The 121,658-nt window shown below is 35.4% G+C and overlaps 6 protein-coding genes, 6 long non-coding RNA genes and 2 pseudogenes across 15 annotated transcripts in view; 5 read left to right on the forward strand and 9 right to left on the reverse strand.

The window, feature by feature from the left end:
* Positions 1-6,255, reverse strand: part of LOC133880460 (uncharacterized) — a 13,776-nt gene extending 7,521 nt beyond the window's left edge. The window contains exons 1-4 of one of the 3 annotated variants that reach the window (XR_009902293.1): positions 6,014-6,254; positions 3,893-3,976; positions 2,680-2,947; positions 302-390 (exon numbers count right to left, since the gene is read on the reverse strand). Coding sequence is in view for 2 of the 3 variants with exons in the window: in XM_062319409.1 (XP_062175393.1) it covers positions 302-390; positions 2,680-2,947; positions 3,893-3,976 (441 nt within the window). In the remaining variant the exon portion in view is untranslated. Of the gene's footprint in view, positions 1-301; positions 391-2,679; positions 2,948-3,892; positions 3,977-6,013 lie in introns of all 3 variants that reach the window. The other 2 variants (XM_062319409.1, XM_062319408.1) reach the window with 2 other exon arrangements.
* Positions 6,256-10,773: 4,518 nt separating this feature from the next.
* LOC133879750 (malate dehydrogenase, cytoplasmic-like) lies at positions 10,774-16,905 on the reverse strand. Of its 2 annotated transcripts, none has more exons than XM_062318512.1 (7): positions 16,785-16,905; positions 14,016-14,174; positions 13,747-13,922; positions 12,450-12,727; positions 12,077-12,212; positions 11,843-11,954; positions 10,774-11,169 (listed from the first exon to the last, which is right to left on the reverse strand). In XM_062318512.1, the coding sequence occupies exons 1-7, from the start codon at positions 16,825-16,827 to the stop codon at positions 11,075-11,077; spliced, it is 999 nt and encodes a 332-aa protein (XP_062174496.1). In that variant the 5' UTR covers positions 16,828-16,905; the 3' UTR covers positions 10,774-11,074. The 2 variants fall into 2 exon arrangements, with proteins under 2 accessions (XP_062174496.1, XP_062174495.1); XM_062318511.1 differs by lacking the exon at positions 16,785-16,905 and adding an exon at positions 15,493-15,691 and having other exon boundaries at positions 10,775-11,169.
* Positions 16,906-19,311: 2,406 nt separating this feature from the next.
* On the reverse strand, positions 19,312-25,103 carry LOC133880645 (malate dehydrogenase-like). The gene is made up of 7 exons (XM_062319627.1): positions 24,933-25,103; positions 23,482-23,640; positions 23,213-23,388; positions 21,398-21,675; positions 20,726-20,861; positions 20,493-20,604; positions 19,312-19,587 (listed from the first exon to the last, which is right to left on the reverse strand). The coding sequence occupies exons 1-7, from the start codon at positions 25,093-25,095 to the stop codon at positions 19,490-19,492; spliced, it is 1,122 nt and encodes a 373-aa protein (XP_062175611.1). The 5' UTR covers positions 25,096-25,103; the 3' UTR covers positions 19,312-19,489.
* A 2,927-nt stretch (positions 25,104-28,030) lies between these two features.
* Positions 28,031-29,822, reverse strand: LOC133880646 (uncharacterized). The gene is made up of 2 exons (XR_009902352.1): positions 29,626-29,822; positions 28,031-28,332 (listed from the first exon to the last, which is right to left on the reverse strand). It is a non-coding gene; the product is annotated as an uncharacterized LOC133880646 (long non-coding RNA).
* Positions 29,823-33,160: 3,338 nt separating this feature from the next.
* Positions 33,161-34,147, forward strand: LOC133879130 (protein FAR-RED IMPAIRED RESPONSE 1-like). The gene has a single exon (XM_062317674.1). The coding sequence runs from the start codon at positions 33,161-33,163 to the stop codon at positions 34,145-34,147; it is 987 nt and encodes a 328-aa protein (XP_062173658.1).
* A 124-nt stretch (positions 34,148-34,271) lies between these two features.
* LOC133880647 (uncharacterized) lies at positions 34,272-34,987 on the forward strand. The gene is made up of 4 exons (XR_009902353.1): positions 34,272-34,335; positions 34,430-34,504; positions 34,586-34,640; positions 34,943-34,987. It is a non-coding gene; the product is annotated as an uncharacterized LOC133880647 (long non-coding RNA).
* A 4,606-nt stretch (positions 34,988-39,593) lies between these two features.
* LOC133879131 (uncharacterized) lies at positions 39,594-40,433 on the reverse strand. Its single transcript, XM_062317675.1, has 3 exons — positions 40,416-40,433; positions 40,080-40,221; positions 39,594-39,748 (listed from the first exon to the last, which is right to left on the reverse strand). Exons 1-3 carry the CDS (start codon positions 40,431-40,433, stop codon positions 39,594-39,596), a joined length of 315 nt encoding a protein of 104 aa, XP_062173659.1.
* Positions 40,434-42,046: 1,613 nt separating this feature from the next.
* LOC133880170 (uncharacterized) lies at positions 42,047-44,024 on the forward strand. Its single transcript, XR_009902202.1, has 3 exons — positions 42,047-42,405; positions 43,090-43,190; positions 43,515-44,024. It is a non-coding gene; the product is annotated as an uncharacterized LOC133880170 (long non-coding RNA).
* A 207-nt stretch (positions 44,025-44,231) lies between these two features.
* Positions 44,232-46,761, reverse strand: LOC133878807 (uncharacterized). The gene is made up of 4 exons (XR_009901994.1): positions 46,448-46,761; positions 45,952-46,022; positions 44,572-44,717; positions 44,232-44,491 (listed from the first exon to the last, which is right to left on the reverse strand). It is a non-coding gene; the product is annotated as an uncharacterized LOC133878807 (long non-coding RNA).
* A 4,772-nt stretch (positions 46,762-51,533) lies between these two features.
* LOC133879132 (glucuronoxylan 4-O-methyltransferase 2-like) lies at positions 51,534-52,812 on the reverse strand. The gene is made up of 3 exons (XM_062317676.1): positions 52,692-52,812; positions 52,246-52,313; positions 51,534-52,054 (listed from the first exon to the last, which is right to left on the reverse strand). Exons 1-3 carry the CDS (start codon positions 52,810-52,812, stop codon positions 51,779-51,781), a joined length of 465 nt encoding a protein of 154 aa, XP_062173660.1. The 3' UTR covers positions 51,534-51,778.
* A 6,035-nt stretch (positions 52,813-58,847) lies between these two features.
* LOC133879605 (malate dehydrogenase, cytoplasmic-like) lies at positions 58,848-63,478 on the reverse strand (annotated as a pseudogene).
* A 7,664-nt stretch (positions 63,479-71,142) lies between these two features.
* On the reverse strand, positions 71,143-75,044 carry LOC133879606 (malate dehydrogenase, cytoplasmic-like; annotated as a pseudogene).
* Positions 75,045-89,757: 14,713 nt separating this feature from the next.
* LOC133880081 (uncharacterized) lies at positions 89,758-97,108 on the forward strand. Its single transcript, XR_009902184.1, has 2 exons — positions 89,758-90,273; positions 96,875-97,108. It is a non-coding gene; the product is annotated as an uncharacterized LOC133880081 (long non-coding RNA).
* Positions 97,109-100,464: 3,356 nt separating this feature from the next.
* Positions 100,465-107,043, forward strand: LOC133880080 (uncharacterized). The gene is made up of 2 exons (XR_009902183.1): positions 100,465-101,060; positions 106,820-107,043. It is a non-coding gene; the product is annotated as an uncharacterized LOC133880080 (long non-coding RNA).
* Positions 107,044-121,658: the final 14,615 nt, after the last annotated feature.

The following is a 121,658-nucleotide window of genomic DNA, read 5'->3' on the forward strand; positions in this document are numbered from 1 at the left end:
TATATGACTTGGAGGAATTGTAATAGGGCTATTGTTCAAATTGAGTTGTATGGCATAGAAAGAAGCTTACCTTACATAAAGTAGTATGTAAGAACAGGACTACCCATTAAGTTTTCAAATGTATACATACATAGAACATATTTACATGTTTATATACATATACGAATAAATAAATAACTACAAATTGATAATTACATTCACCCATCAGGGTGCAGCTTATTGGTCAAAGGGCATGCTTGGGATGAGTTGTAGACTCAAACATCCTAAGTTCAATTCCGCATTAAGAGTTCCCCTAGATTACCTCATACACGGTTCTAGCGGGTGGTGTCGTGTATCTGGAGTTTACTCCCCAGGGGTAGGTCCAAAGGGCCCTGCTTTGATGAGGTTCCACTTCACAAAAAAAAAAAAAAAAATACATTCATCACAAAAGGGCATAAATACTGGAAAGAACAACAGCTCCATTTCTGATGCATAATAAATTTGTATTTCTTCAACAAATCAAGGCTCTCCCAAGCATTCCTTACCAAATCATCTCATTTGATAGGTAAAAAAGATTATGTGGCTCATATCCGATCATTATTGCTAATGAATGCCTTGATAGTCGATCTAGATCAAGGGAGCCGGGCGTCATGTGCAAAATGGACTTGGAAAAAGCTTATGATCATGTTAATTGGGATTTTCTCTTGTATGTGTTGAGGAGGTGCGGCTTCGGGGGTAAATGGTGTTCGTGGATGGCTCGATGCATTTCTTCTGCGAAGTTTTCGGTGCTAGTTAATGGCTCGCCCAACGGCTTTTTCAGTAGCACTCGTGGCTTGAGGCAAGGGGATCCTTTGTCTCCCCTTTTGTTTGTGTTTGTTATGGAGGCTTTGAGTGGCATGATTACAGCGTCGGTCAATGGGGGTTTGTTGGATGGATTCAGAGTGGGTAATACTTCTTTTTCGCATCTTTTGTTTGCTGACGACACTTTGATTTTCTATGATGCTAGCTCCTCCAAGATGCGGTATTTGCGAAGTCTCTTTCTCTTGTTTGAGGCTGTTTCAGGTTTAAAGGTCAACTTGGCCAAATCCAGTATTATTCCAGTGGGGAATGTCGTCCAAGTGGGAAGGTTAGTCAACATTTTAGGGTGTGAAGTTGCTTCTTTGCCAGTGAAGTATATAGGTCTTCCTTTGGGGGCTTCCTACAAGTCCACTCGTATTTGGGATGGAGTTATCGAGAAGGTTGAAAATCAGTTGACTAGTTGGAAAAGGTTATATCTCTCCAAGGGAGGGAGGGTGACCCTTATCAAGAGTACTCTCTCCAACTTACCTATTTACTACATGTCTCTGTTCCCTATTCCGATGTCTGTTGCTTCGCGCATTGAGAAGCTTCAACGAGATTTTCTTTGGGGTGGAATGGGTGAAGAATTTAAATACCATTTGGTGAGTTGGGCGAAGGTTTGTATCCCAATTTCAAAAGGGGGGCTTGGCATTAGGAATTTGGTATTGTTCAACCGCGGGTTGTTAGGAAAATGGTTATGGCGCTTTGGCATGGAAAGAGATGCTTGGTGGAGAGTTGCGGTGGACTCCAAGTTTGGTAGTTTGTGGGGTGGGTGGTGCTCTCATGAGATTGCAGGGGCTTTTGGAGTAGGGTTGTGGAAGTTCATAAGGAAAGGATGGGAGATGTTTTCCAAATTTCTTAGATATGAGGTGGGGGATGGAAGTAGGATTAGATTTTGGCATGACTTGTGGTGCGGAGATACGGTTCTGAAAGAGGTGTTTCCTGATCTCTTTGGCATTGCTTGGGTGAAGGATGCGTCAGTGGCTGACAATATGGAGATTTTGGGCGGGTCCATTCAGTGGAATGTGAGCTTTGTTAGAGAGGCGCATGATTGGGAAGTAGATGTTTTTACCTCTTTCTTCCAGGTTTTGGACTCTACTAGGGTGAATAGAGATCGGGCAGATTGCCTTAGTTGGGTCTCTTCCAAGAAAGGTGTGTTCAGGGTTAAGTCTTATTTTGGTTCCTTGACGTGTTCTGGAGGAACTCGATTCCCTTGGAAGAGTGTGTGGCGATCTCAGGCACCCCCGAGGGCAGCTTTCTTTACTTGGTTTGCAGCTCTAGGTAGAATCCTTACTTTGGACAATCTCAGGAAGAGGCACATAATCATTGTAGACAGATGCTGCCTATGCAAGCGTGATGGGGAATCAGTGGACCATATTCTTCTGCATTGTGATGTGACTTCCGCTCTATGGAACAACATTTTCTCTCGCTTTGGTATTTCTTGGGTCATGCCTAGGAGTGTGCTTGACCTAGTTGCTTGTTGGTGGAAGTCTAGGAGATCAAGGAGCGCTACAACATGGAAGATGGTGCCTATATGCTTATTTTGATGTATTTGGAGAGAAAGAAACCTTAGGTGTTTTGAGAACCTAGAGAGCTCCCTAGAGGAGGTGTTAGAGTTGTTTCTCCATACGTTGTATCTTTGGTCGATGGCTTTTTTTGTACCCTTTATCCATCAGCTTTGCTGATTTTCTTGCTTCTTTTTCCTTTTCTAGTTAGGTGTTTCCTGTTGTATACTTCCAGTGTACGTAGGGGCGCCATACGCTTTCAATAAAACTAAACTTACTTATCAAAAAAAAAAAATTATCATATTAAAAAACTAATTTAAACACCCAGCTGCATTAAATATAATGACCAAAGAAAAACCTGTCTCCAAGATCGTGTGAGCAGCATGAAACGGAATCCTAGCAAACACATCAGTCCCCGGGAACATCATCCATGTGCGCTCATTGAAGTCATGGTTGCCACATGTGGCACATACATCCTTCACCAATGGCCGATGTTCAGGCCCCCCAATTTCCTTCATAATTGATTCAAACGGAGACTGAACACTAGTCTTTGTTGTTCGAGCCTTCTTCCTCAGTGCAGTAAGTGCTTCCCTGGTCCCATTTCTCACTCTATCATTTTCAACCAGCTACAATTTCATCGTAGAAATCAGTAACCCTCCATATGCTCATAAAGAAACCTTATGTATATATTTGTGTGTGTTTCTATCTGTGTATATATGTGTACACACGCATATAGGTTGAGTTCAAGTGTACCCCCTCTCTCTCTCTCTCTCTCTCTCTCTCTCTCTCTCTCTATATATATATATATATATATATATATATATATGGACTCAAGATGCTCCAACCACATGACTGGTGATTAAGAGAGGTTATTCGGTATGTCCGAATATAAGGGAGGCAGAGTCGTAGCAACGGCTAACAACTCAAGGCTACCAATCACTCACATCGGCAATAAAGTGAGTGTCCCATGTTTTGGTCCTCATGAAGTACAATTGCAGAATGTCTATCATGTGCCTGGTATGAAGAAGAATTCATTTTTACTGTTTGATTGTCTTGATATTTGGTTAGTATGACCGAAATATGAAGGTGATATAACCCAATGGTGGGTACTGGGTTGGGCATTATATTGATCATATAAAAAATTAATAAGTGGTATAGCATTATAAAAGAGATACGGGAACTTAAACTTAACTGAATATATACTTTCATACATGTAGCTCTGTGTATAGACATTGTTCACTGAACAAGTCAACCAAGCCAAATAATTGGATCAGAAAAATTTTGTTCCTCAAGTGCCACATTACAAAAAATCTTATGGGCCTGTTTGTTATCGTTATTTACTTTCTGTTTCCTTTTTTCCTACCATTTGATCTACTTCGTGTTTGAGTGGCACATTTCTTAAGCATTTCCACTTCACTTTTTAGTTCTAAAACTCACATACATACATTAAAGAGCAAATACAAATGGATATTAAAACCCAAATTTCGATTTTTGTTTCTCTTTTCCTGCTCTTGCTCAGCAACCAAGACATAAAGCTCAAAACAGAAATTTTCGGGTCTCAACAAATTTACCTGATGCCGGGCTAATAGAAGATGCTCCGCGTCAGTTTCAAGCTCAATTAGGCTCTCCTGGAATTGCTTCATGGTCTCATCCATCTACAATCAACGGAACAAAAAAGATTAATGCTTTTTTATGCAATTAGCCAAACAAGCATCAAACAACGAGGGGTTAGAGAGAGAATATTCAGTTAGGGCATTCATACTCGGCTTGGCATTCTTCACTTCTTTTTTTTAGCTACCCACTTTTTCAAAATACCTACATCTATTTTAGCTATCCACTTTCACCACTCCATTTGTACAATTAGTATAGCATGTTAGAGCATTCCCATTTGATTATGTATATTTCAATCTAAAATAGCTAATCATAACTCACTTTATCTAGTTTAGCTAATGGGTTTTAAAAGGCAAAATACATACAATTATCTATTCTTGACTCTATATTCATTTTTTATTCTTTTTTATTACTTTTTTCATTAACGTATTTTTTGGCTGTCTTTTTTATTTTTATTTTTTTTTCAAACGGTCATCTTTGAATCTCTCAACCCCAGATTCAGAGGAAAGAGCAAACTATTTCCCAACTAAACAAACAAACAAAACCCATTCTGCCTTCCCACAAAAAAATCCTCCAAAAATACGAACACAGCAACTCTCCAATCGACCAATCCAACGTCCAAACTAGAATTTCCTATTGAGCTCATCTTTCAAAATCAATAACCCAAACAAACTATGAAATCAACCTCAAAATCATAATGAACAAAACAACTTAATTCAACACTTTACCTATTCGGTTTTTCCTACAGGACAAACCCAGAAATTCTAAATTCCCATTCGGTTCCTCTACAGAAAATTCTTCACAAAAATCAACCCAAAAACACAATATCCATTCAGCCATCAATCAGGAAAAAAAAAATCCCAAATAAAAAAAAAAATGCCGGAAATCCCAACTCCCTGACTTCACCAGCCCAGGCGCCATCATCTGCCCCAAACGGTGGCTAACCCACCGCACGTCTCCCTCAAGCTCTCTGATTCTCTCTCTTTTGGCTGGGTCTCACTCTCAAGCTATCTCTCTCGGTCTCTCTCTGATCTCTCTCTCTCTCTCTCGGTGTTCGAACAAAAAGGAAAGAAGAGAATGAGAAAGAAGAAGAAAAGGCAGGGGAGAAAAGAAGAGAAAGAAGAGGGAAGAAGAAGAAAAAGGGAGGAGGGGGCGTGCGTGTGATACAAAAAAAAAAACCCAGAAAATAATCACTTAAAAGAGATAGAGAGAGACGCAGAGACGAGAGAAAGAAGTGGGAGAGAAGATGAGGGAAAGAAAATGCGGAGGGAAAGGAAAAAAAAAAAAAAAAAATCAGAACTTTCCGTCTATTTCACCTTTTTTGTCCGTGCGATGAAAAATCTATTTTAGATTTAAGATACACAATTCAATGAAGTCTGTTTTTTCTTTTTTCTTTTTGTTTAGCTAAACTAGCTAAAAGTAGGATATAGATAATCCACTGTGAGTGTTCTTACGGCTGAACATTAATGGCATGATTAACTTTGTTTAAGCATCTGAATTAAGGATAAAATTTCGAATAAAATTAAGCTGGCATAGTTGTCTGTAGATAAAATTGGACACAGAGAACGGGACAGAGGCAAGAACGGTTTGAGAGGTGGGTTGTAGTCTACCGACTATTAACGCCATCAAAGCTGTGCCCTCTGCTATTTCATACAATGCAGTGGCTTCATGGAGGGGTAGGCAATTCTGTAGTAGCTGTCAGAGGTAAGCAAAAATGGAGGGAACTTGGGCCAAAAGTCTTTGGTATCACCACACCAGGAACTTACACAAAAATTAGTGTTCTATCATTAGGGGTTTGTGTTTTATCTCTGAATAGTATAACAAGAGAAATCAAACTCCGATAGAATAAAACAAATAAACCGTTGCCATTTCCTACACTTTCTCATCAACCAAACAGAACCAAAATGCAAAACAGAAACTACAAAAAAGAACAGAAAACGAAACAAAATGGATTCTTAACCACTAATTCTAGATGGGTTTCAACATCTTTTGGTTCGGAGAGCTTTCTCAATTCCATCTTCCCAAAAATTTAGGGTCTCAGAGAAAGAATGTCACAGAGAGAGTGAGAGGGGGGCTGTTACCTAGATTTATCGGGCCGCCAACGCCGATACCAAAGCCAGTGAATACTCGATGCACTTTCAAAGTATACGGCTTATCTATTCGGATTCCCTGAAACTGATTTGCCTTTCTCTCATTCGTCACCACCGGTGGTGAGGTGCTCGCCGGCCATCTTTGTGCAGAGAGGGAGAGTACAAAGAGAGTTTTCAGAAGAGAGGAGGGAAAGATAAATAAAAATTTAGAGAGAGAACTCACGATTTTTTTTTTTTATTATTATTTTTAATTTATTTTGTACCGTAGAGGGTACAGTGATCAACAAATTTGTTGTATGCATCAAGTAATTAAGGATTTGTTTGGGTATGTGTTTTTTTTTTTATTGAATTTTTTTTTTATTATATTCAAAATTAAATATGGAGAAAATTTGTTTTTTAAAATTATATTTAAATGGTTTAGAGAACTTGAGACAAAATTGAAAAAGATTAGATAAATCTCGAGTAGAATTTGGATTTCAAAAATCAATTCAAACGTGCTTTCCAATAATAATAAAATATAAAATGAGTTATCCAAACATGTCATAAGTTTCTTAAAAAAATTAAAATTAAAATTAAAAAATGTCTAGCTGAATTTTAACTAAATGTTAATATGGCTAATCAATTTAGCTTTTGACTATCCTAGTGTAAATGCTCTTTAAGTCAGAGCCGGAACCAAAATGGTGTCCGGCGAACGGATAGGGGGCGTTGGCAATCGGTGGAGGACGATGGCTTTTGATGGTCTTGAATTGGGATTAGGGATTTCATCAACGAATTGAAGATAATAAGAGAAAATCTGGTGTTTTTTGAATTTATCATGTTTGGTATTTCAAACTGATGTGTCATTCTCTTTAGCGCGAGAGCCAAGATGTTCTGCTATTCAATCAGGCATTTTAGGTACTTGGACTCTTTCCCATTCTTGTTGCACAAAAATGCATTTTTTTAAGAGCATTTTTAGCAATATCACTAAAATATCACCAAAGTTATTTTGGTGAGTTAATTTGATGAAAACACTAAAAAATCACTTCCAGCAGCCTCACCACTTTAACCAAAAAGTTTTGGTGAGTGAAAATACTCATCAATTTTGATGAGTAATATTCACTCACCAACTCTCTTACCAATTTTGTTTCTCCTTTCTCTCTCACATGATCAACACACCTTTTTCATTTTTTCTCCAATTTTCTTCTCCCATCTCCCATCTCTCTCACACGATGATGTCCTTATTTCATGGACATGAATGTTTCTTTGTTTCATTTATATTTTCTTTCTTTTTTGAATTTGGTTGTTGTTGAGAAGCAAATGAAAACTTCTGTGAATTTCTTAATAATGATCTAATCTCAATATGAAAGTGTATGGTAGCTAGTTTGTTGTATAAAAATATTAAATAGAGAAAGAATAAATAAATCTGAATATATATATATATATATATATATATATATATTTAAATGGAATAGTGATAATGAATAGTTAAAATGGTGAGGCTGTTGGGAGAATTTTAAAAAGGTGACTCACCAGAATAGAGAAAAGTGGTTTTTAACTATTTTAATGAATAAAATTTGATGAGGCTACTAGAAATGCTCTAAGAGCATTCCTAGTTAACTAGTCAAAGTTTAAATAAATTTTAGCTAGAAAATTCACTTTTGTTATTTTAGCTAGCCATTTTTCAAAAACTCTAAATACCAAACTCTCTAAATATTCTCTACTTTAAATAAATATTATTTTTTATTAGTTTTAAAGTAACCACTTTCATCTGCTTTAATTTCACCTCTCTCCATTACTGAACCCTCTCTTGTCAGTAAAAATTCCTCTGTAACATTACCAGAGTAAATGAAAGCATTCATTTAGTTGTACAAAAGAAACATACAACATTAAAACATACAAAATGAAAGCACTTATTCAGTTTCTTAATTTTACAAAAGAAACATACAAAACCAACATGTTAAGGTCGAGTAGAAGCAGCATATAAATATAAGAATCAAGAACTGGCTAATAAAGAATCCCCCTTTTCTTTGTACTGAATATCATCAAAATATGCATTTTCCTTAGCAAAGAACAACAATAGACAACATTAAAACCCAGAGGCAGGACACCTTTATAAAAAGCTCATACATATTTCTTAAGTTATAGCATCATGAATACAAAGAGTTTTGAAAGGAGAATCCAGATGCCAGCTTGCTGGCCACATGTCATTTGAAGAAAAAAAACTCCCATGACATACATTATCTTGATTTACATTTCTGATTATATCTTCAATACCTTATTGATCAATAACACTCATGTTATGTTTTGCACAAGCTTGTTGGAGCTCATCAATTGTAATATAACCGTATTCATCCTTGTCAAAGTATTGAAATGCTGCAATAAGAACTTCCATACGTTCTAGTTTGTTCAGAGGAATATTGTTGCAGCAATATATTATCCTCTATAAATTCTCCCATACACATTAACATACATCAATTACAGCAATACACTAACATCTATAACAAGCAAAACAAAAACACCTCAATCAGCTATTACCATAATCCACCAAAAAATGTGCTACATCAAAAACTTCTGTAGAAACAAAAAAAAATAGCAACCACATCTACTGTATCAACACTCAATGCTGGGAAAATGACCCAAAAAAAAAAAAAAAAAAAAAAAAACAGAGAACAAAACAAACAGCAATCGGCCATTTCAAGCCAAAACACCTTAATCCATAAGGCCATTACAATTGGCAAGCAACAACTATAACTTTGAGGAAATCACTTCAAGATTCCAAAATTTTCACAACAAACACAAAGCATAAAATGAACCAAACATCAAAAGCAAGAACAACAACAGCCAACACATCTCCACAATCGGCTACCACTCAATCGACCAAAACACCCTCAATTTTGGGCAAACTTAAATACAAAACAAAGACAACACAAAATACTCAAGAAAAAGAACCGAATACTTCAGATCTACAGAGCCGGAAATCAAGCATTGTTTCAACCCAAAATCAGCCTCCCATTTCATCGGCCAAATCTCATACCCATCCTCCAACCGATTGCGGAAACAACCCAAATTCAAATCGTAATCAAAACTCATATACCCATCATCTCTCTCACTTGGTCTTGTTTGGTGAAGGAAGGAAATGAGGAGGGGATGGGCTACAAAGAAGAAGGGGAAACAAGAGGGGGTGAATCTCTGCTCGTGACCTAACCAGAGAATAGAGGAAAAAAAAGAAAAAAAAGAGAAAAAAAGAAGCAAAAACGAGAGAGAAGATAAGGTTACCTTTAACCGATTGAGAGAGAGAGCGGCGGAGAAGACAATTTCCTTGGAGGCAAGTAGACTCACTAAGGAGGTCGAGAACGTGGGAAGGCTGAATAAACAAATGGAAAACATGGAGAGACAAGAGAAATTTGGCTCGCAGACCAGATGAGTAAATTTGACAATCAAAAGTCTATTGGCTCCTACCAACACTCAATCAAAAGCGATTTTGATAACACTCAACTGAATTTGGTGATTTCTTTTACTTTGACGAGCTTATTGCAAATGCTCTAAAAGTGTGATATAATGAGTCTATTAATTGATATTTATTCAAAATGCGTGTGATTTATATATATATTTAAAAAAACATGTATTTTAGATATGTTAGTTTAATATACCAAATTTGAAAAAAAATATAAAATCTCACACAGTTCAGAGTAAAACTTTATCCATTGGTGACCTGGTTTTTTTTTTTTTTTAATAGTTTTTATTTATATCGATTCTTTATAATTCATTATAATGCAAATTAAGATAATTCTCTTTATATTATTATATGAGTAATGATTCACTACCATCTAAATATACAACTTTTCACCACCTTGTCTATGTGGCAAGGTGGTCCCCTACTAACTTTAGAGTTTTTTTATTTTTAAAAAATAAAATAAAGTGGGGGACCACCTTGCCACATAGACAAGGTGGTGAAAAGTTGTATATTTAGGTGGTAAAGAATCATTTCTCTTATTATATAAGGGTTTTAACAAATATTTTTCTTGAATTTTAACATGGGTGTTACTTTGAACATAAGAGTTTTAATTTGAATAATAGACTCCTAAACATAAGATTTGTAATAAAAATAATAATCTTTTCCTTAGAATATAGTTTTAATTTGAATGATTGATTTGTCACAAATCTTATGTCCATAGAGTTAATTGTTTAAATGGAAAAGTCAAAGGATGACATTTGTAAATAACTCCTATATATATAAATCCCTCGTATGTTATTATTTTTTTTTTCTAAAAAAGAAAATATATACTTACTTCTCATGGTATCTTTAAAATTAATAATTATTAATTCATTATTTGGGATTATAGATTTCATCATAGTTCATGTTATGTATTAAAATCTAGCAGCAAAGAACTTTAAAATGATTGTTCCGACATTGAACTTTGTGATTGTAAAACTGGTTATAACAAAGGCTTTGGCTGCTTTGCAAATTGCAAGTACTGGAATTTAGTCATGATTTGGGGCTACAACGAGTCCTTTGGAAGGTTGATGCGACCTAAATTGTAAAGGTTGTGAAGGCTAACAAGCTGAATGATACTTAAGGTGTGTTAAATACGTTGCAAAGTTGGGAGGCTAGTTATGCCAAAAGAGAAGCTAATTATTTTGCGCACGAACTAGCTAAAGTAGTTGTCAAATAGGTTATAGATAAGGTTTGGATAGAAGAAATTTGCTCCGATATGTGACGTTATTGTACTAGAGCAACACTCTTTATAAACGGCACTGATCTCTGCACAAAATTGTGCACAACCGCTCACATTGGTGGGATCCATGTGAGTGGGTGAGTCCTACCAATGTGAGCGGGTTGTGCACAAATTGTGCATAACCTGTTGTGAAGAAAACTTTTCCCTTTTATAAAATGGGAGAAGTAAGAAAGTTATTTTGCCATGAAATTAATAAGATAAATAAGAACGACAGATCTTGTATTGCCGTTTCAAAGCTTAAAAAGGTAGTGGTAATTGGAACTCCTTATTTTTCATGGATTTATTGAATCAAACTCCTCCATTATTCTCCAAGGGAAGATCATGGCTTCATTGTCGGTCAGTCGAGGCATGAAGTGGCCAACGATTTCTCGTCGATGAGTTCTTTTGCAGTTGCATCCATCTTCGCCCTTGAGAACTCGTCAATTTTCAGCCCTGCCATTGGATAAACAAGTTCAAATGCTGCATGCCTTAACACTTGGCTCCTTTGCTAATGCTTTTTAGAAGTAATAAAATTATTCTCAATTTAAAAAATAAAATTTTAGTTTTTTTTTTAGTTTTATTTTTATTTTTATTTTTTTTAGTATTTTAGTATTTTTATTTTTTTAAAAAAAGTTTTTAATTGAAAAATGACACATGGCTCATGTATTATAGGCATATTTTGATAAATTGGGCTTATTTTGAAAACTTTTTGGTAGTTTGGGAGGCTAGAGTCTAAGTGTTGGTAGTTCGAGGGGCTATCCATAAAACGGCTGGCAGAAAGACTTAAGAGGGCTAAATTGTGATTTTTCCAAAGGGCATTTTTCGAGAGTTTGTGTCATGTTAAGTCACGTGCACGGCACGTGGTGTGTTTTTCATCCAAAATGATGGGAAGACCTAACAGAGTGGTCATTTTCAAAGGAGTTGATAGTTTGGAGGGCTAGACTCCAAAGTCCAAACCTTGATAGTTCGGAAGACCATCTGTAGAATGACTGATAGTTTAGAAGCTAAATTGTAATTCCTCCTCTCTCTCTCTCTCTCTCTCTCTCTCTCTCTCTATATATATATATATATATATATATATATAACATCTACAATATTTTGAAGAGACAGTGAACAGAGAACTTACCCTGGACGATTGACCATTGTCCTTTCTCACATGTAACAGGAAAAGAGTAGATAAGGCCAGGCTGGATGCCATAAGAACCATCAGAATAGACTCCCATGGAAACCCATGTTCCCTAAATGATAAAGCCAAAGGAAGAAGAAAAATAAGGAAATATTACAAAAATTATTGCAAAATACAGAAGCATTAATAGAATCTGCAAGATAGAAATGCTATTTTAGATGAAGAAAAAAGTACCTTTGGAGTCCCAAGAACCCAATCACGTATATGATCACAAGCAGCACTTGCAGCAGACAATGCACTCGATAGTTTCCGAGCTTTGATAATGGCTGCCCCACGCTGCTGCACAGTGGTGATGAACTCGGCATTTAACCTATCAAGAACAGAAACAATGGAGATTTGTTAGTGAAGCCAAGTAAATAGCAGGAAATGAGGTGTTAGAATATAAATTAAACGATTAAATTAATCACTTTTTATCTGTTTAGGCTTTTGAAATAAGTAGTGATTTAATTTACATCTCAATAACATTATGCATTTGACTCAGAAACAGACTATCTCCAAGTAATCCAAACATATCAAACCAGTAAACATGTTGGAAATTTTGAGGTACCAATGATCATCAGCAACATGTTCTCTGACAGGTTTCTCTTTACCACTGGTGGTGACAGTTGCATGGTTGACGTCTGGATATTGAGTTGATGAGTGATTGCCCCAGATGATTACGTTCTTGACATCACTAACATGAACATTTAGCCTCTCAGAGATTTGGCCTAATGCTCTGTTATGATCAAGTCGTGTAAGACAAGTGATGTTCTTCTCTGGGATTGAAGGGGCAAACTCTTTCAAAATCAGTGCATTGGTGTTTGCTGGGTTGGCAACAACTAGCACCTGTATAGTAGAAGCAATTAAAATGCATCAATTTAGATAACAGACAGACAAGGCTTAATTAATATTATAACATTCCGCCTCACGTGTGAGCTCAAACTCTTTCTCAATAAATAAGACCCAACACGTGGAATATTGAATTGAAATGGGGGTGGATGACGGAAACAAGGCTCGAACTTGAGACTTTTTTTATACAAAAAAAAAAGGGGACACATTTTAGAAAAACAGAATCTGATGAAATAGTTTTAAGATGGCAATGGACTCTATATGAGGTTGCTTAATAGAATTGCTAACTTAAGCACAAAGTAAGGAATAACTTGTATACTAAGAAAGGGGTACAGGCATTGAGAATGGACAGAAAGCATGTTAGAAGGCATACTGAAAAAGAATTAGAACTGCAATAAAACTAGTGGAACCATGCCAAGGATTAAGGATAAGAAGTGACAGTGAGACAAGGAATGGATTGGGACATAATATTACTTGTTCATAATAACAGAACAGGGACCTAAACAGAAAAGACACAACTCGATGAATTCTGTCAACTTTTCTAACGGCAGTGACTTATTTGCTTTTATTTTTTGCTTACCCCAAAGAGTGATTAATCACTAGGAGCTATTAGTCAAAACTTCAAACCACATAGAAAAATGCATTTATCCTATAATCTTAATGTCTCCACAGATATCATTAGTTATACTTTATCTATCTTTCCCAGACCTCAAATATGATATCTTTTGCCAATGCTTCATGGATTTCATCTTAAATTCACTAATTCCTAGCATGTTCTTGGGAGGGCAACTCCTGATATGAAGGCCTCCTCTTTTAGAAGTTAATAAAGATAATCACTTTAATCAACATATACTATTCATTTGACTACAAATTAAATTGGATGCAGCCATATATACTTTAAAAAAAATATATGAACATATAGGGATTAACTAATAAAAGTAGATTTCCAAACAGTTTTAGAGAGCTAGTGATATATGCCCAAAATTGATTTTCATGCAGGAAATGTGGTGTCTCACCTTGCAATCTTCAGCAGCATGCTTCTCTAAGGCTGAAGCTTGGGCCTTGTAAATTGACACATTTTTAGACATTACATCCTTCCTTTCCATACCTTCCTTCCTAGGGAATCCGCCGACCATAACAGCAATATTGACACCTTTACAAGCTGTAACAACATCTGTGGTAGCAATCACACCTGTCGAACAGCATTCATGACAGGATTTAAGAAACCTCATGGGAAGCAATAATTCTATCTACATAGAACTGGAACTCAAGTTAGGAGGCATGCCTTTCAGAAGAGGAAAGGCAGCATCAACCAATTCCATTTTCACCCCATTCAAGGCTTCTGCCGCAGGTTCAATATCAAGCAAGTGCAGAATCACAGGCTGATCAGGGCCTAACATGATGCCCCTTGCAATCATTGGAACAATTGCATAGCCTATTTGCCCTGTTGAACAAAATCATAATTTTTAGCTACATATATTACTGAGTTCTTGCCATGTCTAGAAAAATGGAAATCACCAACTTATATAATTGCTTGCTCCTTGACTTGTTACAATAATCATATGGATATAGACCAATTTGTTAAATCGCCACTTATGGGTTGAATTAATCATTTAAATTATAGAAAACTTCACTTAACCTGTTTGAACTTTTATCACATTTGCAATTACCTCTTAAAAACTTCAAAAACTTTCAATTTAGTGTATTTATATTTCAAATTTTTTTCAATTTCATCAATCCGTTAGGATTTAACGGAAAATTCTAACGGAGGGGAGTCAAAATTCCCAAAATACTCATCCTTCTTTTTAGGAGAAAAAAAAAAGAAAAAAGAAAATTGCAACGATTTAAGTGTTAGTTAGGATTTAACGGATTTTGCAAAAATACTCCCCTAAATCTTTGAATTTTTATTTTTTATTTTATATATATATATATATATATATATATATATATATTAAAAAAAAAAGGTATTTTGGGAATTTTCATATGATTTAACGAAAAATCTTAACGGTTGAGTGAAATTGAAAAAAAAAATTAAACGATGAATACACTAACTTGGGAGTTTTTGAAGTTTAAGAAAGTAACTACAAAAGCGATGGCAATTCAAGGGGTTAAATGAAGTTTTCCCTTTAAATTATATATTCTAATATTCCCCCTCACACGTAGACTCAAACTCTCCCTCAATAAGTGACGCCTAACATGTAGAATTTGTAACTGAAATAGGGGGTGAATTGTGGAGTCAGAGTTTGAATTTATGACATCTGGCTTTGATACCATGTTAAATCACAATTTATCCAAAAAGCTTAAGCTGATAAAAAATGATTGATTCCATCATTTAAATTATATATTCTAACACAATTCACTCATTTTTCATTCTTTCCAACCACACATAATCTACGAAAGGGCATTTAGATTGATCTTCAAAGAAAAAGACAGATGCCAGCAGCTGTGTGAGGAATCATACATATCACAAAACATAATTGCAGAAAGTTGTGAATCAAATACAAACATGATTTCAAATGAATTTTGAGGACAAAATTGAAGAAAAAGAATTCCATACTTCCTGTAGTTAGATTTTGACTACAAAAAAACATCCAGAAAACTTGGACAATTATGCTACTTTGTTAATAGATATAACAATAAATCCAAAAAATTTAACCAATAAGTACATTAATTGGTATGAGTTAAGGATGCCAAAAAGAGAGAGAAAAAAAATCAAATAAAAGAAAAATAAACCAAAAGAATAATGGATTGAGCATGCATGCCTGCAGCTCCAGTGACCAGTACTCTTACTGGATCCTTCTCTATGTTTAGGAAGCTCCACATGTGTCTAATAAGTTTCCAAAAGAAAGCTATAGAAAACAACACAACAAGGCACTTCTGAAGCAATTCAGAATGCACCATTTTCTCAAAATCAACCAGATCCATAACAGTTCCTGGTAGATTTCTACAGAAAATAATCCTATTTCGTGACATATATATGTACGTGTGATACATTATCATATGATATACTATCAATGAAAACAAAGAATCTTAAAAGGCATGCACCTGCAAAACAAGGCATTCACATTCCAAAACAAATTCCACAAGAGATGTAGAAGTACAATAGATCCCCTCCATCCAAAGAAAGGAACCTTTCATTGTGTTTGCTTTCTGTTAAATCTCACCATTCATCCCTGAAATTTAAGCTTTTAGAATAAATGACGATTTAACATGCTATCAAAGCAGAGGCTTGAGTTCAAACTTGTTTACGTCCTTTAAATCCTATTTCGAGAGTTTGAGCCCAAATATGAGGGAGAGTATTATAATATAAATTAAATGATTCAATTTATCCATTCCTATCCGCTTAAAGGTGCGTTTGACATTGCGATTTCGTAAACAAAAAGATTGATTTTAAATCAAACCACATAAAATAAATCATTCGGAATTGTGATTTAAAAACGCAGAAAATATGCCTTTTTAAATCTTAGGTAATGTGATACTTTTTTGAAAATGTACAATTTTAAAGGCTAAACTCCAATTTTGTCAAACGTTTAATTGTGCTTTTAAAAATCACGTTTTCAAATTACATATTTTAAAATCGAACTTTTTAAAATTACAAATCTAAACAGACCTAAGTTACTTTCAAAGAAAATTAAAAGGAAAAAAAAAAAAAAGGATTTATATTTTGAAACTTTCATCGAAGGAAAAATAGATTTATAAAATAACTATTCATATTTTAAAATTGTTATTTATAAATCACATTTTTTAAAATCGCAAACATAAACCGACTTACGGTATCACTTTCAAAGAAAATTGAAGGAAAAAAAATGATTTATATTTTGAGACTTCCATCGTATGAAAAGCCCACTTCGAACCACCTCAATCAAGCTGAATGACTGTGCTAGAATTAGTTGAAAGGAGGTTAATCTTGTTTTCTGGACAATAATGATCATTATAAAGAACAAAGATCTGATCAGATTGAAAATCATAAAATTCTGTCATTTTCCCATGCAGCGACCAAAAAGGCAAACAATATTGAAAATAAAGTAATATTGCAATGAGAAAAGAATGGTACCCGCCGCGCCAGTGACTAGAACTGTAACTGGGTTTTTCGCCATTGTTGCAGAGAGTGGTTCTAAAGAGAGAAAGTGGTTCTTCTAGAGGAAGAGATAGAGAGAGAGTCATTGAAATGTATATATATATATATATATATATATATATATATATAGTGGTGTAATAAAGAGAGAAAATCCTGACGAGGAAGCAGGATCGAAGTGTAACGGCAATCGAGGATAGAGATAAGAGTGATGATGACGACGACGATGATGAGACTACAACCTTTTCAGTTTGTCCCCACGGAAAAGTTCGTTTGTTACTCAGAACCTTCCACGTTACTTTTTTTTATTTTTTATTTTTTATTATTTTTTATTATTATTATTAAAGCAACCCAATCACAACCTTTATCTTATCTTCTTTTGGATGTTGAATTTTTGAAATTAGAATTGAATTCTTATTTTGTTTGTAAATTTCGATGTTTGACTTTTTAGAAAAAGTTGAGTAAAATATGATTTGTTTAGAAAAAATTGAATAAAATATGATTTGTTTTTGAAAAAGTTGAATAAAATATGATTTATTTTGGAATAAAGTAGAATAAGAATCAAATTCTATTGCCAAACAGACCATAATGCTGTCGTTCAAAAATTTACAAATGACATTAGTTGTTATTGTTAAAATTTAATGACATTCAAGTCGCTACTTTTTTTTTCTTCTTTTATTTTTTATTTTTAATTTAGTTAATAATATTTTTAATGTTTTTGGAGCATCCTGCAAACGCTACGACATATTCAATAGTAGAGCCCCATAAGAGAGGGCAAATGCATAGTCTGGCCTTGGCTTGAATAAAAAAATTGAAGCTAAATAAGCTCGGAGATATGAGTTGGAGTTCTCGTTATGGTGCACTTGTTAGTTTTATTCATATGTTCTCTTTTGCCATCAATGTGATTGAATGTATTATACATAGAAGAGGGTTTATACTCTAAATAGAGAGCATAAGCAAAATATTCTAATTCATTCGGTTCAGACTTCTAAATTTGCTTCCAATTTTCATTAGATGAAAAATGTTTTGAAATTACATGAGTTATCTCAAACATTATGATGATGAGGTCAAGATATAGTGAATACAATGAAGTTGGTTAAACTTTCAAAACAACGTGTACAAGCTATAAGAGATGAAGCGTGAAACTCTTTCTTTGAAGAAGTTAATGTATTTTGTGCAAAAAACAATATTTTTGTTCCCAATATGGATGATTTATACCAAATGCGGTCACGACGAAAAGCTTTAAGCATGAAAACTTCATATCATTATTGTAATGCCTCCAAATTATAATTCCAATAGAAACATATTGGGACGCTACTAACTACATTAATCCTTAATTGCGCAGAAAATTAGCATAATATGTACTCATTATACAAAAGCCTGAATAGCAAACAATTTAGATTTTTTACCCTTACTCTAATACAAAAACACCAAAGCTCTAGTTAACCATGGAATGGTATGACCAATACATAACTTGTCAAATCAATGACAACTACATAAAGTAATGAGAACTTTATATATCATTCTTACCCACAAACTTACATATAATAATGATAATTATCGTGGTATGATTAGTGCAGCTATCTTGCTATTTGGTAAGTGAAAATTTTTCTATTTTATGCACTCCAATGAGAGTACAATATTCCGTTATGTTTCCATTTCATCCAAATGCGAAAGGGTGACGTGTTGTAGAATTATTACTAGTTAATTTTCCTCAGGGCGTTACAATAAGCCCATGACTGCTATTTGTACATGAAAGTCATGTTATACGATGCAATTAATTGTTGTCTTTTACATGCATGCAATTATAAAATTTACAGGATACACCATACCTTTTTCAATATCCCATTTTCACAAATGGAGTTCATAATTATATAAAATGTTTCATGTAAGTAAAAAACATGTATGTTTGATATATAAAATAAGAATGCCGAAAGAAAGTGATAATAGTATTCATATGAGTTTCGCTTATCTTGATCGTAATGATTTCCTTTGTAAATATCCTTAAAATCCTCAATAATGTCTTCTACGAATAACCCTAATGTTATAAGGTTTTATTGGACAAAACACCTACCTTAAACCTCAAAAATTGACAAAACAACATGCTAGGCCAAAGAGTGGTTGATCACCCCTCAGTGGTGATCCTCACTCAGCCATATCACTCCCTAACCCCCTTAAAAAAAAACACTCTTAACCTCGGTGAGGCCGTTAGAGGCCCTAGGACTTTAAAAAGACCATCCTAAACCATTATCTAAGACCTCAAACCCCAAAAATAAACATTTGTACATTGATTACGAAAGGGTTCACAACTCAATAAACAACCACAAAGAAATGATAAACCCTAACAACATATTTGTAATTTTAATATCCCGTTTAGACACGTGTGATACACTTTTTAATCACCAGTTTAAGCTTGTAAGAATAATATTATTTTAAAACTAATCAAATGCAAATTAATTTAATATATATATAGAAAGAGAGAGAGAGAGAGAGACACACACAAAAATAATTGTACTTGAGGTTTTATAAAAAGATCGATCAAATAGTACAAATGTCCCACAAAAACATGTCCCATGTCGAAAACATGTCCCATAAAAAGCTCCTTAATTATTATATTTTTCATGGATTTATTGAATCAAACTCCTTCCATTATTCTCCAAGGGAAGATGGGGGTTCATTGTCGGTCAATCGAGGCATGAATTAATGGCCAACGATTTCTCGTCCATGAGTTCTTTTGCTGTTGCATCCATCTTCGCCCTTGAGAACTCGTCGATTTTCAGCCCTGCCATTGGATAAACAAGTTCAAATGCTGCATGCCTTAACACGTGGGCTCCTTTGCTATTACTTTTTAGAAGTAATAAAATTATTCTCAATTTAAAAAATAAAATTTTAGTTTTTTTAATCTTTTAGTTTTTTTTTTTTTTTTTTTTTAAAAAAAATTAATTGAAAAATGACACATGACACATGCATTAAAGGCATATTTTGATAAATTAGGCTTTTTTACAATTTTTTGATAATTTGGAAGGTCAGAGTCAAAGAGTTCGAGGGGCAATCCATAAAATGGCTGGCAGTTTAGAGGACTAAATTGCGATTTTTTCTAAGGGCATTTTTGAGAGTTTGTGTCCTGTTAAGTCACATGCACGGCACATGGTATGTTTTCTATCTAAAATGACAGGAAGACCTAACGAAGACTACGAAGTGGCCATTTTCAAAGGAGTTAGTTGTTTGGGAGGCTAGACTCCAAAGTCCGAACCTTGATAATTCGGAAGGCCATTTGTAGAATGGTTGATAGTTTGAAAGGCTAAATTATAACTTTTTCTCTCTTTTTATATATATATATATATATATATATATATATATATATATATATATATATATATATATATAAGGAGCTTGTTTGGCAAATGATTGTAATTGTGGAATATTTGTTTGAATAGTAGTAAAAAGTGATTGAAGTGAAATAAAGTATAAAAAAGTTTGAAAGTATTTTATAAAAAAGTTTTGTTTTATAGTGAATTTTTTTTATTTGAATAATAATAAAAAATATTGATATGATATAAAAGGAAAAAAAAAAAAAATTTATTTGAACTTTTTGAGAAAAGTAAAAAAATAATGAGAGGATGAGAATTGTTTGCCAAACAAGCCCAACATCTACAACATTTTGAAGAGACAGAACAGAGAACTTACCCTGGACGATTGACCATTGTCCTTTCTCACATGTAACAGGAAAAGAGTAGATAAGGCCAGGCTGGATGCCATAAGACCCATCAGAATAGACTCCCATGGAAACCCATGTTCCCTAAATGATAAAGCCAAAGGAAGAAGAAAAATAAGGAAATATTACAAAAATTGTTGCAAAATACAGAAGCATTAATAGAATCTGCAGATAGAGATGCTATTTTAGATGAAGAGAAAAGAACCTTTGGAGTCCCAAGAACCCAATCACGTATATGATCACAAGCAGCACTTGCAGCAGACAATGCACTCGATTGTTTCCGAGCTTTGATAATGGCTGCCCCACGCTGCTGCACAGTGGTGATGAACTCGGCATTTAACCTGTCAAGAACAGAAACAATGGAGATTTGTTAGTGAGGCCAAGTAAATAGCAGGAATGAAGGTGTTATAATATAAATTAAATGATTAAATTTACTACTTTCTATTTGTTTAGGCTTTTGGAATAAGTGATGATTTAGAGTAATGCTACACACGCTCCCTTTCTCACACTCTCTGATGTAGCTTTTAAAATCACAACATGAAATGTGTGTAGCATTTCTTAATGATTTAACATGATATCAGAGTTAAGATCTTGAGTTCGAATATTGTTTTCGTCATTCACATCATATTTTAATTAAATATTGCACATGTTGAGCCTCACTTATTAAGTGAGAGTTTGATCCAACACGTAATGAGGAGAAGTAGAATGTAAATTAAATGATTAAATTTATTCTATTCCATTAGCTTAAACTTTTGAGATAAGTAGTGATTTAATCTACACGTCAATAACATTATGCATTTGACTCAGAAACAGCTAGACTATCTCCAAGTAATCCAAACATATAAAACCAGTAAACATGTTGGAAATTTTGAGGTACCAATGATCATCAGCAACATGTTCTCTAACAGGTTTCTCTTTACCACTGATGGTGACAGTTGCATGGTTGACGTCTGGATATTGAGTTGATGAGTGATTGCCCCAGATGATTACGTTCTTGACATCACTAACATGAACACTTAGCCTCTCAGAGATTTGGCCTAATGCTCTGTTATGATCAAGTCGTGTAAGACAAGTGATGTTCTTCTCTGGGATTGAAGGGGCAAACTCTTTCAAAATCAGTGCATTGGTGTTTGCTGGGTTGGCAACAACTAGCACCTGTATAACAGAAGCAATTAAAATGCATCAATTTGGATAACAGACAGACAAGGCTTCAGAGTGTTCGAGAATCAGCCTTATTAGGATTTGCATTTACACTCATTCCTTTTGTATATTTTTGCATTCCATTTGTTTCTTCAACACTTACGTGCATATAATGCGGACATAAATTTTCTTCAAACCGATTTGTAGAAAATTTCATATAATTCATATATAAGATTGACATGTATTCGTTTGCATGTGAGAAACACATGTTGTTTTAATAGCATGTGCTTTTCACATGTTTAAAGGACACATGTCAATTTTATATGTGAGTTATATAAAATTTCCTACAAACCAGTTTGTAGGAAATTTCTGTCCATATAATATCTTGGGCATTCACTTGTACATCATGAGCCAATACATAACACTTTCTATCTCTTTCACAGAAGATCAATAGAAAGAAATATAACTATCTTGAATTTTGGACATTTCCCTAAATGAATAGTGGTTTCTTATTGTTAAATCATTCTTTGTTTTAAAAGTTTAAGCTAATAGAGAATAATAATTTAATTAATATTCTAACACACTCTCTCACATATGGGCTCTCACTCCCTCTTAATAAGTGAGACCCAACACGTAGAATATTGAACTGAAATGGAGAGTGAATAATGGAAACAAGGTTCAAACTTAAGACTTTTTTTATACAAAAAAAAAAAAAAAAAAAAAGAAGGGACAAATTTTAGAAAAACAAAATCTGATGAAATAGTTTTAAGATGGCAATGGACTCTAGATGAGGTTGCCTAATAGAATTGCTAACTTAAGCACAAGTTATTCCTTACAGGGAATAGCTTGTATACTAAGAAAGCAGTAGTGGCATTGAGAACGGACAGAAAGCATGTTAGAAGGCATACTGAAAAAGAATTAAAACTGCAATAAAACTAGTGGAACCATGCCAAGGATTAAGGATAAGAAGTCCCAGTGAGACAAGGAATGGAGTGGGACATAATATTTACATGCTCATAATAACAGAACGGGGACCTAAAAAGAAAAGACACGACTTGATGGATTCTTTCAACTTTTCTAACAGCAGTGACCTATTTGCTTTTATTTTTTGATTATCCCAAAGAGTGATTAATCACTAGCTAGGAGCTATTAGTCAAAACTTCAAACCACATAGACCAAAAATGCATTTATCCCATAATCTTAATGTCTCCACAGATATCATTAGTTATACTTTATCTATCTTTCCCAGACCTCAAATATGATATCTTTTGCCAATGCTTCATGGATTTCATCTTAATTCACTAATTCCTAGCATGTTCTTGGGAGGACAACTCCTGATATGAAGGCCTCCTCTTTTAAAAGTTACAAAAGATAATCACTATAATCAACATATGTTATTCATTTGACTACAAAATTGGATGCAGCCATATATTCTTAAAAAAAAATATATGCATATAGGGATTAACTAATAAAAGCAGATTTCCAAACAGTTTTAGAGAGCTAGTGATATATGCCCAAAATTGATTTTCATGCAGGAAATGTGGTGTCTCACCTTGCAATCTTCAGCAGCATGCTTCTCTAAGGCTGGAGCTTGGGCCTTGTAAATTGACACATTTTTAGACATTACATCCTTCCTTTCCATACCTTCCTCCCTAGGGAATCCGCCGGCCATAACAGCAACATTGACACCTTTACAAGCTGCAACAACATCTGTGGTAGCAATCACACCTGTCGAATAGCATTCATGACAGCATTTAAGAAACCTCATGGGAAGCAATAATTCTATCTACATAGAACTGGAACTCAAGTTAGAAGGCATGCCTTTCAGAAGAGGAAAGGCAGCATCAACCAATTCCATTTTCACCGCATTCAAGGCTTCTGCCTTAGGTTCAATACCAAGCAAGTGCAGAATCACAGGCTGATCAGGGCCTAACATGATGCCCCTTGCAATCATTGGAACAATTGCATAGCCTATCTGCCCTGTTGAACAAAAACATAATTTTTAGCTACATATATTACTGAGTTCTTGCCATGTCTAGACAAATGGAAATCACCAACTTATATATTTGCTTGCTCCCTGACTTGTTACAATAATCATATGGATATAGACCAATTTGTTAAATCGCCACTTATGGGTGAATTAATCATTCAAATTAGAGAAAATTTCACTTAATCTGTCTGAACTTCCATCACAGCTGCAATTACCTTTTAAAAACTTAAAAAACTCTCAATTTAGTATATTTGTCTTTCAATTTTACTCATCCGTTAGGATTTAACGAAAAATTCAAAAGGAGGAGTGTCAAAATTCCCAAAATACTCATCCTTCTTTATAGGAGATAAAAAAGAAAAAGAAAATGCAAAGATTTAGGCGTCAGTCAGGATTTAACGGACTTTGCAAAAATACTCACCCCTAAATCTTTGATTTTTTATTTTATTTTTTTTATTTTATATATATATTAAAAAAGGGGGGTATTTTGGGAGTTTTCATATGATTTAACGGAAAATATTAACGGAGTGGTGAAATTAAAAAAAAATTGAAAGATGAATACATTAAATTGAAAGTTTTTGAAGTTTAAGAGAGTAATTGCAAAAGTGATGACAATTCAAGGGGTTAAGTGAAGTTTTCCCTTTAAATTATATATTCTAATACACCCCCTCACATGTAGACTCAAACTCTTCCTCAATAAGTGAGGCCTAACACGTAGAATTTTTAACTGAAATAGGGGGTGAATTATGGAGTCAGGGTTCGAATTCATAATATTTGGTTTTGATACCATGTTAAATAATTATTTATCCAAAAAGCTTAAGCTGATAGAAAATAATTGATTTAATCATTTAAATTATATGTTATAACACAATTCACTCATTTTTCATTCTTTCCAACCACACATAATCTACGAAAGGGCATTTAGATTGATCTTCAAAGAAAAAGACAGATGCCAGCAGCTGTGTGAGGAATCATACATATCACAAAGCATAATTGCAGAAAGTTGTGAATCAAATACAAACATGATTTCAAATGAATTTTGAGGACGAAATTGAAGAAAAAGAATTCCATATATACTTCATGTAGTTAGATTTTGACAACAAAAAAATCCAGAAAACTTGGACAATTGTGCTACTTTGTTCATAGATATAACAATAAATCCAAAAATTTTAACCAATAAGTATATTAATTGGTATGAGTTAAGAATGCCAAAAAGAGAGAAAAAAAAAATTCAAATAAAAGAAAAATAAACCAAAATTAAGAATAATGGATTGAGCATGCATGCCTGCAGCTCCAGTGACCAGTACTCTTACTGGATCCTTCTCTATGTTTAGGAAGCTCCACATGTGTCTAATAAGCTTCCAAAAGAAAGCTATAGAAAACAACAGAACAAGGACCTTCTGAAGCAATTCAGAATGCACCATTTTCTCAAAATCAACCAGATCCATAACAGTTCCTGGTAGATCTCTACAGATAATAATCCTATTTCGTGACATGTATATGTACGTATGATACATTATCATATGATATACTATCAATGAAAACAAAGAATCTTAAAAGGCATGCACATTCCAAAACAAATTCCACAAGAGATGTAGAAGTATAATAGATCCCCTCCATCCAAAGAAAGGAACCTTTCATTGTGTTTGCTTTCTGTTAAATCTCACCATTCATCCCTGAAATTTAAGCTTTTGAAATAAATGACGATTTAACATGCTATCAGAGCAGAGGCTTGAGTTCAAACTTGTTTACGTCCTTTAACTCCCGTTTTGAGAGTTTGAGCCCAAATATGAAAGAGAGTATTATAATATAAATTAAATTATTCAATTTATCCATTCCTATCAGCTTAAAGATGCGTTTGACATTGCGATTTCGTAAACAAAAAGATCGATTTTAAACCAAACCACAGAAAATAAATCGTTCGGAATTGTGATTTAAAAACCCAGAAAATATGCTTTTTCAAATCTTAGGTAATGTGATACTTTTTTGAAAATGCACAATTTTAAAGGCTAAACTCCAATTTTGCCAAATGTTTAATTGTGCTTTTAAAAATCGCGTTTTCAAATTGCATATTTTAAAATCGAACTTTTTGAAATTGTAAATCTAAATGGACCTAAGCTACTTTCAAAGAAAATTAAAAGGGAAAAACAAAGATTTATATTTTGAGACTTTCATTGAAGGAAAAATAGATTTATAAAATAACTATTCATATTTTAAAATTGTTATTTATAAATTACATTTTTTTAAAATCGCAAACATAAACCGACTTACGGTATCACTTTCAAAGAAAATTGAAGGAAAAAAAAATGATTTATATTTTGAGACTTCCATCGTATGAAAAGCCCACTTCAAACCACCTCAATCAAGCTGAATGGAGTTCGTCAATACGGAGGACGAGGGTCAGACCCTCGTCCTACGTGGCACCATTTTTTTTTTTTTTTTTTTTTTTATTCTTTGAATAATAATAATAAAAAAAACAATGAAAACGCGGGACAAGAGACTTACAGACAAAGATGGGGTCCAAAATTTCACCCCATTTCTCACCCTTTCCGACCACCGACTGAGCGCCTCCCACCTAGATGACCACCATCCCTCTCCCAGCTCAGCGCCTCCCACCTAGACGACCGGCCCACCGACCGAAACCATCCCTTTCCCAGCTCTCTCTCTCTCTCTCTCTCTCTCTCTCTCTCTCTGACCCAGCAGAACGGACTGATCGCCGCCCATCGACCGAGTGCCTCCCACCTAGACGACCGGCCCACCGACCGACACCATCCCTCTCCCAGCTCTCTCTGTCTCTCTCTCGGACCCAGCAGACCGACGGCCCACGAGCACTGCGGATCTCCGTCTAGGTCTGACGAGAAGCTGCGCCAGAGCCGACGACGAGCACCGCCGATCTTCGGTTAGTCTCCCTCTCTCCGCAGATCTCTGACAAGGAGCGCCAGAGCCGGGCTTTTTCTGGATAGCAGATCATTCGATCCCCTCCCTGTGCGACGCCTCCTTCTCTCCCAGTGTGAAGAAAATCTCAGGTTTTCTCAATCTCTCATCTCTTTCTTTAGAGTTTGATTTTTCTGAAATCTGGTTTGATGGGTCTAAATCTGGCTTTGGCTTTTTGTATTCGTATACTTTCAAATATTTGCTTTCTCTTTTGTGCAATGCTTGCTTCTTGCTCTTCTCTATGTTTTTTGTTCCTTGCCTTGTTTGGTTTGTGGTGGAGGGAATATCACTTTTTTTGTTTTTTTTTTTTTGTTTTTTTTTTTTTTTTTTTTTTTTTTTTTTTTTTTTTTTTTTTTTTTTTTTTCTCTCTTTTGTGATTACTAGGAATAAATCGGTGGTTGAAAAAAAAATTGATCTCTCATTTCATTGCAAAACGATTTTACATTTTTTTGACCTTTGGACAGAACAATCATTAGATTTTTGTGTTCTCCATAGCAATACTTTTTAATTGGATTTTTGTTCTTAGTCTGTGTTTTGGTACATGGGTACGTGAGATTTTTTTTGGGTTTGTGTAATCTTGTGGTTAGTGTTTTTTGTGAAATTTTTCCTAAATTTTGTTCAGGTAGTGTAAAAATAAATTAAAGATGATGGTATAAATTAAGATTGTGCTGCTTTGTTTGATCAGGTTATATGCACATAACATCTTAGTTCTTCCTTATGATAAGATCTATATTATGTCTATGTATATATTTTTTGTTTCTACCATATGCTTTATATACACTCAAGTGATTAAATATAGTTGATTGATTAAATTTTTTATGCAAAATAACTCTTAGATGGACTTTGAGCAATCAGCATTGAAGTCACAATGCCAAGAAGATTGTTCGTTGATACATGAACAATTTGATGATGTTGTGCCCATCCAAATGGACCTTGAAAATGGTATATTGGGCCTTTAATTCTTACTTTTAATTTTTGTAACATATTGTAGTAGAGTGAATATTAGAAAACATGGTTGGGTTCTTCACATAATGTTTTATTTATGTTAATATAGATGGAATAGAAACTGTAGCTGATGAACAGTTGAAAGATGGTGTGGACAATTGCAGTTCCAAACTGAAGCTCATAGATGAAGATGGAATAGAAACAGTAGCTGATGAACAGTTGAAAGATGGTGTGGAAAATTGCAGTTCCAAGTTGAAGCTCATAGATAAAGTTAAAAATGTTGAGCAACCTAAGGAAGGGATGCTATTTGGCTCCATAGAGGAACTTCATGAGTATTATAGGTGTGACGACCCGTTTTTTTTTTTAATTTTTTAATTTTTTTATTTTTTTTTATACAAACATAAAACGAGTCATCGCAGTGGCACGACTACGTGTCGCTCAGCCAACATATGGCACATGCCCCATAACATGTACCTGATAATCAGAGTATAACATACATCTATCTATGCAGCGGAAAACATGAATCTGAATAGCGGAAATTACAACTTATACATCTATCACAAATTAATTACAACAAAGAGCCATTTAACATCTATCTGTTTGAGTCTTATTAACACAATAACAATAATGGCTTAACAAAGAATAAGTGACACAAACGTCACAAGCCATACCAAACCTATAAAATAGTGGACAACCCGTGGTCCGACAATTGCAACTGTCGCGGCGAGCTTCAGTCATAATATCCCAAGCACACTGTTACCGACCCATCGACTATACCGTAGTACCTGCAGCCAAAGAAACATCATCTACACGGTTGTGGTGGTATCCACATCCGCATAGGTGAAATAGTGAGTTCACCGCCTTAGTATACCTCATACTAAGACTTCAGTGGTATAAGACTAACTGAGTTTTCACAAAGAACCAACCTCTATTTATTTTTAGTCGTGCGAGCACTATATTAGCCACCATTTACCAACAGCTAATGCAGCAAACACCGACTATTTAGAAAACATTTAAAACATACTATATAGCTGTGAACATATGTAGAAGTTCCAATCTACCGCTTGGAAGATTCTACATATAGACTCCTTTATAATAATACTTTTCACCGGTCGCTTGGACATATGTGCACACGATCACTCCATCACAGATATCACGTATACACATAAGTCTTAAGCAAAGAACATGGCATCTTACTCTTCCATACTAGGACAACATCCGTCAACGGTACACTCGCAACACCATCCCTAATCGTATTTCAGCTTCATGCCTTGAACGTCAGTAGATCATGAGAGCACTAGAGTTAAACTCAATCATGCTAACACGTCTTTCCTGAAGAACAAGAACAGTCAACCTTCTTACTCATAGACATGCCATTACTCGCGCCTGGGCAATCATGTATCCATGTACTTTCAAGTTCAATGTATGCTATTAACACATGACTATCCGATAGAAATATACATAAGCGCTTTTCATTTAAGACACTTATGCATACCAACACGTCTAGTAAAATCTACTCATAACATAAAAACATCACTCATTAAACAATGCTATACATGATATGCATGACTGGGTCTACTGGGGTTTCGGTCCCCCACGATGCTGATAACTGCTGTTTTACTGTATCCTGTTCCTTTACTGCTGTACTACTGTTGATGTATGCTCTATACTACATGCTCAATGTTCCGTGCTTGACCAGTATATATTTCACTACTGTATCATGCTCAAATCATGCAGTTGTTAAATCACGTCCTCTCAAAACAAAACAAATCCAGCATTTAATCCAACACTTTGAAATCATTCAAAACTTAGTTTCTTTATCAAATCTACGCAGTTTCAACATGACATGTTCTCAAACAATTTGCATAATTTAAATCTCAACCGCAGAACTTAACACTTTAAATTTAGTCAATACTTTTCACTCTTGCACTATCTCTTAAACATCATTGATATAGTTTAAACATAATCGAAACTAATAAATCATCTCAAAGCATATACATTTCATCATATGGTTGGCTCAGTTTCATAAACAATATATATATTTTTATCAATCCAATACTTATAAAAATATATATTTTCTCAGTGAGTGGAATACCCACCTTGGCTGCATTGGACTCCAACTCGAACACTCTTTGGACTCTAGTCACTTGGACTCTACATTGGAGAACCAATTAAAGTCTCCAATCCGAACATGATCCTGCAAACATTGGTAGCATTAGACTATGCTATTGAACCCAAACTCTATGACACAAAAGCTACCCGCATGCTCACACGTCACGTCACTCGCTTCTAAAGCTAGCTAAACACCTTAAGCTATTATTAGATTAGTCGTTCGTTACAGGTTTGTGTCTTATCTTATTTATTAACTAAAAGACACATCTATTATTCCATTAGCTTATCTGTTTTTGTTGTGTCACATTATTACTCCTAATCCTTTTTATAACTTGTCATTTATTATTAGGTTAACATTGATTATAGGTTTGTATCATATTCCACTTATTATCTTTAAGACACGCTTATTATTTTATTCGCCTACCATTATTATTAAATCCAATTATTATTCTTAATCTATTATTGGCTTGTTATTTATTTACTAAATTAAACATTGTATATTGAACCCATGTACATGTTTATGTATGTATATAAATATATACATACCATACTTAATAGGCTTAAACCTAATCCGATTACACTAGAATACTCGGTGTCCATGGATGGGTGAATTAGGTACTAAGTTGTCTTATTATCATTATTAACTATAAGTTTTATAGTTGTTTATCCATTTAAACTAAGTGTATTCGGCCCACATACATATATATATGTACATATATGTATAGAATGCTTATTAAGCTACGCATAATATCATAACACACTTAGGTGCTTATAATACATAGATAAGCACATTAATTATTTAATTACATTACTGAATAGATTCGAAGCCTATTTATGTATTTCCATAATATTACTAATTTACATTTGATGTCTTAAAGTTATTTGGATAATTTACAACTCTTTCTTCTTTTTCTTGTCTTAACCACTATACTTAACAATTACTAACCACCTACGTAATCTAGGTTATAGGAGTTAAACGGTTTAATGGGTTATTGACCTAATTAGATTGAACTATAAATCCCACATTTTGTTTTGCTTTCTACCTTAACATTGGTACATTTATCCATTAACTCATTCCAGCCTAGAAGCTTAGCGATTTATATCTTAAAGGCTATCTTAGTATCTTTAATTATGTTAGACTAAAGTCCTACGGTCCATTTATTTAACCATTTTACCAATTCATTGATTTATTCATTCTTTATATACACTAATGTACTTTATTTACTTATTTGTAACTTCTATCCCTTTACAATTGTTTGCTTTTATGCGTTACTCCCTCCAATTTCCATTAATATAATTTCCCTAAACAACACACTTGGAAAAACCATTCCACCATTAATAGTCCTTATTCATAGGATCTATTAACACAACTTATTCACTTAGTCTTAAATCCCCCAAATCAGCCCTAATATAAAACACCACTAAAATGCACATCTTCCCTTAATCGATAAACATCAAAACAAAGAAACTAAACCAAGCTTCACAACCTACAAAATCTATACCTATTTTGGCTATCTCCAAAACATTTCACACCTTAGCACTTCTATCGACTAGCCACCATAACATAAACACTGCAAAATCCCCAAAACCAAAGCATCCAGAAATCACCACATCATAGTCTTCCAAATCAAAACAGCAATTATCATTAATACTAACCAAAACTCAAATCCACAACACTCAATTCAATACCCATAGCCACTGCCGACACAATCATAGAAAACCCCAAATAATTTCAAACCCTAATTCAACAATCCACAAATTGATCCACAAAATTATAGGATTTACACCTTGGGGATTTTCCTCAACAAATCCGCCGGAGAACGCCACTGGCAGTCGCTGGAAAATCGCTCCTGGAGGACCGGGTCTTCCTCACGGGTTCAACGGGTCATGGGTCGCGGGTTTGAGGGATTTTGGACTACGGGCCTTCGTGGGTCAACGGGTCTTCGCCGGAAATCCACTGGAACCGCCGCCGTCGACCCACTGGTCGGGTCCTCCACGATCGGGTCTCCCTTTGTTCGATCTGGGTCACGGGTCGCATGGGTTACGGGTCTTCTCTCTCAGGTTTGTGGTTGCTCGGGTCATCGGAAATCCTTGGCTTTGGCTTCGTCGACGACGACCCATGGAGGATCGGCCTCCCCTGGTTCACGGGCCCGCCGGTTCTTTCCCTCTCCGAGTCTAGCTCTCTCTCGATCTCTCAGTCTCTCTTTCTCTCGATCTCACTCTCTGCTCTCAACCCCCCTCTCTGATCTCCCTCTTACTCGGTCTCTCTCAGTGTGTTCGGGTAGAACAGAGAAGAAGGAAGAATAGAAGGAAAATACAAATTAATTAATTATTATTTCCCGAATACTTATTAGTCTCACTATTTAATAAATACAATTTATAAAACACTAAATTCCTATTAATTTTTCTTGGTCTTCACAATAGGAGTTATGCAAAGCAAGAGGGTTTTGGTGTGGTACAGAAGAAGAAGAAAAAGAATAAAGATAAAAATGTACATTACATAAGTCTAGGATGTGCTCGTCAAGGCAAAAGACAATCCAGCTCAAGTAATAGCTTTTGCAAGCCTTCTCAAACAATTAGAACAGGGTGTAAGGCTACTTTGAATGCAAAGTTAGTTGACACAAAGTGGTATGTGACTTGTGTAACTATTGCCCATAAGTAAGATATTTTAGAAGCCACAAGATTTTGGATCCTTGTACGAAGCGAAAGCTTGAGATTAATGATAAAGCTGGGATACGCATGAACAAGATCTATAACTCGCTAGCCGTTGAAGCGGGGGGGGGGGGGGGGGGGTATGAGAATCTTACTTTTGGAGAGAAAGATTGTCGCAATTATATTGCAAAGGCAAGACATCTACGCCTTGGCACAGGGGGTGCTGTAGCATTGTATGACTACTTTTGTAGAATGCGGAAAGCTAATGATGATTTCTACTTTGATATTGACATGGATGATGAATGTAGGATGAAAAATGTGTTTTGGGCTGATGCATGAAGTAGGGCATCGTATGAAGTTTTCGGGGATGTGGTTACATTTGATACAACATACTTGATGAATAAGTACGAAATGCCATTTGCTCCTTTTGTTGGAGTAAATCATCATGGTCAATCAATACTTTTTGGGGCGGCATTAATCTCAAGTGAGGACACAACGACATTTGTATGGTTGTTTGAGGCATGGTTGAAATGCATGAAGGGCCGAGCACCAATGGCAATTATTACAGATCAAGATAGGGCTATGAAAAATGCAATTAATAAGGTCTTCCCGAATGCCCGACATAGATTTTGTTTATGGCACATATTGAAAAAACTTCCAGAGAAATTTGGATCACATTCACAGTACAATGCCATTAAGAGTGCCATACGAAGTTATGTGTATGATTCTCAGACATGTGATGAGTTTGATGCAAGCTGACAGAATTTACTTAAGAGTTATAATTTGGAGGATAATGCATGGCTGCTTGATTTATACAAGGAACGAACTTTCTGGGTACCGGCATATTTGAAAAGTGTATTTTGGGCCGGCATGACTACCACAAAAAGGAGTGAAAGTATAAATTCATTTTTTGATGGTTATGTGCACTCGTCAACCTCTTTGAAGGAATTTACAGATCAATACGATAACGCTTTGCGAAAGAGGGTTGAGAGTGAGAATGTTGTTGATTTCAATTATTTTAATTCCACGATTCAGTGTGTGAGCAGATTTTCCTTTGAGAAGCAATTTCAAGAACTTTACACGCATAACAAGTTTAAAGAAGTTCAGGAAGAGATAAGGGAGTTGATGTATTGTGATTGCTCTCTTCTAAAAAGTGAATGTGGAATTTGTGCATATAAAGTGATTGAACGGGTACAAATTAATAGCTCCTACATGAAGAAATTATGCTTTACCGTTTACTATAGTGAACCTTCATGTGAAGTGAATTGCAGTTGTTGTTTGTTTGAATCAAGAGGAATTTTGTGCAGGCATGTCATATCTGTACTTAGCAAACTTGATGATGTTTTGTTGTTGCCAGAAAAATATTTTTTAAAACGATGGAGGAAGGATTTGAAGCAGCCATATAAGTTAATCAAAAGTAGTTATGATCCTTTGAGTGGCAACCCTAGTGCATATCAATATGCTGAATTGTGCAAATATATGTGTGCGTTAGCTGCAATCGCAGCACCAAACGTGGACCATTACACGGAATTGAAGAATGATATTGATGTGCTAACTAAGAAATTTAGTGATCTAAGTTGTGTACCAAGTCCACCTTTCCAATTACTCCCAAGTGCATCTACAACCGGTAGTTTGGCCATTGATTGTACGGCGGTGGAGATTCGTAGTCCTCACGTGGCTCGAACTAAAGGGAAGCGAGTATCAAATAGGACGATGTCTGCAGTTGAAAAAGCGGTTGTCAAAAAGGCAGGAGGAAACAAGAAGAAACAGAGTGACACAAATCCCAATCAACAGGTGAAAAAAAGAAAGAGGTATTCATTGTACTTGAGCTATTTTTGGTTTTATGTCTATGCATAGTATCCATTATTTGCACATATTTGAGTAGTATTTAATATTTTATCTAACATGTTTGAATATTTTATGAGTTGAAGATATGTCGAAGATCGTTAGTAGATGAACTGGACACATTTGAAGATCTGTTAGCTTGTGTAACTGATGTACAACAAGACCAAGTAATTGGAACTCAAAATAGTATAGTTACACAGGTATTGATGGAACTCAATCTAAGTAATATTTAATATTACCTTTTAAATGACATTTCCTTTAAAAGTATTTAATATTGAGTAATATTTGTTTCAGAGCTTCATGAATTCACAGTCAATATGTTCAATTGAAAGAGAGGTAGATGCAAAAAAAGAGGAACAACAGGAAAATGTAAAATTTTAACTGACTTGAGTAGTATTTTTTGTGTAATTAACTTAGTTTCTAAGTCGTGTTGGTCTATGTTTGTACCAGGAAAAATAATCCAGCCGAGGGTCTTAATCTTTTGGTGGAAGCAATGGAGCAAGCGGTAAATGAAGAAGCTATTGGATATTAGATTGTAAAGTTGAGGAGTTAGGATCTAGAAGAATATTATATGCTTGTACTTTCAAAACTTTTATGCATTTATTTTCTAATCCATAACAAGAATATTATTATTATTGATATTCTCTATTGTCATATTGATATTTTGTATGGGGAGCATATATATAGAACACTTATTTAATTGTAAGTGATGAGGAAAAGCTTGTTGTCTATTTTAATGCTTGCTTTTTTTTTTTTTTTTTTTTTTTTTTTTTTTTTTTTTTTTTTTTTTTTTTTTTTTTTTTGCAGTTATGGAATGGCTAGGGATGAAGGAATTTGTGGACATAACCTAGTGTTGTTTGTAATATGTAATTTAGTGACAAGTGTTGTGAATAGTTTTAGACTTTTTCACAACAGTTTTGAACATTGAGAATTTTATTTGATGGGAAATGAGGTGCAGATGGCCTTTGATTGTTATATGCATATATATGGTTCTTTGATGGGAAATGAGGTGAAAAATTATGTTGATGGAGGGTTCTTAATTGGAATTGGCCTCTTCATATGAAACTAGATAGTTGCTTTTAAAGTATATTGTCATTTTCTATGTGAGATTTTTGTTTTAGAGCAAGATTGAGATGATACATCCATGTTCAGATGGAGTGAGTGCTCATTGTTTTTGGGTCTCAATATTCTTACATATTGATATTTGTAGGTGAATTACCAATCATCTGGTTGGCTTCAATGGCTTGTGTCTTTCCAACTTGGTTAGGATCGACCATTTTTCTTTTTTCTTTTGAATGTGGAAGAACAGGATGATGTGAAGAAGATGGAATTGTACTTCATTGGAATCAGTCTATGGAATTTTAGATGAATAAAGGCTTTCCTGCTAGCTGCTATATTGATATGTCTGGTCCCATTTTTTGAAAATTGCAAACATCAAGATAATTTATTTTTAAAAATTATTGTTTGTTGAGAGGTGATTCCCGTACATCACATGTACAACAAGGGTACAACACCCCTCTCACATGGGGTGGGTCCCACAGTGTGTAGGGCCCACCCCATGTGAGAGGGGTATTGTACTCTTGTTGTACATGTGATGTACATTTATCATTTTCCTTGTTTGTTTGGTGTATGATGCTTTCTGCAACTTGTGGCACTCAAGTTGTTTTAAACTTAAGTGCTTTGTAGACCTTTGTAGAAAGCTTATTTTTCTAGCTCATAATAAAATTTGGTTTGTTGCTTTGAATGCATTTTGGGAAGAAACTGTTGGTTTTTAATGCTTCCAATACCATTTTGGTTTGCTTCCAATACCAGTTTATCTTAGCCCAACATTCTAAGGAACGCATTTAAGAAATCTTACAGCTGCTCCAAAAAGAAGAAATAAAATAAAATAACCAGTAATCTTACAACTAAGGGGAAAATGTTGGCTACCAAAATAAACCGAATTCCAGTATTCTCCTTCTTTCTCTCTCTTCTTCTTCTTCTTCCTTTTTTTTTTTTTTTTTTTTTTTTTTTTTTTTTTTGTACAATACTATTGCAAGTACAGGGGATGTCTAGTTTTTGGGAGGCAGCAGAAGCTGTAATATGAAGTTACATGGCTCATTGCATCTCTAATTGTCACGCCCCCGTTTTGGGATGTAAGGGGATACGTGAACTTGAGAAAAATAAAATCATCCACAAATATAAATCTTTTTATATTAAAAGAGGATAATACAATAAACACAAAATGTAGATTAATACCCATAATTTCACATATGTTATAAGTCTTAGTAATATTTCAGCTAATACAAACAGCCAGGGATCACAAAATAAAACACTGATCATATACAAAAAAAATAATCCGGTCTTCGAACTACTTCTTGGAGGAAACTTCTACTATCTCCAAACTGGTCCGGACTAGCAGTGTCATTACTATACATAAACAAAAAAAATAAATCCCTGACTAAACGTTATGATCACGGGCTATCAAAACAAACATAAACCCACTGATCGGCATCAATGGGCCAGAACTGTGAATCATCATAGGTAGCGACCCCTATGGGTACGCCCGCTATGAGGATGATGATATGAAGCGCCATCTGAAAAGAATTGTAAGGGTAAGGGGGTGAGTTCAACAACTCAGTAAGTAACACAACAAAGCATAAGATATAATATAAAATTAATTTACACATTTAAAAATTTTCACATAAATAAATAAAAAAAATAAATAATAAGAAATGTGCATTCATAGTAATCATTCATAATGTGTAAGTTTTGTCTACCACTGGTCCACTTCCGCATTTTTACCATGAGCGGTGCACGTTGGGCTCGTCCATAGGACCGATCCCGAAGGACCCATAGGCTCATCCTGTCATCACAGGGGAGAGCTGCCGGGTTAGGAAGCTTCCTAGGTGAGAACCCCCCGGCCGATAGCCCCACACTTTTGGTGTGGTTGCCCCGCTACCCAGCATTGTAATTATTATAAGATCCGGATCACAGCATTATGGTACCGTGTGACAAAACTTTGTGTGGTGTACATAAAACAAGTATTCAATCATAATTTCATCATCATGTTCATATTGTGCGCATGTAGCACATATATCATCATCTTCATTCTCATGATGCACATCTAGCACATAATTACCGTCTTCATTCATTCATGTGATTACAAATAACATATTCATTATTTTCATACCTGAGATAATAGAACAATTAATGTTAAAGTGAAAGTCTTTCGAAAATTCCCGACATTTTTCTTTGGAAAGGATTTTATTTAAAAATTTGCCGGGGTTTTTAGGGTTGTGTTTCCTTACCTGGATTTTCTGAGTGTAACTAGTTCCTCCTTCCTAGATTGGATCACAAGAATATATTTTTAGAAGATAAAATAATCAAATTTGGTGCATAATATATTGAATTAGATTAGCTAAAAGACTACTGTATTTTACAGCAAGCATCAAATCAATATTCTCCACATGTTTATTGACAAATTTGAAAGATACAAGTAAGGCTAAAGAACCTTAAAGTCCATATAGACTATGACAAATCACTTATAGTACAATATTGGCTAATGGTTCAATGATGACTAGTCTGAATGCATGTGCACCATGTAATAGTCATATAGTCTATAGAAGTTGGACTAAATACCATGTCAAATAATTAAAGCAATTGTCACTGTTTGGGCTTTTTTTTTTTTTTTTTTTTTTTCAAATCATATTACGTTGTTCTCTGTTCTGATGTGGATTCATTCTAAGTTTTCCAAGTACATGACACTGTCAAATGAAATAGTTCTAATGGCAACAACTTAAGATGGCTTCTTTGATTTCTATCTCAACATCTAGAAACATTACTTAGCCAAACTATAAAATCGACATCCAGAACTGCAAAGCAACTCACACATAATTTCAATACTCATATAATTGATCACAAATATAAAGCTTTTTACAAAATATAATCACTGAATGAAGAAGCAGCTTCTCTACAACCCACAGAAGATTAAACAAGCATTCTGTACAGCATTCAGCACATGTCCATCATCTATCTTATTTATTGATGCAAAAACCCATATATAACCAAGATAAAACACCAACAATTTCATCTACAAACCAGCCTAGATTTTATTTTTTATTTTTTTCTCCATTACCCGAAACCCATTTGCTCTAAGAACCAAGAAAATTTCTCCATAAACAATATGGAAATCTGAACATTTGAAAGAATCCAACCAAAAAAAATTCATCTGAAAACCCAAAATCAACTCCCCGTGGTCTTGCCGTCGCCAAGCCGTGGCCTACCGGCCCGACTTCCTGCCCGCCCCAACCGGTGGTTCACCCACTGGTTCTCTCTTCCTTCTCCCTCTTTCGATCTCTCCCTCATCTCTTCCTCTCAGTTGGGCTCAACAGGAAAAGAAATCAGGGAACCCAAAAAGAAACAAGATCAAAAATCAAAAATTTCTCAAGATCTATTCAACCCATATTCTGAAAATCAAAGAAAAACCCAGAAATTTCACTCACAGGGAGCCAGAGATCGCCGGAAAAGCGCCCTCCGATGGCGTCGCCGGCGCGGGGCCGCGATCGGCCGGCCCTGCGGTACCGTCCGCCCAGTCCGGTGGCTAGCCCACCGGCTGGGTCTTCTCCCCCTCCCCACACCCCCCTCTTCGGCCGGTCTCCCCCCCCCCCTTACTCTGTTCCTCAAATCCTCCCCTCACCCCATCTCTCTCTCAGAACAAGAAAAGAAAAAGAAGAGAGAAGAAAGAAGCAGGGGAAGGGAAAAATAATTACTAAGGGGGGGGCGTCCAACTAAAGAAAAGAAAGGAAGAAAAAAAAGTAAATCATAGTGTTCAGGAGCCAAAAAAAAAATCGCAACCCATTAACAGAAATCAAAGCTTCAACTCAACACAGTTTAGGCCAGAGGTTCTTCTCGGAATTACAGTACTCCAAACTACCATAAATAAATCATAAAAGCTTTACAAAAGTACCAAAGAAAAAGCATACCTGCTGCGTTAAGTTCTGAGAATAGCTAAAGCCTGAACTACTGCCAATGCCTTGAGGCATGGCGAGGGGAGTGCTTAAATAGAAGAAGGATGGGCAATCGTGGCTTAAAGAGGCATTGCATGGGCTCAACGTGTATTTTATTGAACTGAAAGGTGGCGAGAGGGTCAGATTGCATTAGTAAGGTGTCACTGGTTTCGGCTTTAAAGATGAGAAAGGTGGCAAGACTCTCTTGCCACGTGGAAGTGGTCTGCGAGAGGGAGCTATGGGTTTTTTTTTTTTTGCCTTAACCAAATTGGGTTTAAAAAAATTAATAATAATTAATAAATAAAGACCATTATAAATTATGGCTACACTAATAAGAGTAAAAGAGAACCCATAGAATGCTTTTGTATAACAAATTGAAAGAGACAAAATTTCCTTCTTCTTTTCATGAATATATATATATATATATAGGTCCAAAAATATTATATATAAAAAAAAAAAATTTTGGGGCGTTATACTAATGATTGTATAGCGAGCTTGGCTGCAACCATGGAAATGTTCTCCTTAACTATTTCCAGGGAATGTTCAAGCCCTTGAAGCGTGTCTTTAAGAACCATGGCCCTTAGCTTCTGTCGTTGCAACTTCAGCAGTTCTGATTGAGTAGATCCTGTCAAAGTAGCAAATGCAGCTCATTTCAGATAGAAGGCTTCCTAAGATTCCAGCATATTAACATGAGTAATTAGTTTACTAAGTGCTTTGGCTTTCTAACAGCCCTAAAGAGTATAATATTCTAGTTTCTAGTGTCCTTATAGTATGTAGATGATCAAGACTAAAACTCAAATTTAAGCAAGCAACTCAACAGGATTAAGCCTTAATTGAAATCAAATTCAGGTCTTCTCTATGGATCCTCATAAACTGACTGGCATTGGCCATGACCATGACCATTTCTCTTGTGAAATGCTAAAAAGCAAAGAAAAATAGAGTGAAAGAAATTTTGCCTGTAATAGGTTGGAGCGCTGCAAAGGATACACACTCAGCTGCGGATGGAATGAAAGCTTTATCACACTCAAATGATGGTTCCCTTTCAGCCCACAACAAAGAGTTTGTAATATGAGTCTGCAACAATGCTTCATTGGGAGCCTATTGACATGAAATAGAAAGCAGACAACTCCAACACATCACAAAAATGGTTACTCCATCTTAGAAATATTTTACTAGCAGAAGATTCACCTCTCAAAAGGTTTAACATGCAACAAGCTGACCATCTTTTCCCTAGACATCAAAGCATAGCAACACTATCTCTTTCTTACATTCCCTAGCAACATCAATACTACCTGTTTTTGCAAACCCATATCTCGTATTTGCCCAACCAACCGCATCTTGTTTTGGCATTTTATTAAACAAATGATAGGCATCTCAAGAGAAGTCTCTAGCAGGCATTCTCTCAAATAAATCCCATTCAACATTAAGCCCATCTTTGATTACTCACTCCCACTTTGGCATTCTATCAAACACTTGCCTAGTAAATTCAACAAACCGACACCTCAAATACAAGCCAATCACAGAACATTTGAAGTGAAAATTGCAGTCTTGAAATATACTCAGAAACTATATCAAAGTTTAGGTCCAAACATTTGCTAAATAAGCGGTCCAAACATTTGTTGTTACATGAGAGGTCCAAACAAAAGCAACTGAGAAAAACCAAGAGTTGTACAAACCAAATGGGCAAAAAAAAAAAAAAAAAAGCACGAATTTTAGAGAAAAAGGGATAAAAAAAAATTCAAACAAGAAAAAAGCCAAATCCCAACCATCAATAACCTTAAACAAACCCATTTCTTACCTACCCATACTGAAAAAAAAAAATCCATGAATAAATCAGAGAGAAAGAGCTGGGAGACGGTGTCGGTCGGGTGGGCCGGTCGTCTTGGTGGGAGGAGCTCGGTTGGTGGGCCGTTTGGTGGGCAGCGGTCGGTCCGTTGGACGATGGAGATGTACGGTGGAGAGGAGAAGATTTGGGAAGTGCCGGAGCTGGTGGGCGGTGAAGAGTAGTGGTCGGCGAACTGCAGTGGGCGGTGGAGATGGGGCGAGTTTTGTACGGTGGAGAGGGGAAGATTTGGGAAGTGGCCGGAGCTGGTGGGTGGTGAAGAGCAGTGGCCGGCAAACTGCAGTGGGCGGTGAGATGGGGTGAGTTTTGAGAGGATTTTGAAATTTTGGGATGAAAGTTTTTTGAAAATGGGGGGAAGAAAATGGCAGATGCGTTTTCTATACACCATAGAATTTTTGTTTTTTTTTTTTAATCAAAGAATAAAAAATAAATGGTGCCACGTAGGACGAGGGTCGGACGAGGGTCTGACCCTCGTCCTCCGTATAGACGAACTCAGCTGAATGACTGTGCTAGAATTAGTTGAAAGGAGGTTAATCTTGTTTTCTGGACAATAATGATCATTATAAAGAACAAAGATCTAGGGTTCGTTTGGGTTTGTGATTTCAAAAAGTGCGATTTAAAATCACAATTTTAAAATGTACGATTTGAAAAAAATGATCTTTAAAAACGCAGTTAAGCGTTGGCAAAATCGCAGTTTACCATTTAAAATCGCAAATTAACCTTTAAAATTCTGCGTTTTTAAAAAAGCACCATCTTATCTACGATTTGGAAAAACAGATTTTCTGTGTTTTGAAATCGTAATTTTTAAAAACACAGTTGTCAAACGATTTATGTTCTGCGATTTGGTTTAAAATCGCACTTATTGTCTATAAAATTGCAATCTCAAACGCACCCCTATTCAGATTGAAAATTATAAAATTCTGTCATTTTCCCATGCAGCGACCAAAAAGGCAAACAATATTGAAGGAGAAATGCTAAACATGAGACTTTCTTCTGTCTCTCATGTCCGTCTCTTTCCAGCGTGTCACTGCATTTAATTAAATAAATGAAAGCATTTCTCTACTTTGACAGACCCAGACCCGCGTTTTCAACATTTCCCCCCAAAATTTTCCCCCTTGCTCTTTCCCTCAAACATCTCCTTCCCCCATATCCGGCCGATCTCCTCCTTCTCCGGCGCTCCGACCGCAAATTTGCCCATCTCCACCGCCGACCGATATCCCCCCATTTTCCGACAGATCTCCTCCCTTTTCCGGCGCCGACCGCAAATCTGCCCATCTTCACCATAGGACTGAGCTCCCCCCATTTTCCGGCAGATCTCCTCCCTCTTCCGGCGCCGACCCATGATTTCTGCCAGTCTCCACCGCTGACCGAGCTCTCCACTTCCTTCGCCGACTGAGCTCTCAATTTTCGGCGCCGACCGATCTCAGCCCGTCTCCAAGGTATCCATTTTTACTTCTTGCTTCTATCTATCTTTGACTTATTGCCCTTGTCACTGTTAACATGAAGGCACCACAACAGATAAACAAGAGAAAATGGGCGTTTAGGGTGAGATTTGTTTTCTTTTGTTTTGCATTTGATCGAAAATGGGTGTGAAAGGTGAGATTTTTTGGATCCTCTGTATTCATATAGCTATCTATATAATAGTAGACGTACTATACATGTAAAATACATATCTATATATGTATTATATTCTTTTCTTTTTCTGGAAAAGAAAGTCTTTGGGCCCTCTGTATTGGTGTTTATGGGGAAAAAAGAGTGTTGCTGCTTAATAGGTCCTCTGTATTGGTGTTTAGGGGAAAGTTTTATTTTTGTGTTATGTAATAAACGTCATTTGCTAGGCCCTCATTTTGTTATTGGACTGTTGATCTTGACTTTCTAATTCTCGAAGAAAAATGATCTCACCACTAGTTCTGGATGAGCTTTGTCAGAGATTTATTTTCAAAGAATTTCCAAGCCATGAGTAAATCTGATGCTCACTTGAAACTGTAGATGAGTTTTTGTGGCTATACCAAATCGTGTGCATTGGGTGCTACCTTTACAATTGCCTATGGTGGATGGCTGTTTTTTTTTATCTATCTCTTGTACATAAGCTGTTAATGTGAGTGAATGTTGCAACTCTCAAGATATGCAGAAAATTGACAAAATGTATGCTGCTTTTACTGGCCAACCTCTAGAGAAAATGCAACAATACACTGAAAGGGATCGTTTCCTGTCTGTTTTTGAGGTAATGTGCTTAGCCTTTCTTCATTGTAGTTAAATGAGAAATGGATATGGCTAATATAATGGAAAGGGAAATGTTTGTAAGCTGTCTGCATCGCTAGAATTTTAATGGCCAAGTAACTGGTACCTTATAAATATTGCTTTTGAGTTATCACAATGACTGTACACCCTGAAAACTCAAAATTCAGAGCCCATTATAATGAAAAAGCTTCCATTTTCTGCTTCTTTTTTATCCCAGCTTCCTTGGCAACTGACTACTGCTTTAGTACATAATTAGACCACTGAAAACCACTAAAGTTTTTCTTGCTCTTGCTGCCTCTTATTGCAGGCTATGGAGTTTGGACTTATCGGTGGCATGTTAGAAATAGAATATTGAATTCATGATTCTCTACCAAACCATCTTATGCCTTCATAACATCATACTGCAATTTGCTATCAAACTGACAGACCCGGGTTGCCTTCAATGATAATTTGCCCATGATATATGTCAAGGGTGCTTGTACCAGAGATTGCCCACATGTATAAGACTGACCAGGCCAAGTAAGAAGCCACTGCATGCAGCTGGACCCAGAAGTATGCTATGGGATGATCGTTGTTAAGACGGCAGATTTGGATTTTGCATTACGAAGGAATGTGTAATCATGCCTTTGTTTTCTCTTCCTGTTGCTAGTTGTTTATTTTAGGGGTGTTGGGAGAAGATTGAGGTGGGGCTAGCATTTTGGTCAGAACAATTCTCTGCTGTCAATTTGTATAACCGAAGGTGGGAACAGTTTATGCACACTTGTTTGAAGCTGTTATCTCTGGCAATGTAGAAATATTCACTAGTGTATTGCAAACTCATTTGAAGTTGCAACATAATTAAGCAAATTAGTATTGGTTGATGGGTTCTATTTTTCTAAAATTGCAATTGGTTAACAAAACCTGATAAAAAATAAAAAGGTTTTATATTACATGCAACTAACCTATCACACACACAATTGTTTAAACAACTCAAAAACATATAACGGACTAAACATTACGTTAAATACCATTCATTAACAGCGAGTAAACTATCATACTACATCCAACCAGAAGTTTAATGAAATGAACTGTCATATTACATTCAACCAAGTTTACTAGATTTGTTCACCAATCACAAAATAAATTCCTCTACCAAAGAAAAAAAAAAACCAAGTGACCACATTACAATCATTAACTATCTGTCTTTCTTCTATCGTCTAGGACTTTTAGGAGTTCCATTATTTTCATCTCGTATGTAGTCATTTCATTTTTAGCCCATGCAAAAAAATCATAATCACCCTTTTTCTGCATGACAAAGAAAGAGTAAAAAATGTCATCACCTACTAGCGAACAAAGTATAACACAATATTAATTTAAAAAAGTACCTTATAATTTTCACAGTCATACCACTTTTCTGGCAGTAGTGGTATCAGTCCAAAAATACCTTACACGTGCAGCAACTCCACAATAACATAACGGACGTACACTTGACGCACTTGATGCATCACTATTTACTGACATTTTGGCGTGCCTATGCAAAAGACCCAAATAAAACCTCAAAGAATATCATCCAACCAACCAATCTAAGTATGCAAGTATGTCAAACAATCACTGGTTAAAAGAATATCATAATAAAGAATAAACAAACCCCCAAATGAATATTAGAATATCATTAAACACGTAGATAAAGAAGACAAGTAAATAGTAGCAAAAGTGAAGCCTTGTAAATATCCAAATGAAAATACAGCTAGGGTTCTTTTTATGTTATGGGCTACAATCATAACATACTAGTTTGAGACTACAATCAGGATCAACCTCCATAAAATATTTATGGCAACTAAAAAAAAAAAAAAACAAAAACAAACAAATTAACAACAAAATTTAGGGAGGACTTTTTTATTTTATTTTATTTTTTAACTGTCTTATCCAACACTGGTATTCATTAAAAACATCCAACGAAATGATATTTTGGATTTCTCTTCTCCCCCACAAATCAGCCTGAGAAATAATCACCATACAGGTTAGGCATCACCAATACATCAAAAAGTGCTGGATTCTTCCCAAGCTGTGTATGGAAAAACCAAAATTAAGTTTTAATCCATACATAAAAATGAAAAATGCACAACATATCTTGAGTGAATCTTGTAGAGTATAATATTGCAAGAAAATCTATATGCACACGCATCAAATTCAACAACATTCATAGAGTGAATCTTGTCTACACCATCATACAGCAATTGTCAATGACACTTCCTCGTATTTAATCTCAGGGTACTTCTCTGCAACCTCATGACAACACTGATAGTGAAGAAAACTGAAGTTAACATGACATTTATTGGTTAAACAAGTAAGAATCTCTAATCTATGGCATCTACTAGTGCAGACCTTTAGGAAAAGACCATCAGTTTTCTGCATAATGTTGGCTTTGTGTATTGCAGAAACCATCAATTTTCATATTTTATCAGCAACCAAACAAACGCGGCAACTACTCACTACTTAGAACCTACTTAATTACCAAATCAATTCACTAAAATCACTAAATCCTTTTTTCTATTTTCTTTTTTTCCTTGTTGTGGGGAGGGGGGCAATCAACAATGATTTATAAATAGATGTATATTTTCCAGAATAAAAAGTACCCTATATAAATATCCAGTAAATGGAGAGAAGAGCATGCAGAAATATATATGATATTATGACTCATATATGATATAATTTGAGAGATAATAAATTGATAAAGGGAAAGAAAGGGATTGTCAAAACCTCACATTACCAACATAAATGGATCGAGCATCCACTTCCTCCTTTTCAGCCAGAGTTGCAGAAGTGCCGGATGAATCTTCATAAATATTCAAAAAGAGCATATTTATTAACTAAATATTACAAAAATTCTTACTTAAAGAGTCAAATCCTGCCATAAAAATTAAATTATGCATCAGACAACATACATGCCATATGTGGTTCAAAATGAAAATCAACAAGGATGTACATCAATTCAAAGGTCTCTATTAAAATACCAGCAATTAAGTTCTTAAGATTACTGTAGATTGGACGGCTGCATCTGATTGCTTTGCTTCGACTTCTCTAATTGACTACTAAGATTTACTGCATTTGGAGACTAGAATTGGTGTTTTAGTATTTTTGATTTTAGGTAAAAAAAAAATGGGAAAAGGGAATATGGCAGATTTGTGAGAGAGAAGGGAAGCTATGAGAGAGAGAGAGAGAGAGAGAGAGAGAGAGAGAGAGAGAGAGAGAGAGACTGACCGTAGAGTCGGAGATCTGCAGTGGTCGGTTCTGGCGCTCCTCGTCAGCGCTTGGTCTGCTGGTTCAGAGAGAGAGAGAGGATCTCGGTTTGCTGAGAGAGAGAACTAGACGAGGGACGGTGTCGGCCGGTGGGGGAAACGGTGGTCTGCAGATCTCCGTGAGAAATGGGTCGCTGGTCTGAAAGAGAGTCTTGCTGGGACGGTGTTGGTCGGAAGAGATGGAGATGGGTCGCGGGCGCCGTTCGTCGATCTGCTGGGTCGCGAGTGAAGATCGATGGCCTGTGGTAGGGAGGAGGAGATTTGGAAATGGGGAAAATTTTGAAAATGAAACCAAAATGTCGATCCCCACGTTTTCAACTTGTTTTTTTTTTTTAAAAAAAAATAAAAAAAAAAATGACATGTGAAAAAAAGACGGAAGAGAGACGGAGGAAAAACGCATATGTAGAAGCTCTCGAGGAAGAGATAGAGAGAGAGTTGTTGAAATATATATATATATATATATATATATAGTGGTGTAATAAAGAGAGAAAATCCGGACTAGGAAGCAGGATCGAAGAGTAACGACAATCGAGGATAGAGATAAGAGTGATGATTATGATGATGATGGTGATGAGACTACAACCTTTTCAGTTTGTCACCATGGAAAAGTTCGTTTGTTACTCAGAACCTTCCACGTTACTTTTTTTATTTTTTATTTTATTATTAAAGCAACCCAATAACAATCTTTATCTTAGGCTTAGCTTCTTTAATGCTGTCGTTAAAAAATTAACAAATGACATTAGCTCTTATTGCTAAAAAATTAATCATATTCAAGCTGCTATTTACTTTATTTTTTATTTTTTATTTTTAATTTAGTTAATAGTATTTTTAATGTTTTTGGAACATCATGCAAACGCTATGACATATTCAACCGTAGAGCCAAGGATAAGAGGGGGCAAATGCCCATTATGGCCTTGGCTTGAATATAAAATTAAATCTAAAGAGACATAAAGATATGAGTAGGAGTTCTTGGTATGGTGCACTTGTTAGTTTTATTCATATGTTCTCTTTCAGCTATCAATGTGATTGAAACTATTATATATAGAAGATGGCTTATACTCTAAATACAGAGCAGAAGCAAATATTCTAATTCATTCGATTCAAACTTCTAAATTTGCTTCCGATTATCATTAGATGAAAAATGTTTTGAAATTACATGAGTTATCTCAAACATTATGATGATTAGGTCAAGATATAGTGAATACAATGAAGTTGGTTAAACTTTCAAAACAGCGTTTACAAGCTATAAGAGATGAAACGTGAAACTCTTTCTTTGAAGAAGTTAATGTATTTTGTGCCAAAAACAATATTTTTGTTCCCAATATGGATGATTTATACCAAATGCGGTCACGACGAAAAGTTTTAAGCATGAAAACTTCATATCATTATTGTAATGCCTCCAAATTATAATTCCAATAGAAACATATTGGGACGCTACTAACTACATTAATCCTTAATTGCGCAGAAAATTAGCATAATATGTAATCATTATACAAAAGCCTGAATAGCAAACAATTTAGAACTTTTACCCTTACTCTAATACAAATACACCAAAGCTCTAGTTAACCATGGAATGGTATGACCAATACATAACTTGTCTAATCAATGATAGCTACATAAAGTAATGAGAACTTACATTTCATTTTTACCCACAAACTTACATATAATAATGATAATTATCGTGGTATGATTAGTGTAGCTATCTTGCTATTTGGTAAGTGAAAATTCTTCTATTTTATGCTCTCCAATGAGAGTACAATATTCCATTGTGTTTCCATTTCATCCAAATGCGAAAGGGTGACGTGTCGTAGAATCATTACAAGTTAATTTTCCTCGGGGCGTTACAATAAGCCCATGATTATTATTTGTACATGGAAGTCATGTTATACGATGCAATTAACCGTTGTCTTTTACATGCATGCAATTATAAAAACTTATAGGATACATCATACCTTTTTCAATATCCTATTTTCACAAATGGAGTTCATAATTCTATAAAATGTTTCATGTAAGTAAAAAGCATGCATGTTTGATATATAAAATAAGAATGCCAAAAGAAAGTGATAATAGTATCCATATGAGTTTCACTTACCTCGATCGTAATGATTTCCTTTGTAAGAAAAATTCTCAACAATGTCTTCTATGAAAAACCCTAATGTTATAAGGTTTTATCGGACAAAACACCTACCTTAAACCTCAAAAATTGACAAAACAACATGCTAGACCAAGGGGTGATTGATCGCCCCTCAGTGGTGATCCCTGCTCAGCCATATCACTCCCTAACCCCCTTAGAAAAAAATCCTCTCAACCCCGGTGAGGCCTCTAGAGGCCCTAGGACTTTAAAAAGATCATCCTAAACCATTATCTAAGACCTCAAACCCCCAAAAACAAACATTTGTACATTGATTACGAAAGGGTTCACAACTCAATAAACAACCACAAAGAAATAATAAACCCCAACAACATATTTGTAATTTTAATACCCCGTTTGGACACGTGGGACACGTGGAATGATGGAACGGTACAACGTAGCACAAAACGATTGATTGGTGCACTAAAAGATCAATTTGTTATAGTTTGCGTGCTTTTGGACATAACTTTTCAACATAAAACTTGTGGGAAAGACCTTATTTAAGGGCATAGGTGTAACAACCCATCCCTAACGACATAATATTGTTTGATTTTGACTTCCTTGAACCAAACTTCTCAGGAGGTCACCCATTATGTTATTACTTTAATATAAGCACGATTAATTGCGGAAATCTGATAGGTCTATCATGGCTTTAAAATGTGTTGTGCTAAGAAGGGTGTGAATATATATACAAGCACATCCTCATTCTCATACCCAGGCAATGTGGGGAGTCACAATCACCCCATCTTGGGACCCAATGTCCCCACTGGTGGGATCACCCCATTCTTAGCGTCGTAGCGAGTGCCTGCTTGTGACCCTCATAGACTTCTACATGCCCTCCATCTTAGGCTGGGTAATGGCTCCAATACAATTTGTAACGACCCACCCCGAACAATACAATATTGTCTGCTTTTAGCTTTCTTGAATCAGACTTTTCAGGAGGTCACCCATCATAATACTACTCTCGCATAAGCACGCTTAACTGCAAAGTTCTAATATGTTCATGGTCATCACGGTTTTTCAAACGCATTATCTCAATGAGGGTACGAATATACATATAAGCACATTCTCATTCCCATACCCAAGCGATGTGGGACAGCATATATACCAACCGTGGTTATGACGAAAAGCTTAAAGTATGAAAACTTCATATCATTACTGTAACGCCTCCAAGTTATAAATCCAAATAGAAATATATTAGGACCATAATAACTACACTAATCCTTAATTACACAATGAAAATCAACATAATACGAGTATTATACAAAAGTCTGAGCAACGAAAAAATTTAAAACTTTTACCCTTTTTCTAATATAAATATACCAAGGCTCTAGTTAACCATAAATTGATATGAACATTACATAACTTGTTTAATCAATAATAGTTACATAACATTTCTCATAAACTAATGAGAACTTTACATATCATTCTTATCCACAAACTTACAAATAACCGTAGTATTCTATAGTTCATAGTCGGTGATGGGATTTGACGATCCCTTTGATAACATAATAACATATCAATCATAATGATTTGTCTTGATGATGGAGCCCGAAACTTCTGATTGATATGTTGGTGTAGTTATAATGCATTGAACTGGAGCACGCGAGTTGTTATTCCATAAACTACTGCCAATTGAATAACTTGAACTCAAGATTGCTTATAGCATTGATTCTAAATCCTGAGAGGAATGTAAACTCAAATGTGAAGTGTAAGTCACTTTGATACATTTAGGAGTGAAATCATTCATTTTCAAAATATCATTGTGTTGCGTAATTACAGGTAGTATTGTGAGAACACTACTATTCAAGATAGAATCCATAATCATTGTGGGAATTGATTATTCTAAGTCTTAAGCTTGATCATTTTAGTAAAGAGTTACTAAAATTAATTGTACTCAATGAGATATGATTTCAATAGTATGAGAATAATCAAGAAATTAAATTGGGGATTAAAAGATTAAGAGATAATGAAATAAAGTGACAATAGATTTCTCTTTGGCTTTAATTTCACTATTCATATTTCAGGGAGGGGTCAAACGCAATTATAAGAAGTCAATGGACCTCTTGATTAAATCAAAATAAATACTAGATAAAAATTACAACTTTTTAGTGGAATAAATTATAATTAATGGTAACCTAGAACAAATCATAAGATGATAAGTTTCTTAGGCCTATTGGAGCTAGTCATTTATTTTCCCTCTAAGTTCCTGCTCAAGCTAATTATTGGGCTTGTCAAAATTTCATAGGAGTGCTACTCCATATAGTGGCTGAACACCAATTCCTTGTGGTGGTCGAATTCCTAGTGTCCCAAGGACTTGTTCTCCAAGTTTAGGACTCTAGGTTAAGAGGTATATATAAGGCGGTGTTATGCAATATAACCCACATAATTAGAATTGATAAGAAGATCAAAAGATCTATAAGAGAAACCCTAGCCTTAGCCATGCATCACAAAGAGAAAACCCTATCCGCCTATCACCAAGCTATGCGATCATATATACCTTCTTCTCTTTCATGTTTTGAAAAATTTGGTGCTATGTTTATATGAAGCTTGCTCCTTGGTAATCTTCTGTAGTTTTTGATGTGATTATTTCACATGCATGTTCCCAACCGTTAGTTAGGCTTGTATCTAATTTGCTGTTCTTAATGAAAATGGGCATGAGAATTGCAACTTACTTGAAGTGTGTGGTGGATTGGGCTTTCTTAAAGTAGCCTTAGTGTGTTTGGCATAAATTTTTGAAAGGAGAAAGGGGATGAATGGATTGATATGATATAAAGGTGGGTTGATGTGACATAAATATGAAATGCGTTCTAAATTTTGTGAGGAAAAGGTGAAAAAGTTATTTGTTAATATGTGAAGAAAGAAGTTCAACTTTTTTGAATAGAAAAGAGAAAGGAGAAAAGACACTTTGCCCCCCTATTTTATCCATGGTCTGGCAATAAACCCCCTAATGTATTAAAATTGTTAGATGACCCTCCCGAACTTGCCAACGTGTGGCAAAATTTACCTTCCGTCCACTCACTCGTCTGTTTGAACGGAAAGTTAGTCATGTGCAACTCACGTGACCATTTAAGCAAAAATCATTCCAAAATTGCCCACCTATTAAACGCAGCGTTTCAGTATTTGTTCATGTGAAAGTCGTCTTCAAGCCTCCCAACACCTTTAACTAGGTTCTTCATGCACAGAAACTCGAAACTCCACGTACGTCTTCTCCACCTTCCGATCAACATCGTGCAGGAAAACTTGAGTCGCACAGGATCCCTTCCTATTCCTCGCCATGACAGCCGTCGAGAGTATCGCGCTTATCTGACCTGGCGCCTCCGCGAAGTATCCACACAGCACTTCGATCATGATCATGTCACGGTCCAAGGTTCTACAAGGAAAGCTTATGCTAGAATATGGTTGAAGTGAGTTGAAGTGGTCTGAGGGTCTCTGAAGCTAGCTTGGAGATAGAAGACTCGAGAAGAAGATGACATCTCCTGGGTGTACGTGGCAGATGTTGGGTGGAAGTTCAGAGCATCATGCGATATAGCTGTTGTCCGATATTTCAGTTGGCACGTGGGAATTGAGTTGTTGTCTTGTAATAGAAGTGATGTCGTTTTAGTCATTGTATTGTGGGTTTTGATTACCTGCATGAGCGAGTCATGGCCGAGCCCGAAGAAGAGGAAGTTGCAGGGGGCGCGTGACTTGAGGACCTCTAAGGCAAATAAGAAACCATAGTTTTAGCATCATTTTGCTGGGAAACGTTGCACTATAGCAACTAATATGCATCATTTGGAGGAAAACATTTTGTCTGACCTACCTTTTCTCTTGAGTTCAACGGTGCATCGTGCATGAGCACAAAACTTTTCTCTCTAGAGTATCCCCATCCTATGCATGCTATATCTATATATAATTCTAGCTTCGGAAAGCATGCAAAAGTTTTAGCACACCTTCATCACTGAGAGAGAATATTCAAAAGAAGGGAAGATAAACAAAGAGAAACAGAGGATGGCCACTGGAGCAGTTGACATGATACTTCAGTGTGTCTTTCAAGGAAACTTATCAATGCACGACATGGAGTTCGAGCGGATGCCATCTTCACTGTCGTATGTCATGGGGGGAAGTTGACCCATTGGGAGAACCGGTTTTCGGTGGATATCCTTCAAAAGGCGTAGCCACTCTAGCTCAAACTCCACACAGCTTCTCATAGCCATTATATCGCAGCCGCTCGGGATGCAGAAGTTATGCGCTATAGTCAGTAACTAGTAAGGAGCATAGTCGTGGAGAAGCCAGTCTGGACATGAATCTTTGAGGAATCGAGTCATGGACTCTTGGAGAGCATCGTAAGCCTTCTTGAGGAATGGGACCACGTTCAACGGGACATCTATGGTGGCCTCGGGATTTTCCGGGAGGTTGTCCACGTGGGGTAGTGGAAACTTGATGAAGTTAATGAGGGAAGCTAAACTTAGGGGAAGATTCAGGAGGCGATCAATGTTTCGCGGGGTGGATACAAAGGAGATGCGATGACCCTTTGAAGCAATGAGCTTGGCGAGCTCTAGGAATGGGATCATGTGGCCAAAGGCTAGCCATGGAAACATGGCTATGTGAAGCATTTTCTCCTCGTTGGTCATGGACATGACAAGCCATCTTCCTCCTCTTGATAATAGGTTTTAATATTTGTCAGTAAAAATATACTGTAACACAACCACTTGTTCACTGATTTGGATCTTGGGAGGTTACGTACACTTTTTTTTCTTTGATAAAGTTAAGGCAGCTTTGATTGGAACAAGAACAGCTCCCCTACAACCTTAGAAATCCAACCAATACTATTTATTAATTCTAAAATGGGAGACAAAGAAGAGCCTTTTATTGGCTACCTCTGTGAGTTTCGAGGCACTGCCTGGCTGCTTGGCACCACATGCTAGCAGCTCCTGACAATTCCTGTGGTTCCTTTTCTACGAAGACGCGTCAGCTCTTCATGCAATTAGCTAAACACGCTTATGGGATTTTGTCAAATAATTTCAAATAGAGCTTATGGGAGCTCTGTTTCTGCTCGTCCTTGCCGGTAGGATCTTCCTCCTGCTCGTAAAGTCGCTGTGCGTCGCGTGCGGTAGCAACATCGGTGACGGGACTGAGGACCGGCTTGGGTCGCGGCTGATGCTCATGTGCTTTCAGAAGGCTGAAATAAACATGAGTATTTTTGGAAGGTAAAATGCATTAAAAGGTCACGTGCCATGTACATGACAGACTTTCTGTCCAAACAGACAGGCAATTGGACGGAAGGTAAATTTTGCCACACGTTGACAAGTTCGGGTGAGTTATCTAACAATTTTGATACATCGGGGGGTTTATTACCAGACCGTGGATAAAACAGGGGGGCAAAGTGTCTTTTCCCTAAAGAGAGAAAGGAAAAATGAGTGAATTGTCAAACATGCACTTCCTTTGATCTTTTGTTATTCCTAGAACCTAGCATAAAACCTAATTAGAGTATCGTGGGTGTTGGAAAGTTTACTCGAAGTGCTGGTATTTGATATACTCGAACACAATAAACCCATGACCAAAGCCATTGCAATTCACCCAAATCGACATCTCTACCCTTCAAAAGGCAAAATGAAGATAAAATATTTTGGGGTAGTTCAATCTTAGAGGCCTACGTCCACTATTGAAAATTGCTCTAAGAGCTAAATTTTGCTCTTATTTAACTTGATGATTTATAATACACTATAACCCTATTTATAGAAGAAATGCGGTAGGTGGAGAGAATACAATAAATATAAGATTTGATTACAATCAAACATAAATGGTAAATATTTTAATAAAGAAAAATCTATAAACCTAATATGGAAATCACATATTCTAACAATAGGACATACCTGTTGATCTTTCTATCACCCTAACATCCCCAAACAATTAACGAGAGATGTGTCACTTCGTCTATTTGCCACGTCACTTCATATAAAATTATAATCATACTATTTTCCAAAAAAAAAAAAATTAAAGGTGGGTCACCGCAATAAACAAAAGGACAATGATACTCTTCATTTCAAAGATGAATCATTTTATAGTCTACATGATGTTACGTAACTTAAAATTTTTAAATAACATGACAATATGTTTTCGATGTAACATTATGCATATTGTTAAATGCAATAAAATAAAATTTTGATCATAAAATTGTTTTTCATTTCAAATGAAATAAGGAGGTTTGTCCCTAACAAAAAGAGTGGCTTGAGACCACCTTCACAGTCACTTTAGGGGTGGCTCCACACCCCTTTGCTTGCGACCACCCACTATATTTCACTATGTGGGGCCTTAATTTATATATATATATATATATATATATGTTACAAGTAGTTATTTAGTTTATAGAAAATCAACGTTAAAAATCCATTCCTCGAATTTGATTTTACTTTAATAATATTTGGTAACATAAGATTTAATTTTATATATATATATATATATCTAGTGGCGGAACTATGTTAAGCCCAGCATAGGTTGTAGCCCCCCCCCACAATTTGTTTTAAAAAATTTACTTTATAAAGGAAATTTTTTAACTAATTGGTCAACGACGTACTGCATAGGGAAAAAAAAAAAAAATCAACGGCCCCCATACTTCCTTTTTTTTTTTTTTTTTGGTTAGCCAGGTAGGGTATGTATGAAGTGTTAGGGTTTTTTTAGATTAGAAAGTACAAAACTGAATAGTAACTTCTTTCCCAAATTGCATCCTTGCTTTTTTGTTCTTGCTTTTTTATAGCTTTCTATTAGACCCTTTTTTTTTTGGTCACTTGTTAGCCACACTTCTCTTCTAAAAGTACAATTTTTATGGTTTTCTCTTCAGTTACATATGTGACTTCCAATTTTATTCTATTTTATTTTTTTAATGAATAGCATTTTCTATTATTTGTATTATAAGATAATTTTCTAGTTATTATTGTTTCTTTTTGTTTTAAAATTACTAGCTTTTAACCCGCTTTATGAGCGGGCTTTTTTTTATAATAATTTATTCGAAAAGTCTTTTAAAGATTATTAGAAATTAATTTTCTTTTCTCACTCATTTAATTAATTGCTACCAAATATATATATATATATATATATGTTTTTAAAATCATCTTGAACAGTTCGTCACATACCTTCTCTTCGGCCTCTTTTCTCGATACCTTTTATCAAAATATTTCAAAATGTTCTTTTGAGAGTGAATAATTTGGGTGAGTAAATTTAAAAAGAATTATATTTGGCATTTAGACAGGCCAATTCCCTACACTTAGCACACATCTATTTTGAATTAACAAAGAAACTTCTCAACAACCTTAACGTTACCCATTTTGCAAAATCCTAAATAAAAGTGTGAATTATTGTAGAGTGCTTCAAAATCAGAGTTTATGCATAATTAAAGCTGCAATTTGAAATTACCTGACAGATCAAAATAGCCATTGAGAGAGCTCGGTTTAACAGCAAGGAGTAGACGGCGTTGAACCTCGATCACTCGTTGATAATCAAAATATTGTGTTGGATTAAAAAGAAATATTGGATTATACATTCAAAATATTGTATTGGATTATACATAAAGTACTTTCAAGTTTTTTTTGTTGGTCGACGACATATTGTACAAAATCAAAATCAAAATCAAAATCAAATACAAAATTAATCAAATATTTCAATAAAAAAAATAAATTACAATTCAAACAAATTTTACTTATTAACCAAACTCAATTCTTGGATTCACACAATATTCCAAAATAAAAAGAGAGAAGCTAGTCGGTCTCTCTTTTTCTTTATTTTTATTATTTTTTTCTTTTTTTTTTATTTATTTTTTTTCCAGATATGCCGATTGGTCTAAACAACCTAAAGAACAAAAATATCAAGGCCATAGCTAGGCTAGAAGAGTTGAACAAAATAAATAGAATGAAAAAAATAAAGAAAAAAAAAATGTATTAGTTAGAATAAGTAAAACATGATGCGGAATGACTAATTAACCTCAAATACAAAACAGACAAAACAAAATATTTTTTTTATGAAAGACAATAAAACAAAATATTTTAGTAAACATTTAACGTAATCAAATAAATTATCGCATCATGTTCAATGCTTAATATCTCTTTGCGTTTCGAATGTATTTATATTCATTTTATGCACAACAATCAAATAAATTTTTGCCTTATTTTACTTTCAAAAGGCATAAAAACACTTTAAAAAAATGGCTAAAATTAGAGTAAAACACATGGTTTAATATAAATATTAAAGTATTAATACAAAATTAGTAGCAATTTTTTAGTGTGATAACTATTATATTTCAATACAAATAAAACGTAAATAATTCTGAATATTTGGAAAAGATAAAAACATTTTTTTTTTTTATGAAAATTTATTCCCATAGCTATATATGGTTGAAAGCAAAAGTATAAAGAACAAAAAAATAGCAAAAAGAATAACTGGATTCTAGTTATAAAAATGTATAGCACACAAAGATACAAAAAAGCAACAAAGTTTTTGTTTAAATAGAAAACATAGACCGAATGATTGTCAAATTTAACCTCCACAAAAGAAAAAATAAAAAAATAAAAAATTAATTGTACAAAATAATTTAAAAATAGGAACAGTTTATGGTCTGTTAAAAAGATTGAAATATTATATGTTATAATTAAAATTTATAATTATCTATGCAAGAGAAAGCATATAATTATTTAGTTTTGTTTTAATTAGCAGACAATAAAGTTGAAGGAATGATATATTTTTAAGAATAAACTTTGTAAATAGTATCATTTGACCTCATATTTCAACTAAAAAGTATAATTATATAAGAATTCAATTTATAAATTTAAATATTTCTAAAATAGTATTTATTAAATAATAAAATCACATGCTATCCATAAGGAGAGAATCAAAATATTGTATTGGATTAAAAAGAAATATTGGATTATACATAAAGTACTTTCAAGTTTATTTTTTTATTTGTTGCTCAATATTGACATATTGTACAAAATCAATCTAATATTTCAATAAAAAAATCAATTACAATTCATACAAATTTTACTTAGTAACCAAACTCAATTCTTATATATATATGCACACAAACCAAAATAAAAAGAGAGAAGCTAAACAGTCGATTTTTTTTTTTGTTTTTTAATTTTTTTTTTTTTTTTTTTTATTTTCAGATATGCCGGTTGTTCTAAACAACCTAAAGAACAAATATCAAGGCCATAGCTAGGCTAGAAGACCTAAACAAAATAAATAGAGTGAAAAAATAAAGAAGAAAAAAATGCCTAATTAACCTCTAGGTAGCACATGGAACGATCTCCTACTTCAACAAAATATAAAAATACATAAGTGACGTTTGGTAATATTTTTTGCTTGATTTTACAAATAAAATGAAATTCAAAACAATACGAACTAATATTGAGCATGAAATTTCGTTTTACCCATACATATCATATATATATATATATAGTGCTTAAGTATTAGAAAAGGGCCCAATATTTAGATCTTGGCAGTTGGGTTAGCGCTTAGCATGTGAATAGTAATACAACATCCTTACTTAGCACATCTATAAAAAACAATTATACGAACAATATTAGGAAACACACGATATATATATATATATATATATATATATATATAAAATGAACACCAAATTTAACCTCCACAAAACAAAAAAAGAAAAAAGAAGAAGACGTAATTAATAGTACAAAAGAATTTAAAAACAGAAATAGTTTATCGCCTACTAAAAAAAATTGAGACAGTGTATGTTATAATTAAAATTTAAGATTATGCAAGAGAAAACACATAAATATATAGTTTTGTTTTAGTAGATAATTATAAAGTTGAAAGAATAATAAATTTTTAACAATAAATTTATAAACAGTATCATTTGACCTCATATTTCAATTATAAATTAAAATATTTATGTAGCGTGAAAATTCATTGTGAAAATAGTACTCTTAAGAACATATAATTTTATTTGTAACAAACAATAAAATTAAAAGATTGATGATATATTTTTAACTAAATAATATTAGAAAAAAATAAACTTTTTCGAGAATCATATATGGGATGCACGCATAATATGATTTTTAGACTAATAGCTTCCCATAAACCTATCTAGCTACTATCACGCCTTCTGACTTTTGTCTTCTGAAGAAATTAGCTAGTTTATCCGTTTTGATTGTGCATTTTGTAAAAAAATTTAAAAACTAAAAATATAGTTAGAAGTCTAATGTACACAGGCGGCTCTCCGCTCTAGTTCATCTTTTTCTTGATATTTGGACGGCCCCTACAACAATGATTATACGGCTCCACCACTGTTTATATCAATACAAACTTTGGAAAGATTTGACTAGGAAATGAATGAGAACATATTATTAGTGTAACAGATCGTAAAGGTGGGAAGCTGCTTCATGAAGTTCCCATAAAAGTAGTACATAAGAAGCTAGAATGGTATAATCGGAACTCCTTATTTTTCATGGATTTATGAATGAACTCCATTATTCTCCTAGGGAAGATGGGTTGAATAGGTCAATATTTGATTTCCACTCAATGAGTTCGTTTGCTGTTGCATCCATCTTCTCCCTAGAGATTCCGTCGATCTTCAGCCCTACCATAATAAACAAATACTCTCATGAAAACAATATTAACCGACAAACAACATGGATTGGTCCATGTAGATTAGATTACAGTAAAATGTAGTTCTGAAAATAAGGAGTCAGTCCAACTTTGAAGAAACAGAGAACCTTTGTGTTTTTTTTTTGGGGGATGAATAAGACACAGAGAGCTTACCCTGCACAATTGACCATCGTCCTTTTTCACATGTAACAGGGAAAGAGTAAACAAGGCCAGGTGGGATGTCATAAGACCCATCAGAGAACACTCCCATAGAAACCCATGTTCCCTAAATGATAAAGCCAAAGGGAAAGAAATGTTAAAAAAAGTTGGGACAAAATATAGAAGCAATAAGTTCTGCAAGATCGAATGCTATTTGACATGAAGAAAAATGAACCTTGGGAGTCCCAAGAACCCAATCACGTATATGATCACAAGCAGCACTTGCAGTAGACAATGCATTCGTTTGTTCCCGAGCTTTGACAATGTATAACCAACGCAGCCGCACAGCAGCGATGAACTCGGTATTCAACCTAAGACAGATGATAAAAAATGGAGGAGATTTGTTAGTGGAGACAAGAGTGCATAAAGATGTAAAGATTGTCAATATGAATCGGCTGCAACACTAACTATTTTACTTTCATGGTCTTCAATTTCCATGATTTTGTCTTCATAGATGTTCAATCACCACTTATCTTGAGGGGAGAGGGACTCATATAATTAACAGACTCCAACATGTGGATAACATTATGCATTTGACCAGCAACAAACTATTTCCAAATAATTCATACATATCAAAAAAGAAGCAATAAGTCAGCATGTTGGAAACTTTTAGGTACCACTGATTGTCAGCAACAAGTTCTCTGACACGTTTCTCTCCACTGGTGGTGGTTACAGTTGCATGGTTGACATCTGGATATTGAGTGAAAGAGAGATTGCCCCAGATGATTACGTTCTTGACATCACTAACATGAACATTTAGCCTCTCAGAGATTTGGCCTAATGCTCAGTTATGACTAATTCGTGTAAGACAAGTGATGTTCTTCTCTGGGATTGAAGGAGCAAATTTTTTCAAGATGAGTGCATTGGTGTTTTGTGGTAAGGCAACAACTAGCACCTGCATAATAAAACCAATCCATCATTTCCAAAATTTAACTGCAAAGCAATCCTCTAAAAACTTCACTCTTACCAACATTTGTTAGAAGAAATGATTTGTTCTCAGTGAATATATTGTAAATAAGACAGAAAACATGTCAGAAGGCAAGTGGAAAAGAATTTTTAACTAAAATAAAACCAGTGGAACACCTAGCCAAAGATTATAAATAAGAAGTCATAGTGAATCAAGTCTAAAGGAATGGACTGGGACACTTATTACATGCTAACAATGACAGGATGCTAAAATTAATCTTAATGTATTCATTAATATCATTAGTTTTAAGTTATTTATGATTCCCAGATCTTAAACATAATATTGTCTGTTACGGACCTATGTGAGACGTAGGAAACGTGGGCAGGAAGCAAAAGAAGACCTAGCTAGGGTTCAAGGAAAAGATACAAGTGGCGGCTGAGTTGAGAAGGCTAGAAATAGAAAGGAAGGAAATCATCCTTTAAGGACAGTATTTCCTAATAATAAGGGATATTGATTCCCACTAGAATAGGGTATTGCTAAATAAGGGAATTTCTCTATAGAAAGAATTCCATAGAATAAGGGATTCTATGTAATTCCATATTTTCTACTCTACCTTGTAACTCTATTTATAGAGGTCTGGATTCATAATAAAGGGCAGAAAATATTTACCACAAAACTACAACTTTCATAGTTGAATTGGGAGGCAGAGGTACCTCGAATACCTCGTATCTGTTCATCACCCTTCACCATAGGTAAACTCAGGAAATCCAATCTTGCAGATTTGCCCATCCATAGACCCACTACCCGATCACAGACCCAGGCACATAACATTGTCTACCAAGGCCTCATGAAAATCATCTTAATTCACCAATTCTTATCATGTCCTTGAGAGGGAATCTCCTGATTTGAAGGCTTCCTCTTTTAGGACTTAATAATAAGCACGTCCAACATTCCATAATAACTATAATCAGCGTATAATATTCATGACTACCAAAGTGGATGCAGCCATATATACATAAAACTATAAAATGTATTGAGTTCAACTAATAAAAATAAATTTCCACAGAAGTGTCAGAGAGTTATAGGGGACAAGAAAAATCTTATATCTAAAACTCGAGCACGCAAACGTGTGCACCACACGTACACTCACACAGACACACAAACAAATACAGATTAGAAGCTTGGGTGTCCTTGAAATCCTTGCATGACCTCGCCAACTGAAAAGGGCCATTACCTCATCATTATTTCAGTAGCCAATATCAGATATATGTGCAACACCTTACTTGAGCTCGTAATATATGCCCCAAAGAATTAAATACAGAATTTATTTCATGCAGGCAATGTATTGGGTGTCGGACCTTGCAATCCGCAGCAGCATGCTGCTCTAAGGCTGAAGCTTGAGCCTTGAAAATTGGCACATTTTTAGATATCAGATCCTTCAATTCCATGCTGGCCACCAGTGGGCATCCACCAATCAAAACAGCGACATTGACGCCTTTACAAGCTTTGACAACATCTGCAGTAGCAACTACACCTGTTGAACCATATTCAAGACAAGATTTTAGAAACCTCATGGGAGAAAATATTCTATATACATTGAATTGGCTCTCAAGTTTTTTTGGATAAGTAAGAATCCAAAAAGCAAGAGAGAAAAGCGAGCAAGAAAGACATCAAAGCTAAATGACAAAGGATACACATAAGCCGTAGTCCAAAGGTACATCGTATGGTTAAGAGGCAAACCTTTCAGAAGAGGAAAGACAGCATCAATCAATTCCATTTTCACCCCCTTCAAGGCTTCAGCAGTATCTTCAATATCAAGCAAGTGCAGAATCATGGGCTGATCAGGGCCTAACATGTTGCCCCTTGCAATCATTGGTAAAATAGCATAGCCTTCTTTCCCTGTTGAACAAAAATACAAAATAATAATTTTGAGCTAAACATAAATGAACTATAACCATGCATAGAAAAAAAGGAAATCGCCAGACTTATATATCAACAACCAAATTTGCTTGCTTCTTGACTTCTAACAACAATCATATGGATATATATCAAGCTTTTTATTCAATTTTAATTCTTTAAACTATACTTCTCACCAGTACAAATGCACAAATGGTTGGAATAATACAGCGTATAAGATAATATTGATGATAAAAACAACAAAAAGTCTACGATTTTCAGGGCTACTTTGGATAATCTACAGAAATTAAGGACATTTAAACTCATCTGCAAAGAAAAAGAGAGATCACAGTAGCTGTGTGAGGAATCATATCACAGAACATTATTGCATTAAGTTGTGAATCAGATACAAACATGATTTCAAATGAATTTGGTGATGAGATTGAAGAAAAAGAATTCTGTATTTACTGTTGTTAGATTTTGACAACAATTGTGACAAAAAGCCAGAAAACTTGGACCATTACACTACCATGTTTATAGATACAACAACAAATCCAATAAGTTTAACCGACCAGAAATTAATGCCAATTGGACTTCTAGTTCCAAGAATGAGAAATCAACAAATATATTGGTATGAGCTAAAGATGCCAAAAAGGTTAAAAAAAAAAAAAAAAAATATTGGAAGATTAATAGTCCACACGTACAGCCAAATTTAGATTAAGCATGTTTACGTGAATTTGGAGAAGCTAAAGTTTTATTGTTTATTAATCTGAATAAGAATTCAGGTGTATGGTTCAGAAACTCAGCTGAAATTAAGACATCATACAACTGAAAATTTCAATTCAGCTAATGAAATTGGGGATATAAGAAATGCCATTCGAATTTCAAATTGGGGACAATAAAACAATCAAATATTTCCAGCAAGGACAAAGAAAAAAAAATTAAAAAAATAAACCAAAAGGAAATCGGATTGTGCTTGCCTGCAGCACCAGTGACCAGTACTCTTACTGGATACTTCTCTTTCTCTCCCTTTAGGAAGCTCGACATGTATCTAATAAGCTTCGACATGTATTTAATAAGCTTCCAAAAGAAAGAAATGGAAAACAAAACAACGAGACCCTTCTGAAACAATGCAAGCTACTCCTTTTTCTCAAGAACAAACAGATCAATAACACTTCCTGGTAGATTTCTACGGGAAATTATCCTATCTTGTGACATATATGTATGATTCATTAACAGATGATATATATACTATCAACGAAAACAAATAGTTTTAAAGGACACCTGCAAAACAAGGCATTCAGATACCAAAACAAACTCAAGGAGAGATGCCGAGGTATAATAGCTCCCCCCCAATCCAACGAAAAGAACCTATCCTTCTGTTTGCTTTCCGAGAATCAAAAGGAAAGAAAGAAACAAAATAGATTAAAATTTTGAAACTTCCCTTGAACGGAAAACCCACTTCGAACCACCTCAACCATGCTGAATGATAGTTCTAAACTTAGTTGAGAGGAGGTTTTTGCTTTCTGGATAATAATATTCACAATGAAGAATAAAGATCTCAAATTGAAAATCACTGATTCTGTCATTTTCCCACGTTTTCTCATTGGCCAAAAAGGCCGCAAATATTGAAAATAAACTAATGCAATAAGCCGCGCCAGTGACTAGAATCCTAAATGGGTTTTTTGCCAAATTTGCAGAGAGCATGTGGTACAAACTTGGGGTAAAACTCACCCTTAAGAACCGGCTTGCAAAAGAAGAGTGCCTAATGGCTTATATACACATGATTAAGATTAGATTTAACCCATGTGTGGTTGAGGTGGCTGCCTCGGCCTCATCCTATGTCTGTCGGACATGGGAAGCTGAAGCTCCCGCCTCCTCTGCTTGTCACTGGCACTTCCTCACTAGAGTCAGTAGAGTGCGTGCCATCAAAACCTGTTGCAAGTCAAGATGAGAAAATCAATACCCGACTCGCGCGAAAGAATTTCACACGTAAACACGTACAGGTGTAGGATCTAACACGGGCAACCTCGTTGGCCGGGTGGTCGTGAAAGCGACAGGAATGACCCTACGGGTCTTCCATTAGGCGTTTTGATTGGGTGAGAGACCTAATGGCATGGCGGGGTGACAGTGACGGGCAATGGGTCGAAGCCAAAACACGATCACAACAACAATAGCTAGCACTCAATCCCCAGTAATTAAAATAAGACATTCTCATCAGATTATATAAAATTTTCGGGATAATTGCATCATTTGTTCCTGTGATCGACTCTAATTGCAAATCACTTCCTGTGATAACAAAATTAAATGGGGGATCCCTCTGGTAAACCATTATAACAAATAGGTCCTTGAACGTGTTTTCCGTTAGCCATTTTAACAGTTGCCGTTACCCCTTCACGTCAGAAACAATCAGAGGTCGACACGTGTAATTTTTTTAAAAAATATTTAACACAAAATTTTGATTTAACACTTTCTAGCGTAGTGACCAACTCAGTGTACTAAAAAGAGAAGAAAGAAAGATTGTCTTCACATTCAAAATCTAGAAAACCCCTAAAACCAACGCGCTCTATTTCCCTCTGGTACTACTAGTTTCCCACCGCCACTATTATACGGAAGAGCTATGGCGGAGCTGAAACTCTCAGAGAGTCGGGACCTAACGCGAATAGAGCGTAAGATCGATGGTTGAGCAGTCCTCCTGGTGGGTCAGCCCGGAACCGGCAAGACCGCCATCGCCATGGGCCTGGCCAAGTTGCTTGGCCAGGAGACCCCGTTCACCATGCTCCCCGGCAGCGAGCTCTTCTTGTTGGAGATGTTGAAGACAGAAGCCCTAACTCAGGCCTTCCGCAAGGCCATCGGCGTGCGAATCAAGGAGGAGACCGAGGTCATCGAGGGAAAGGTCGTGGAGATCCAGATCGACTGCCCCACCGTCGCCGGAGCAGCCTCTAAGACCGGTAAGCTAACCCTGAAGTCCACGGAGATGGAGATAGTGTACAACCTGGGCGCAAAGATGATCGAGGCGCTGGGCAGGGACCAATGGTGCAGAGCAGAGACATGGTGGCCATCGACACGTGAGGATGGGAGGGAGAAGAAGGGGGGGTTACGTTTGGGGGAAATAAAAATAGAAGAAAACCCTAGAAAGTTACTGTAGCTGAGGTGGAAGAAATGACACGTGTGATTGTGGAAAAAATGACGTGAAATCAAAAATTTGTGTTAATATTTTTTTTAAAAAAAAAAAAAAAAAAAATTACACTTGTCGGCCTCTGATTGGTTCTGACATGGCGGGATAACGGCAACTGTTAAAATGGCTGACGGAAAACACGTTCAGTGACCTATTTGTTATTATGGTTTACTAGAGGGATTCCCCATTTAATTTTGTTACCATAGGGAGTGATTTGCAATTAGAGCCAACCACAGGGACCAATGGTGCAATTATCTCAAAATTTTATCTAGAATAGCTAACGAAAATAAACTTTTACTAGTTTAATTAACCACTTTTTAACACCTTCGTCTATCAGTTTATCTAAACTTCTTCTCTATTTTAATAAAATAATCAATTTTAACCCACCTAAAAGCCAGCTGCAACCCACTTCCTTGATTCCTCAATCGCCCAACCATTGATATCTTGACATATCACCTTATGATAATATAGTCTATCCGATATATTAACCCCCTCTTTGGAAGAATAACAGGCTGATCAGGGTCTAACCAAGTTGTGCAAGAAACATTACTCTTATTGTAATGCCTCCAAATTATAATCCCAATAGAAACATATTGGGACGCTAGTATCTACATTAATCCTTAATTATGCAGAAAATTAGCATAATATGTACTCATTATACAAAAGTCTGAATAGCAAACAATTTAGAACTTTTAACCTTACTCTAATACAAATACACCAAAGCTCTAGTTAACCATGGAATGTTATGACCAATACATAACTTGTCTAATCAATGATAGCTACATAAAGTAATGAGAACTTTACATATCATTCTTACCTACAAACTTATATATAATAATGATAATTATCGTGATATGATTAGTAGCTATCTTGTTATTTGGTAAGTGAAAATTCTTCTATTGTATACTCTCCAACGAGTATAATATTTCGTTGTGTTTCCATTTCGTCCAAATGCGAAAGGGTGACGTGTCATGGAATCATTACTAGTTAATTTTCCTCAGGGCGTTATAATAAGCCCATGACAGCTATTCGTACATGGAAGTCATGTTATACGATGCAATTAACCGTTGTCTTTTACATGCATGCAATTATAAAAACTTACACGATACACCATACCTTTTTCAATATCCAATTTTTCACAAATGGATTGTGTAATATCCCATTTTTCACAAACGGAGTTCACAATCGTTTAAAATGTTCCATGTAAGTAAAAAGCATGGATGTTTGATATATAAAATAAGAATGCCAAAAGAAAGTGATAATAGTATTCAAATGAGTTTCACTTACCTTGATCGTAATGATTTCCTTTATAAACATCCTTAAACTCCTCAACAATGTCCTCTACGAAAAACCCTATTGTTATAAGGTTATATTGAAACAAAACACCTACCTTAAACCTCAAAAACTGACAAAACAGCATGCTAGACCAAGGGGTGATCGATCGCCCCTTAGTGGTGATCCCCGCTCAGCCATAACACTCCCAAACCCCCCTCCCCCCCCCCCCCCCCAAAAAAAAAAAAACTCTCAACCCCGGTGAGGCCTCTAGAGGCCCTAGGACTTTAAAAAAGATCATCTTAAACCATCATCTAAGACCTCAAACCACCAAAACAAACATTTGTACATCTATTATGAAAAGGTTTACAGCTTAATAAACAAACACAAAGAAATAATAAACCCCAAAAACATATTTGTAATTTTAACACCCCGTTTAGACATGTGGGATACACTTTTTAATCATCAGTTTAAGCTCGTAAGAATAATATTATGTTAAAACTACACAAATCCGAATTAATGTAATATATATATATATAGGCGCACACACATACACACGTTACCAAAATATTCTAGCTCCTACTTGGTAAGCAATTAAACGAATTTTGAAGTGTTAATGACTCGTGTCGAAAACTTGTTAAAAATAATTGTCTTTGAGGTTTTATAAAAAGACGATCGAATAGTACAATGTTGCACAAGAACGATTGATCGTTGCTTTCAAACGATGGAACTGTGCAATATGGCACAAAACGATCGATTGGTGCACTAAACGATCAATTTGTTATAGTCTACATGCTTTTGGATATAAATTTTCAACACAAAACTTGTGGGAAGGACCTTATTTAAGGGCATAGGTGTAACGATTTATCCCCAATGACATAATATTGTATGCTTTTGACTCCCTCGAATTAGACTTTCAAGGAGGTCACCCATTCTGTTATTACTTTAACATAAGCACGATTAACTACGAAGTTCTGATAGGTCCATCACGGCTGTAAAACATGTTGTGTCAAGAAGGATGCGAATATACATACAAGCACATCTTCATTCCCATACCCAGGCGATGTGGGAAGTCACAATCATGATCACCTCCTCTTGAGACCTAATGTCCCTACTGGTGACCTTCATGGGATCACCCAATTCTTGGCGTCTCAACAAGTGTCCGCTGGTGACTCTCATAGGCTTGTAGCTCGTGAGGACTATCAGACCACGACCTGCAAACAACAAGAGTTTGGCCCTAATCCTCATGCATGATAGAGAACTCACCATTGTTTTTGAAAAGAAAGTGCTACCTTGTCTTCATTTTTGAGAAACTAATAAATAAAGAACCTCTTTAGGTTCTTTCATTCAATATATTGAAACTTTTAAATGATAAATTTTCATATGTTCATATGAACATCAATTGACCCTTATGGGTTTAATGGATTCTTTAATTAATTCCATAGTAACTTAGGAGCACATATATAACCCTAAGCAGGGATAATTTGTTCATTCTTAGAAAATAAAAACCATTTAAGTTATAATGTGTCACCCTACCAAAAGTTGTCATTCTTAAATAGCTATCGATTTAATAAAACTTTCTTTAAGGCAATATTCATATTAACAACAATTCACCCTTTCGAGTGTAGACAAATTCTTATAAGCATTACTCATTTGGAAGCTTATAAACCTGACGTGGAGACAATATTTTGTTTTCTAATTAACAAAAAACATGAACTTGTGATTTATCTCAATCGATCAAAAGTTACTATTTTATAATAACTCTCTATTTAAATAAAACTTTCTTTAAGACAAAGTTGTACAAGATAGCATTTTGTATGGCTTAAGTATTGAATCAATACATTTTTTTTTTTTCCCATCCAAAGTAAGTCATATAAATTAATATGGTCATATTGATCTATTCTTTTTGCTTCAAAAGTCTTTTCATAATTTGCAAGACTCCATTGTCTTTTGTAATTTTTCTTTTCTATAAAAAGATGTCTTTTCAAATTATTCGAATTTCTCTAAAACTCATCAGCTAAGAGTAATATTTTAAGACAGATCTTTGATTACAACTCAATGATTGTTGAATAATATACTCAAGAATTAAATAAAAAAAAAATTAAAATTGATTAATCACTTCACTTCCAGACTTTTCCAATCGACAGATTTCCCGAAACTCAACTGTCAAAACTTTGATTCTCAAACACCATTCGTGAACCAAACCTGTTAAGGGATCTGAATTTCAGTTGTTTGGTTTTTCGAATTTAGAGGAGCCTCCCGGGATTCGGATCAAGCATAAGGAATGGAGTTCTTCCGCGCTTCATTTCACGGAACCATGAAATCTGAAGCTGAAAATGTTCTACTTTCAATTCTGCCTCAATTGAAACAACTCTGTATGATTCCCAAGCTCGCTCCTTGGGAATCTTCTGTTGTTTTTGATGCAATTATTTCACATACATTGTAACACCCCGGTCCTATATTGGGAAGAGATGAATAGTTCACAGAGTGAGTAGTTTATAAAGATACTCATGGGTGTTAAGTCCCACATTGCCTAGTTACTAGGTGAAACTGGGCTTTATAATGGATTCTTGGAAAAGCTTCAAATTGACTAGTCCTTTTGGGGTGATAACGCAGATGTGGCTAGCGCTTTTCCTTGGGTCGTTACATACATGTTCCTGACAGTTAGTTAGGCTTGTGTCTAATTTGCAGTTCTTAAATGAAAAAAGGTATGAGAATTGCAACCTACTTGAAGTGTGTGGTGGATTGGGATTTCTCAAAGCAGCCTTAGTGTGTTTGGCATAAATTTTTGAAAGGAAAAGGGGGATGAATGGATTGATAATGTGAAGAAAGAAGTTTGACATTTTTGAATAGAAAAGACAAAGGAAAAATTATTGAATTGTCAAACATCCATTTCCTTTGATCTTGTTATTCCTAGAACCTAGAATAAAACCTAATTAGAGTATTGTGGGTGTCGGAAAGTTTACTCGAATTACTGGTATCTGATATATTCGAACACAACAAACCCATGACCTAAGCCATCGCAATTCACCCAAATCGGCATCTCTACCCTTCAAAAGGTAAAATGAAGACAAAATATTTTAGAGTCGTTCAGTCTTAGAGGCCTACATTCGCTATTCAAAATTGCTCTAAAAGCTATATTTTGCTCTTATTTAACTTGATGATTTATAACACACTATAAGTCTATAACCCTATTTATAGAAGAAATGTGGTAGGTGGAGAGAATACAATAAATATAAGATTGAGATTTGATTACAATCAAACATAAATGGTAAATCTTTAATAAAGAAAAATCTATAAACCTAATATGGAAATCACATATTCTAACATTAGGACATACCTGTTGATCTTTCTATAACCTTATTGTCCAAACAATTAACGAGAGTAGTGTCACGTTGTCTATTTGTCATGTCGCTTCATATAAAATTATGGTCTACATGACGTTACGTAATTTAAAATTTTTTAATAACATGACAACATGTTCATCATGTGACATTACGTACATTTTTAAATGCAATAAAATAAAATTTTGAATATAAAATTGTTCTCTATTTCAAATGACATAAAGAAGTTTGTCCCTAACAAAAAGGGTGGCTTGAGATCACCTTTACAGTCGGAGCCACCCCTTCGCTTGCGCCACTCACTGTACTTCACTAAATGAGGCCTTAATTTTTATATATATATATATATATAGTTATTTAGGTTATAGAAAATCAACGTTAAAATCCATTCCTTGAATTTGATTTTACTTTAAAAACATTTAGTAAAATATGATTTAATTTTATATATATATATATATATATATATATATATATATATATATATATATATATATATATATATATATATAGTTGCGGAACTGCGTTAAGCCCATAGGTTATAGCCCCACAGTTTGTTTTAAAAAATTTACTTTATTAAGGAAAATTTTTAACTAATTGATCAACGACCCCTACTACATAGGGAAAAAAAATCAACGGCCCCATACTTCCTTATTTTATTTTATTTTTTGTTTGGTTAGCCAGGTAGTGTCAGGGTATTTTTAGATTAAAAAGTACAAAACTAAAAAGTAACTTCTCTCCCAAATTGCATCCTTGCTTTTTTGTTTTTGCCTTTTTATAGCTTTCTATTAGACCCTTTTTTTTTTTTGGGGTCACTTGTAAGCCACACTTCTCTTCTAAAAGCACTGTTTTTATGGTTTTCTCTTTAGTTACATATGTGACTTCCAATTTTATTTTATTTAATTTTTTTAATGAACAGGTTTTTCTATTATTTGTATTATAAGATAATTTTCTAGTTATTATGATTTCTTTTTGTTTTAAAATTATTTGAATTACTAAACTGTTGCACCATAAACTAGCTACTTTGTCCGTTTTGATTATGTTTTTTGTAAAAAAATTTAAAAACTAAAATATAGTGAGAAGTCTAATGGTCGTTTCTATGCAGGCGGCTACAACAATGATTATCTGGCTCCACCACTGTTTATATCAATATATACAAACTTTGAAAAGATTGTCTAGGAAATGAATGAGAACATATTATCAGTGAAACAGATCGTAAAGGTGGGAAGCTGCTTCATGAAGTCCCCATAAAAGTAGTACATAAAAAGCTAGAATGGTATAATCGAAACTCCTTATTTTTCATGGATTTATGAATGAACTCCATTATTCTCCTAGGGAAGATGGGTTGAATAGGTCAATATTTGATTTCCACTCAATGAGTTCGTTTGCTGTTGCATCCATCTTCTCCCTAGAGATTCCGTCGATCTTCAGCCCTACCATAATAAACAAATACTCTCATGAAAACAATATAAACTGACAAACAACATGTATTGGTCCATGTAGATTAGATTACAGTCAAATGTAGTTCTGAAAATAAGGAGTCAGTCCAACTTTGAAGAAACAGAGAACCTTTGTGTTTTTTTCTGGGGGGGATGAATAAGACACAGAGAACTTACCCTGCACAATTGACCATCGTCCTTTTTCACATGTAACAGGGAAAGAGTAAACAAGGCCAGGTGGGATGTCATAAGACCCATCAGAGAACACTCCCATAGAAACCCATGTTCCCTAAATGATAAAGCCAAAGGGAAAGAAAAGTTAAAAAAAGTTGGGACAAAATATAGAAAAAGTTGACAGGAAGAAAAATGAACCTTGGGAGTCCCAAGAACCCAATCACGTATATGATCACAACCAGCACTTGCAACAGACAATGCATTCGTTAGTTTCCGAGCTTCGAAAATGGCTGCGCCACGCTGCTCCACAGTGGTGATGAACTCGGTATTCAACCTAAGACAGATGATAAAAATGGAGATTTGTTAGTGGAGACAAGGGTGCATAAAGATGTAAAGATTGTCAATATGAATCGGTTGCAACACTAACTATTTTACTTTCATGATCTTCAATTTCCATGATTTTGTCTTCATAGATGTTCAATCACCACTTATCTTGAGGGGAGAGGGACTCATATAATTAACAGACTCCAACATGTGGATAACATTATGCATTTGACCAGCAACAAACTATTTCCAAATAATTCAAACATATCAAAAAAGAAGCAATAAGTCAGCATGTTGGAAACTTTGAGGTACCAATGATTGTCAGAAACAAGTTCTCTGACACGTTTCTCCCCACTGGTGGTGATTACAGTTGCATGGTTGACGTCTGGATATTGAGTTGAAGCGCAATTGCCCCATATGATTACGTTCTTGACATCACTAACATGAACATTTAGCCTCTCAGAGATTTGGCCTAATGCTCTGTTATGACGAAGTCATGTCAAACTCGTGATGTTTCTCTCTGGGATAAAAGGAGCAAATTTTTTCAAGATGAGTGCATTGGTGCTTTGTGGTATGGCAACAACTAGCACCTGCATAATAAAACCAATTTGTCAATATAGGAAAGAATATCATTTCCAAAATTTAACTGCAAAGCAATCCTCTAAAAACTTCACTCTTACCAACATTTGTTAGAAGAAAATGATCTGTTTTCAGTGAATATATTGTAAATAAGACAGAAAACATGTCAGAAGGCAAGTGGAAAAGAATGTTTAACTAAAATAAAACCAGTGAAACCTAGCCAAAGATTATAAATAAGAAGTCATAGTGAATCAAGTCTAAAGGAATGGACTGGGACACTTATTACATGCTAACAATGACAGAACAGGATGCTAAAATTAATCTTAATGTATTCATTAATATCATTAGTTTTAAGTTATTTATGATTCCCAGATCTTAAACATAATATCGTCTACCAAGGCCTCATGAAAATCATCTTAATTCACCAATTCTTATCATGTCCTTGAGAGGGAATCTCCTGATTTGAAGGCCTCCTCTTTTAGAACTTAATAAACATGTCCAACATTCCATAATAACTATAATCAGCGTATAATATTCATGACTACCAAAGTGGATGCAGCCATATATACATAAAACTATAAAATGTATTGAGGTCAACTAATAAAAATAAATTTCTACAAAAGTGTCAGAGAGTAATAGGGGACACGAAAAATCTTATATCTAAAACTCAAGCACGCAAACGCGTACACCACACGTACACTCACAGACAGAAACAAATACAGGTTAGAAGCTTGGGTGTCCTTGAAATCCTTGCATGACCTTGCCAACTGAAAGGGTCATTCCCTCATCATTATTTCAGCAGCCAATATCAGATATATGTGCAACACCTTACTTGAGCTCGTAATATATGCCCCAAAGAATTAAATACAGAATTTATTTCATGCAGGCAATGTATTGGGTGTCTGACCTTGCAATCCGCAGCAGCATGCTGCACTAAGGCTGAAGCTTGAGCCTTGAAAATTGGCACATTTTTAGATATCAGATCCTCCAATTCCATGTCGTCCGCCGGTGGGAATTCACCAATCAAAACAGCAACATTGACGCCTTTACAAGCTTTGACAACATCTGCAGTAGCAACTACACCTGTTGAACCATATTCAAGACAAGATTTTAGAAACCTCATGGGAGACAATATTCTATCTACATTGAATTGGCTCTCAAGTTTTTTTGGATAAGTAAGAATCCAAAAAGCAAGCAAGAAAGATATCAAAGCTAAATGACAAAGGGTACACATAAGCCGTAGTCCAACGGTACAACATATGGTTAAGAGGCAAACCTTTCAGAAGAGGAAAGGCAGCATCAATCAATTCCATTTTCACCCCCTTCAAGGCTTCAGCCGTATCTTCAATATCAAGCAAGTGCAGAATCATGGGCTGATCAGGGCCTAACATATTGCCCCTTGCAATCATTGGTAAAATAGCATAGCCTTCGGCCCTTCTTCCCCTGTTGAACAAAAATACAAAATAATAATTTTGAGCTAAACATAAATGAACTATAACCATGCATAGAAAAAAAGGAAATCACCAGACTTATATATCAACAACCAAATTTGCTTGCTTCTTGACTTCTAACAACAATCATATGGATATACATCAAGCTTTTCATTCAATTTGAATTCTTTAAACTACACTTCTCACCGGTACAAATGCCCAAATGGTTGGAATATTAATACAGCGTATAAGATAATATCGATGATAAAAACAACAAAAAGTTTACGATTTTCAGGACTACTTTGGATAATCTACAAAAAAGGACATTTAAACTCATCTTCAAAGAAAAAGAGAGATGACAGTAGCTATGTGAGGAATCATATCACAGAACATTATTGCATTAAGTTGTGAATCAGATACAAACATGATTTCAAATGAATTTGGCGATGAGATTGAAGAAAAAGAATTCTGTATTTACTGTTGTTAGATTTTGACAACAATTGTGACAAAAATCCAGAAAACTTGGACCATCACACTACCATGTTTATCGATACAACAACAAATCTAATAAATTTAACTGACCAGAAATTAATGCCAATTGGACTTCTAGTTCCAAGAATGAGAAATCAACAAATATATTGGTATGAGCTAAAGATGCCAAAAAGATAAATAAATAAATAAATAAATAAATAAATAAATAAATTGGAAGATTAATAGTCCACATGTACAGCCAAATTTAGATTAAGCACGCTTACATGAATTTGGAGAGGCTAAAGTTTTATTGTTTATTAATCTGAATAAGAATTCAGGTGAATGGTTCAGAAACTCAGCTGAAATTAAGAAATCATACAACTGAAAATTTCAATTCAGCTAATGAAATTGGGGATATAATAAATGCCATTCGAATTTCAAATTGGGGACAATAAAACAATCAAATGTTTCCAGCAAGGACAAAGAAAAAAATATTAAAAACAAAAAAAACAAAAAGGAATATCGGATTATGCTTAATTGCCTGCAGCACCAGTGACCAGTACTCTTACTGGATCCTTCTCTTTCTTTCTCTTTAGGAAGCTCCACATGTATCTAATAAGCTTCCAAAAGAAAGAAATGGAAAACAAAACAACGAGACCCTTCTGAAACAATGCAAGCTACTCCTTTTTCTCAAGAACAAACAGATCAATAACACTTCCTGGTAGATTTCTACAGAAAATTATCCTATCTTGTGTATGATTCATTAACGGATGATATATATACTATCAATGAAAACAAATAGTTTTAAAGGAAACCTGCAAAACAAGGCATTCAGATACCAAAACAAACTCAAGGAGAGATGCAGAGGTATAATAGCTCCCCCCAATCCAACGAAAAGAACCTATCCTTCTGTTTGCTCTCGGAGAATCAAAAGGAAAGAAAAAACAAAAAAAAACAAAATAGATTTAAATTTTGAAACTTCCATTGAACGCAAAACCCACTTCGAACCACCTCAACCATGCTGAATGATAGTTCTAAACTTAGTTGAGAGGAGGTTTTTGCTTTCTGGATAATAATATTCACAATGAAGAATAAAAATCTCAAATTGAAAATCACTGATTCTGTCATTTTCCCACGTTTTCTCATTGGCCAAAAAGGCAGAAAATATTGAAAATAAACTAATGCAATGAGCCGCGCCAGTGACTAGAATCCTAAATGGGTTTTTTGCCACATTTGCAGAGAGCTTGTGGTACAAACTTGGGGTAAAACTCATTCTTAACAACCGGCTTGCAAAAGAAGAGTGCCTGATAGCTTCTATACTCATGATTAAGATTACATTTAACCCATGTGTGGTTGAGGTGGCCGCCTCGGCCTCATCCTATGTCTGTCGGACATGGGAAGCTGAAGCTCCCGCCTCTTCTGCTTGTCACTGGCACTTCCTTACTAGAGTCAGTAGAGTGTGTGCCATCAAAACCTGTTGCAAGTCAAGATGAGAAAATCAATACCCGACTCGCGCGAAAGAGTTTCACACGTAAACACGTACAGGTGTAGGATCTAACAAGGGCAACCTCGTTCGCCGGGTGGTCGTGAAAGCGACAGGGAATGACCCTACGGGTCTTGCATTTGGCGTTTGGATTGGGTGAGAGACCTAATGGCATGGCGGGGTGACAGGGACAGGGGCAATGGGTCGAAGCCAAAACACGATCACAACAACAATAGCCAGCACTCAATCCCCAGTAATTACAATAAGGAAACTCAAGGAATTGAGAGGAATCTTGGATTAGAAAAAACCCCGATTCGAAATGGGTATGTGTAACGCTTCAATAAATTAATTAACTCATAATTAACTCTTTTATTACGCCTACCCATTTATTTTTCTCAGAAAATATGACTAAGGGATCTTTATTTCTTAAAAAGAGAATATTAAGCATTGAAAGCCTATGATTTTCTATCATTATATCAACATTAATCATTACAACTAAAGTATTTACAAAGAATCATCACATTAACTAAAATTATATTATGCACATCATCGATATAAAACTTTCTTTCTTTCTTTCTTTTTTTTTTTTTTTTTTTTTCTTTTTTTGAGTAGATAAAATATCTAAACTAAACCTTCATGTATAAATATGCTTCAAAACTCTATGTCGACAACATCATCTAAAAAATACTATTTACTATGAGCAGCTTTCGAAATCTTGCAAGAAGTCCTCAAGCGTAAACAAGATTGATTATCACTACGTCAAATGGCCGCATCTTTCTCAAGATCCACCTCAAATTTGACATCTATAGGCGGATCAACTATAAAACAATAGGTGTTTTGTTTGTAGAAAAGATACAAGCGTAAATTCATGACTTAGTGAGTAATAATACACATTGTGTATAGGTTATCATGTTAACTTAGTTATTTAGAAAAAGGTTTACAACTCATAAGCTATAATATAAATGAAGTTTTTTGTAGAATGAAAAGAATATCATGGTAAGGCATAAAAGATATTAAGTAAGCATGTCATATATTAAACAATATAGTCTATCCGATATATTAACTCCCTTATTGGAAGAATCATAGGCTGATCAGGGCCTAACCAAATTGTACAAGAAACATTACTCTTACTGTAATGCCTCCAAATTATAATTCCAATAGAAACATATTGGGACGCTACTATCTACAGTAATCCTTAATTATGCAGAAAATTAGCATAATATGTACTCGTTATACAAAAGTCTGAATAGCAAACAATTTAGCACTTTTACCCTTACTCTAATACAAATACACCAAAGCTCTAGTTAACCATGGAATGTGTTAGTTTGTAATTGGCCACATTCTGTTGGACAAAATTACTTATATGTAAAGATACTTTTTAAAAGGGATTTTGCTATTCAGAAGTATTTTCAGAAGATTCTGCACAGTTTACAAGATAGAGAATGCGGTTCCCTGTCAGCCGTCTGGACGACGTGTCCTCCCGTCCGAACGCCCAGCTATTCGGACGACGTGTCATACCGTCTGAACACTCATCAGACTAAAGCATCATCCGTCTGGATGACGTGGATTCCCGTTCGGACCTTCCTCAGTGTCACAAAGCTTCAAACTGCTCCAGCTTGCATCCGTCCGGACGACTCTCAGTGTTCGACCAAGCTTCAGATTTTCTTTCCAAAATCAAATATGGGAAGATTGCTGCAACCGTCCGGAGGACGTGGATTCCCGTCCAGACGCGCTACTCCTTAAGGCAAGTTTGCAATTCAAAATCAACCATCCAGACGCTAGTCTGCCATGGTCTGAATGCGCATTCAATAGATATGGAAATTGCGTGTAGTAGATCACCCATCCGACCGGCCATCCTTTTCCGGACGCGCGAGGCCTTTATAAGGAAATCACTTGCAATGGACGTGTGACCATCCAGACGATAGGGCAACACCGTCCGGATGCGGCTCTCAAACAGGAAAGATTTTCAGCGAAAATCTCAGAATTTCGGTCGCACAGTTGTCTGTCCGGACGGCTTATGACCACCGTCTAGACGGCACCAAACTTTATCAAGCCAGACGCTCATTTGAGCCCTCAGCCTATAAATAGAGGCTCCTGCGCTTGAGAATTGCAAGAATTCGGTATTGAATTCCACTAGCGCTTAGAGAGTTATTTTATGAGGTTATTGAGCTGAGTTGTTCTCTCTGAAGCCGTTGCTGTGTGTGATGTTGCTACGCTTAAACTGAAGTCTATCTTAGGGGTCGGCCTTAACATAAAGGATTCCATTGAAGACCCCTTCAAGTAGGAGACCTGGTTGGGAGGCGTTCGTGTTAGGCTACACGTTAGAGTGCAAGGTACGACCACTGCATTAGGGGTATGTGAGTGCTACTATCTTGTAACTAGTCTTGTCTTCTAAATAGTGGATATTCTAGGTTTGGCCGCCCTGAAGTGGTTTTTCTCATCTTGAGTTTACACCTCGTTAACAAAAATCTTGTGTTGATTTAATTTCCGCATTATTATTTGTTAACACTTTGAACACACACACTTGCCTTTATTTTAGAAGTCTATTCCATTTTTCAATTGGTATCAGAGCTTGGTACACTCTGTTTAGATTTAATTCTTGAGTGTTATTTTGACTTCTATCTGTTACAATGTCTCAAACTCTTAATACTGTTCCTGCCTTTGACGGTACGAACTATGGCTATTAGAAGGCTCGCATGCGGTTCTTTTTAAAATCTATTGACTGTTGGAGTATTGTTGAAACTGGTTGGACTAAACTAGCGGATGCAGCCCTCGAACTAGTCCCTCAGAAAACCACATGGCTTTCCAATGATAAAGCCCTCCATGCTTTGTGCCAAGCACTTTCACCATCTGAATTTGTAAAAATTTCAAATTGCGAATCAGCTCAAGAAGCATGACAAATCTTGGAAACAACATATGAAGGCATTAAACTTGTTAAATCTGCAAAACTTCAAATGTTGATTTCTAGATTTGAAGAAATTAAGATGTTGGAAGAAGAGACATTTGGAGAGTTTTACTCCAAGATGAGTGACTTGAGAAACTCCATGGTGAGTCTTGGGAAGCCTGTCTCGGATGTAAAACTCATTTGAAAGATTCTAAGATCTTTGCCTGAGCGTTTTAGGATCAAGGTGACTACTATGGAAGAAAGCAAAGATCTAGAAGAAATGAAGATTGAAGAGTTGGTGGGATCTCTTCAAACTTATGAGCTGTCTCTGCCCTCAGTCAAGAAGCTAAAGAATATTGCCCTGAAAGCTTTTAAGAAACGGGTTGAAGCCTCATCTGAAGAGGACTTTGAGGAGGAAGAAAAAACTATGGCTATGTTGGCCAAAAATTTCAGAAGACTTATGAGCGACGACCGATTTAAGAAGAAGTTTTTTGAAAAGAAGAATGCTCCCAGAGAAGCTGAACCTGATGAAGCAGAAAAGAACGATCCCAGAGGCCCCAGATGTTATGAATGCTCAGGTTTTGGGCATATCCGAGCTAATTGTGGGAACCTTAAGAAGGGCAAAGGGAAGCCGTACAATGTAACTCTTAGTGATGAGTCAGAAGAAGAAGCTCCTAAGTCTGAAAAATTTCTGGTCTTCGTAGCACCACTCGTTGAGAAAGAGGACTTTTATTACTCGGAGCATAATGATAATGGGGAAGAGCTCAAGGAGGCTTACAAGACTCTCTACTTAGAGTATGAAAAGTTGAGGGAAGGGCGAAAGCAGCATATCCATGATCTGAATAGTTTGCAGACTGAGAAAAGTTCATTGCTGCATAGAATACAAGAGCTTGAGGAGAAGCTGCTAGAGACACAGCTCCAATTAGAAGAGTCACTGATGAAAAGCTGACTCATATGTTGTCTATTCAGAAGAGCCCAACTGACAAGACTGGTCTTGGGTATGTAGCTCCCTTTTCTAATACTCCTTCTACCTCCAAGACTGTATTTGTCAAACCTGCAGTTCCAGAGCCTCCCCCCATTGCTGAGGACAAAGGGAAGGACAAGATCATTGGAGATGTTCTAGGCACTCAGAAGCCCCCTTCCATAAATCACTGCGGTCTAAGTGGGCATGTTCGTCCTCAGTGTTCCCTTCTAAAAGCACAGAAAGCCAAGGCCAAGAAAGAAGTACCCAGACAAGCTAATCATGGCACTAGACCCCAGACCCAGAATCAGACTCCAAGGTATCAGGCACCTTACCAAGCTCCATAGAGGCAAGCACCAAGGTATCAAGCTCCTCAATATCAAGCTCCTTGGTCTCGTGCACCTAGGTTCCAAGCATCTCAGCATCAGTGGCCTCAGTAGGGATTTGTACCAGCCAATCATAGTGGCACCTCAAAGACCAAATCTAAGCAGTTTAGAAGGCCTCAGAAGGTGGAAGAAGATCAATACCACAGTGAGCCACCTATCTGGATGCAGAGCATGATGGAGTGGATGGGTCAGCAAATGAAGTCCTGCCAGCAACCACCCATAGGAAGGCAGGCTTGGGTCAAGAAGGACAGTCACCCCATGAGGGAGAACAGACGCACCTAGAGGGTATAGGTGTTCATGCCTAGGATTTGGTTCCTAATCCTACGGCATCAGGTTTGATTGCTTATCTTACTTGCTATCCTATAGCATCAGGTTTGATTGCTTATCTTACTTGCTATATTTTGTATGCAATCTAGGAACCAGTTGTGTTTTGCCCCCTATTTCTCTTGAGAGAACTTTGCAGGTACTTGTTGGGGAAGACAGAAAAACAGGTTGAGCGACTGTTTTTCTGTATTGGCATCATTGAGCTTACACAGGTTTGATCTTGCCTTGCATATGATGTTATTTCCATATTGCATTTTTTTTTTTATTTAAAAAAAAATGGAGAATTTGTAGGATTTTTTTTCTTGGCATATCAGATATTGCATGTGTTTTCACTTGATATCTCAATTCTTTATGTATTAATCTACTTTGCTTAGATATAATTGAGAGTTTATGACTATAATCTGCCAAGTGTTTTCTTGTATATGCAAAAAATTGGATAGCTTCTTTCCTCTTGCGATGAAAATATGCACTATCCAAGACTCCCCTAAAGGTACATCTTTTCTTCTCTGGCTTTTTGTTTCTAGAAATTTTGGATAAGAGAAGAAGTCTTTGATAAGATGGCCAAATTGACCACATGCTAGTTGAACCTAGAACCTAAAAACTATGGCATTCTCTCTAGGTTGCAGCACCATAAGAATCAAGTAGTAAATCTTATGAATTATGCGCTTTAATTGTATATTCATTGCTTATGTGCTGAATTTGCAATATGCCTTGCCCTTTATGTGCAAGTAAAAATTTACCTTGTCCTTCATGGTACAAGTAAAACAATTATGTGCTGCATTATAGGGGGAGTGTATCAGATGAGGGTGGCTAAGCCCTAGTAAGTTATAAGGTTTGACTTTTGACTAATCTTTCACTGATTTTCTCTCTTGTCTAGAAAATTTGTTTGCTATTTGTCATATCATTGAAAGTCACACCTTGTGGGTTAAGTCTTCACACACACACACATTGCATGAGTTGAGTCATCTATTTAAATTTTCTATGTCCAGGAAAATATTTGTGTTGATTGAAATCTCAACTCTCTTTTATATCTTTGCTTAGTTTTGAGATGCTCTCTAATTGTGTTATCAGTGGATTATACATGTGTGTTTTGAAACTGACTAAAATTAAATTCTGCAAATTTTTCTTCAGTTTTCAGTTTTTCAGTGTGAAGTGTCCGGACGGTCGCTCTTGGCGTTCGGACGGGGGTAGCTCAGTTGGCCGAACGGTTCTGTTCATGTCCAAACGCACGCGCGGCATCAACTGCCGGACGGTAAGGTTACTCGTCCGGACGCGTGTGACTTGTTTGCATATTTTTTAGGCAACATGTGTCCAGATGGCGTTAATGATCCATCCGGACGGGGAACCCACAGGCTCTATATATACCCTGGTCGCTGCATTTTCACCCTACCCCACCAAAAAGTCTTCTTTTGGCCTTTAGTGCGTGATTTTTTGCAAGTTTTTGGCATTATCTTGCCCTTTCTTGCCTTTTTGTGCATTACTCTCACATTCCAGGTATTTTTCTAGTATTTTTCTCTTCAGTTTATTTTAAACTATTAGAATATTGATTTATTTAGGAATGCTGTTGGGATTATGAGATGCATATGTGTGAGATCTGTTGTGTTGAGACTATTTGTGATAGTATTTTTGGGGACTACGGTGGGATGTTTTCTGTTTGTATTTTTAGAAAAGTCCTATTTACTGCCGTTATAATGCTTAAATTTTTGTGATCTAACAAGAATATTTTTGGATTATTTGTCTTGGCAAATCTTGTTGGTCTCTTTTGCAAAATCATGTCTGCAGGCAGTCCATAGCGCAGAGTTCGTTAGAGGACAGAGGGAGATAGGGCAGCTATCAGAATCAAAATCATGGACCGCCCAGTCATTACCGAGCAGAATGTGGTCCGCTCTGACATTATGGTGGCACCTCTGGATAGTATCCATGACACTATCCAGACATATCATTGGAGATATCTTCACAACTGCGCCTGTGTGGTGTTCACCAGGCTGATGAGACTCTTCTATGCCCACCTAGAGGTGGTGAAGGACGATGATTGCGGATTGGTGCTTCAGTCCAATGTTGGAGGGTATACTATTACTGTTGATCCCCAGATCATCAATCAGTTCATAGGAGTATCTGTCCTCGAGATGCTTGGCAGCCTTTACAATGAGGTAGTACTTCCTCATTCTATGGAAGATCTTCGAGAGTTCTTCCACGCAGTTCCAAAGGGAGAGGAGCATGCCACCATCATCAGGATCGGTGCACTATTTGCTCCTCATCGCATGTTGGTTAAGATTGTTCAGCACAACCTATGGCCAGTTGTCAGGCGCAGTGACCTGATTTTGAAGAGGGCTCAGTTTGTCTATGCCATTAGCCTTCGCTTGCCTTTCTGCCTATGCAAGCACATTCTGGGTATTATTCTAGAGGCCCGTGATGAGGGCAATGCCGGTCTTCCATTTGGCTGCCTGCTCACACAGATATTCTGCAGTCCGACATCAGTATTACTGGCGAGCCAAAGATGAAGATCTAGTATCCACTAAGCAAGCAGACTCTGATGAAGTCAAATGCTCAGCTACAGAGAGATGATCCAGATGACGATGAGGTGCCCCCGCCTCCACCTATTCCTGTAGGCATACCGAGCATGGCGTCCTCCTCCCAGACTGCTCTGCCACCTCAGCAGGATGCCAGCTATTCTCAGATCATGGAGGCACTGGCAGCTATCCAGGGAGGGATGAGTACTATGCAGCTCTCTTGTCATCCATGCAAGAGTCCATCTCTACCATGCAGCAGGTGGTTCACTCCATCAACCTCTATGTTGAGCAGAATCAGCTGGATCTCCGGGAGTGTCTCAAGTTCCATCACCTAGCCAGTAGTGATGATGAGGATGATGCACCTAGGGCTGCGCCTATGGCAGAGGATGCTTGAGCTTTCCTTATTGTTGTTTTAACTTTTTCAAAACATTTGGTTTATATTATGCTACTTTTGTTAAATTCCTGGATTCTATTACTCTGTTTACCCTGGTCCTTCTGAGACCGTTAGGGGGAGTAATTTTTGGTGTGTTTTAATTTTTAGGGTTAAATACATTTTTAGTCCCTGAGTTTTGACAACTTTATTTTTTAGTCCCTGAGTTTCAATTCGCATCACAGATGATACATCAATTTTGGGAAATGACCAAATTAGTACCTCGGTTAACTTTTCCGTCCAAAAATTAACGGTCCACCATGTGTCAACCTCAGAAGTTGACACGTGGCGCTATATAAAAAAATAAAAAATAAAAAATAAAAAATCTTTAAAAATTAATTAAAAAATTTAAAAAAAAATTTGAAAAAACTAAAAAAAAAAAAAGGGGGTGGCTGGCCACCATGGGGGTGGCCGGCCACCCCCATTTTGGCCAGGGAGGTGGCCGGCCAGTCTGTGGTGGCCGAACCACCCCCATGTGGTGGTTCGGCCACCCCCTGGACAAAAAAAAAAAAAATTGGGTTTAGGGTTTTGCCCTTGGGGGTGGCCGAACCACCCCCAAGGGGCACGGGGGTGGTTCGGCCACCCCCAGATCGGCCGGTCTGGGGGTGGCCGAACCACCCCCGTGCCCCTTGGGGGTGGTTCGGCCACCCCAAAGGCAAAACGGGAAAAATAAACCCTAAAAAAAAATTTCCCATTTTGCCCTTGGGGTGGCCGAACCACCCCCAAGGGGCACGGGGGTGGTTCGGCCACCCCCAAGGGCAAAACCCTAATCCCAATTTTTTTTTTTTTTTTTTTTTTTTTTTTTTTTTTTTCTGTCCAGGGGGTGGCCGAACCACCACATGGGGGTGGTTCGGCCACCCCAGACCGGCCGGCCACCTCCCTGGCCAAAATGGGGGTGGCCGGCCACCCCCATGGTGGCCAAGGGGGTGGCTCAGCCACCCCCTTTTTTTTTTTTTTTTAGTTTTTTCAATTTTTTTTTAAATTTTTTAATTAATTTTTAAAGATTTTTTATTTTTTATTTTTTTATATAGTGCCACATGTCAACTTCTGAGGTTGACACGTGGCGGACCGTTAATTTTTGGACGGAGAAGTTAACCGGGGTACTAATTTGGTCATTTCCCAAAATTGATATATCATCTGTGATGCGAATTGAAACTCAGGGACTAAAAAATAAAGTTGTCAAAACTCAGGGACCTTAAAGGTATTTAACTCTAATTTTTATTACTCTATTTTACCCTTTGTCCCTTTGTGACAAAAATAGGGAGTAATTTTTATTTGAATCGAGATTGTATTTTTACCGGTCAAGTGATTTTTGTCCTAGAATGGCCAAAGGGGGAGTTTGTTAGTTTGTAATTGGCCACATTCTATTGGACAAAATCACTTATATATAAAGATGCTTTTTAACAGGTATTCCGCTATTTAGAAGTATTTTTAGAAGATTCTGCACAATTTACAAGACAGAAAATGCGGTTCCCTGTCAGCCATCTGGACGACGTGTCCTCTCGTCTGGACGCCCAGTTGTCCAAAGCTCCAGCCGTCCGGACGACGTGTCATACTGTCCGGACGCTCATCAAACTAAAGCATCATCCATCCGGACCTTCCTCAATGTCACAAAGCTTTGAATTGCTCCAGCTTGCATCCGTCCGGACGTTTCAGCATCCCATCTGGACGACTCTCAGTATTCGACCAAGCTTCAGATTTTCATTCCAAAATCAAATATGGGAAAATTGCTGCAACCATCCGGACGAAGTGGATTTCCGTCCAGACCCGTTACTCCTTAAGGCAAGTTCGCAATTCAAAATCAATCGTCCGGACGCCAGTCTGCCATGGTCCGGACGCGCATTCAATAGATATGAAAATTGCGTGTAGCAGATCACCCATCCGGACGGCCATCCTCCTGGTCTGGACACGCGAAGCCTTTATAAGGAAATCACTTGTAGCAGACGTGTGATTGTCTGGACGACAGGGCAACACCGTCCAGACACGGCTCTCAAACAGGAATGATTTTCAGCGAAAATCTTGAAATTTCGATCGCACAGTTGTCCGTCCGGACGGCTTATAACCACCGTCCGGACGGCGCCTAGCTTTATCAAGCCAGACGCTCATTTGAGCCCTCAACCTATAAATAGAGAATTGCAAGAATTCGGTACTGAATTCCACTAGCGCTTAGAGAGTTATTTTGTGAGGTTATTGAGCTGAGTTATTCTCTCTGAAGTCGTTGCTGTGTGTGCTGTTGCTGCGCTTAAACTAAAGTCTATCTTAGGGGTTGGCCCTAAGATAAAAGATTCCATTGAAGACCCCTTCAGGTAGGAGACCTGGTTGGGAGGCGTTCGTGTTAGGCTACGCGTTAGAGTGCAAGGTACGACCACTGCATCAAGGGTATGTGAGTGCTACTATCTTGTAACTAGTCTTGTCTTCTGAATAATGGATATCCTGGGTTTGGTTGCCCCGGAGTGGTTTTTCTTATCTTGAGTTTCCACTTCGTTAACAAAAATCTTGTGTTGATTTAATTTCTGCATTATTATTTGTTTACACTTTGTACACACACACTTGCCTTTATTTTAGAAGTCTATTCCATTTTTCAGAATGGGATGACCAATGCATAACTTGTCTAAACAATGACAGCTACATAAAGTAATGAGAACTTTACATATCATTCTTACCCACAAACTAACATATAATAATGATAATTATTGTGGTATGATTAATGGCTATCTTGTTATTTGGTATGTGAAAATTCTTCTGTTGTATACTCTCCAATGAGAGTACAATATTCAGCTATGTTTCCATTTCATCCAAATGTGAAAGGGTGACATGTCGTGGAACCATTACTAGTTAATTTTCCTCAGGGCATTACAATAAGCCCATGATTGCTATTCGTACATGGAAGTCATGTTATACGATGCAATTAACCGTTGTCTTTTACATGCATGCAATTATAAAAACTTACACGATACACCATACCTTTTTCAATATCCAATTTTTCACAAATGGAGTTCACAATCGTATAAAATGTTCCATGTAAGTAAAAAGCATGGATGTTTGATTTATAAAATAAGAATGCCAAAAGAAAGTGATAATAGTAGTCATATGAGTTTCATTTACCTTGATCGTAATGATTTCCTTTGTAAAACATCCTTAAACTCCTCAACAATGTCCTCTACAAAAAATCCTAATGTTATAAGGTTATATTGAACAAAATACCTACCTTAAACCTAAAAAACTGACAAAATAGCATGCTAGACCAAGGGGTGATCGATCGCCCCTTAGTGGTGATCCCCGCTCAGCCATAACACTCCCGAACCCCCCCCTCCCCCCCCCCCAAAAAAAAAAAAGAAAAGAAAAAAGAAACCACCTCAACCCTGGTGAGTCCTCTAGAGGCCTTAGGACTTTAAAAAGATCATCTTAAACCATCATCTAAGACCTTAAACCCCCAAAACAAACATTTGTACATCGATTATGAAAAGGTTCACAGCTCAATAAACAAACACAAAGAAATAATAAACCCCATAAACATATTTGTAATTTTAATACCCCGTTTAGACATGTGCGATACACTTTTTAATCATCAGTTTAAGCTCGTAAGAATAATATTATTTTAAAACTACGCAAATGCGAATTAATTTAATATATATATAGACACACACACGCGCGCGTTACCAAAATATTCTACCTCCAACTTGGTAAGCAATTAAACAAATTTTGAACTATTAATGACTCGTGTCGAAAACTTGTTAAAAATAATTGTCTTTGAGGTTTTATAAAAAAAAACAAAATAAAAAATAAAATAAAATAAAAAACGATCGAATAGTACAATGTTGCGCAAGAATGATTGATCATTACTTCTGAACGATGGAACTATGCAACGTGGCACAAAACGATCGATTGGTGCACTAAGCGATCAATTCATTATAGTATGCATGCTTTTGGCCGGACATAAATTTTCAACAGAAAACTTATGGGTAGGAGCTTATTTAAGGGCATAGGTGTAACGACCTACCCCCAACGGCTAAGGGTGAGCATGGGACCGGGGGAGGGGGGGTGGGATTTCCCCCTTTTTGGCTCCGCCCCGCACCCCTGCAAAGGGTGAAAATTGCACTAGCGAACCACACGAAAAGGGAGAATCCATGCGGTGCGGGTTCCAAAGAAATTAGAGAAGAAGAAGAAGAATGAGATCTGGAGGTGAAAGTAGAGTACTGAAGGTGTTCCTCCTCCTTAGGCTTTTTGTCGACTCCGAGAAGCATCGTCCTTAACTTCCCCGGTGATGATCCACCACCCTGAAATTCACATTTGCAAACTAAAAAAAAAAAAAAGAGTAGAAGCGGATCACGTACGTAAAATTTTGAAAATAGGAGCTACATTTATGAGTTAATTCAGGTAAATAGGTTTAGAAAGAGAAAGATGAAAGAATAGGTTCTGCGCTTTTTGGATCCGTTGGTACTCCATCTCCATGGCCTCTCACAAGGCCATTGTTAGACAAACACAAGAAATGGATGGAGAAGCTGCCAAGAAATCAGAAGCTCTCAATCACCTTTGAAGACCAAACCCTTGCTAGGAGTATAGGTTTGGAGAAAATCGAAGAAGTCTCTAGAAGACGAAGAACATAAAAGAAAAATGAGGGGGGGGTGCGGCGCAGGAGGTTTAGTGTGTTAGGGTTAGGGATTTTGAATTTTTTATTTTTTATTTTTTATTCATGCGAGGCTGGGCTGGGCGGGGAGAGGATCCGAGGAAAAAAAATAACTTAAACTCACGCCCCGCCTCGCCCTACACGGGTTGGTTAAAATCCAACTTGTACCCATAAAAACAAAAACTAAAAATCGTGTTTTTAGGGGCGGGGTCGGGTGGGGGGTTGTGGGTTGGTGTGGGTCCACAGGTTTTTGCTCACACCTACCAATGGTATAATATTGAATGCTTTTGACTTCCTTGAATCAAACTTCCAAGGAGGTTATTCGTTCTGTTATTACTCTAACATAAGCACGATTAACTGCAGAGTTTTGATAAGTCTATCACGACTTTAAAACATGTTGTGTCAAAAAGGATGCGAATATACATATAAGCACATCTTCATTCCCATACCCAGGCAATGTGGGAAGTCACAATCACCTCCTATTAGGACCAAATGTCCCCATTGGTGACCCTTATGGGATTACCCCATTCTTGGCATCCCAACAAGTGCCCGTTGGTGACCTTCATAGGCTTGTACCTCATGAGGACTATGAGACCACGACCTGTATACAATAAGAGTTTGGCCTTAATCCTCATGCATGATAGAGAACTCACCATTGTTTTTGAAAAGAAAGTGCTACATTGTCTTTATTTTTGAGAAACTAAAAATAAAGAACCTCTTTAGGTTCTTTCATTCAATATATTGAAACTTTTAGATGGTAAATTTTCTTATGTTCATATGAACAGCAATTGAACCTTATTGGTTTATAGGATTCTTTAATTAATTCCATAGTAACTTAGGAGCTCATAACCCTAAGAAGGGATAATTTTTTCATTCTTAGAAAATAAAACCATTTAAGTTTTGATGCGTTACCCTACCAAAAGTTGTCATTCTTAAATAGCTATCAATTTAATAAAACTTTCTTTAAGAGAATATTCATATTAACAATAATTCATCCTTTCGAGTGTAGACAAATTCTTATAAGTATTACTTATTTGGAAGCTTATAAACCTAACATGGAGACAATATTTTGTTTTCTAATTAAGAAAAAAAAAACTGAACTTAACTTATGATTTATCTCACTTGATCAAAAGTTACTATTTTATAACTACTCTCCATTTAAATAAAACTTTCTTTAAGACAAAGTTGCACAAGATAGCATTTTGTATGGCTTAAGTATTGAATCAATACATTTTTTTTCTCATCCGAAGTAAGTCATATAAATTAATATGGTTAGATTGATCTATTCTATTTGCTTCAAAAGTTTTTTCCTAATTCGTAGAACTCCATTTTCTTTAGTAATTTTTCTTTTCTATAAACTTATGCTTTTGAGTAGTATCTTTAATATAAAATGTCTTTTCAAATGATTTGAATTTCATCTATTCTTATATGATGTGTTTACCATGCTTTTCGAGCTAATATTTCAAAACCTTTTGAATGGGTTTGTTGATATAATATATCATAACTATTTTATCATCCTTTTCACTTTTTTATGAAAAATAATCGCACTCTTGCATGTATATTTTGGTTTTGCTAAAAGTCACATGCTAACATAAATATTATCTTAAAACCTTTTGCTTTATCGAAAAGTCAGTTTAGTGAAGAAAGGTCATAATTTTAAAAATTAGAACTATTAAACAACACTTTTTTGAATAATATTATGTCAATTCATAGACTAAATTATCTTTATTGCAAGTGTCTAATCATTCTCTTGCATATTAATGTAAGGTGTAAGCCTTAATTATTGAATTACAATTCAAATTAAGAAAGTTTCTAAAGTGTGAGAAAAAAAAAATGGTTAGGAAATGTGTTAGAAACCTTGTGGTGGTGATCGTGAAAGTGCTTATCCTTATTATCCTACTTCCTTATTCCTTTGAACTTGATCAAGCAAAAAGAGACATACATGAGTGCCTTACAAATGAAATTGAAGGTTGTGAAAGTTCTAAAACAACATGGCCACTTTCCGACATAAAATATAGCTATTGTATTTTTCGTGGTTTTAAGATGTGCTTGCTCGAATTTCCACCCCACCCAATTATGCATCCTATCATTAGAGATTGCTTCCTAGTTTGTGCGAAAAAATTTGAAATTGAACCGCAGGACATTGCCCGTTTTACTTCGTGTCTATTGGAATGTTATGAAGAGCATGTCAAGAAGCCCTCAGACATCATTTATATGCAGAATCCTTGAGTTCCAACTTTTGATCTGGTAAGAGTTCCTAACGTTCTTCAATATCCATTTTATTGACATAATTGTGTTTCTGTAATACCCCTAAAGCTAGAAATGCTCGTTTAGGGATGATGATCACTTAGCTTAACGAAAAAATTGATGAAAATGTAGTTTTGATTTGGGAAATGACTAATTTAGAAAAGTGTTTCATTTTTGGAATGTCATGTTTAGGTAACTACTTCAAATAGGAAACTTTTAAGGAATGACTCCTTGGAACTAGGAGTATGTTAATTTTGGTAATTAGGTTTGTAGGAAGTTCCTTAAAGTTTATAGGAGGTTTATGTCCAAAAAATAAGGCAGGGTCTAACATAAAAACCCAAGCCACCCTTGAGTTAACCTAGCCAAAGATGAGTCCTTCCATGGAAGGAATTTTTGGAAAGAATGAAAGCTCTAAGGGGGCCGACATCTCATGAACTTTAACCTTATATCTCTCTATAAATAAAAGGATTTCAATGGATTTTTAGAAATCCATAGAAGTCGGTCCCCCTCCAAAAGAAAAAAAAAATTAGGTTTCTCTTCTTCCCTCAAACGCAAGTGTTTTTTTGAAGAAAAGACTTGAAATACCAAGAAAAAGACAAAAATTAATAAAATAAAAAATAAAAAAAAATAAAAAAAATTCACCACTTCCTCTATTGAGACAAGAGTTACATAATGATAAATTTGATTTATTTTTGTTAATGTAAAAGTATAAAAGGCTCGTAACTTTCAGACTCTTTCTCTATAAATAGAGTCTTGTATCCAATCAAATTTTAGGTGGTTCGGTCTATGGCCTACATCCACATGTCAAAGCCTTTTGTTGTCTATATCTTTCCTTGATTTATTTGATTGTATATAAAACTTTATTTATAGATAAAGAGTCTGAACATTACAAGTCTCTTATATTTTTACATTAACAACAATAAATCAAATTTATCATCCTACAACCCTTGTCTCTTAAGTGCTTATAACTCTTATCTCTTGAGTTCTTATAATTCTTTTCTCAATATCCTCTAACCTTCTTCATCTAAAGTTTTAAGGGTTATAGCCAAAATAGGAATCCACCTTTTCACCTAGAAAACCATAAAAAAGTACCTCAACAAATAGTCACCAAAATCTTGCCAAACAACAATTCGATCACAAGGTGGATTTTAGAGGTTGTTGTCGAACTATTTTAGGGATTGGTTTTCTTTATTTCTAGGAGAGGTAAGAACCGAAGTCCTTAGGCTTTTGTAGTTGATTTGAAACATGGACTCTCATGGTGATTTGTGAATTTTAGTTTTTCAAGAAAAAAATATTGTAGGGTAAAAAAAGCTGAAACAGTTTCTTGGAGTTTTTCTTACAAAGAATTCCGCGGCCACCTTAAGGCGACTCCCAGCCCTAACTCCGCCTTCCTACCGGGGCTGCGTTGTCTTTGTTTACCATTTTTGTATTTTCGGGCATTTTGTTATATGTTTCTTCTCTGTGGTCCCAATTGTAAATACATAACAGGTGTTTGAATAGAGTTCTTCAGGGCCTTAACCATAGCTTTTACCGCCTTTATTGGCGGCATGAGTTCTTGGCATCCGTGCCAAGAATCAATAGGCCCGCGTCATTCATTTGATGCATTGCCTCCGCGTGATTGCTTTTTTAGGTGTTTATTGTTGGAGTACCCAGCCCTAGTTTGTTGTAATTTACTTTTCTTTAAGCCTAAAGCTTTGCTTTGGCTTTAGTTTGTAGTTCCTTTTCAAGTATCAATATATATATATATATATATATATATATATATATATATATATATATATATATATATATATATATATATGGCTTTCTCAATTTTTTTTTTTTTCATGTTTTCTTTCAAGAAATTACATAACCTATATTTTTTTTTTTTTTTAGATGAATAAGTAAGCAAATTTTTAACAACTAAACCACCAAAACAGAGTTTACAAACTCAACTCAACAAAATAGCCAAACTTCATAAAACAACAACTACAACAAGGCTAACAACAATAGCAACCAAAACAACAAGAAGCTAAAACAATTGACTAGAATTAGTTCAAAATAAAGACATCTAAATTCCAAAATTGACAAATCAAATTGTTTTCTCTAGATTTCTTAAAAGAACCTTTTCCAGAAAGTCGGGTTCTAACTTCCCAAAATATCCTCTTAAGAACTTGCTCCTCGGTACTAAGAACACCACAAAACCAAATGGCATTCCTAGCTTTCCATAAACCATAAACAACAGATCCAAAAACCAACCTGCATAGAACCCCCAACATGTTTTTCTTTTTCCAATTTCTACAACCCTTTGTCAACAGAACCTGCCAGTCAAGCAAACAAGGCACACCAGGACACCTCTGCATATAAGACTTCCAAATTCTTGAACTAAAACTACACTAAAAAAAAAGATGATTTCTACTTTCAATAACATGATGATAGAACCCATAAAGAGGACCTCCATTAAAACCCCAAACAAGAAGGCGATCACTTGTTGTTAACCGGTTTTGTACTACCAACCAAAGAATAAAGGCATTTTTTGGAATAGCACAAGGAAACCAGATCAAATGCCACCATTCAACTTCAACTTTCTTATCCCTAAAGAAATCCCAGGTTTTAGATCTCACAAAAGAACCCTTCTGAGCAACCTTCCACACTAGATTATCAACAGGCCCTAATGGAATTTCTAGTAGATGACTTTGAATAGCAATCAAATCCTCAGACCTGGTCGGCTTCCAACACCAAGTCCCATTACTTAAAACAGAAGAAAGTTTAGACTTTAGCCTACTACTATCATCATAAACAACTCGAAAATCATACCTCTTTATCAATACACCACAATGATGCCAATTATCAAACCACAAATAAATATTCTGACCATCACCAACTTAAAAAAAAAAAAAAAAAAAAGTTCCTAGCAACATTCCGAAGTTTGAGTAACCTTCTCCAACACCAAAAACAATCCTGAGGGATGTTCACACTCCAAAACCTCCTACCTTTCAGTAAGTACATTTTAATCCAAGCAACCCATATAGAACTAGCACAAGCAAAAAAGTTCCAGATATGCCTTAAAATAGAAGTTCTATTCCAAACTTCTAAATTTTTCAAGCCAAGACCCCCCTCTTTCTTAGGAAAACAAACATCACTCCAAGCTACTTTAGCTTTAGCAGAATCACTGTCTTTCCCATTCCACAAAAACCGATTAAACCTTTGGCTAATATCCCTAATAATCTTCTTTGGAAGGATAAAAATCCCTGAACAAAATACCTGAAGACTATAGAGAATTGAGGATAACAACTGAAGTCTTCCAGCAAAAGAAAGGTTCTTTGAGGTCCACGAACCTATATGGCCTAAAATTCTATCAATCAAAGCCTTACAATCAGAGGCAGACAACTTCGAAGAGATCAAAGGAACTCCTAATTACCTAATAGGAAAATGACCCTCCTTCATCTGCAATTTATCCAGCAAAGAAACCTTCAAACTAGAGGAGACACTCGAACAAAAAAAAGAACTTTTAGCCGGGTTAGCTTTCAAACCAGATAATTGCTCAAACTCTAAAAGAGCAGCTTGAATGATAAAAATAGATGACATATCAGCCTCAGAAAAGATGAGGAGATCATCTGCAAAGTATAGGTGGGTTAACTTCAATTTAGAGCAACGAAAATGGAATTTAAAACTAGAACCAGCAGAGGTGTATTCCTTCAAAATTTGAGATAGCACTTCCATGGCAATGACAAACAAATAAGGGAAGAGAGGATCCCCTTGTCTCAACCCCACAGCCCCTTTAAAATGACCTAGAATTAATATATGTACAATTATAAGAGGAAAGTTGTAAGAATTTGTAGAGGACAAAAATGAGGCTACTTTAGCCGAAAAGCTATCAAGACAAGGTGCAGTTTAGACTTTCAGCCACATGTAGATCTTAAAAGAAAAGATAATGCTAAAGAAAATTAAAATAAAAGCGGAATAAAGAGAGATAAAAAAATAAAATAGACACGAAGATTTTACATAGTTCGGTCTATGACCTTGTTCATAGGATAAAGCCATAAGGACTATATTGTTGCTCTTATTCACTTGATGAATTTACAATACAAATGGTCCTTAATTATAGGGAGTTAGAGAGAATACAAAAAAGAATAGGAGATCAAATCAGATCAGATTTTCATTTAAATCTGATTTGATTACAATCAGTGCTAAAATCAAATTTCATAATATAAAATCAAATCTTGTAATATATTCTAACAGATTGATCTTACTATCTAATCATTAAAAGATATGTTTTGCTTTTGATCAAAACATAATTTTTAGCAATGTAAGTTTTTAAGGGATTAAAAACCTAAAATATGCTTAGCCCATATGAGGTAAGAAAAAAAAAATGAATGGAAAGAGAGAAAATAGCAACAGTGTGCTGATTTGGATAGCATTTTAAGGTTGGTTGAAGATTTGTTTTGGCATAATTTTAGGGGAATTTAGGTTCCTGAAAATCCTAAAGAGATGTTGCATTGAAAGGTTCTATGTTGTACAAAACAGAAGGCAAAAAGGACGCATTCTTTTTTCTTTTTTCTTTTTTAAAGAAAGAAAGACGTAATTGTTGATTAGATTTTTTGTAGTGTATGGACCTAATTGTTGATTTTTATTTTTTTATCATGTTCTAGGCACGTGAGAGGTTGAGGTAAGTTGTGATTTCTTTTTAATTAAAATGGTTGAATTGTTTTATAGAAAGACTATATTTTGAAACACTTCTATTTGGGTGGCTTGTTTTATGTATTATATTTTGTTAAATGAAAATCTAAATTTTATGCAGGACAATGTGTAGATTAAGCCTATAATTTTATGATGTTATGAAACTAAAATGTTAGCTTTTAGGTTGGATAAATTCAATGTTCAAAATCCAAGATGTAATTTATTATTTTTTCTTGGTTAAACTTGAGTTGTATTTATGAAGTCTTTGAAGATTGTCATATTGTCTTGTCTGCAATCTTGTATGCATTGCGTATGAATGAGTTGTCACTGAAGACTTACCAAAAAGATTGTTTGCAATCTTGTATGAAGTAGGTACGAACGAGATACATCCTAAAAACTTTTAGGGAAGCTTATCTATAGTCTCGTTTGAAGTAGGTACAAATAAGGAGTTATTGAAACGCTCACCGAGCTCGACTGCAATCTCGTTTGCAATAGGTATGAATGAGGTTTCCATAGAATAGCTCGTCAGCTATCTCATACAGACGCATAACACCAGAAATATGTGCTTTGTTTAGTTTACCTAGATTCGGTCGGACGTCGCCCTAAAATCTGCATCAAATCAAATTTTATTATAAGGCTTATGTCTTGGGATTTTTAACTCTATTTATAGGGACTTCTTAGGCACAAATTTTCTAAGGGTTGTAAGTCTAGAATTTAGTGTGCTAAGAGAGAATTATTGGGCATGTTTGGTAAGTACTTGTGGTGTGGAATAATTGTTTGAATAGTAGTAAGAAGTGATTGACGTAATATAAAATTTGATAATGTTTTATAAAAAAGTGAAAAAAAATTGTTTTGTATTAAGTTTTTTTATTTGAATAGTAATGAAAAATTATTGATGTGATATAAAAAGTGTAAAAAAAGTTAGAATGTTTTTCAAAAGTTAAATAATTTTTTTTTTTATTTTTTGGGAGAAGTGAAAAGAAATAGAGGGAGAGTTAGAGTGGTTTGCCAAACAAACCCATTATTTCTTATACCTTGCATGTCTCTTCTCTCTTACAGTTTTTCATTATAAACCCCAACTGTTCGTCATCAAGAATTTAAGCCTATTGGAGTTTCGATAAAGGATCAAGTAGGAGAATTGTCCAGACATTTTGTGGGACTACATTGGTAGTGGACAACTGAGTTACAAGAGAGTGTCAATTTTAAATGTTTTGTAAATGTGAACTTCTTGTAATTCTCATTCTTCTATAGTTGATTGATTTTCTAGGTTGGCTACCCCCGAAGTGGTTTTCTCTATGAGGTTCTTAGACAGTTTTCACTTCATCACCAAATTTCATGTGTTATTTGATTTATTGCTTTCCTTATATTTGGTGAATGATTGTGTGGTTGATTATTTTTAAATTCCGTGATGTTTTTGCATACATCTATTCAACCCCCCATTCTAGGTGTTATTTGGAGTCTAGGACTTATTTTCATAAAAAGATGGTGACAAGTTTTCATTTGTTATACAATAATTTTATGAAAGTTACGTATAAAGTTACTCTTTTTATGTTCATGATTTTCAAATTTTACGCACATGACAAAAGAATGTTACAAAATGAATGTTAATGGATTACATGAAATCATGTGAGCATCTTAAAGGTAATTGTAAAACCCTATTGCAAGATAGTTGTACTGTCCATCCAAGTCATATGGGATTCAATTGGCATGACAACTAGTGAATGGCCTAAGGAAGTTTAAAATGCAAATGATGAATGAATGCTTACTGTTCATATATGATAAACCTATATTGCTTGCATAATATTCATTTTTTTCCTAAAATGTTTTTATGATTGTTATATTTTATAAAATTTGATGTTCCTCATAATGGATCGAGGTTACACATATAGTTTAATCAAACTTACAAAGTGTCAACTCACTCCTTTATTTTTCGAACTTCTAGATAGCGTTGAGGATCAAGGGAATTATGGGGCACAAGGTTTTGGCTGAGGTATATGGTCAAGTTAGAAGTAAGGAATAAGCCACTGGCAATTAGTGTATTAAATGTTTGGTTATGACATTATGTTATAGTTATGTTTTAGTTGAGATCTATAATTGGATGAAGTTGTAAACATTATGATTGTGATATATTTTGGAGTACTTATAATTTATGAAGTATTATGCTCTGGTTAAGTTATATGGTATCCAATTTTCTTTGCGCATTAAAGATATAAGATCATTTCCGTATCCTTTATGGGGCTAGGGTGTGACAGTATTGCATGCTCATATAAATATTATCTTAAACCTTTTGCTCTAACCAAAAGTCAGTTTAGTGAAGAAAGGTCATACTTTTAAAAATTATAAATATTAAACAACATTTTTTTTTGAATAAAATTACTTTAAGAATATGTCAATTTGTAGACTAAATTATCTTTATTGCAAGTGTCTAATCATTCTAGCTCATGCATAGTAATGTAAAGTGTAAGCCTTAATTATTGAATTACAAAGTAAATAAAGTTTCTAAAGTGTGAGAAAAACAATGGTTAGGAAATGTGTTAGAAACCTTGCAGTGGTGATCATAGAAATTCTTGTCCTTATTTTCCTTGATGTACAACCCAATGATCTTACCCCAACCTTATTCCTTTGAACATGATCGTCCTTATTCCTTTGTGACCGCCAACTTTTGCAATAAATTTGGTCACAGCTATTTCTACAAGGACAAGACAAGCACATTTATTTAAACATAGCCTTTTACCGTTTTCCAAATTTTTGGAAAATTTTTTGGAAATGTCTTTTAATTCAAATGGTGCTTTCAATTATCGTTTAGGGTGTAGGAGTTCTTTACTATTGATAATAGAAGAAAAAGAAAACTACGTTATTGATTGTACTTTCCTTCATTTATTTTACTTGGAATTTGTTATCAAAAGCCTTGAAAATACTGGGCTCGTTTGGGAAATCAGGTTTTGTTTTTGAGATCTGTTTTCGAGAACAAAAATAGAAAATAATTGCCTGTTGTTTTTTTGCCAAGAAGTGTTTAGTAAACTGTTTCTAAAAAAAAAAAAAAAAACTTGTCATAGTAAACTGTCTCTATCATTGCATGATAGAGAACTCACCATTGTTTTTGGAAAGAAAGTGCTACATTGTCTTCATTTTTGAGAAACTAATAAATAAAGAACCTCTTTAGGTTATTTCATTCAATATATTCAAACTTTTAGATGGTACATCTTTATATGTTCATATGAACAACAATTAACCCTTTTTGGGTTTAGAGGATTCTTTAATTAATTCCATAGTAACTTAGGAGCTCACAACCCTAAGGAGGGACAATTTTTTCATTCTTAGAAAAAAAGAAAAAAGAAAAAAAAATCATTTAAGGTATGATATGGGTTACCCTACCAACAGTTGTCATTCTTAAATAGCTATCGATTTAATAAGACTTTCTTTAAGGCAATATTCATACAAACAACAATTCACCCTTTCAAGTGTAGACAAATTCTTATAAGGAATACTCATTTGGAAGCTTATAAACCTAACAAGGGGACAATATTTTGTTTTCTAATGAAGAAAAAAAAAGAAGAACATAACTTATGATTTATGTCACTCAATCAAAAGTTACTATTTTAAAATGACTCTCCATTTAAATAAAATTTTCTTTAAGACAAAGTTACAAAAGATAGCATTTTGTATGGCTTAAGTATTGAAACAATACATTTTGTTTCCTATCCAAAGCAAGTCATATAAATTAATATGATCAAATTTATCTATTCTATTTTCTTCAAAAGTCTTTTCATAATTTGCAAAACTCTGTTGTCTTTTGCAATTTTTCTTTTCTATAAACATACGCTTTTGAGTTGTATCTTTAATATAAAATGTATTTCCGAATGATTTGAATTTCAGGTATTCTTATATGGCGTGTTTACTTTGCTTTTTGAGCTAATATTTCTAAACCTTTTGAATGGGTTTGTTGATATAATATATCATAATTATCTTCTCATCATTTTCACTTGTTTAAGAAAAATAATCGCACTCTTGTAAGTATACTTTGATTTTGCTAAAAGTCACATGCTAACATAAATATTATGTTGAAACTTTTTGCTCTAACCAAAAGTCAGTTTAGTGAAGAAATGTCATACATTTAAAAATTACAAATATTAAACAACACTTTTTTGAATAAAATTACTTTAGGAATATGTCAATTCATAGACTAAATTATCTTTATTGCAAGTCTCTAATCATTCTAACTCTTGCATATTAATGTAAGGTGCCAGCCTTAATTATTGAATTACAATTCAAATTAAGAAAGTTTCTAAAGTGTGAAAAAAACAATGGTTAAGAAATATGTTAGAAACCTTGCGGTGGTGATCATGGAAACACTTATCCTTATTCTCCTTGATGTACAACCTAATGATCTTGCCCAACCTTGTTCTACCTGTCCTCACCTCCCATCCTATTTCCTTATTCCTTTGAATATGATCGTCCTTATTCCTTTGTGATCACCAACTTCTGCAATAAATTTGGTCACAACTATTTCTACAGGGCCAAGACAAGCACATTTATTTAAACATAGCCTTTTACTATTTTCCAATTTTTTGGAAATGTCTTTTTATTCAAATGGTGCTTTCAATTCTCGGTTAGGGTGTAGGAGTCCTTTACTATTGATAATAGAAGAAAAAGAAAACTATGTTATTGATTGTACTTCCCTTCATTTGTTTTACTTGGAATTTGTTATCAAAAGCCTTTAAAATACTGGGCTCGTTTGGAAAATCAGGTTTTGTTTCTGAGATCTTTTTTCGAGAACAAAAATTGAAACAAATTTTCTGTTTTTTTTTTTTTTTTTCCAAGAAGCGTTAGGAAACTGTTTCTGAAAACAAAAACAGGTCATAATATGCTTTCTGAGCATGTTGTAGTTCATGAGGACTATGAGACCATGACCTGTAAACCATGAGAGTTTGGCCCTAATCCTCATGCATGATAGAGAACTCACCATTGTTTTTGGAAAGAAAGTGCTACCTTGTCTTCATTTTTGAGAACTAATAAATAAAGAACCTCTTTAGGTGATTTCATTCAATATATTCAAACTTTTAGATGGTACATCTACATATGTTCATATGAACAACAATTGACCCTTTCTGGGTTTAGAGGATTCTTCAATTAATTCCATAGTGACTTAGGAGCTTAGAACCCTAAGTAGTAACAGTTTTTTCATTCTTAGAAAAAAGAAAAAAGAAAAAAACATTTAAGGTATGATATGGGTTACCCTACCAACAGTTGTCATTCTTAAATAGTTATCGATTTAATAAGACTTTCTTTAAGGCAATATTTATATAAACAACAATTCACCCTTTCAAGTATACCTATTTATGAAAAATAATCGCACTCTTGCAAGTACACTTTGATTTTGCTAAAAGTCACATGCTAACATAAATAATATCTTAAAACGTTTTGCTCTAACCAAGAGTCGGTTTAGTGAAGAAAGGTCATACTTTTGAAAATTACAAATATTAAACAACACTTTTTTGAATAAAATTACTTTAGAAATATGTCAATTCGTAGACTAAATTATCTTTATTGCAAGTGTCTAATCATTCTAGCTCTTGCATATTAATGTAAGGTGTAAGCCTTAATTATTGAATTACAATTTAAATTAAGAAAGTTCCTTAAGTGTGAGACAAACAATGGTTAGGAAATGTGTTAGAAACCTTCCGGTGTTGATCATGGAAGTGCTTATCCTAATTGTCCTTGATGTACAAGCCAATGATCTTGCCTCAACCTCATTCTATCCGTCCTCACCACCTATCCTACTTCCTTATTCCTTTGAACTTGATCGAGCAAAAGGAGACATACATGAGTGCCTTACAAATGAAATTGAAGGTTGTAAAAGTTCTAAAACAACATGGCCATCTTCCGACATAAAATACAGCTATTGTATTTTTCGTAGTTTTAAGAAGTGCCTGAACGAATTTCCACGCCACCCAATTATGCGTCCTATCATTAAAGATTGCTTCCTTGTTTGCGCAAAAAAAATTGAAATTGAACAGCGTTATATTGCCGATTTTACTTCGTGTTTATTGAAATGTTATGAAGAGCATGTCAAGAAGCCCTCGGACATCATTTATATGCAGAATCCTTGAGTTCCAGCTTTTGATGTGGTAAGAGTTCTTAATGTTCATCAATATCCATTTTATTGACATAATTGTGTTTCTTTATGACCCCTAAAACTAGAAATGCTCGTTTAGGGATGATGATCGCTTAGCTTAACGAAAAATTGATGAAAATGTAGTTTTTATTAGGGAAATTACTAGTTTAGAAAAGTGTTTCATTTTTGTATCGTGTCATGTTTAGGTAACTGCTTCAATTAGGAAACTATTTGGAAAGAATGAAAGCTCTAAGGGGGCCAACATCTCATGAACTTTAACCTTATATCTCCCTATAAAAGGATGTCAAGGGATTTTTAGAAATCCATAGAAGTCGGCCCCCCTCCAACAAAAAATAAATAAATTAGGTTTCTCCTCTTCCCTCAAACCCAAGTGTTTTTTGAAGAAAAAACTAGGCTATTTCCCCTTGAAATACAAAGAAAAAGACGAAAAAATAATTCACCCCTTCGTCTAACCTTCTTAATCTGAATTTTTAAGGGTTATAGCCAAAATAGGAATCCACCTTTTCACCTAGAAAAACCCTAAAAAAGTACCTCAACAATTAATGACCAAAATCTAGCCAAACAACACTTCACAAGGTGGATTTTAGAGGTTGTTGTCGAACTATTTTAGGGGATTGGTTTTCTTTATTTCTAGCTGAGGTAAGAACCAAAGTCCTTATGCTTTTTTGTAGTTGATTTGAACCACGGACTCTCATAGTGATTTGTGAATTTTAGTTTTTCAAGAAAAAATTATTGTAGGGTAAAAAATGTTGGATGAGTTTCTTGGAGTTTTCCTTGCAAAGAATTCGGCAGCCAACTTAAGGTGATAGTAAGTATATGGATTTCTCAATTTTTTTTTCTTCATGTTTTCTTTGTAGAAATTACATGATCTATGTTGGTACAATTTTCGGTATGGTATGAATTAGCACATCCTTCGATGTTCTTCAAGCTTTCCCCAAGAATCCTACAAAACAAGTAGAGTTAGGAGATCCTTCTGGGGGTCCAACACCAATGCTTAAGTTAGTGTCTAAGAGAAAATATTTTACTCTTACTAACCGAAAAATTAAGTCTGCTTCTGTACCTAGGGTATGAGATGTATTTATATTTTATAGTGTTGATTACTCCATATCTTTAAACTTCTTTATTGGCCTTTGCTCTTCCCCATTAGCTTTCCTGATTTTTTTTTTTTTTATCCAAGGCCTATCTCGGGATGGCCTTGAACTGGCCATAGCCTTTAGGGTCTCTTTTTGATTGATGTATTGCTATACTTTATCCATCAGGTCCTACAGGGTACTCGATTGCTTCCGGGCCAACTTCTTCATCAAAGGTTCTTCAGGTGAAATGCCCTAATAGAAGGCAGTGAAAACCTTATCCTCAGTTGGATCCTCAGCCGTCATCTTCTCCTGATTGAATCGGGCCATAAACTCTTTAAGAGTTTCATTGTTGCACTGATGCTTTCTTAACAAATATCCGGATGGCTTCTTTTGTGTCTGGAAAGCCAGGAATTCCGTCAAGAATATTTGCTCAACTCCTTAAGTTTGTCAACAAAGTTGGGGGCAGTCTCTTGAACCAGTGTCAGGCATTTCCGAAGAGAATGAGTGGAAAGGCCTGGCACGCCACTTCATCGAGTGTCTCGTGAAGGTTTAGGTGAGCCCGTAAATTCTCCAAGTGATCAAGAGGATCCCCATCTCCAACATAACTCGGGATCTATGGGACCTTGAACTTCTCAGGTAGTTGATAGCTCGCTACCCGTCCAATGAAAAGGGTGAGCCGCACCCAATAATAGCTTGTCCACCACTATGGACTTGCTTTTGTTCTTTCTTTCCATTTCCTTATACGTGCACCTTATTTCCAGCTCGGCAACAATTTTGCTCAGATCTCTAGCATCTTCCTGTCGGACCTTTGACGGTTGGCCCTTTTGTTCCTTTATTTTTGATGGTCATCCTTTCGACAATCGCGGTTATTGGCACAGCTGTTACGCTCTTCTTCTTTTTCGTGCTCATCTCGATTCACCTCAGGGTGGGATTGTTTAGAAATTCTTAGTAGCAACTCTTCATTCTGCCGTGTCAAAGCTTCCATCCGATCCTCCAACATGGCTATGTGATCCTGTGCTCCACCGCCTGGGGAAAGGAACGGTGGAGGTTGTGGATTGTTCTGAACTCCTGGATTTAGATTGTGCTAAACAATTTACTCTGGCAAGGACCTCCTTCACCGATTTGCTTAGCTTCCAAAATGCGTGTTCATCACCATGACATATTTATTTTTTTATGAGAAACGAATAATCGTTCCTAAAAACAGTGCCAAACTATTGGTACAGTTTCTGGTTTGGTATGAATCATCATGTCTTTCGATGTTCTTCAAGCTTTTTCCCCAAGAATCCTACAAAACAAGTAGAGTTGGGAGACCTTTCCGGGGGTCTCACTCCAATGCTTAAGTTAGTGTCTGAGAGAAAATAGTCTACTCTTACTAATCGAAAAATTCAATCTGCTTCACCCTGGGTATGAGATGTATTTATAGTGTTGAAATCCCTTAGGATCCACGCCCGGGGATGACTCCTTGTTTCTGACCTTCCTTCCCTGTTATGGAATGCATCTTAGCGTCCTGTCATTCATCTCCACCTACAGGGGAATATTGGCGCCCACATTGCAGGTGATATTCTCAATGCTCTGCATGAGGCATTGTGGCGCCTGTATTTCAGCACCGCAATGGTTGACTAATTGAGTTCCCAGAACATGCTTGTCCCATGCCTTGTTGACTCGGCACCTATCTCCCGAGACAGGACTACCCAGGAGTACTGCTGTCTTGGCTTTACAACCGCCAACTCTCCTTGGGCCGATTCTGACTCGAAGGCCCATGACTTTCTGGATGGGCTGGCTTGAGTGAGATTATTCTCAACAATCTAGAATTAATATATGGACAATTATAAGAGGAAAGTAGAGAGAATTTTTTAGAGGACAAAAATGAGGATTGTTTTGCCGAAAGCTACCAAGACAAGGTACTAGAGTTCAGACTTTTAGCCACCTGTAGATCTTGAAAGAAAAGATAATGCTAAAGAAAATTAAAATAAAAGTGGAATAAAGAGAAATAAAATGATAAAATAGACATGAAGATTTTACATAATTCGGTCTATGACTAACATTCACAGGATAAAACCCTAAAGCTACATTGTTGCTCTTATTCACTCGATGAATTTACAATACAAAAGGTCCCTAATTATTAGGAGTTAGAGAAAATATAAAAAAGAATAGGAGATCAAATCAAATTAGACTTTCATTTAAATATGATTTGATTTGATTACAATCAATTACAATCAATGCTGAAATCAAATCACATAATATAAAATCAAATATTGTAATATATTCTAATAGATCTTACTATTTAACCATTAAAAGACAGATTTTGCTTTTGATCAAAACATAATTTTTAGCAATATAAGTTTTTAAGGGATTAAAAACCTAGAAAATATGCTTGCCCATATAAGGTAAAAAAAAAATGAAGGAAAGAAAAAACACACTTGTTGGAATGTCCAGAATTCCAGAAACAGTGTGCTGATTTGGATGGCATTTTAAGGTTGGTTGTAGATTTGTTTTGGCATAATTTTAGGGGAATTTAGGTTCCTAAAAATACTAAAGAGATGCGTCATTGCAAGGTTTTGTGTTGTACAAAACAGAATGCAAAAATGACACATTCTTAGAATGGTTGTTTAGGTTGTTTTTTATGGTGTAAGGACCTAATTGTTGATTTCTATTTTTTTATCATGTTCTAGGAACGTGAGAGGTTAAGGTAAGTTGGTTTGATTAAACGATTTTTTTTTAATTAAAATGGTTGAATTGTTCTATAGAAAGACTATATTTTGAAACACTTACATTTGGGTGGCTTGTTTTATGCATTATATTTTGTTAAATGAAAATCTAAATTTTATGCAGGGCAATGTGTAGATTAAGCCTATAATTTTATGATGTTATGAAACTAAAATGTTAGTTTTTAGGTTGGATAACTTCAATGTTCAAAATCCAAGATGTAATTTATTATTTCTTCTTGGTTAAATTTGAGTTGTATTTATGAAGTCTTTGAAGATTGTCAAATTGTCTAGTCTACAATCTCGTATGAATTACGTATGGACAAGTTGTCATTGAAGACTTACCAAAAAGATCATTTGCAATCTCGTCTGAAGTAGGTACGAATGAGATACATCCTAAAAACTTCCAGGGAAACTCATTTGCAGTCTCATTTGAAGCTGGTACAAACAAGGAGTTATTGAAAGGCTCATCAAGAAGCTCGACTGCAATCTCATTTGCAATAGGTATGAATGAGGTTCCCATAGAATAACTCATCAGCTATCTTGTATGGACGCATCACACCAAAAATCCATGTTTTGTTTAGTTTACCTATACTCATACGAATAAGCAGTATGCTTAGTCGGACAACGCCCTAAAATCTGCATCAAATCAAATTTTATTATAAGGCTTATGTCTAGGGTTTTTTAATTCTATTTATAAGGACTTCTTAGGCACAAATTTTCCAAGGATTGTAAGTCTAGAATTTAGTGTGCTAAGAGAGAATTATTATTTTTAGAGGCTGCATGTCTCTTCTCTCTTACAATATTTCATTATAAACCCCAACTGTTCATCATCAAGAATTTAAACCTATTGGAGTTTCGATAAAGGATCAAGTAGGAGAATTGTCCAGACATTATGTGGGACTACAGTGGTAATAGACAAGTGAGTTACAAGAGTGTTAATTTTTGAATAGAAACTGTATCCTATCATTGATATTGCAAAAAGCATAGAGCCTTACAAGTTGAAAATAAGGGACAAGACCCCCCATTCTCTAAGCCAGAAGGATCTGACTTAGTAAGACAGCTGCCTAAGCAGAAATACAAATTTTACAAGAATGATATTTGAGTCTCTCTTATATTAACGCTCACTTTCTAAAGAAAAGATACCTAATCTAACAATTAGCCAACAAATATTCCCATAAAATTTGAACCAAACACAAGCAGACTATGTCAGTTTTAAAGGTATTGTAAGTGTGAACTTCTTGTAATTTTCATTCTTCTATAGTTGATTGATTTTCTGGGTTGGCTACCTCGAAGTGGTTTTCTCTATAAGGTTCTTAGACAGTTTCCACTTCGTCACCAAATTTCATGTGTTCTTTATTTATTGCTTTCTTTACATTTGGTGAATGATTGTGTGGTTGATTATTTTTAAATTCTGAGATATTTTTGAATACATCTATTCAACCCCCCATTCTAGGTGTTATTTGGAGTCTAGGACTTATTTTCATAAAAAGATGGCGAAAAGTTTTCATTTTTTATGCAACAATTTTTCTTTGTTATGCAACAATTTTATGAAAGTTATGCATAAAGTTACTCTTTTTATGTTCAATATTTTCAAATTTTAGGCACATGACAAAAGAATGTTACAAAATGAATGTTTATGGATTAAATGAAAGCATGTGAGCATTTTAAAGGTAATTGTAAAACCCTATGGCAAGATAGTTGGACCGTGCATCCAAGTCATATGGGATTCAAGTGGCGTGACAACTAGTGAATGGCTTGAGGAGGTTTAAAATGCAAATGATGAATGAATGCTTACTGCTCATATACGATAAACCTATATTGCTTGCATAATATTCATTTTTCTCCTAAAATGTTTTTATGATTGTTATATTTTGTAAAATTTGATGTTCCTAACAATGGATCGAGGTTACACACTAGTTTAATCAAACTTACTAAGTGTCGACTCACTCCTTTATTTTTCAAACTTCCAGATAGAGTTGAGGCCAATCAAGGATCGGAATTACGGGGCACAAGGTTTTGGCTAAGGTAGATGATCAAGTTAGAAGTAAGGAATAAGCCACTGGCAATTTAGTGTATTGTTTGGTTATGACATTATGTTATAGTTATGTTTTAGTTGAAGTTGTAAACATTATGATTGTGATATATATTTTGGAGTTTTGAAGTTATAATTTATGAAATATTATGCTCTGGTTAAGTTATATGGTATTCAATTTTCTTTGCGCATTAAAGATATAAGATCATTTCCTTATCCTTTATGGGGCTAGGCTGAGTGTGACAGTATTGCATGCTATGGTTTCAAATTCAATTAGAGGCTTCTCAAGGGAGGTGCAAGAGCTAAACTTGCTAGATATATATCAGTTCTCAATTGTCTCCTATATATGTAAAATCATGTTGTTTTAAACTCTGAAATAATATTATGCACTGACTCTAGAATAATATTATGCATGCATGGACAATTTATTACCTCATTTGATATCGTTATATTAAGTAATGTTGATTGGACAATTTTTTCAAGCCTAAATCTGATATCATTTGGGAGTATAATTTTATATTAACATTGTTGTTTTTATTTTATGTTTGGAGATTTTAGAGTGAGTTAATGTGCTAGTTGGGATCTAAAATGATGTGCTTTCGTGTATGTAGAGTAAACTAATTAATATGTGTGTTTTTTTTTAAAAAAAAAAAAAAAATCATGGTTTGGTGTGTTTTAATATGAAAATAAGGCTTCAAAGTTCTTGACCTAGGTGAAAAATAATGTTACTAAACAGTTTTTAAAAGTTCTTTTACATAAAAATAATTCTCTTAGATTGTAAACAAAGAATGTAACATAGCTTGTATTTGAACACTGATACCATATGAACAACTTATGATTTAGCAAGGTGTTTTCACTCTATTTGGAATAATCCTACTCCAAGTCAAATTGGGGTAGTAGTGTCAATTCAGGTCCAATAAGAACTCTTTAAAGAATCTGGTCAACAGTTAACTCCCAGTTGAAAGGAGATATGACTCCAAGAACAAATCAAACTCCAATAACTCTTAGTTTAAGTAAGAATAGTAAACCTAATTCAAGTTTGACTCCACATCTTTGTCTATAAATAGGTTCATACTCCATGACTAAAGGACAAACTAATTATTTTATGCATTGAACATATTTTTCTCTAAGAGACTGACTTAAGCATAAAAATTATTTTGTATTGCGATAGTTTAAAAGAACATTTTTGTCTTTGTTCGTGAAATATTAATGATGAATGAAAACAAATAAACATGCTTTGTTATTTATTTGATGTAATAATAATTTTAAAGATTGCTCTATAAAAAATACTACAACACACTACACATGCTTAAAATTTTTGTTAATCTATTTGAATATGATTTTCTTGAAGTTAATGCCTAATCTGATAATCATATGTTTTCTAATGCACAAATGATATTAAAAACATGTAACACATATGACCATTATGAACATAACTCTTTATACCATGATGACTATAATAATATGCATGTAAAAATTCTTTATATTCCACCCGTAGGCCTGTTGGTATTTTCGAGTTAAATTCGTGTCTAATTAAAACTTAATGCTAGAAAATATATTTTTATCCTTAATGGATTAAATGGAGATGGTGACTGAATGCGTACTGCTTAGGGCTGTAATTGAACGGAGACAAGCCGAGTATCAATGTTTAAGCTCAGTTCATTTAATTTTTTTTAGATCGCGAGTTGAGCTCAAGCTTATCACCGAACCAAATAATCTGTTCAAGTTCTGTTCATTTATTTTTTTTAACGAACTCAAGCTTGTTCATGAACTATTCAATTAATTTAATCATTCCATATATAAAGTAAATGTCGCGATTGTTTTTTTTTTAAAAAAAAAAAAAAAAATTAATACTAATTATTAGTTACTTAATAATGATTAAGATTTATTGTTTGAGTAATTAGAGAAATTAACTCAAATCTTAAATAATCTAATCTCAATTATATATTTACACACACGTTCATATATACACAAATATACACACAAATGGACTTATATCTATATCCAGACTCACAATTACAATAATTCAACTTATATATATTAAGTTACGAAGAACATTTAAAAAAAAAAAAATACTAAACAAGTTCTCGTTACAAAATTAAAAATAATAAAAATGAAGTTATATGAGCTTATACTAGTCAAGTCGAGCTTATATAATCCGAACTTAATTTTATATGAGCCTGATTTTTTTGTTCAAGCTCTATTCATTTAATAAAGAAATTGATCTCGAGCCAAACTAATCCGAAACGAGCCCGAACATGTTCACGAGTAGCTCTACTCGCTTACAGCCTACCTTAGTAATGCTCCTCCTAGAATTTACCCACAAAGGAGACAAAGCAAAGATCATGTATGGAAGACCTTGGCTCTTCGATACATAACTTTTGCCCTTATGGATTACAATGGCTTAATTTTCCCCATCTTCTGGAATTTGGAAAGGTTTCTTTTTGGATTCACATTCATCATTTACCTTAGGACTGTAAGAATCGAGAGGTGGGCAGGTTGATTGGGCTTACTGTGGGGGCGGTGGAGGACATTGATGTGGTTGGGGATGGAGTTGGTTGGAGAAAATTCTTGCGAATTTGGGTGGTGATTGATGTTGATCAACCGCTTTCTAGGGGAAGGATGATTCAATTGAAAGGAAAGGAAATACGGGTGGGTTTTCAATATGAAAAGCTTCCTAGGTTTTGCTTTGGGTGTGGAACTATCAAACACGGGGTTGGAGGATGCAAGCGTGAAGGTTCTCGAAGGAACCACCATTTGTCACGGGTGTATTAGCTTAGTGAGTCTTTGGCCTTAGTAGCTTAGTGGCCTTTGGCCTTGGTAGCTTAGTGGGCAATAGTAGGTTAATAGGCCTTTGGCTTTGGTAGCTTAGTGGGCCTTGAGTTTGTATATATAAGGCCTAAATTCTAATTGTAAAGGCATCTGATTAGTCATTTTGTTTACTGTGGTGAACTTAGAGAATTGCACTTTTGAATGTGCTAGGAGATTGGCCCTCTCGAATGTGGCTGAATTCTGTATTTTTCTGTTTATGAATCAATCCATTTCAATTTCATCATCAATTCATTTCCATTCCAATTTCCTTTTACAAATTCTGTAGATCAAACCCTAAAATACCTACAAAATCAGTAACAAGATAAAATGCTTATTACACCATCTAATCGTAAGGTGAACAAACCAAAATTCAAGGGAGTAGATTTTGAAGTCCCTGAAAAAGATGAAGATGATTCCAATAATCAGATCTCAAGCAAACCAATTTTTCTAGGGCCAAACTTTGATCTTCTGGATGAGGAGGAAGATGCAAACGAGGCAAATTTTGGTGCGGATGAGGCACAACTAAAGGGCCATGGTGGTAGACCTGGCGCGGGGGGGGGGGGGGGGGGGGGGGGAGGTCTTGTGGAGAAACAGGGAGTCGGTAAGACCTATAGAAAGCAGGGAAGCAAATGTGGGTTGTGAGGCTGTGGGGACAGACACAATTTACAGGGCATGAGGGTAAAGAGAGAGATATAACTATAGAAGGGGAGGAGGAAAGCCTTGGTAGGTATAGGGAAAAAGAGCTACACAATGTGGGGATTTTTGGGGTAGATGACTTTATGGAGTTTGTGGGAGATCTGAATTTTTCAGCTGTAGAAAAGTTTTTGGTATATGGAGAGGCGACTGAGTCAAGTGTCCTTGAAAATATAGAAAAAAAAAAAAAAAAAATAGAGGTTGTTGTAGCTCCCACCCATGTGGCAGACAACCAAGGAACTAAGGCTATGGAAGGTAGCATACAACCAAGGAACTGAGGCTATGGAAGGTGAAGACTGCTTTGATTCCAGCAACTGCAGACAAGAAGGTGAGACATCCAAAGAGGGATTGTGGGTGTTGGTCAGTGTGGGGAAAAACAGAAAGAATAAAAAAGCCTCAATAAGTGGAAGAGAAATTAGAGAATGGCCAAAAAAGGGGGAGGAGAGAGAAAAAAAAAAGAAGAAAGAAAAAGCAGTAGTACAGGTATTTTGACAATGAAAAAAAGAAAGACAGGGGAAGGAATGGATATTGAGTTAGCCTTGAAAGAAAGAGGTAAAGGGCTGAATTTGATTGATGAAGCTGAGGAGGATGAAGATGACTATGTTTTGGTGAAGGCTATTTTCCAGCCCCGCTAGCAGCAATGAGTCTACTATGCCGGAACTGCTGAGGCTTGGGAACCCTCAGACGGATTGGGATCTTTGTCGGATGGTAAAGGATAAGAGACTTGTGATGGTTTTCCTCATGGGAACCAAACTGAGATAGAATCAAATGGGCTGGATAAAAAATAAGACTGGCTATAGTAGTATGTTTATGGTGGATTGCGTTGGGAGAAGTGAGGGAAGGGCTCTGATGTGGAATGAAGAAGCTGGTGTAGAAATCCAGAATTAAAGTAGAAGACATATAAATGCAAGGGTTAAAGCAAACGGTGAAGGCATTTGAAGTGGTATTTTGATAATGTCAATAATAAATACCATGAGCAATAATACGAATCATTGAAGGATAGGACTATAGAGAGGGTGTTGAACCTCTAGGCTTGCGTTGGTTTTGTTATCAAGTTTACTAAAATCTACTCTAACTCAACCCAACAGAAAAATGATTCGTTTGTTTTTGCTTTTGAAACTAAATGCTGAAACATAAATTGAAATGCAAATAAATGAGAGTAAAGGATAGAGAATTGATTTCACCACTAACCTCGTAACAATGGCTATTGTATTTAACAAGGAAAAATCATTCTATGCTTGATATGACTCTTTTGTGTGTGTTTGTCAAGCACCCAACGATGTTGTCAAGAATTAAGTATAACCCATCTTCAGTTGGCACGAATCGTCCACCTACCACTAATTTGGGATACGATATGTCTTCCCTAGGCATGGACTGTCAAATTTCTCAATTTAGTTACAAACAATCTAGGAATAAGTGATAAGCGTCAAATGTTGCACATTCAAGCCCCTTAACTTCTATATGTTAATTCTTTAGCATTGTTATTTGTTTGATTTTGTGTTATTTTATTGTTTTCAGATTTTAAATAAAGATACAATTAATTCAATTAATTTTGGGCTTAAAGCACACTTTGAGAAGACCTAGAAGATGTGTTTAAGCTTAAACAATCATAATAGAAGACCTATATGATGTGGTTAAGTTTAATCAAATCAAGTAAATGATTAAATCGGAATTTCTCCACTAAGAGTCAAAATTGGATTGGATTCAAATTTGGATTCTGCACATGTCTCAGTATTTTAATCATAACTTTTGGGTCCAATATCAGATTGCAATAAAATTAGTGGTGTTAGAAAGATAATAAAAAATTCAACAAATACGTCAGAAATATCTTTTCCCTAATTCTGAAGTTTACTATGCCAAAATCATCCCACAATAAAAGACTACAATTCTGGACGAATTTCGAATCCTTTTCCTACTTGGATTGAAGTTTCAATCTCCTACTTGGACAAGAAGACTCAAGAGACGACTTGTCTGAAATTTCCAGAGCTTCTAGGCCTCTCCTAGTCTCTATAAATAGACCCCTAAGCTTCAAGAGAAATTGTGCTGGTGCTTGTACTTGTGCTTAGCTTTAGACAGAAATTCTTCTTTGAGGCTTGACAAGTTGAAAAGGAGAAGAACATGGCAGGAGGCCATCCCAGTACCACTATGAGCAGCTAAATTCCTAATAGGGTGTTGATGTAGCTCTTTCCAAGTAACAATGGTTTAATTGTATTTTAATTTGGAATTTTCTATATGTATGATGGTTGTATAACTGTGAGAATTGATCTTAATATTTATATTCAATCATTATGAATTTCTTATCTTGTCTTAGAAAGTCTTTTATATTGATTGAAATCAATCCTTCATATTTTTTGTGATTATGTGAATGATTGTTATACAACGGTTTTAATTGACATATGATCAAGAGGGTTAGATAGACCATGCTTAGGAAAGACAGATTGTACTACACCTTAGTTTAGTATAATTTAAGTAGACAATTTGTACCAACCGAAGATGGGTTATACTATTCCATTGACTGTGTGTATCTTATTAAACATAGCTAATCCATACCTTGGGAAGACGAGTCATACCGCATCTTAGTGGTTAGGTGGATGGTCTGTACCAACCAAAGATGAATCATACTTATTCTTTAGAGGTAATTTCTTAATTACTCGAGTGAGACAAACCCTATATCATGCATAGTATGAATTTTCCTTGTTAATTTATGATTGATCATTGTTATGCTGTGAGTAGTGAATCAATCCCCTATTCTTTATCTCATCCCTACTCTTTTTAAATTTATCTTTCTTTTACATTTATGTATTTGTTTTTAGAAAACAAAAATCAAATCAAACATCTTTTTTAATTAAGTTATATTTAATCTCGAAAAGCTTGATAGCAATACCTCTGCAGTCCTTGAGGTTCGACACCCTCAAGATAGCCCTATCCTATAAGGATTCGTACTATTGCGAGTGGTAATTTTATTGTTGATATATTTTGGTAAACAAAAGACCACATCAATAAGCATAACTCATCTTCGATTAGCACGAATCGTCTACTTAAATTACACTAAACTATTTGATTCATCTTCCTTAGGTATGGCCTACCAAACTCTCTTAATTCCGTGTCAAAGAAAACCGTTGCATAACCATCTTCTTATAATCACATAAAATAAGAATGATTTGAGTTCAATCAAGATAAAAAGCTTTCTAAGACAAGATAAGTATTTCATCAAAATTGAATATAAATATTAAAACCAATTACAATATTGAATATAATCACTATGGTGATTCATCTTCCCTAGGCATGGCCTATCAAACTCTCTTAATTGCGTGTTAAAGAAAACCGTTACATAACCATCCTTCTTATAATCACTTAAAATAAGAACGATTTGAGTTCAATCAAGATAAAAAGCTTTCTTAAACAAATTAAGTATTTCATTAAAATTGAATATAAACATTAAAACCAATTACAAGAGTTGTAATCCTCTAGGTTATACAACCATCATGCATATGCAAAAAATTCCGAAGACAAAATACAATTAAGCCATTGCTACTTGGAGATGGCTATATCAATACCCTATGAAGAGATTAGCTGCTCATGGAGGTGCTAGAAATCGCTTTCATTGAAGAGAAATCTGTCCAAGAGCTACTATGTATGTTCTGCCTGTTGGGAGAGGAGCTGAAAACTGGAAACTCTTACTAAAACTCTGTAAAAATCTCTCTCTCCTCCTCAAGTGTGTATAAATCCCCCTTTTAAAGGAAAGTCATCTTTCCTCTTCATGAAGAAACATATATTGTTCTCTTTTTCCGCATTGCAAGAGGCCAATATTCCCTTCTTTCTCTTTTTTTCTCTGCATTTTTGTTGCAACTCTGCATTTCACCGCCATAAAATGCGCTCGAGCACATGTGCGCTCGAGCTCACCATGCTGACTAGTTGGATTCCTATGCACGAGCGCTTTTGCGCTTGAGCCCTTCTTGTGTGTGCTATAGCGCTTTGCCTTAATGGAAACTGCAAATGCCTTGCAAGCTTTAAAATTGATCGATTTGCTTGTCATTTTCCTTATAAACCTGAAAAATGATTAAAATGTAAAACCAACTCAAAACATATATTACAAAGAAGCTAAGGGTGAACAAATACAAGTCAAGGGGCTTAAATCTATAACATTTAGCGCTTATCAGCACTAAGTGAAAATTTACAAGTTTCTACGAGCATTCGAATGCTAGTAAGAGATATGAGGCATGGGGTCTTCTACGCCATTTCTCGTTTTTCAGTCTATTGCTATAGGTATGTATTGGTGACTTTAAAAAGATTATAGATCTGTCTGAAAATACGGAGGATGTGGGAAGTTAAGAGATCAAATGGAAACTTTTAAATAGACTTTGGAGGATTGCCTGTTACATGATCTCAAGTATTGTGGACCAAAATTTACTTGGAATAACAAAAGGGGGGGTCCATTCTTTGTGCAAGAAAGATTGGACAGAGCTGTAGCTAACAAGGAGTGGTATGAATTAGATCCAACTATGGATGTTTTAGTGAAGGCCGGCCGTAGTTCAAATCATTTGCCTATTCTTTTGATTCTTTAGAAACAAGATTATGTTGGACATAGACGAAGGGGGTTTTGTTAGGAAGCAAGTTGGGGTTTGAATAAAGACTGCAAAGCTGTGATTAAAAAAGTGTGGAGAGTAAAGGGCCTAAGACTGTCAACGTGAACTACTGTAGTGGAAGAAGGTCAATGTGTTACATACTGATACTATTATCAAGCCAAAGACTCAAGAATTGGCAGATTTGCAAAGGGGAGGAGGGGCATCTGAAATGGCTCACATTATGAGAATGTAGAATGAGCATCATTCTCTTTTGGAGTAGGAAGAGATGCAGTGGAGGCAAAGGGTAACAAAAAATAAATAAATAAAGGCTCGAGTATAGAGACAAAAATACTAAATATTTCTATGCCTGCGCCAATCAAATGAGGCAATCTAATCATATAAGTGAAATTAAAGATGAAAGGGGTATGAATTGGGAATCCCAAAATGAAATTGGTAAGGATTTTGTAAATTACTTTAGTAATCTTTTCACTGCAGAAGCTCCCGTTGATCATGAGGAGAGCCTTTGTGTCATTAAAAAATGGGTCACTATTGAAATGAACACTCAACGATTAAAATAGATCATAGTAAAGGAGGTTAGTGCAACATAAAACCAAATGCCTCCACTCAAAGCCCTAGGAACTGATCGATATGCAGCTTGCTTCTTCAAGCAAAATTGGGCAACAATGGCTGATGAGGTTAGTAGTGTTGTACTCGATATTCTTAACTCGTGTAGTATGACTAAAGAACTGAATTCTACTAACATTGCTCTTATTCCTAAAATTATTAGTCCTTCTTGTGTGATAGAGTTTAGGCCTATTAGCCTATGTAATGTCCTATATGAAATTGTTTCTAAGGTACAAGCATATAGGCTGAAGATTGTACTTCTGGATGTTATCTCCCCGTTTTCAGAGTGCATTTATTCCTGGACGGTTGATTACTGATAATATCTTAGCGGCATATGAGACTTTACATTCTATGCATACGAATTTGTGAGGTAAAGGAAGGCTATATGTCTATTAAGTTGGATATAAGCAAAGCATATGATCGGGTAGAATGGGGTTTCTTGGAAGCATATGGACGCATCTTGTTATGTCATGTATCCGAACAATGAATTATGTTGTGATTGTGAATGGTATTCAGATGGGGCAAATTTCTCCAATTAGGGGTATCTGACAAGGGGACCCCATTTCTCCATATTTATTTATTATATGCATGGAGGCGTTCAATTCTCTCCTCTCTCGTGCGGATGACACCGAAAATTTAACAAGTATTCCCACCCTTAAAAAGAGACCTCTTCTAAACCACATTTTTTTTTTTTTTTTTTGCTGATGATAGTTTGATTTTTTGCAACGCAAATCCTTACATTAGTGTAGGTTGACTAGGCTATTGGATGTATATCGAGGAGCATCAGTTTTGTGGATTTATCACCAGGGGATAGGCTTAATAGCATACCAAGTTTCCTTGCCACCGGACCTAGTAGGAATACATGTTGTCTTGCTCAACGTTAAGGTTCAAGGATCTTATTTATATGGTTAATTTTTTTTTTGGTCTTGGACTATGTGCCTAATCATTATGGTTTTTAGTAATAGGTCGATTAGTCGAGAGTAGTCGATTAAGATAAGCTTGCTCCTGTCTAGGAAGCATAATATCATGCCAATGATACCCACAAACCCAGATTCCTATAAAACTACTCTATCTGAAAGTTGAATTGCTACATCTTCGAAGAACACCGATGTGAATCAATTTTGGACGAAGAAGCTATAGTGCCGAAAAATGGATGGGATGAGGTTACCCAATAATTAACTAAACACGAACCATATAAGGCTATAGACATTAAGCTGATGCTACTATTCCTTCTTGTGTTATCATTTTGGGATTTTGAAATTTCGAGAATGAAGTTTTTATAAGGATGAGAGAATATAGTGCCCCAAATTATTAGTAGAATTAAGTAGGTTTTAATTGGAAATTAAGACTTTTTTACTTTTTTGTGTTGATCGAACGTTCGCTGAGAGTCATGAACTTTCGCGATTCGCTTATAAACGATCGTAGTTCCCACTGAGAACGATTGTGGTCCTACCCCCCCTTCACGAATGATCGTTGACGTGTTGTACTATGTGTTGAAAAGTACATCCACGCCTTCAGCATGTGTGTCAGACCGTACCACGAACAATCGTGGTTGTAAGTCAAACAATCACCTATCCCTAGATTTTACACGAACATTCATGATTCGCTTGACAAACGTTCGCCAGTTGGCAGATCAAATAATCGTTATCCTCTACGATTTCTCTCTTATAAATACCACACCCCCATTTGTGATTTATGTGCATTTCGACCCTTTGAGCCACTGTTACTAATAGTGAGAGAATGTCGAAGTGCTTTGGTTTGAGGAAGATGTTTTCACTCTATGGAGGAATTCCTAAAAAATGAGAAAGTATTAGAAATATTGTCTTAAGAGGGGAAACATTGAATTTTTGAATCCCTAAGAAGATGCACACAAATCTTGGAATGGTCACCATGGGGTGCTCCTCCAAAAGAGCTTTCGAAAATGGGGTCACACGTGAAATTTTGAGACCTAGAGCAAAAGTTACACATGTTTTACAAACTATTGTGTGAAGTGGTCAAACTACATAAAAATCAACCACGAACGTTTGGCTATTGACCGAGAACGTTCGCCCCTGTATCAAACACCCAGATTTGAGTTTTCTGAGCTAAAATGGTGTTTTGGGCTAGGATTCCATTATATGCGTCCCCAACCCCAAGAATGACCCAGCAGCCCCTGGAGAGAGAAAGAAAGAAATTGAAGGGAATATGAGATTTTGAAAGGAGATTAAGAGAATGAAGTGTGCTTGGAACATGAGGACTTAGAGAAAGCTTCAAGGATTTGGACATTGTGGATTGTCAAGGGATTCACCTGGTTGAAAATCACAACTTAGTTGAGTAAAACTCAAATGGATACTTGTTATTATCATTTTTCCCGCATTGCATGATTATTTTGTGTACCAAATGTGCATGTTTAGAACTCACATAAAATATACTTTTTGATTACCATGAACTCTATTTTGTGAAAATGAGTGATTAAGAATAAGATAATGAAAATGATGAGTTTATAAAAATCTTGTATGTAAAAGACAGTGAATATTAAATTGCATCGTATGACATGGTACACTGGTATGTACGAGATAACGGTCATGGGCTTACTATTATACATGTTATTCTCTATGGTCAAAGGTTTATTTATTTTTATGTTTAACTTTGGATTCAATGGTTGTTTTGTGACCGGTGCATCATGCTTGAATGAGGGTTATGTTTACAGGCATCATTAGCAGCATGGGCCACCTGAGGTTAGACTCGGTTGAGCTGTTAGTGATGGACGATGTACATATCTAGGGAACCGGTGTTGTATTATAGGTCACTTAGGATAACGCCAACCATGCCAATAAGGAGTTAATATCCTGAGTAAACCATATGGAATTGAACTATGACATGATTATCTTATTACAACATATATTATATCTATATTGCATCCATGATCATTTTGTAAAAAAAAAATAACTATAATTTACATGATAACCTGTCACCATGCGTATTATTACTCATTAAATCGTGGATCTACGCTTATATCTTTTCTACATATGAAATATGTGTTGTTTCATAGCTGAACCACCTTTAGAAATTAGATTCGAGATGAACCTCGAAGTAGATGCGATTGTTTGGCATAGTGAAATCAATCTAATTGATGCTCGAGAACTTATTGGAGGTTTTGAAGGTCACTCATGGTAATTAGTATTTTTGGGTGATGTGTAGGCTTACTATTTTATGTTCAATTGTGTATTGAGTTTAGTTTTGATTGACGATTTGTATAGTGTGATTTCAATTTATGCAATGAATCTTAGTAGATGCTCTTGTTGTAAGTTGTAACTAATGTTGATAGAATATTTTATGTTTCCGCTTCGTAGTATTCTCTTCTTGAGGAGTAGTAGATCCTTGAGTCTTATTCCTTGTGAAATGGACTGGGAGATGAATTGTGAAATTAATTAATTTCTCGGGGCGTTACACTATTCCATAGAAATAATAATTATTTTGTTTGGTTTCGGACCAATAGCTATTTCTCTACGAAAATAAATACATATTCCTCTAAAAAAATGAGAGGAATAGCTCTACCTTAAGGAATGAATTGAATTTGCCAAAAAAAAAATCATAAATTTTTTTCCTACAAATATATATATATATATATATATTTTTAAAAAAAAAGAGTCATAAAACATCTATAGATAGCCGATCACCCAAGGGGTTTTGGGGTATATAGAATTAATTTCCATCAGAAATAGAACAAAGAAAAAGTAATATGAAATGAAAGTTTTTGCAGGTTTTTTAAAAAATTATTGTTATTATTATTTCATTTTTTTTTTTGGGTATTTTAATAATTTTGGTAGAATTCTAATAAAAACATATGTGTTGTCATCGAATTAAAGAATTAAATGAAAGTAGCTATTACATTTTATATTCTTTCATTTTCAGTAATAATTATTTATTTATTTAATATAATAGTTATTCTGTGTACTAAATGTGGCATTAGTTTATTTTAATTTCGTCTCTTTACTTTACATATTATAGTCCAAATAAGTTAACTACAAATATTAATTAGGATTCTAAAAATTTGTGGTAACGCACAATGACTTAACTCACCTAAAATAACTAGTACTCATTTTTTACTTTTTTCTGTTGAATTATTTTTGTAAATTTCTACTCATAGATCACGTTAGGTACACACAAAACCAATGAATAGAAAATCGATTTCATAGTTTGGTTGCGCCACTATTGCTGGTAATAATCACTCCCTTTAATAGGTATTCTCCTAAAATAGGAATTGTTATTCCTCTAAAAATGGTTAGAAATAGCTATTTCTCCATGAATGGAATCACTCTAAAAATTGTTTTCTCAAGAAACTTTTTTTTTTTTTTTTTTGGCTCAAAAAAGAAAAAAAAAATTATTAGTATTCATCATCTCCCCCATACCAATCACCCTTAGTGGGTGGTCGGCCACTCTCGATCTCACCAACTGTTGACTACTACCAGATCCAGCCTATTCCTGATGAGAGGAAATTCTTGCACAATAACTATACACAACAATTGCACAACTCTACTCACATGGGGTGGGACCCATGTGGTAGGTCCCACTCACATGGGTCCCACCCCATATGAGTAGAGTTGTGTAATTGTTGTGCATGATTGTTGTGTAAAAAACATTTTTCATTCCTGATAACCATATACGACGAACCTCCGCTGCCACCAACCATTGTCTCTAGTGGCCACCATCTATTGTCATCTCTGGCAACTCTTGTAGTCATCGGCCACTTTTTAGAGGCCCTCTATTGACATTGGACATTGTTTTCCATTGTCTTCGGTAGTTCTCTGCCAGTGTCTTCAAAGACCTTCTACTGTCACCAGCTACCATCCGTCGTAGTTTTTGGAGGCCCTTCGCCATCACTGGCCACCATTTGCCTATGTCTTTGGCGTCCTTCTATAATCACTAATCACTGTCTTCAACAACCCTCCGTTCAATGTCGTTTTGAGCGGTCCTCTACAATCACCGACCACTACTATCTTTTGAGGCCTTCCGCAGTCACTAGCCACTATTTGTTTGTTGTCTTTGGCAACCCTATGTTGTCATCGGCCACTCATGAAAGAGACAATAAATACAAATGGTTTTTTGATACATTCTTTTTATAAGTATGATATTTTGGAAAAATTAATTGAAATAATTCCATTTTAATTAGGAAATTTGGACATTCCTAATTGACACCAATGCAAATGAATAAGAATGACCCCTTTTCTTGGTGTTGTGCCAAGAATTCATGTACCATGTAAAATTACAAAAATGCTCATATATATATATAAAAGACCGGCTCTTTTTTAATTCCTCTCAAATGGAGAGGATCTTGGTCCAGAATTCCTTAGGCCATCTCCAACAGAGTGGCTATTTTAGCCAAAATAGTCAAATTTGACTTTTTTTGCTTTTTTTTCTTCTCCAACAGAATGGTTACTTTAACCATTTTTCTAAACACATGAACAGTAAATAGCCAACATTGGCTATTCACTGTTCATGTGTTTAGACTTTTTTTATTAATTTTTTCTCTCTCCCTCTCTCCTTCTCCAATCGCTCTTCGTCCCTCCCCGCCCCTCTCTGTCACTCTCCGTCCCTCATCAAATATTTTCTCAATCTCCCATTCTCCCTCTTCGTCCCTCCCGGTCCTGATGCCCAACGAAATCCGCCGCTGCCCTTCTTTCCTCCGTCCCCAAAATCATCACCGCAACCAACCGGTGTTTTCTCTCCTTCATCACCGCAAACAACCAAAACGCATTCCCGAAATCAACCAAAATCATCACTGCAACCGGCCAAGAACAACTAACCAAAATCATCATAAATCAACAATAATTAAAAGTAGAATCTCAATGAAATTACCTACTGAAAATTTCTCAGAAATCACTGGAAAATAAGAAAGATAAACCCCTCCCAAGCTCTCTCTCTTTCTCTCGTCGATGGTCTGTGTAAATCGGGCCTCATTTCGTCGCTGATTTTCCTGTAAAATGGAGGAACCGTTCTTCGATGTGTGGAGTTTCTGAGTCGGCCTTCAATCGCTGAGACATTCGTCGACAAATTGCTGTGCGCAGTGCCGATATGGGTGGCGGTGATGATCAGGCTGGTGAT

The sequence above is a fragment of the Alnus glutinosa genome, chromosome 10 (genome assembly GCF_958979055.1).
Source record: "Alnus glutinosa chromosome 10, dhAlnGlut1.1, whole genome shotgun sequence".
NCBI lineage: Eukaryota > Viridiplantae > Streptophyta > Magnoliopsida > Fagales > Betulaceae > Alnus > Alnus glutinosa.

Coding starts and splice junctions, on each gene's coding strand:
- LOC133879130 (XM_062317674.1), top strand. CDS start 33,161: ATGACTACCACAAAAAGGAGTGAAAGTATAAATTCATTTTTTGATGGT.
- LOC133880645 (XM_062319627.1), bottom strand. CDS start 25,095: ATGGATCTGGTTGATTTTGAGAAAATGGTGCATTCTGAATTGCTTCAG. Junction 20,862..21,397: donor CATGTTGCTGATGATCATTG/GTACCTCAAAAT, acceptor TGTTCTTGACAG/GTTAAATGCCGAGTTCATCA. Junction 20,605..20,725: donor GGGTTCTTGGGACTCCAAAG/GTTCTTTTCTCT, acceptor TTTATCATTTAG/GGAACATGGGTTTCCATGGG.
- LOC133879132 (XM_062317676.1), bottom strand. CDS start 52,812: ATGGCTATGAGAAGCTGTGTGGAGTTTGAGCTAGAGTGGCTACGCCTT. Junction 52,314..52,691: donor GACATACGACAGTGAAGATG/GCATCCGCTCGA, acceptor TATTTGCCTTAG/AGGTCCTCAAGTCACGCGCC. Junction 52,055..52,245: donor GCCATGACTCGCTCATGCAG/GTAATCAAAACC, acceptor TCTCCAAGCTAG/CTTCAGAGACCCTCAGACCA.
- LOC133879131 (XM_062317675.1), bottom strand. Junction 39,749..40,079: donor AGCGCTCCAACCTATTACAG/GCAAAATTTCTT, acceptor CTACTTTGACAG/GATCTACTCAATCAGAACTG.
- LOC133879750 (XM_062318511.1), bottom strand. CDS start 15,655: ATGGATCTGGTTGATTTTGAGAAAATGGTGCATTCTGAATTGCTTCAG. Junction 12,728..13,746: donor ATGCTGCTGAAGATTGCAAG/GTGAGACACCAC, acceptor TCTACTATACAG/GTGCTAGTTGTTGCCAACCC. Junction 11,955..12,076: donor GGGTTCTTGGGACTCCAAAG/GTACTTTTTTCT, acceptor TTTATCATTTAG/GGAACATGGGTTTCCATGGG.